Raw genomic sequence first — 136,223 nt, 5'->3', positions numbered from 1 at the left:
GTATATAAATTGACAATAAACAGAGCTGAAAAATAGTAATCATAAATTTACCTTCATTCAAACTATTTTTTTTAAAGAATTGAATGCATACATATATTTTAATTACTATTTCTCTGAAGATAACAAATTTGCACCTCGGTTTATTGGTAAGTTTTAAATCGTATCATGTAATTTAATTCGAAGGTTTCACAACGGTATGTTGTTATCAATGAAAACGAAAAAATAAATAAAAAATAAAATCAAATAAAAACATAAATAATTAAAGCATATATATTTTGATATATTCATAACGATCTCTCTCCAAACAGATATGATTAATATCCTTATTAATTATATACATTGTGGCAACGCACTTTGAAAAAAAAATGCATTTTATCTTTTTTTCAATTTTCAAATTGCGTTAAATTTGGGACCAAATATACACACTTTGATTAAAAATTCATAGTGCGTTAAATTAAGGACCAAGTTAACGCATTTGAATTTTTTTTGCAAGGGAGTTATGAAGGTACATCAACATTTTTTCTTATTGAGACTCTTAACGCACATTTTGAAAAAAGATGTATAAATCCCAAATTCTGGAATTTAATTTCTAATTTGTAGATAGTATACTGATTTATTAACACTAGCGAATCTAATATACCGTCTTTCAGGAAGGGATGGATGTAAGGATTAACCAGAGATACCGGTAAATTACCAGAACATCATTATTGGATTACAGGAAGAAGGTCCCCTACCCCCATCTTTCCTTCAAAAACATATAAAGCAACCCGGAGCAAACGTATAAGATCGGAAAAAGAAAGACGCTTTGTTGTAAATCAAGTACAATGATATTTAAAAAAAAAGAAGCTAACCAAAGAATAATTTCTCCAATGGCATGTTAAAGAATCTGTGTTTCAACATAAATACATGTACTCTTTTCATAATCCAATTCAAATAAATCACTTCATAATGACAAAATAAGTTACATTGACAAACATTAGATATTACAAACTTTAAAATAAACATTAGAGTGTGTATTTTTTTCTTGCATTGATGGTCTAAAAAATATTTTTTTTATAATCACAAATAACATTTCCTTTTTTCACATCATATTTGTAAAAAGGCACATGCTATTTTTGTGATACATTGATCTCCATTATTAATGTATATATGTGTATAAAAATCATTTTCGTTCCTGGCATAGCGCAATGTACAAGGTAAGAAGTAAATTTGCCGCATACACAAAAAAGAAAAAGGCAGTTGTTAAGCGATGCAGTTTTGTCGTATTTGGATAATTGGGTTTTTGAAAAAATATATCTCATTGACTTAAACAAGACTAAAACAATTCTTTATTGTATATAAAAATATCAATACTATATCAATATATATAAATGAATGTGTGTACATAAAACAGAAAAATTACATCGAGTGCTGTTGTTTTATATACCTATAGTGCATGTTTATAGAACAATCTAAATTTATTATACATAATCCGAATCATTGCTTTCAAATGCCTTTCCTCATATTTGAAACTTCATGGTCTGTAGTGATTTTTCAAGCTTCCGGCAAGTTCTGATGCAGTGCTGTTTCTGCCTCGCCGCCACTGTTTTCTTGTCTATTGCCATCGTTTATATACCCCGTATGTAGTGTTAGCGGTCAAACGTCAACACAAAACAGCAATACTAGGTAAAGCTAGGTCAGTAGGAGAAACAAACGTTTTTTTTCAGGCAGCACACTTTCAGTAAGATAATATCATAACTGAATTTCATCATTTGGAATTCTTGGATAGTCAATACAACAATTTGCTCAATTATTGAACCCTAATTTCGTAAATTTAACCGTTTATGCTTGCTTTCTCATTTTATCTTAACAGTAGACTTATGATCCTGGCAAACTATGTCTGATAATTAGAGTGAGTTGACTGTAAAAAGCAAATGGATGAAGGAACTTTTTTCGTAAACAAACTTTACTTTCTAGCATAACGCAATAACATATTTGAATTCATCTTATAAGTCCTGCTGCAAGACGGACAGTAATGCTCATAAAACTTACATTGTTATCCTATGCATGTACATCACTGATGTTGATTTTTTACTATAAAAACTAACAACAGGGAAAACTAGTATGATAAAACTTGATAGCACTGATTCTTTTACGAGTTAATACACGCGTAAGTATCTTAAAAAAACAGTATGAAGTCTTACGGAAATGACAAATGGTAGATTAAACTTCAAAGAATAGTTTTTAAAACAGGATATCAACATTCAAGTTCATATTTCGTGCATGGATGAATACTCCATGTGGTATTCACTTTGTGTTATCTAGTACGAAGTATGTTATTATTTACATTGATTTTTTCAAGAATGTACTGGCACTGTACCAGTTATCGGCTATAATTTGGCGTTTTCTTTTCGTGTTTCCTTACTTCTTGATATATTGGAATAAAACTTTTCATACTTTAAATGGCGAACTCCTTATTTATCCATCGGTTAGTTTATATCATCATTTAGAACCCAAAACATATTGTTTCTGTGCTTTTTAGCAAGCCCCGAATTTGCCTAGGTTTTATGATTTACTGTACAAGTTATCGGCTTCGTGATAATAACATAGTAAAATCCTTGTACATGTTGATTTTATATTCTGCAAAGTGTTGATTGAATTATGTCCCTTGCGGGGTCAGCCTATAGGTCGTAGGGGTTATTATACATAAATTAAACTCATAAAATTATTCTTTTATCATCATACGGTAATACACACAATCGTACGCTAATCAATGCATAATTATACAATCAGGCGTTCAACTGCGCCATGAATCTCTCGGAATTTATTGAGTTCCTTTTGTTTATAAATGTTATATGTATTCATATTATATGTCAAATCAAAGGAGGGATATAATAAATTATTACCTATCACAAAGCGGTCATATTCTATTTTTAACTTATTACGTCACTTCCCCCACAGCTGAAAGTGCAAAGATGTCAATCAGCGGTAAAAAATGATCGTTAAAGTTCATGTTTAAAACATATTGAAGAAAGTTTTCAAGCAAACTGACTTTTCTTTATTAGAAACAGACGACGGAATAAAAAAAATCTCGGATATTCGTGTGCTATAGACCCGAACCCTCAGTTTAGCCGATAACTGGTCTTACCCGATAACTGGTACAGTACCAGTATCGTTTCCCCGCCAATGAAAAACAGATGAAGAAAAGGATATCATTAAGAGCGCAAAAGAAGACATCTAACATTAGTTAGATAAAACACATGTTCAGAAAAGTTTGAAAAATTAAATATCATAGTCTTGTCTTGGCTCGTGTAATGGCTATTTATAGAATATACATGTACCTTCGTACAAAACTGGTAATGGTAAATGACTTGTCTGCAAACTTTCCTCATAAATTTTAAAATTCGCTATGGTTAAAAAAGAAGCTACAAAGCTTGTCCTGGCTGGTTTTTCCTTTACTCTGGCCATACAGTCAAATCCGTATTTATTACCCATGACAGGGGATAACGCTGAAAATTGTTGAAAAAGTGTGCTGAAAAAGTTCAAATGGTTCTACATTTTCACTGTTCTATCATCAATTTTGGCATAAAAATTGTTTTCTTTCTTGACGATTATTCATTGTTATGAAAAAATCTGAAAATATCTTCTTTCAATTATAGCTATTTTAATTGCTTTATCGATATATTTCTGCATTTATCTGAGAATGGTCCTAAAATTAACCTCATTATTCTAAATTAGACGCTGAATACTTCTTAAGCGTAATTTAAGACTATGTTGTCTATGAACCCTTGCTTGATTGAGGTAATACAAATGTGACAATGTGAGAAACATAAAGATATAGACCAAATTATCTAAGCTATAAGACAGCATTAAGTAACATGTGGGAGTAAAGAATGTTATTTCGTTAAAGGTAGCAAGGGACAGTTTCGGATAAAGTACCCGTCAATATTTTTTGTAAAATTGAGAGTTGCTGTACTTAAAGGCTTATGAGTGTTGCTAAAAATCATGAAATGATTTTCAATGATTATGATTAGTTAGAGGGGTGTCTCTTGTTGAAATTGATATGCAATATGTAGGCCCCATATGCTAGATACATGAGAATCAGAAGTAAAATGCGAAACCTGCAGCTATGACTGTTGTGTTGATTTCACACAGTGAAATTGTAAGTTACAGACGAGAGGTAAAATAACACGAGAAGAAGGTGGATGGGACATTGTTAACTATACACCGGTAAGTTTCTGACATGTGGTAGTGCAACATGCACGCGGTACGGAAGGTCAACTCTCTGCAGGAAATTAGCTGGGGGAGGTCTAAAAAGCTGAAATATCATGAAAAATTAGAAAAATATGAAAGGGTCAAAATCTCATAAAAACCAGTATGTAGAGAATTTTACAGGTTTTGACTAGTAATTTTCTTCAGAAATTGCTGATTGACCTTATAAAGAGTTAATTTCAAGGTATCACACCGGTAATTGTTTTCACTATATAACACTATAGAGGGGAAAAAATTCTTAAAAATCAGTTTGTATTTTTCATGACAAAATATTCGGAGGAAATGTTATTTGTTACCTATCTCATCAGCTAACACCATAAAAAGGGCAAGCGATACTGCATTTTCTCAAAATATCTAGCTCCAAACAGGTCTACCCTCAAAACCACGTGTTTTCCATTTGTATGTAAACAGACTGCACACTCCCCAGGAAGCTGCTGCATGAGCCCTGAAAGAAGTAGTTCCTGTGAAAATAAATCATCACCTAACAAAATACATGAAATATCCTACTCAGTGGTACAAAAAAATTTAAAACTGAGTAAAGGAAAATGTAAAAATGCAGTCAAGGAAAAAAATAATTCTGAAGTATATATGGAACTACAATTGACTAAGTTCATTTTGATTGGCCGATTACCGGTGTGATACCTAAAGGTATTTGTGCTGAATGGGAACTGAGGAAATTCTAGTTACAGAGTTCGGAAGACATGCATCCCTTGGCTACAATGAATTGTATCAAAAAACTGTCCCGTGCCACCTTAACTTAATACAGTTGAGAAACAAGAAAGGACGTCATACGATGTCTCTTCTCTAATGTTTACAATTTTCTCGGCTGTATTAACACAAAGTTTCAGGGAGTAAAATCAAAATAGTTGTTGATTACACGTAGATATATGGTAAGTAATGCACTCAATTAAAGAGCACATACCTGTTTCTCTTTTTTCGTTGACAGTGTAAAAACGATTTCGTTTACTTTTTAGGAATGAGTGTGAGTTGAGGTGGCATCAAGTGAAATAGTTGCCAAATTCATATTTAAGCAATTGGTCGTTCCAACTCGATTACTATCACATCTCTATGCTTCATTCACATTGTTGCCATAAGAATGTACTTCAAAAGTAGATCCTTGATTATTCTATCGAAGATTAGAAATAATGAACTTATGCAAATAGAGCTACATGTTTCATTTTTAATTAGTTTCTCGAACAAGTATATCACAGCCTTATTGCTTTAGGATTTTCATCTAAATGAAATGACAATCTAGTACTTACTTTGATAATATTAATGTGACGTAAATATTGTCTTTGAATATGGATGGGAGGTTTCATATGATTCAAATGCTATCCAAATTATCATTAGGATCTATGTAGATTTTGATCTGCACTTACCTTTCTGACCTCCATATGAACCATGCACGTGCTAACCTTGTAATGTCCAAGACAACAATTTTGGAACATAGCAATCGGGACTTCACACAGTGACTGTCAGCTTCACTCAATGCTTGATATAGTTATGGTTAAATGCTTTTAACTATGATTGTAAAATACAACAATATATTATTGTGAACATATCATTATACAATGTTTTAAACAGATGAACACCCAAGAAATTGAAATCTAGAATGAAAATATTTCTAACATAAACCTGTGAAATATCAATAATGTATTCATTTAAACATTTTGGCAGACAAATTCAATAACTCGAACAAGTAAATATCAAGCTTTATTTAAAAAGAAGTCATGTTAATGAGATTTGTTCATTCAAATCATTCGTCTGTGAGTCACATGTTTAAATTTTACAAAAAAAATATTGTCAAATACATTATAAGCTGTATCTACCTTTAAATATTGTCCATATAAATAATAAGAAAACACATCCAAGATGTTTAACAGTTTAACTTTTTTAATTGCAATTATTATTCCTGCATATTTTTACTGACTTGAACTCTAGTATCTAGATTCCAGTTATCTTTGTTTTAGATTGGTTGAGTTGACTTGATAAAAAATGTACAGCTGCATGCATGTTTTATAAAAGTTAATTATCCTTATAATTAAAACGCCTAGTTTTTCTTTTTAATTTGATTTGTAACCACATGAGCTTTCAATACCTTCCATAATATGAAACAAAAGTGAAAGGAAAATATGTGCAACGTCGAGTTAATGCTATCATTTAACAGAATTTCACATCTATAAACCAAAGTCATCTAAAAACAAAGTAAACCTTCATTTATTCCTTTATAAGTCAAACAATTTTTGCCATCATTTATCACTCATTATATAAATACTTAAACTGGCAAACCAAATAAGAGAACAAGTCCGAGATATATCTTCAATTGCTCTGAAGATAATAAAACTCAAACAAACTTAACACAGTTGCATGCAATAGTTGATTTAATTAAGAGTGAGAGCGGCCTATTACAGTACAAACACTGTTGGAGAATTAATTTGATACAGGAAGCATTCTCCTAAATTGTAATCAAGTACATTAACATGCTTTCTGCAACGCAGACAAACTCTGCTTAAGTGTTGGTATTTTCTAACAGAGGAAAAAAGTATTTAACATTATTTAACGGCACAGTCATCATGAATTACTAATAAATACTCAATATTATTCTTTTCAAAATAACACTATCACCGTATGTTTGGAATGATTTTCAAACAAAATTATGACATTTAAATTGCAAAAATTCAATTTTTACAGTTAGACCGAGGTGAATAGAGTCATTCTATAATGTAAGTGATAACGCATATTCTAATAAAATAAGATTTTTACGGGAAATAAACTTTGTACACTACAATGCAGAACCCAGAACCAAACGAAAGGTAAAGACTTTACCCCAAAAAAATAAATAAAAAAAATAAAGAAAATAAAAAAAGGGAAATGAACGCACAGTACAAAATAACCTCATTATTACCTTTGTATTACAGCTGCAAATTTTGTTTTAGAATACAGATTGCTATATTTCATGCTCAATCTTTTTGATAGGACAAACAAAGACATCATCAATATTTATAAGTTATCTCGTCGAGTTCTCTGGAATAAAAGTAACAATTAGGGTTAAAAAATAATAATAATTGCATTAGTATTGTAGTTTTAGTTGCTTTATCATTAATTATTGCAATTTTCTTGTTGTCTGTGTAATGATACTCTGGTTGAAAGTTCGACTACTCGATGTGATATCTTTTTGAGATGATATTTAAGTAACCAGTGTTTACCAAATGCGAGATATTATATCATTACATCTGCACGTCTAGTAGATAAAATGTCTTTTAACTTTTCTTTCATGACAATCATCCAATCATGTCAAGAGAAATGCCTCTCATCTATAGTCTGTCCCAAGATATTTTTGCCGCATATTTTCTTAAATTATTTAATATTTATAAATACCTCTTGGTTCAGACGATGTTCATTCAATAGTATGAAAAAATCCCAAGATTTCCCCTTTGAAACGCCCCCTCTAGCTTGTCGGGTATCAGTACACGGGTAAAAATAAAAATTCTACGAGGTTTTTCCATTGCCAAGGAGATGAAGACGCCCGGATGATAACGTTGAAAAATTGCGCGAGGTGTCCCGAGTATTTCCGAATAGAGAAAAGATGTCAACATTCACCATTATAAATCTCCGTAGGAATCTGTTTTCGTTCCTGTGAATTTTTACGAGGAAAAAATGATAATGTGTGAATGAAGTTATCTTGGGAATTTTCCCTTTCATCGATTTTAATTGCACTTAAGTCACAGGTATGTGTATTTTTATTAAAAATCGTTCAAATATGCAGCATAATCTTGGGACAGACTATAATATTAAATTCATCATTTTTATGAGAGATAAAGTCGAAACATTAAATTAAAGTGGTCTTTACACTTACTTTTATATTAAAATCGAAAGAACAAGTTAATACAATGGATAGAGCAATCTTTGACTCACATAATGAAACAGTTTTTCCACTTACAAACTATATGGAAAGTTTTCAACTAAAAGTAGATTAAGAAGTACATTGTTTACCTGACCTTGATACGAACCATAGAGCATTGTAATGTCTACGACAACAATGTAGTGTGTAGTAATCGGATAATCAAACGGTGATACCTGAAGTTTAGTCAACGTAAATGCATATCTTGGATTTTAAGGTAAAGTTTTACCTAAACTCGCAGTAGCCTTGAATGATGTCCGGAAACTTACTGAGTATGTCTTTTTATATGATCAGAACATTCTGAGGCTGCTGAGAGTCAGTCTACGTTAAACCAATGTTGAAAACATTGTTACTAATACTTGGTAATATGTAACAATGACGTACAAATCAATCATGTTACATATGAAAATCTTTTTTGTGTAACACGCTCAATCACTATATTATTGATGATATGTTCTTTTGTTTGCCGGAATTTATATCTTAACATTCAATAACACAGACCTCGTAAAACAGATGGATAGGTCGCAACAAGAGGACAATATGGCTAAATCATTCTTAACTACTTGAAAGTTAGGTTGAAATCATTTATCTTAACGGCAATACAATATTCCATTTTACCAACACATTCTTAGTTTACACTAAGAACAGTTCAGTCTACACAATGCTTACTTTATTTAGTTGTAACGTACATGTTCCGTCAGTTGATGCTTCATTTAAAAAAAAAATCTGAATTCCATATCAAATGTTATGAAGAAAGAAACTGATATTCCTTTTATTAGATTAACGTTTCAAAATAGCGTTTTCAAATGCATCGGATTTCATCAAACTTTCTGCAATAATTGGGAATATCATGTTTTACATTTATAACTGTCTGATGTTTTGTGAAATTTAGGAGGTCCTAATGCAATGATGATAGATTAGTTTTACCCCCTGATGATATAATCGTGCGCTACTTAAAACACGTGTGGATTGCCAGGTTATTTATTGTCTTTATTAGATTAATATCATTGTTCAGCGGCCGAGGGATATGAAAAGACAGACTCCCTAGGCAGCTAATTTCATCTTGTAGAAATTTTGATTGGTATCATCTTAAACACCATGGGCGCTAAACTAGTGCTATTCAGATGTCAAAACGTCTTCAAATATCTTATCAAATTATCTATAGTCGTGATTTTAATTGTTGGTTTATTACATCTTCTTATAAGACGTTGCAAAATGTTGTTAAATTGATTCATATAGCGTGTAAATGCGTATAAATATCTTCAAATGTGTGTCAAGGATAGGAATATATAGGTAATCAAAGTGAAACGGAGCCCAAAACGTGATTGTGCTTGTAATGTTCTCCAACAACTGCTCTGCACGTTTCATGCGAGCCCCAAAAAGTTTCATATAAGATCAATAATATCTTCTGATATATAAAATGTACCAGTCCTATGATAAGGATAACAACCAACGGAAAGTAAAATATGTTTAAAATGTTTTAAACCCTGTTGTAAAACTTGCAGCATAAAAGATTTTTAAAAAATGGTAGTAAAAGCAAAATCTTAAAACAATTCAATTTACTTCCGATTTATGTCCCCCTTAAAGTGGTATATTGACAAATTAACAATCAGTTAACATTGCTTCTTTAAAATCAAGATTATCACAAAGGAATTTAGTTTGTCCGAACTTGTGCATTTTTATCAACTGTAATGCTGAATATGATTAAACACTACACAATATTTATGTTCAGTTGCCAAAAAATATATCTAGTTCAATTTGATTTCAATTACCTATTTTTATAATCCCACAATATTATATTGCATATTAGTCCCCATTTTCGAATAAAAAGGTTTTAAATCCTATGGTCGGTAATTTTCTCCCAAGGTCATGGCAGGTTCTGACGTAGTGATGTGTCTGTCTCACCATCACTGTGTGTTGTCAGTATCAAAGTTAATTAAAAAATACAGATCTCTGTTGAGGCTAAGTTGTACATCAGCTTCAGTGCCGTCCGGTATTTGTTGTCTGTCTTTATCGTAGATATTTAGCCGTGTTAGCGGTCAAAAGGGAAAACATTAATACTAAGTGCAGCTTGGTCATTTATGCTGACAAAATAAACTAAATGAATTTCTAAGAAATGAAAATAGTGTATAAAAGCAATATTAACAGTTTTACACTTGCTCAAAAGAGGCTGTTTATGCGTGATCTGATTGAATTAAAACGCATAATAATTTGTTCCCCTAATACGCTAATTTTGCAACAAATTTAAATGATTTACAATTGATGACGAATCACCAATTTTAAGGCAAAGTAGTTATGATAATATATAAGAATTGAAACTTGTTGCCAAAAATATAACGCCAGGTTGTATTCACCAAAAGCATATGCATGATACTATCTTTATTTATATTCTATTTTAACTGATGGACACCAGGGATGGAGTTCCACTTTCTATCAAATGCATGTATATCATATAGTTATCTGTTTATTAACTTCATGGCAAAAGAAACAGGAGATGTTAAAGATGATTAATCAATATTGAGTAGATAAATTCAACAGCTGGTGTATTAGGCGCATGGGTAATTTTCAAGAGGTTATTCACTGCATCACTTATTACAAATCAGGAATCGCAACAGACACCAAATGTCCATCTTTATAGAGGTTGGCAAACTTAAAGCTTATTCTTTGCCAAACACTTGCTCAGTAATGTAGATAATTTCGCTATTCTGAAAGTATCAAATCAGAGTTAAATCGGTTGATCTTGATTTTTGATCTGACATCATGGCACAATGCATTACTATGTAAATGTCAAATTTTTAATTCTTTTTATGTCCTATATGTGCCAGAAACGCCCGTAACAAAATTTATATTAGAATTCTGTTGTTTTTGGAATGTTACATGAAAGAAATTCAGTATTGTTTGTTTACTCGTCATGCTGAAGATGTTAATTTTATTTAAAAAAAAAGAGGGACGTACGTCCAAAAAAAAATATATTTAAAAACCAAAACAACAACGAAAACTAAACCAAAAACCCCAAAATGAAACGATAAAATAGTTATTGAAAAAATGACTACATTTTCACGATGCCAACATTATTGAAAAATTATATATTATACTATATACTATTATATTTTCCAAAAAGATTACAGCATTTATCATACCAAACAAACTCTTGTTACCCATTTATTTACATGTAGGAAACAAATAATAAGTATAAATGTTAACTATTTAAAAACATTTATCCATATATATTCTATGATATGCCTGTACTTTTTAAAAAAAAGTACAGACCGTAGCCGCCAAATTATTACGTGCTTTCATAATTACAAGATCACACATTTGTGTGCCCTTCTGTAATCTCAGAAAAGGGCCCCGCATTTGCAAGCCAAAAATACTTCATTTTTTTCTGGAATTCTCAACAAAAAGGTTTTAATATGAAACCAAATGAGAATGTTCAATCTGCAAAATATCAAAATGGCGTGTTTTAGAGCAATTTCTTTCTACGAATTCAGCAAGATGAAGTAAAAATGTGATAGCCAAGTATGATTTCCGCTCCATTTTAAAAACATAAAATTAAGAGGCCTGCCGCGGTAAGAGATAAAATTAATTTTCTTCACTCGCTGGTGGAAATATTACGATTGTCTTTACCCGTGCTCATACTAACAACCTTTCATCCATTTGGCACTGAAACGATGCATGTTTGTATTAGAAAATAAATGTAGGTAATTAATCATCAATCTGTTATTTAAAAATACATCAATTACTTTATCATTGATATTATGATTTTTTTTTTTAGATTGAATGTTTATCCTACATCCCCAAATGATGTTTCCAATCTTCTCCTTGATAATATTTCACCGTATCTAGATTTTCTGTAAACTTACTATAGTTTTGATTACACTTGTGGGATTTCGCGAACAAAGCACAACAAAGTCTTGAAATCTCATCAGACGAGTTAATCAGTGCAAGTTTAGATCAACCCTATAATGCTCGATACATGAACCGATTCTATATACAGGGTGTAGCAGAAAACATGTCCACGTAAAGTTAGGTTAATTAGTTTAATGATTAAGGCATTGACTATGATAAAAAATGCATTTAACTATTTCAAGAAAAGCTTTACGGTAAATACTGTCCATTAACCAAACATTTTTCTACTAAATGATTTGTGATCCACCTTACCTTAAAATACAAATTATTTGTTTTGATTGAAAGAATATATAGAGTTTGCTGCAGTGTTTTACCATTTAGTCAGAGTAATATTTTGGAATGCCTTATATAAATCACTATTTTGGAAATAAATTATACTATACATCTTAGAAAAGGAAATGGGTTCCCCGTCTATATTTCTACCACAATCTTGTAATACTTTTATTGTAGTAACATGTGCTTGTCTTAATTTTATTTTACGCTCACAATTAATTAGTTAGAACCATATTTTTTGTTAGATATCTGCACACCGTTGTAAAATGATTTTGCGAATAGACACGTCAAAAGTTCAGTGTTACATCTAAAATATTAAAAAAACATAGATATGACCAACAATCTACCAGAGCTCGCTGACCGAACAATCAAATTGAATGTTGAAAATTAAATACCTTTAGATGAATAAAAGTTATCATTTATTAAAAATGTTAAATAACTTTGAAAAAAATATAGTTTTAAAACTACCACATATTTAAAAAATCAGTAAACAAATATCCACTTAAAAAATCTACCCCAACCTAAAAACGAAGAAAAAAATTGAAAAATTCAAAACAACATAAAATGACCAGAGATTTACACATCACTTAATCAAAATAGAATTAAATAATAAAAATCAAACTTGGGGGTGAATAAAATTCAAATGCTACATTGCGTTAGGATTTACACAGATGCGAGACGCGAACTCTCTTCTACACCTGCTATTTCTAACGAGAATACACACGACAACATGCTACGCTCCTCTTTATTTTGGCAGGAAAGAAGGTGTTCAAATAAATCTTTCAACAACCCTGATTATTGTTAGAGACTGCAGACACATATTTGTCTTTATTTCGTAATCAAAAATCAATCATTTTGTATGTAAAAACCTGGTTAATCAATTTACAAAACAGCTGCTCTTGATTTTGGACGCCGTGATAATGAACACAATCCAAACACTGATCTCCTCAACGCTTAAAATGTGGTTCACATAAACTTTTGAGTTTGATTAAAAAAAAATTACAAATTAGATGGAAAGAAACGTGTTACGTCATATGATTAGGTAGATCACCTTTGTCTTGCAGCAGAATCAGTTATATAACAGAGATAACACACATGTTGTGATCTAAACTGAACTTTATAATTAAACACTGAAAAAGTGAATCTGTCCTGTATTGTTTTCAAAGGCATGCGTTATCTGTGCACTCGTGATTACCTTTTTGTGCGAGTATAATATTTTAACCATTTGTTTTATCTTGGGTAGAAAGACAACTAAAAAAATAATCAAAATATTTTTTTATTTCATTAACATAGGCGTCCTGCAATATACTACCTACATGTACATAAAAACAAACATCATTAAAATTAACTGAAAACTCAAGAAAACGATCAAATCTTATTTCACTATATGGTTTCTTTTAGGCGAAATCCATCCTAAGCGTTGTTATTGTACATTTTATCCTGTTCATGTTGCTTTGCTTTTATAGATTCCAAAGCTGAAAAGACACCTGAATTTTTTTTAAAAGACCATATCCTGGTGTCTCTGGTTCAATGTACGTGTAATTAGTGTTAAAATTAGTTAAATTATGCTTCACCGTAAAAGTTATTGTGATTACGCATTTTCAAAACAGTGGCAACATTTCCGGAAACAACAGAGCTATCTGACGATGTAATCACCGTAGAAAGCTCGTAGTTCATACATTAGGAAGTAGAGACACAAGGAACCTTGAGATGCAGATATGAAAATGACAATAACAGCGAAACAACAACAAAACGTTATTAAAAAAATATTAAGCAGATAAAGCAGCCCCCCCCCCCCGACCTAAGAATAGCTCGTTTAATTTTGTTCCACTTGTGATATTTTTATAAGATGTGTTCTTTTCCAGCTTCGAAGGATAAGATAAGATGAATAATTTATTTATGAAGTTATAATTTGCCGTAGATGATGTTATCTTGAATATCCATGAATATCTTCCAGATAGCGTGATAGCCATAATTATTACCATCAATAACAATAAAAGGGTTTGATTTAAAGAAAACTTAAGATGTGTTTTGTTTCTCAATCATACGATATATCTATGCATCACTGCTTGCAGATCTGAAGAGCACGTCTAAATCCCCACCCCTTTAATTCGTAAACAACCCATCATTTGTTAACTGCAGCATAAAAGAAAGGGTTGCTCAAAGGCTTTCGGGGAAAGAGCACCAAAAGATATAGAAGATCATGCTTAAAATAAAAAGCTGTAGGTAATCACCTGAAATCACAAAGCTGATAACATATTTTTCCTAATTGTGCATGAATAGCAAGACAATTCGTGATAGTTTAACTTTAATTCAAAAACAAAGTAATGAAACTAAACTGTCATTTAGAACTGTGCTATCAGTAAAACCTTGTTTGATTAAATTAAGATAAATGACACTATTTGAGAGACATGTCAAGAGCTTAGCCGATTTATCTCAGACATAAGACAACATTACGTAACATGTGGGAGTAAAATATGTTACTTCCGTCAATTTGATAAAGTTGAGAAAAAATAAGAACATACGTTTATGATGTCCTCTTAATGAAATCGACGATTCCTCGGCTGCTTGCATATGGATGGAAACACACAGGAGGCATAAAATTCGTTTTTCGCCCTTTTCAGAGCTGTTACATGGTTATTACGGTTAGTTTTTTACTCAATGAAAAACAACATCGTTTTGTTGCATCAATTGGATGGACTACAGGTATGTGTTTGTGTTTAATAACAAGATGTCCAGATTTTATTTATTACATTTGTGAACAGCACTGACTTAGATTACATTTCACTATACGAGAACAAACATAATTATGCTAAGAATATGTACAGTTTTAATCTTACTCTATTATTTAACAAAGCTATGATTCTACGGTCGTACTAATCTAAGAGTCCAAATAAATCTGCATCTATTCCGTTATAATATAAATATCAATAGCTACTTTTTAAAAATTTTCACCTAAATTAAAAAAGCTAAAATTTGAAAGCTAAACACTAGAACAAGCACGAATTATCTCTTCAATTGCTCTGAAAATAGTTAACCTCGAGCAAACTTAACACAATTGCATGCAATGCTTGATTTAATAAAGGATGGAAGCAGTATGACAAACATTGCTACAGAATTAACTTGATAAAGGAGCATTCTCTTTTTTATCATATACAAGAAACCTGCTGTAACGTAAACAATCTCTGCTAAAGTACAAAGCATTTTCTAAGTACAGAGAAAAAAGAATCCAACCTAATCACGCAGGACATTGTGATGTCAGTATGGAATAATTATATTTACCCTCCTATTCTGTTGAAAATAATATCATCGTTTATGTTTTTAGTTTATTTGATTACAATTAGTCGTAATAATCGGTGAAGTTTCACAATTTGCACAGTTATACTGCCATCTATGAAGTCTGAATCATTTTAAAGATTATAGATAATGATAATAAATATATTTTAAAAAACTGAACAAATCTCACTTATTGGATAATAATATTATTCATGCTACACCTTGTTCTTCGAAATGAACTAAAAGGAAAAAGAAGGCCTCACACAAAGCGGAAGTTAAACGACGCAATGCGAGGGTGTGAAGTTATTTGCTAATTGTTTTATGAGATTGCAGACCACAGACACCGTGCTTTTTGATTATAGAGAATATAAAAAATATATGTTTCATTACCAATCTAACAAAGCTATTTCAAAGAATAAAGTATCAGGTAGTAACAACACATGCATATCCTATATCATGATTTATTAATTGCAAAACATTGCATCGTGTACAGATACCTAACAGCGTTAAAACAATGAAATCCCCTCTTACTATCTCTGTTTGTATTTACAAACCGGGATCCCAAAGTTCTTTAAAACTTTTAATTTAGATTTAATTATTTTGAAAATCGAGCAAATGTCTCGTCAAAATGTTATTCTTTGGCCATCTGCTATTTTCGTAGACTACTGTTGTGTTTATGTATACAACGATTCGACTTCTTCAACTTAGATTTAAGAGGCTAAGTTTGTTTTTGTAAATTGCAAAACAGGTTTATATCGTCACTCTTTCTGATATGATTTTTTTCCACTGTATCATGTTATACTAACACTGCTTATAAAAGGTTTATACAGCTACCTCTGTATTACAAATGTGTATCTATAATTAACGTACGGATTACAACAAAATTTAATCAAAGTCATCGATATATCATTTATTTAAATGTGCAAAATTATAAAGCAGATGCTCCAGACGCAAGTTTTTTTTATCATGAAAAGGGTTTACCACATTAAACTACATAGTTTTTGTGCGTACAAAATCCTATTGGTCATAAACAATTGTTTATCATATCATCTTGCAACTGACAAAGTTTGTATTTGAGGATAATTTTAGCGTATATCTGCACTTTATGGAATAATAGTCTACCAATATGGAGACATTATGTGATAATTACGTGACCCCCCCCCAACCAACGATGATGCCTTGTCTTGAATCCGTGTAACAAATTCATAAACTAGACCCTTGAGATGATAGATATATAGATACATCGACTAAGAAAGAGTATATTTGCATTGATATTAATCAAGCATTGCGTGGGTAATGCCAATATCATTTGAAGGCAAACATGTAATGAAAAATATGACCTAGATATATATAAAGATGAGACATTACTTTTCTTACTTTGCTACACCAAAATGTCAGGAGCAACGTAAGTAATGGATAGCAGAAAACCAGAAGTTATCTCTCAACATTATATAACGGCTCTCTGGAATATTTGATGAAAAGTGAAACAAAATTTATTAATGTTTAATATAATTTGAACGATCTGCAGTATGTATGAAAAGCAATTGGCTGACAATTGAATGATTCAATTGTGTTTTGAAATGAAATAAATATTTTTTCGGAAATGGTTATTTGAAAATATGTTAAAGCCATGTGTTATTTGTCTCTAAATAATTATAAATGATATAATTTCAAACCGACAAAAACGTTTCAATATGTTTGATAGATATATTAGGTGGCACGGGACAGGTTTTTTTTTTAAATATAATTCATTAGCCAAGGGATGCATGTCTTCGGAACTCTGTAACTAGAATTTCCTCAGTTCCCATTCAGCACAAATATCTTTAATTCACTCTTTTTAAGGCCAATCACCAATTTCTGAAGAAAATTAAAAGTCAAAACCTGTAAAATTCTCTACATACGGGTTTTTATGAGATTTTGACCCTTTCATATTTTGCTAATTTTTCATGATTTTTCATGTTTCATGTATTATTGCTAGAATCCTTTGATTTCCACAAAAACACACGTTTGTTTAACACATGCATAAACGTTTTTCCCGGAATTTCGGGAATAGAGCAATAACATTTAAGAACAAAGCAGCTAACTTTGGATAGGGGTAAAAAATATATAGACTCACAGTCACACATGTAAGTTTATGAAATAAAAGCGACACGGGCATTGATTTTCTATTGCATTTTTTGATTTTGCTGTTCCATATTATTGTTTGTACTTATGAAGTAAATTTATTTAAACACTGTATATGCACTTTTAGCACTTTACATCCAATAGAAACCTAAAAAAGAACTGAAAATTGCAAGTTATTAGAGTAAATTACAAATCTAACAACTAAACTTTTACAGGTTAAGTTAATCTTCTGAGAAACCCTTCAGACCTCAAAGGGTTTGATCAAGTGACCAACCAAGTTTATATCAGGGTGAACATTTTTTACTTGCTTTTTATTTCCTAATTATTAACATAACAAAGTCCGTGCGATTTGAGAAACCTGGATATATAAACAAATTTATTACCTTTTTCGGAAAAGTCACAGTGGATTTCTCAGTTTTGACACTAGATACTAATGTCATACGAATCCTGGCGGTAAACCTACTCTTAAAATTTTCTTTGTTTTCTTTATTAATTATATTCTGAATTTAACCAATGTTAAACCATTTACTTAATTTGTGGTAATTTGTAATCAAAAGTTGGTAGAAAAAACATATTGAAATTCGGCATTATGTTTTTTCTCTCTAGAATTGAGAATAATTTGCAAGCTGGCACACTGTCAGTAAATATATACGAGACAGGTTATTATTTAACGACAAAGTATTTTTTCATTGCACAAAACAATTACTTAACAGAAAAAAACCTTTATACAATAATATATATATAATAATGACAAATACTTTCCATCTTATAAAAAAGGTTGATGAAACATCATGTAAACAAATTCTTCATGTTGTAATGGTTTTTTAAAAACAAGACTGGTCATAAAAGAGCAACTATATAACTCTACTTTTAAACAACTATTATGAGATTAATATTTGTTTAAGATTAATAAAGAACATTTCCTTCCTCAGTGAACGTCTTCTGTCCTGGTAGACAAACAATATACAAATATTGACTGGGGTTGAGGGCAACATTGATTATAGTAGCCCCCGAGGGACGAAATATTGCCCGACGCGAAGCGGAGGGCAATATTTTCGTCCCAAGGGGGCTAATATAATCAATGTTGCCCGAAAACACAGTCAACATTTGTTTTATTATATGAAGAAACAAACCAAAATTAAAGAAATAAATTGAAAACAGATCGCCGTAATTTTCTCAGCTCAACAAAGAATTCACGAATTCAATTTTGTACAAAGTTCATTTCCAAAATATCCTCAGTATCAAACGGTCACTTGTGATATTCCGCCGACCGTAAGAATTATCAGACAGGTGTTCTACCTGATTTTACTTCACAGTAATTCGCAAATCCTTATATCTGTTATGATAGCAAACCGTTGCATTGCGCGTTCGTTGTTTACTTGCCTTGACTGACTGTCTATTATGACGTCACCTTGTTTTGGAGTCGCGAAGAATTATTTACGTCACCGTTTACGAATCAACAAATCAGAGGCGATTATTTGAAATAGAGGGAATGTTCTCTAGATATAATTCCTAGCCGGTCAATATCTAAAAAATATTGACCGGTCAATATTTTTCGGACGAGCTGATATTACAATTATTGACTATTCGTCTATATAGAGTTATATAGTGAGAATATACTACTGAATATAACAATTTTGAATGTTTCACACGGCACTTGAATGAAATGATTCAAAGCGGTTGTACAGTGTGTTAAAGACAGAATTAAGCTGAACACCGCTCTTAAGCAATGTCTTCCATACTTCTCTTTCATAACCGCTATCCCTACAACCCCTATATAAGCCACAGACAAAGTACTTCGCTGTAGAGGTTTCACCTGTGTTGACGTACCTCTTGCTTGCCGTGTTGCATGATCGCAATGAAATTGTCAAATTTTACGCAATTTTTTCAAGCCTTGAAAATACTAACTTCAAATAAATTGGTTAATTCATTACTAAAAAACAGAATATGCACAAGAACAAAAAATAAATGCATACAATCCAAATACCACGAAAGGAATATTATACTCAGCTACGAGTTTCAGGTGTGCAATCGTGTGTAACAGGGGGTTTATATACAAGGTACCTGTGTGACGGGGCCTATTTACGAGCGGTGTTCAGCTTTAAGAGAGATAAGAAATTGTGTGTGTTAAAAAAATACAGATTCACAATGATGCAAGTACGACAATCCATTGGCAACATGTTTAAGTATAACCTCTTCATGGTACTTAGCACAGTAACATATTGTAACAACGTCTATGATGTTAGCGTCAGCTACCATCAATCAACACAACAAGGCACTTCATGTACGTCTGGCCGAGCAGTAACACACACTTATTGACGGCGAAAAAGAATTCATGCCACGCCAAACTTTTTACACGGAGTGTTGAAAATCATACCTTTGTCGTTCAGAGTTTACACAAGTTAGACAAGAACTGTTTACTGACGAGAAAGCTTTGCATGCGATGCATAATAACACACTCTCAGATATTCTTTACGATCTACTCTGTAGGGATCACGATGACACTTTACAAAATATATTTGTTCTCTTATACTTCCATTTATAAAAGATCGTACCGCAAACAAACACTGCTATATTGCTAAACTGTTTATACGAACAGTGCTGAAAAGAGATTTTAACTGTGGTTAAAATAAAGCTTTTGAATAGTTTTTTCAATAGGTTGATGGTATCTAAGTAGAGGCATGATAAATCAATTTTTCACTTCTTTTTAAAAATCGTTTTATGTATATTGTATTCTGACATGTTCTCTTTTCTATATATCTTTAACTATAGTTAAAAGATACGTGTAGTTCATTGTTTGTGTCTCTGGTTAGTTATTAAGTATGAAAAATCGCTTGACCGAATCAAAATATGTTTCCCTATTCGAATCTTCGAATCTTCTCTACAACTTTCTTTAGTTTCAGAATCCATTTAATGGGTTTAAATAATTGAATTTAAAGAAGATATTTGAACCGTAGTTTTAATAATTTCTAAGTAACAACATTTGACAATCAAAATGTCTTTAAATAATGTAATACAGAAGTACTAGATTCCAAAAAACTTTCTTAAACCTTAAACTATTGTACTGATAATTGTGATTACATAACGTGCATGGAAATATGTTATTTTCTTGAGGATGTATGAGGAACATGGTGCTATTACTCTAAGAATATTTTTTTCTGGGGGTATCGGTGTAGAAAAGTGTATAAAAAATAGCCGAAGTCAGAGTCTAACTATTATGGTATTGTCTGTTTTGCCAATCTCATTAAAGATAAACTGATACTTTGATGTCAATATTTGTTTTCATTTGTTTTCATTTAGCTTAAATAAAAATACATTGTCGAAGACGTCATCACTGTTATATTAGCGTCATCGTAGACAGAATTATTGATAAAACTGTACTAATATCACTGACATCAGGCAGTGACATGCTATCATGCAGAGATGAGGCTATATTGACCTAAATTTGAACCAACAAGTATTGTTATGGCCGAGGCAAAATCCGTAAAATGCAACAGCCAGGCGGAAATAGTCGAATACAAATAGTATATAGAGAATAAATCAACAAAAACAATAGCAAAAGCAAACGTACGATACGTCTTTTTGATTGAATACATGTACTAGTATAAATGATTCAATTCATAACTGACACAGATCCCAGATGTACACAGTTCATCTGTCTTGCTATTCACGCAAATGAATAACTTTTTTACTCCAAAAGTTAAGTACAGATCTTTAATAATTATACATTTCATAAAAACTTTTCCATTAGCAATAAAATTCGTATCATTTTAAACGATATAGTTAAATGTACCATGTATACAGAAATCAGTTAAAACGACAAAAATTTCAATGAGGTTGGAATGCTATCAAATCCTAAACCCACCTTGAATGAATTTTTAGGATTTTATCCTCACTTGTTTCATGTGTAACAAAATAGATTAAATTTATTAATAATTCTCGTATAATGGCCCTTATTTACTTTCTGGTACCAACAGGTATCACAACTGTCTACCTGATTATTACACACGTACACGTACAGCAAAATGTTTAAAGGACTTTTGATAAAGTCCTAAACATAGGATTCCTTAAACTCTACGATAACTTATAGGGTCTAATTGAAGCATAGAGTTGTATAAGTTGGTTTAAACATGAAAATCTAATGGCCTTGTGCGGTTTAAATAGTAAAACAAATTAACTGATATTTTGGATACATAATGAGTTGCACAGCTTGAAAAGCCATTATTCACTGGGTAAGATATTTCAATATTTCTGGATGTTGAATAAGTTGTTTAATCTTCATACCATGTAAAAAGTTTACCTTTATCGGAATATGCATCTTACTTACCACAGTTTATCACAGCTAGGTTAAACATATAACTGATACCATAGTTTTGTCAAAGGTCCTTCCCTCTTCGTGCAATGTAGTTTTACGTCTATAAAATTAGGGATGATACGTAAACTGTAGATTCCTTATATTATGCGAGTATTAAATTTGGCGACTGAACCGTTTTGCATAAAATCGCGAGAATATATTACGCCAACGCAGAATTTTTATCATAGTTACATTTAGTTTATATGTCTTCGAAAAATAAAAGCGAGGTTTTAAAACCCACGAGATGTGCTTCTCGCGATTTTACGCGGATATTAATTCCTCGCGTTAAATTAGGAATCTACTGTACATTTTCTTCTGATCACATTCATATGAAAACACCCATCTTAATTAATACATAACGTGACTCAACATACATTATTAAAGCGCATATAGTCATTACGAAAGAAGATTTGTTTTATTGCATAAATCTTGTCTGCACAGAATAGATTCCACCAAAATCTTTTTTGTCGATTTTATTCAAAATAATATAAGCATACCCTCCCTTTCTGCAAGCTCTTCTTTATTTTATTCAACAACGAATTATATTAATACATGTATAGCGAGGGGGCAAAGCAGAGGAAACGCTCATGCACTCTTATTTCAATTTAATTTTGGAACCTCTTGCTTAAAAAGAAAGCCCAATGCATCTAGTTCAAGGATCTTTCTTCTTATGATGCCAACACTCCTGTTATTTTATTACCTGTAAATTATTTTTATGAAATTCAAGAATAACATTAACATTCATTTATCGTAATGGCAATTTTCTGTATGGGATAAGATATCGTTTTCTATAAAATGACCATTGGAGTTATAGTAGTAAAAAGACTGATTTGTTACACATTATTGAACCTTTTTTTTAATGAATGCAAGAAAGGTTAAACAACATGTCTGTGTTCTTAACATAACCATACAAAACGTTTCATACAGCAACTTGATGTAATGTTCTTTAACAATATCAGCCATCAGTAGGACGTGCAAACTCAACCACAACTCTGACGCTGTCTGAAAAGTGTTTCAGATATCCCCTCTTTTGTAATTCATACAAACGATTAAAATTAGACTTAACAATGATATCAACGTGTTAATGAATAATAAAAAATACAAAAAAAGAATTAATAATAATTATAGAACGTCAATATTTTTTCTCCCAAAGTCAAATTTTATCGCATGATATCAATAATAAAATGTGAAGTGATAATACCGGAAATGATAAGAATTTTTTTTAGATTGATGCGTAGTCCTTGTCGACCAAGTATTTTAAATGTAAACCGAAACTAGGGATAGTCTCTGAGTAAAACGTTTAGTTAATATGTTGATGACAGTTTGACGATCCACTACTGTTAATCTACAGTGATACCCTTATGTTAATATGCCACAGTCGCTGAATTTTTGTGTTTGCATGGGAATGGTAGTGCCCGTTCTGTTGTGTCTTTATTGGTTGAATTCACGGTCGGAGAACCAGATTAGTGGTATGTGGATATACGCTTATTATTTTCTGACAATTTTGTACCGTGCAAGTATTGAGATATAATTTTTACTTGATATTTTGAAGGACAAACATGATAATTTTATATTGGTTTTGTCATTCAATATATATTACTAGTTAACCTGAAAGTATAACATCATTATTAGACTAAACAGCTATGTTTACCTACTGACAAATACCATTATGCTTTAAATAATCAGAGAACTTTTTAACATATGCCTGTTTTAAAGAAGGTCGTGTTATTGTGCAATACATCTGGCTGTTAATATAAACCCAAGACAGACAAAAACGTTTAAAGGCTTAGCATTTTCTTCACAAAAATATCTCAAAAGGACATTGAAGTAATGTTCTGAATATAAATTGAAAGTGAAAACTTATATAAGACCCCTTAAATAAACAGTAGGGTAAATGTCTGATTTTTTGTTTTGAAATAATAATTTTATTAGTAGAAATTCATGTAAAAAAATCATTGCTTATTTAATAACATCCTAGTGAATACAAGTATTGTGATATACATTTTTTTTTTATAGAAATACGTGCTTTGCTTTCTGAGGTACAAGAAAAAATTGAAAAGACTGACATTAAATACAATGAATTATTTCACCAAATGAACAAAGGTGAAGAAAACCAACAGCAAGGTAGGCATAAGCGGACCAACAGAAAATATTGTAAATTGAATAATATTATAAATTGCGATAGATAATTTAAACCTTATTTCAAATTTCACAAATTTAAAGTTAAAATATTAATAATTTTTAGTGAAAATAACACCATAGATTAATTCACGCAGTTGATTTGACAACTCATAATAATATATTATTTTTCACCAATCAAAGAATCAATCTAGAGTGAATAAATGAAATTTAAAAAAAATGATAGTTGAAAATATGGAGTTCATAATTCAAGCAAAAAAAGGGAATATGACCAATTTTAGAAAGACCTTCTACTCTATCTGGCGTAAAAGATCAAGATCACGATAAACGCACGGAAATTAAAATTGATGACTTCAAAACCAATAAAAAACAAGGTTACAACTTAGACCAGGAAGGAGGAAATGATGTGCAAAGTAAGGAAATATCAATGTTATAATATACCGACTTAATCATTTATTTGGAGAAAATAAATAGTTAAATTAAATTGAATCTTATAATTAAATCTTCAACTGGAAATTATTACATTTTTAGAGACACACGTTTCTCGGTGTGGTGTAAAAGATGAAGAAGAAAAGGTGGACACGGAGTTCAATAAACCCAATACAAATACCGAACAATTTCACGGTTTAGACAAGGAAAGAGAAGCTGGTAAGTACGCAAACAAATGAGTCAAAATTATATATATCATATTACACTAATCTAATCATTTTTTTAATGAGGTTGAGTCTAATTATATCTACCCTAGATATTTTGATCGATGTCTTGCATGGTCAGCCCTTTTCTTTCCCTAGATCAGGAAGTGTTATCTCAAAAGTATTCAAATTCACTTTTAGATTCTACAGGAATTTGTTGGAAACGCGCACCAATTTTAAGCGATGTTCTATTTCTCTTACATTTCTGCCGTTAGCAGTTTTTCCAACAAACACAGGAAACTATTGTAAAAAGTCGTTAGGTGGTGACATTAAAACCAAATAGTCGACCTTTTGGCAAAGCTGAGGGATTGTATCGAAGCTAAGTGTTTAAACTCATCGTCTCTTTTAAATTTGCATTCGCTTACAAATTGCATTTTGCTTTGTTAGTAGTTTTGAATTGTAACATAATCACTAAATTGTTAAATGACTTGAATTGATCTATCTTGAGTGCTTATGTTATGCCTAGTTGAGTTCGGAAAAACATATATCTTCTTGAGTTTGACCTCATTACATAGAACTTCACAACTTCACTCATAAATAACACCCTTAATGGTATGGTGGGTAACAAACCATCTGTGATATAAAATGGTCTAAATAATTTATTTATCAAAGATAAAAACATAAAAACTTTTTATTGGTGTCTGCTCTGTCAATATTGTTGTTGACAGCCGTCTTTAAATCAGCAAAAGGAAATATATATATATATATATATATATATATATATATATATATATATATATATATATATATATATATATATATATATATATATATATATATATATATATATATATATTGACTGGGGTTGGATATATTATATATATTATACAAATGTTGACTGTGGTTTCGGACAACATTGATTATATTAGCCCTCTTGGGACGAAAATATTGCCCTCCACTTCGCAATATTTCGTCCCTCGGGGGCTATTATAATCAATGTTGCCCGAAACAACAGTCAACATTTGTTTTGTTATATGAAGAAACAAACCACAAATTAAGAAAGTAATTGAAAACAGATCGCCGTAATTTTCTCAGCTCAACAAAGAATTCACGAATTCAATTTTGTGCAAAGTTCATTTCCAAAATATCCTCAGCATCAAACGGTCACTGGTGATATTAAGCCAACTAAGAATTAACATACAGATGTTCTACCTGATTTTATTTCACAGTAATTCGCAAATCCTTATATCCGTTATAATAGCAAACCGTCGCATTGCGCGTCCATTGTTTACTTGCCCTGACTGATTGTCTATAATGACGTCACCTTGTTTTGGAGTCGCGAAGAGTTATTAATGTCATCGTTGTCATTACATGTCTTCTCGGGCGACAATACCAGAATATTTGTCCCTCGGTGACAGGAAAGCCCTTGAGTGTTATGTCGCCCTATGCCTTCGGCATCGGGATACATAACACTCCAGGGCCATCCTGTCACCTCGTGGCAAATATTCTGGTATGTCGCCCGAGAAGACATGTAATATATATATATATATATATATATATATATATATATATATATATATATATATATATATATATATATATATATATATATATATATATATATATATATATATATATGAATTGCTTACAATGCTAAAAAACAATGACGAATTCAGCAGTATTTTGGATTAAAACCAATAATGTCTTAAGGTCATAATTTTTTCCAAAAACATTACACATAACACAATGTCATATTAATGAATACACAAAGTGATAGAATATGATAACACAGCTGCATAGATATAAAGAACTGCATAAAGGCATGCCTTCTTGACTTGTACTTAGCTTCATCAACTGGTGAGTAATGGTACACATATAATGAAAAAAACCCAACATCATTCATTTTGTATCAGTTTTATTAAGGATGAATGACAATTGCATATGAAATTGTGAAACTTATTTGAAATTTTAATTCTTAGATAATTCATTGATTTATTTGAATAAATTTGTTTTTTAAGATTAACACCATTTTTAATTCTTTTAATCAGAGGACGAAGACAAGACCGTCACATGGTGGTCCTGGGTAAAGAACTTAATGATTCAATTTTATGGTGTGTTGACGGTTTTAAATAATCTAGGCATTGGAGTGGTTTTACTAGTTGTAAGTATAGTACAAAAGTGTGCCTTATACCATATTTGAAAGAGTTATGTTTGAGGTCAAAAAGATCTTTTAATTTTGTCTCTCGTTACTATATATAGTACCAGTAGGATAGGACGGGTTGAATAGAGGGTATTCAAAAAACCACAGCAAGTTAAGTATGGCTTATCTTCTAGTGAACAAATCGATAATAAGAAATTGGACCAAGAGAAAACACAACTATTTTATAACCATCAGACATGCATTTAAGGAACACAATGAATATAAAAAAACTAAATTTGATTAAAATTCAAAAACGAACACGTCACATATCATATGTATTGTTTGTGAATATTTCTTAATAGTAATCTTAATAACAAGCTTTTTATTGGCATCGTAAGAGGAAGAACTTGACCTTTATTAAAGCAATTACAATATCTTGCAAATATGGAGTCTTTAGGTAAAGTTTGGAACGTATTGAAAAAAAGAGAAAGAGGAGAGAAAACCTTTGAACTTCAAACTTCGTTTTACTGTACGCATACATTAGTATTTTTTCTGGTGAAATCTATACAATCAAGATAAAGGCAAGGGGAGAGAATATATGGTCCGGCTAATAACACTTTTGCCATTACCTAGAAGCTTCGTTCAAGAGTACCGCGCACCCTATACATTTAGGCAAAGAGTTTTTTGATTACTTCGGTGGCATTATTTCATTTTGCCTGGCATGTTAAGGAATATGGAGTCCAAACAAAAATGTAACACCTAGATCCGATATGACATTATCCTTTGATCTAAAAAAAAAAGTTACAAGATCACATGACATCACAAACTATCTGTGTGTTAAGAATGATCTAGAATAGGTTAAAAATGTGATGTGATCAAGTGATGCAAGACAAGATGACGGATAAACTATTATTTAAGGGGGGCAAGGGAGTAAAATCATGATAACTTTCATTATTATATTATGATTAAATAAATGAGTATTGTATTCAGCGAAAAACATCTATAAGTCTCCTGGTATGTGTCTTGTTTGTTTTGCAGATTTTATGCGACAATATGAAACGAAAATGAAGTAGTTGGGCATAATAAAGAGAAAGAATCACCAAGACAAGAGTTCGACTTATTGAAGACTTCCACTAGTATAATTCGCGTTGCAATACAACTAAATGTTACTAAATGTACATATTACAAAAATTCATTGTAGAATGTTTTGCCACAAGTCGATGGTTGTCAGTTTCAATAAATCAAAGAATGATAACGTGCATTAATGCTTCTGTATTGGAACTGGCTGAAACTTTGGAAAGCCGTTTTGTTTTCCCGGTAAAGGTCAAACTGGCGGTTGTTTTCAGCACGCTCACCCGTAAGTTGATTTCTCTCATTGTATTTACTATTTCTTTTTATCAATTAAAAATAAATTTTAAACGAAGAGCAGACGTTGTTCTGACATTTTGATATTCCGAGCACTATTTACTTTTACTTTGATCTAACAAAACTCGATAAATAAACACTCGGAAATTTAATATATCGTATCATATTTTCAGATGCATGGGTATCTGTTTACTTGCCTTTGTCTTTTGGCGAGTATGATACACTTACATTTGATTTATTAACACGTTACAATCTTTGGTAGTAAGAAAATCAAATACGTAATTCTTTTTTATTTTATTAAAAATAGCTGCTCTACAAACAGGATTATTTAAAAACAAGTTTCATTCAAATTAATTGAAAATTCAAGTTAAAGTTGTTTTTTTTTTTTAATTTTTCTAAAAGAAGCATATGTATGATGCTTTTTTAATGTTAAAAAGATCAACAGAAAGAAATCTTAAAACGGGATAACAAAACTATATTCTAGTATGCTACACGTTGTTCTGAGAATTAAAGCAAAAGCAAGAAGACCTCTCAAACGCGGGAGCTGAACGACCAATCTCTCAAAACTTCTTCATTGTATATATTAGCAAGCAGTAACAATATATTCTATATCATTAATTATACGATATCATATTTTGTAGAGAAACCTAATATCTAATGCAAATTAGAATGACTACCTGTGTTTTAGGTCATTAGACAAGATTTTTCACTAGAAAACCTCAATAAAATGTCAGCTTTGAAGTTATATTAATTTAGCATTTTTTCTGAAAATCGAGTAAATGTCTCTTTGGCTATCTGCTATTTTTGTAGACCGCTGTTAAGTTATGTTTACACAGATTTGATTTTATCGTCGTAGAATGTAGAGGCTAATTTCGTTTTGTAAATTGCAAAAAACAGGTGGGTTTTTATTTGTGCTGATAGAGCTATGATGATAATGTAAAGATCATCACTCTTTCGGTTATGGAAGTATTTGTTCTACAGTCTCGGTTGTAAACACTTTCAATGAAAATTTATATAGAGCTATGCTTGTATTTAAAAAGTATACTATCTATATACTGTGGTTTCATCAATATTCGTTTAATACCAATTTTCGTGGATTTATGTATCCTTGAAACTGTGATTTTCACTTTATCCACGAAAACTGATACCCTTGAATATTAATGAAACCACAGAATAATCAATTACAACTCCATATAACATACGACTACTTATCAAAATTATGTTCAAAACTATAAGCATTTGAATAATGTGCTTTTAAAATACAAAGTAGGAGATACAGGCACATGATGTTGATTGAAAAAAAAGGTATGTCTGTAATCAAAAAGGGACAGCAATCTTATCAATTACCTTCGTTTAACTTTATACAAAGGTTTAATATCATACCAATTGCACATATTACCTGCTACAACCTCCTCTTATATACAATCAATCGCAATCGCAGAGTATCTTAATAATAATTATCCCCCTGTTCTTCAAAAATGATTTTTTTTTTACAATTTCGATTTGCTGCAATAATTATTTGTTTTATTTGATAAACTTTTTTGGCTGATGATATTCATTGATTTTAAGAGCAAAAATGAATTCATAGCACCTGAAAAGGGAGACCTTTCCTATCAAAATAACTCTCTTGCAGGGTAAGAAAATGGTCATGAAAATGATATAAGCTGTAGATGACATCTTAATGTAAATGTGCCGAAAAAGATTATATCCATAAATAAAATCTCATAACTACATTGCTTTGGTAAAAAAAGATGATCCATTAGTTTTAGTTACAATGCGCATGCTATGTTAATTAATGAATGATAAAAATGCGTAGTTTACTTTCAATGATGAAAGGGAAACATGATATTCTTTTGTTTTCACTTTAGGAGGTTAAATGCAATAAACATTTCTGAAATACTATCAGTTACATTAAATCATTGTCTGGCTAAAGACATACAAATACTTTTGCAGCTTTTTCACCTTATTGATATTTTAATCCGATCAACAGATAATATATGATTTTTTGCACGTTACATGTAAACGTTACATGTTTTGAAATTTTTTAAGAATAATATATTTAGTATATAAAATGACAATAAACAGAAGTGTAAAATAGTAATCATAAATTTACCTTCATGCAAACTATTTTTTCTAAAGAATTGAATGCATGCATATATTCAAATTACTATTTCTCTGAAGATAACAAATTTGCACCTTGGTTTATTGGTAAGTTTTAAATCGTATCATGTAATTTAATTCGAAGGTTTCACAACGGCATGTTGTTATCAGTGAAAACGAAAAAATAAATAAAAAATACAATCAAATAAAAACATAAATAATTAAAGCATATATATTTTGATATATTTATAACGATCTCTCTCCAAACAGATATGATGACCGACACAGTAATAAATATCCTTATTAATTATATATACTAGTGAATCTAATATACCGTCTTTGAGGATGGGGTGGATGTGAGGATCAACCAAAGATACAGGTAAATTACCAGTACATCATTATAGGATTTCAGGAAGAAGGTCCCCTACTCCCATCTTTCCTTCAAAAACATATAAAGCAACTTGGAGCAAACGTATAAGATCGGAAAAAGAAAGACGCTTTGTTGTAAATCAAGTACAATGATATTTAAAAAAAGAAGATAACCAAAGAATAATTTCCACAATGGCATGTTAAAGAATCTGTGTTTCAACATAAACACTCTTTTCATAATCCAATTCAAATAAATCACTTCATAATGACAAAATAAGTTACATTGACAAACATTAGATATTACAAACTTTAAAATAAACATTAGAGTGTGTATTTTTAATACTTGCATTGATGGCATAAAAAATAATTTTTTATAAACACAAATAACGTATCCTTTTTTTCACATCATATTTGTAAAAGGCACATGCTATTTTTGTGATACATTGATCTCCATTATTAATATATATATGTATATAAATCATTTTCGTTTCTGGCATAGCGCAATGTACAAGGTAAGAAGTAAATTTGCCGCATACACAAAAAAAGAAAAAGGCAGTTGTTAAGCGATGCAGTTTTGTCGTATTTGGATTGGGTTTTTGAAAAAATATATCTCATTGACTTAAACAAGATTAAAACAATTCTTTATTGTATATAAAAATATCAATACTTTTGAATATCAATAGACATATATGAATGTGTGTACATAAAACAGAAAAATTACATCGAGTGCTATTGTTTTATATACCTTTAGTACATGTTTATAGAACAATCTGAATTTATTATACATAATATGAATCATTGCTTTCAAATGCCTTTCCTCATATTTGAAACCTCATGATCTGTAGTGATTTTTCAAGCTTACGGCGAGTTCTGATTCAGTGCTGTCTCTGTCTAGCGCCGTTGTGTGTGTCATTACCACTGTCTGTTTACAAATATTGGTGTCTGTTATAGCTTAGTTTTACACGAAGTAAATTTACTAACGGTATTTCTTTTCTGTTGTCATCGTATATATACTCCGTATGAAGAGTTAGCGGTCAAAAGTCAACACCAAACAACAATACTAGGTAGAACTAGGTCAGTAGGAGAAACAATCGTTTGTTCAAGCAGGACGCTTTCAGTATAATAATTTCATAACTTCCATTGGAATACTTGGATAGCCAATACACCAATTCGTTCAATTATTGAACCTTAGTTTCTTAAATTTAGCCGTTTATGCTTTCTTATTTCATCGTTTTGGTGGACTTATGATCCCGGCGAACTATGTCTGTTAATTATGGTGGATTGATTGTAAAAAGCTAACGAATAAAGGAACTCTTTTTTGTTAATAAACTTTACTTTCTTGCAAAACGCAATAACACATTTGAATTTATCTTATAAGTACTTCTGCATGAGGACAGTAATGCTCATAAAACCTACATTGTTTTCCTATGCATGTACATCATTGATGGTGATTTTTTACGATAAAAACTAACAACAGGAAAAATAGTTTGATAAAATTTGACAGCACTGATTCTTGAACGAGTTGATACACGCTATAGCAGATGTGTCTTACACATGCAGGTGATTTCCAAGATTAATAATCGCATATTTTCTCACTTATTAGTCAGATCACAACAAACACCAAATGTCAATCTTCATAGAGCTTGCCAAGCTTGAAACTATTGATAAAATATTCTTTGCCAAACATTTGTACAGTGATATACAATGTAGATCATTTCCTGAAAACTCCCAATCATATCAAATTAATTTTTTCATGAGTTCCTATCTAATATAATAGCATGACGCGTTCGTAAGTAAGTGTCATGCCGACCGCCCGTACATAATAAACAAAACATTCTGCTACACATATATATGTCGACATGCCGACCGCCCGTACATCATAGACAAAAACATTCTGCTGCACGTATACAAGAAACATACATTAAACAAGTATTGAATCTTTAATCACTACTAATACAGCAAACTTTATTTAGCTAAAAATAAATTTGGAATCCTCTTAACCTGTCATGAAACTCAAACAAATCATGTGATTAATATTTAAATATATAAACTTGACCCTTGAGTTAACAAAGATAGAACGACTAAGTTATTATAATACAAATCTATATAAAACATATATGACATGGGTGATTACAACTTCATTTTGAGGCAGACATGAAATGTATGACGTCAGACTGTATAAAGATAAGACATGGCACTTTTTATTTTTCTACACAAAGATGTCAGAAACAACAGAAGTTATGAATATCAGAAATCTGGAAAACATGCAGTTATCTCACAACATTATAAAACGACTCTTGGTAATATCGATTCAAAGTGTCGAGCCGGAGTTTATTCCAAATGATCACAATATATCGTAGTTGTTTGTAAAAAAAAAGGTATGTCGCCCGTTTGGACTTGTGAGATTTCTCCTGGCACTCCAGCTTCCTTTTATATCAATGACTCCCTCGCGGCAACATCCATGCCAATGAGAGGTACATGTACTAACATTAAACATTAGAACTTGTTTATCCATCATTGTAATACCAAGTTCAGTTGTTCAAGGCAAAACCTGCTTTTAATATAATATATGCATTACTGAACGATAATCAATATGTATTTATAAGATAATTGGCTGACGATTTATAGTGTTGTGGGATGTAAAATTAATGGAAATAGTATTTAAAACCAATGTTATCATTATTTTTTTTTTGTCTAAATAGATAAATAGATCTAATACCGACAAAAACGCCACAATATACATGGATATAATTATCAAAACTAAGCATTACAGTGTATTATAAAATCTATTTTTACTTGAAGCAAAAATATCATTTCACATCAAGAATATTGTTGATCTTTACTTGACGCATTTGCAACTGTTGCCCCGGAGCAAGGCTTTGTTTAATATATCATCTTGCCAATTGTTTGTTTAAACAAAGATTAATGCTCGTCTGCTATTTACATAATCTCTAAGTGTGTTACTGTTAGGTTTCTATGATTTCCAAAAAATAACACACATTTGCTTATCACATGAAGGAAATTTTTTCCCCCGGAATATCAGTAAAAGATCAATTATATTCATACATGTAAGACCTCACAGAATATGGATTTTCAAAGATAACTGTACTTAAGTATGGTCGATGAAAAAGGCTAAGCTGCAAAAGTTATGTTTCCCTGGTGCATTCTTTGATCTTTCTGTCTCTTACTTTTATTATACAGCTATATATATATATATATATATATATATATCAGAGTTGGGGTCAATTACTTTGAAAAGTAATTAATTACTTTCAAATACATTGCCAATTTTATCAATTACTTGCAATTACAATTACATTGATTTTTTAAAATGTAATTAATTACTCTCAATTACTTTGATAAATGTAATTAATTACATTTCAATTACTTTTAATTAGTTTTATTTTTTTAAATCTTGAGAACATATATTAACGACATTAAGATATACAGGGCTTTATGTACGGTTATTTTTTTAAAGGTTGTATATATAGTTCAGTTCAGATCAGATTTCTTGAAAATGTTCTTTAACATTAAATTCATTAAGTACCATTGAGTTCATTTTTGGTTCTGAATAATATTTTCTCTACAGTGAATTAATTTTTATTCACATATTAAAACTATGTTTATTGAGAAAGTACAACTTTTGGCAGTACAGTATATCAGTATATAAATAATAATTGCTATAATTCACAAGAATGAGATATTTTGATTCCCTTGAGTCTAAAATCAGTTTAGTTCAGTCTAAAATCAATTGGGGTTCTTGGGTATTGGAGGAGTTCACACCTCCACAAAATTAGATCTTTACCTATTGCTCTGGGCAGTGTGTCATACTGTATAAACATATGAAACATTATGGGACATTTAATTATTGTATAAACAAAAGTCCATGCCAAACATGTATAAAATCTATTTATCATTATAAGACACCTTTATTATATCTTAAACTTGGAGAAAAGTAATTGAGATGTAATTGAAAAGTAATTGAAAATACACAATATTTTTGGAATGTATTTAAATACATTCAATTACTTGTAATTGAAGACAGGCTCAATTACCAATTACTTTCAATTACTCTGAAAAATGTAATTAATTACACTCAATTACAAATACTTTTTTCAATTACCCCATCCCTGATATATATATATATATATATATATATATATATATATATATATATATATATATATATATATATATATATATATATATATATATACATATATAAAACCTCTGAACAAATTTCCAGTATCTTTAGCAGTTTTACCATGCATAAATGTGCATAAGACATCAGGTATACATGAAAAAAATGACAATAACAAACCGTGAACCATCTCAAAAATCCATAAAGCGAAATACAAATTCAAAGCAGAGGAACACGGACCTCTAAATAGATAGAAATAGAATCAGGTGCCTAGGAGGAGTGGGCATCCTCTGCGGACCGGTCGCACCCGCCGTGTGCCCTTTAGTCACTATTGGGCATTTCATAATCGAGGTAAATGTCAAAATTGGGAAAATGTCATATAATAGGAAAAAAACGAAACGTTAATCATTTGGTTTGTTTGTGATGGTCAAAATACAAACCTTGAACCAACACTGACCTCCATTACATTGGAGTAGGATCAGGTGCCTAGGAGGAGTGAGCATCCTCTGCTGACTGGTCACACCCGCCGTGTGCTCTTTGTCGCAATCGGGAAAAAAATCGTAAAAGTACTTGTCCGTAGACGATTAGGTGATTAATTATGGTCTAACAATTAGTATGAATGAGTATGAAATACGTCAGTCAGCATGCGAGCCAGTGGAAGATTGTATTTCCTGACAAGGTCGTTGTATCGACCATAGAACTTACGAAAAGATGACTTCAAGCGAGACTGTTGATAGTTCTGTTTTATCAACTTGTTTGTCAGTAGCTTGCTTCGTCTTAGAAACTGTTCATACGAAGAGTATGCCCTTGAGTATCGAATCAACTGAGAGACAGAAACACTATATGCAGGTGATGAAGGTATATTGCTACATAAGTAAGGAAAGTTGACTATAGAAAAATTGAAGTCATCGCGTTTATCATAAAGTTTTGTTTTTAGGTTACCATCAATGTACACGTCCAGTAAAATATCGAAATATGAAACAGGTGACGCAGACTCTGTGGTATCTTTTATTTCAAGTTCACTGGGATAAATTGAATCGACGTTAGTATGGAAATAACAATTGTTAATTGATAATACGTCGTCGATATACCTGAATGTTGAGTTGAAGGTCACAGATAGTGATTTATTTTTTTCACGTACACGTTTTTGAATGAATTCTGCTTCATAGGAATACAAAAATAGATCTGCTAACAATGGGGCACAATTGGTACCCATGGTAATTCCAACAGATTATTGGAAGACTTGATTTCAAAAAACTACATAGATGTTGTCTATCAGAAACTCAAGCATCTTTTTAATGTCAACTTCAGAGTACATGTGTGTGCAATCAGATTGGTTTTTAACAAAAGAAGTTTGTTGCTTGACTTTACATTCAGTAAGTATGTAACAAAAATATTGAAAATTGCAGGTTAGTATAATATCACATCAAGTGTTTATAGCTAGAATTTGAGCTTTTGGAAAAAAAAACTCCCATATTTAAAGGGATTAAAACAAAAACTTTTAATTTTTTTTTTTAAAATAAAGTTAGTATTCTATAAATAACCTACTACTTGATGGATAATAATGCATGTTGGTATTAAGATATTTTCGTTTTCTGTCGTTACATGAGATGTATCAATAACCTGTAAAGTTTGGTTCAATATAAGCTTTGATCTACAATAGAATTTTTCCATAATTCTCATAATATAGTTTAGTCATAGTAGATTCCCTAACAAGGAACGCTTAGTTATTGAAAGGAAGTAACCTTTTTCAGTATTTTTTTTTCGTTCATATTTTTATTCACTTGATTTGGTAATACATGTATGTTGTTCTTTAAAGTAGAAAAGTATCAATCAAAATAAGGCGTTGATTTTTTTATTCAGGAGAAACACTAGTGTCTGACGATATATTTTTCAGAGCTCAAGACAATAGTTTAACAAAAGCAGACTATACTTAAACTTAAATAATTAAATATAAATTTCTTTTTTATGGAAACTGTTTATAAAACACCATGACTTCAATTTTATCACAGTGAAGACCGACTCTAAAAAGAAGTAATGTGCGCAAAAAAACTGATTTTAAATAATGCAGCTATGACTTTCAATTGGCTACACCTCTTCAGGGTACTCATAAAATAAACATACTCATAAAATAAACATATTGTAAATGAGTACAACCACAGCTATGTTGTTAGCGTCAGCTGCCACTGATCACCACAACAAGGCACTACATGCATGTCTAGCCGAGCAGAAACACACATCGAAGGCGAAAAAGAATTCACGCCACGCCAAATTCTTACGTGGAGTGTTAAAAAGCATGCCTTGTACTTAAGACTTTAAACAAGAGAGACATGAAAGGTTCATTGACGAGAGGGTATTGCATGCTATGAATAATAACGCACTCTCATATATTCAGTATAGGCTACTATGTAGAAAACACGATGAAAGTGAACTAATTTATTTTCTGGTACATTGTTTTAAAAAAGATCATTCAAAACATATGCTAATCAATTAATTAAATTATACGAATAATGTTTCAAATATTTTTATCTACGCATATTATTTGACATTTTTCGAAATTGTGCCTAAAATGAAGCATTCATATAACGTTTGTACATTAATGGTAACTGTACTCAATTCAGATATTACCACGTTTTTGTACGTTTTAATGTAATTTGGTATGTTTACTTCTCTGTTAATCGTTAAATATAATTGACTGCGTGAAGTTCATAGTTTGTGTCTCTGATTAGCTACTATAATGTCATATATCTCCTGGGCAGATTTGAAATTTGTTTCCGGTTTTCAATTCCAATTTTTCAACTTCTGTACAAGTATCGACAGCTGCATGAGACACTATTGAGAACCTTTGTAGAGGAAACATCTTAAATCAAAAAGAAAAAAAAAATATCCGTAAAATCCTTTTAAGAAACCTTAATTAAGAAATAAGATGATCTTAAAAACAAAACAATGGCTTGTTTACAAACCTGAAAATTTGTAAAAAAAAAAAAAAAAAAAAAAACCCCAAGAAAACCCCCCCAAAAACAAACATTTGGAATAGTAAGGTATTTTCTTGTTGTAGGATATAATTAATGCATCTTCGAAGTAGAAATGATTTAAATCATAACAGGTTAGAGAAACGGACCTTACATACACACATTTCATATCTCTTTGAACAACCTAGAGGTAACACATACGAATTGATAACTGTTTGTACACCGGATTTGGAAGTTCATTTATTATACAAGCAGCAGAAACTTGTGCATTCAGAAAAATATACGATTTATATAGAATAAAAGGTACACAAGTTTTTTTTTTTTAGTAATCTCCAACTTCGTAGCTGAACTTTGAAATCGAACAATTCGTTTCAATGTACAGAACATCAGTTAAACCGATTAGAATTTAAAGAAGGCTGTGAGTTTTATTTCACTCAACCTTGAATGCACTTTAATGATTTTATCATTATGTCAGAGCTCATACCGTATTTTCACACTAAAAACTTTAGACTCTACTCTACCTTATAATATTTTCAGCGTTATGGCTTATGTTTATCATCAGATTATTACACACGAACAGCAAAACTGTATGAACGATTCCTCATAATAAATTCTAAAGATATGGCTCTCTCATACATATATATCTGACCGCTTATCTAAATTTATGAAAAGTCAATTCGCGTTCATCGTTGAAGGTTTAAGCAATAAAGCTTTTAAACGTTTTGCTGTTAGTTTAGTTTAACTTACAAAATGAAATAAATTGGACCGATATTACGGTCAAGTAATTGGTTTCACAGCTTGAGAAGTTGATAATAAAACCATTTGTTTTCACTGGGTCAGATATCTCAATTTTTGGAAGTAGGATATGTCAGGTTTAACCCTTAAGCTGTGAAAATAGTTTTTTTTTATCAGCAAAATAAACACCCATTTTTATCACAGCTGAAGTTTTATAAAGATATATCTTTCAACCCAGTGTTGCCTTTATTTTAAGCGCAATGTAATTTTAAGTCTTTAATATTAGGGAAGGGTCGTTTAATTTTTTATTAGAAGTACAATTATCCAATAAAACAAATATTGTTAACTGATACTGATAGTAGGTACGACGGTTAGAAAACGCTAATGCAAGGTTTTTTTTGCTGTTTTATGTCATTCGCTAGACGAGTAAACATTTTCATTATAACAAAAATATAGATTTCTGATTTAATTCGATAGATTGAGAACAAATTACATTTTGCTCAATTATGATATATGTCTTGCTCATTATTGTAATCTTATCAATTTGAAACATGAGCTTATATCTTCATTTTTTTTTAAATTAGTGCACTCTTCTCATTCTACTTTAATACTTTTTTTTACCCTGGTTCTAAAAGTTTATCATGTGTGCAATCTAATGATGAGTGATAGCATATTGATTTTTATCAAATAAATTTTGCGTATTCGATGGCCAGTTCTCTGCAAGAAGATATAGAAAACGATGAGTTAAAATTATTTGATTTTTCCCCTAAAATCATTGCAAGTTTTGTCTATAATTTTATACTAAAACCTGATACTAATAATCATTTTGTACGACCCTTTAAATACTTAAAATAAAAAGCTCACTACATCAGAACCGCAAAAAATCATTTATCCGTTATCTCATCGCAGTAACACATATTAACGTACCTTAATAAATTATACTCACTGCAAATAAAAAATGCTGTAATAAATAATTTTGAAATGAATATGTATTTAAACAACGAAGTTCATGGGACACCAAGAAAATACACAAATATATTTATTAAAAGATTATCAAAGACTTTTATGTCAATATCACTCCTTACAATGTTCAATTAACTGTTTACAATATTTTATACTTATATAACCTGAGTTTGAAACAATAATTACAATAAATTAATGTACGTATACTTGACTTTCAGACAATTTCGTATTAAACATCACTTTCATGCAATAAAGAGCAGATGCGTTGGCACTAAAAGAAAAAAGTTCCTTGAACTAGATATAATGTTTTTTTTTTTTTTTTTTTTTTTTTTATTAAAGCTAGAGGTTGCCAAATTAAAAAAAAAAGAGTGCATCAGCGTATTTTCTGCTCCTCCCCATCACTATATTAACACGATATTTCTTTGCTACATAAGCGCTAGGAAAACGTATTTGTGCCACAAAGAATAGCAAGCAGAATGGGAGAGGATGCTTACATTATTTTGAGTAAAATCAACGAAGGAGCTTTCGGTGGAATTTATTCTGTACATAGTATAGTAGACAAGAAGATATATGCGATGAAACAAATTCTCTTCCACGGTGATATCTCTTGTGATGCATATATCAAATATGAAATAGAGCATCTTTCGACTTTGAAGCATGAAAACATCATCAAACTGCGAGACATCATTATCAGAGAATACAGTGTTAATTTGATAATGGAGTTTGCAGAAAATGGTTCTCTCGAAAACCACATTTTTGAAAATCAGCCCACATTTAGAGATATTTACGTTATTTTTCAACAGATAGTAACAGCTGTTGATTTTTGTCACCTGAACAGGATCGCACACCGTGACATCACTCCATGTAATATATTGCTTACTAGCAAGACGATTGTTCGATTGGCGGATTTTGGTCTTTCTGTTCCCTGTCGTGATTCTGAAGGACATGTTATTCTCTGTGATGACTATATGGGTCATCTCCATTATTCCGCCCCCGAAGTACTGAAGAAGACGCCATACGATCCGCTTTTATCCGATATGTGGAGTGTTGGCGTTGTTTTGTATTTCATGGTTTATGCACGAGTTCCTTTCGTTGGTGATGAAGAATTTATATTGTCTCAAGAAATAGATGATAGTGTGATTGCTTCTAAAATATTAGAAAATGTAGAACAAATGAACGATAATACTGGATTATTTAATATCATCATCAGAAATCTGTTGACAACAGAGCCCCAAAATAGATTGCAGACCGATAAAGTGATGCAATTTATCAAAAACGAGGCATAATGTTTTGCTTGACACTGAGGTATAAATCATTCCATTATTTTTTGTTGACCAAAGTCAAAACGTGTAGAAAACTGTTTTGTCTGAAATTGATGCTAGTCTTTCTATTTTTTTTTCTATAATTTAAGTGTTTTTTTAACATTAAAATACGTTTGTAAAGCCATTTGTTTTCTCATTTATCCAGCTTTTAATTAGTATATAAACTCTCCCTCTGCAATGTTTGAGGTATTGACTTTTAAATGTACATGTCTTAAGACAGAACATTTTTACAGAAGTTCATTGTTTATGACTTTTTTCCCATGAACTTATAGTTTTAATTTCAACAATAAAATTTAATTGCTGGATTTTTATTGATGTATTGACAATTGAAGACTGTTAGTTGCTATACAACAATAAACTGTCTAATAAATGGGTGCAAGGTCGGACAACAACCCCATATTCTTAACACCAACATACGACAGGTTTGATACAGCAACTTGTTGTAGTGTTCCTCAACTATATCAGCAATCAGCAGGACGCGCCAACTCAGCCACAACAACTCTGACTCTGTCTGAAAAGTGTGTAGTTCATTCATTCTTTTGTAACTGATAATGGCGATTGACTTTTACAACATTCTACCGAAATTTTAAACATTTAATCTATAAACCACGTATCCTTATTTCTTAGAAAACTCATAAAATTAACAAAAACGTGCTGAAATCAAACTGAATTATGATGCAAGTAAAATCTCATTCATTAGTCGTATGTAGGTTCATTCATTAAATGGAAGCTCGCTAGTTTATTTCGGACGATAACGTATTCTAATCTTGCCGACTTACTTAAATTGTGCATTCAAATTTGCATTTCACTTGCTCCTTAATTTTGAAATCACTTAAAATGCTATCAATTGATTTTTCTATTTCTAATTAATCATAAGAAAATCATGAAGTTTTGAACTAATAGATAACACAATCCCTATGAATGAACGTCTCGATATCGTTGAACAATACTATAAAGATTTCAAACAAAGAAAAATATCTTTCATGCACATTAGGAGAGTATTATTAAAAGCGTTCTTCATCTATTGCTGTTGCCATCTAGACATAAGATACATGTATCTGATTTAAACACACCCAAGATGAGGTTATACAATGGCAGAGTTTTGTTGTCTTTTCTCCTTTGTTTTGTTGTCTTTTCTCCTTTGTTTAATATATCAAACAGTCACCATTTCCGTTAATAATATCATAAACGCAGAAGCTCCACTTGGAATGAGCCATATGGCTCGTTTAAGCAAAGAGAATCAACCTTGTCAATATTCTAGCCGAAATATGATGCATTAGAAAAAGAAATTGCTGTTATCCACTTAATCGAAGACACAAGAAAAATGTGTTTATGTAAAACGTTTAAATCGTATTTTGACAACAGTTTAAAACCAATATACAATCTCCAGCTTCCCGTGACCCTCTTTGATTAAGATGGCAGTGTTATTACTTAATCTCTTATGTTACCAACACTAACACTTTGTTTTTGGTTTTACAATTCAGTGTATGACTAATAAGTCACCAATTTTTTTTTATATATTATGCATTACGAGACACTACTAGTATTTTTAAAATTATCTATTGTACCTGTTAATTCAAATTAATCTGAAAAAGAAAGTATTTATTGTGTTATGTTTGTCCGTATGCGGACATATAATGGTATTGCACATAACATCTGTTTATTCGTATGCATCACAGTCCAAGCCTGGTCATTTTTAATAAGTTGTAGTGTTTATTAAAAGTCCTATTTATTATACTTTTAATAAACACTAAACGGGTTCTTTTTATCTATCCGGCAATTGAACTCCTCTTATTAAGTTCCAAATAAACATGATCGCAATAGACTATTTGAATTAAATCACGTGAAAGTTATTGAGATTTAAAAAAGATTAAAAGATTGAAAACACGATTTTTTAATGCTTAAAAAGACTTTAAACCTTCAATATAAACAGTTTAAGAATAAGACATTTTTTCAAAAATTGTGTTTCATCAAAAGAACACCATCACGGGCATTTTTTTGCATATAATTTCAACATTGTATGGATGTTTAAATATGAATAATTTTAAAATTTCACAAATACGTGCTGCTCTCTCTCACTTACAATTACAAACTAAAGAAGCAGCTGATATAAAAAATACTGAATTGAGTTACCAAACGGACAAAATGGACAAAATCAAGACCAAGGTAGGCAAAGGGACACAAGTAGAGGAACACCACAAAATGTTTGCTGATATCATAAAATGTGAAAAATTAAATTGAAAATTTGTTTTAAACATCCAAACCTTGTATCAGCTAAATTTTTATAATCAGTTCCTTCATAGTGTTATATATAATTGTTTAAAAAGATTCAAGGTTCGTTCAAAAATGCATAGACAATGTCGCTGTCTGTCATGTAGTCTTCATGAAAGTCACAACTATCACGTTAATTTACGGACAAACATTTATTTCAATGATATGTGAAGTTTAATTACATTTTTTAAAAAGTTATTTTTGTAACCTGATTTAAAAGCAGCATGCGTTGTCACCATGAAGCACAGTTACGGTTTACATGAAGTCATGACGAAATATGTACAGTTTATCAAATTACCCATCTTTTTGCATACTAAATATCCTTTGTATTTCCTACTGTATTTAAAAACGAATCTATGCGACTTTGTATCTTATTAGCCAATAATTGATCGAGATACAGAAATTTTTATTTTTAATTTTGTTTTTCTTTGTTTATAATAAAGGAAATCCTTTTTGAGTAAGATGTTATTACTTACTGATATTCGACAAAATAAAAACCAATAACCCTGTTTCTTTCGGACTCCTGTGGTGTCCAAATCACAGTTTTCACCATATACAAAATCGTATAACATAAAAACCAAAATGCGAAGATAACTTTTGACATATTGTTTGCATCAACGTGCATTTTCAAAGCTTGCTTCGGTGCCTTTTAGAGTAGAACTAATACTTTCATCACTTTTCGCTGCTCCGTGACGTCTATTTAAATCCTGTTGTAGATTCAGATTACCAGTTCAATTTCACATTATACGAAATATGTTTTATTTTGTTTTGTAGGATATTTGGGGGAGATAATAAACTAGTTTTTCTTATTTTGGTACAGAACGATGAATAAGAAAGCAGGAGAAAAATGTTAACATAAATGAGGACTTATGATTCGAAATATAGTAAATAAATGTACATGTATAATAAAATAAGGTTTTGTTACAATTTTATAGAAAAACATTAAGTTTTATATGATCATGGCATGGCGTCATTCAACTTCTATTGACTGTGATATTTACGCCTTTTTAAATAGACTTTTACGCTAAATAAGCATATGTATTTATATTTAATATAAAAAAACCCAACCTATTTCGAACAAAGAAAACAGTGAATATAATCTGTTATCAACAAAATGAAAAAAATGTTAAATAACTTGAAACGTTGGCGATTTTCAAAAGTTTTTTAAAATCTTCAAAGAAAATGAAAGCTTGAATATGTAATATATAAATACAATAGAAAGATAATTGTGTTAATTCAAATTATCCATTTTTTAATCAATATTGGAAATGGATTAGAATGTAATGATCAAATGAAAAATATAGAATGTCAGTCAAGCATGCAACGAAATGTTTTTGAGGAACCACAAAATAAATATAGCAGTCAATTTTCTAAACACTTATTCTGAATTAATGATTTATGGAATAAAACAATCATAAAAATAAATCGAAAATATAAAATACATGTTAGTGTAAACTAAGAGTTCTTCTTTCCCATTCCCATTTTTGGAGATTACTTCTTGAACATGTTTTCGATATGACCATCCCTCGTTGTTGATCTAGTTCCATACACATTTTACGATGACCCACGAAACTTATAATTGTATTGTCCTGGAAAAAGAAAGCTCTTTAAAAATTCGGCTTTCTGTAGAATTTGCCAGATGTGGTTAAAATCGTGAAATGAATAGAATTCTATAATGTTGTGTAAGTATAACTTATTTTTCATACATTATGTTACATTACGAATTTTTTACGTGTGGCTTATTTGTGCAATCGATGAATATATTGTTTTCCTTTTCAATTAAAATCAAGAATGTTTCTGTTATTGATTGAAAAGAAATTCAATCAAGAAGCATATTTCCTCAACTGTGACAAAGCAGGTTAAGATATTCAATACAGAGTGTTCTATTAATAACAACATGACTTATTGTATGAATCACCTTCGTATATTCCCATTGCAAATATTTACTGAGTGTGGCACACGGTCCCATCAATACTCTGCTGATTCCGTCAAACACCAGACATCCTTCATCTCGCCTTATCGTGTTTTCTCGTGTCCATGTCCAATGCTGATGCAGTAAGTTTAAGATACAATTAAAATACTAGAGCATAACATGAAAATTAATATGAACAATGAAAACTTTTTGTTTAAAATCGTGAAACGCAGCAAACGTCAAGATATCCTTTAGATAATGTTCTTCACATTATTATTAATAAGTAACTTAAATTTATACTTAAATTATAAGGTCACTTGAAAGATTTACAATGGCAAGACTTATAGTTATCAAATAAGCACTTTCACGACAGTTTTTCTGCTCTTTAAGTCTTATCGCTAGGTAATTCATCTTTAGATATCTTTTGTTCCTTTAAAGTTTTTTTTTAAATTATGAAATAATAAAATTACGGTATTATGAGGTTTTTTGGCGAGATGTAAAATTAAGAGGTTAAGAAGAATTTAACCTTTTTTAAAATATAAATTATCTTCTAGTACTGTTGTTCATCTATTAAGACCGCCATTTGTATAACTCCAGAAAAAGTAATAGACTATTAAAAATAGAAATTAGAAGCTTCTTGATTTTTTTCCTTTTTGAATTTTTCGCACATTATGTTAGTCATAGTATCCGCTCACCTGTGATGTTCCTAAATGTATACACTCTCTAGCAGAAATTGGTTTCCCGTAAAAACTTCCGCCGGTGTATGAATCTATACACATGTTGTTTATCTTTATCTTGAGCCATACAAAATATAAATATAAACTTGTTTGGCTATTATTACAGCCGTGGTCCTTTTTTCACTCATTTCCACAGTAACATATTGTGTTGGTTTTCATCATATGAATTTTGGTCTAACAACATGTATCTTACCTGTCCTGTAGCCTTACAATCTCGAGGAATATAGAGTTCTGGGTAAACATTCTTTAAGTACCAATCAAACGGCTTACAGTGCAGTCGTTGTCGAATGGCTTTTCTTGACGAGATATTTCCAATATCAATCTAAAGTAATCGTATAAAAACTTACTTGAAGTAATAAATTGTTTTTGAATGTACACTGTTTAATGCATTTTTCTCTTGTTGTAATCGTTGAAGGCTGTAAGGATCTGAAACTGCTAGGTTTCTTTTTTATAGGCTTAAATATTCCATTTCAGTAGGAATTTCTGTAACACCTATGAAATCTTTGACGTATTGGTATCTTATATAGAGAATCAGGCTTGGGGTAATGCTAAATGTAATGGTAATGCATTGCAATGCATTACATGTTTTCAAAGTAATGCTAGTAATGTGTAATGCCTCAAAATTAGCATTACAAGTAATGCTAATGTAATGCATTACTTTCCAAAATCTAGTGTAATGCTGGCATTACATGGCATTACTTTGCATTACTATGCATATTTATGCATGTTCACTTTAAAAAATGTGATGAATAAATGAATAGTTGAAATTGAATTTGATTAAATTTATTTTTAAAGAAGAAAGAAATAATTCTAATTAAGAAAAAAATGTTTTAATTGTACATGTTTTATTAAAAAAGGTTTTTTAAAATTCATTTTTGAATTGTTTATATTACTAAAGATAACAGCACAATTTCATAACATTTTTAAGAGTGTTGTTATTAAGAGTTTTTAATCATTTAAACAATTTACTCCAATTAGTTTGCACTTCAATAAGAAATGTGTCAACAACACACTATGCCCCCAGGATAATCTAAGTATCAAAACAATCTATTGTTATAAGAAGTGCTAAACACCCCAATCCCCTTCCCTTCGCTATGTCACAATAGAATAGGAGACAGACATGCACCTTTAAAAGCAAAATGAATGCACTGTCCATCCATGATGAAAATCAATATCACTTCCAATATTATAACCCATTTGAAAATAATCTTATTACTTATTTTCTCTCTCTTTCTCTCTGTCTCTGTCTCTCTCTCTCTCTCTTGTATATTAATTACACAGTACATTAGTTAGGACTGATAGAAAATGCAAGATTTATGTATTTAATCTATTATTGCACTTAATATATCCTAAGATAAAGATCGTCAAACAGTATTTTCTAGCCCAAGCTTTGACTGCTCCTGCAAAACAGTTATTTAGTATAGCCCGGAAGATGGATGCATTTAATAGATGAACCCTTTGAAACTTCGATCATAAGTGCAATAGCAATCTTTTCTCTTAAATGTCCTCCGTAAAAAGAAATACGATTAAAATATATTAAGAAATATAACTGGGAAAAATCATCTGTTTATAAATTAATAAAATTAAGTGTCCAAAATTATAAACATTTTGTGTAATCTGGGGATATTTCTATATTTAGCTTTTAAAAACCGCAACATTATTTCATAAATTGTTTTTTGTTACGCATGTTATCCTGTGTCTCTGTTTCATATCTGATATTGTATCATGCCAAATGTCTATAAATATCATATTACTTATGTAATATGTTGTTCATATTGCCACAATATGATTATATATTGAGCAAATAAAGAATGACTCTTGTTTATTCATTGAATTTGAACCTGATACTGACCATGAAGCTGTAGATATGTTAAAGAGTGTTGTATATTTGAAACATTTGCAAAAACTCTTTATTAGCTTTACTTTAAAAAAAAAGTAATGGTAATGGTAATGCATTACGTTACTCACGTAATGGTAATGTAATGCATTACTTCAAGAAAAAATCAAGTAATGGTAATGGTAATTTAATGCCCAAATTCATGAAGTAATGGTAATGTAATTTACTTTACAATGTAATTTGCCCCAAGCCTGTAGAGAATATATATCCCAAACTGCTTCTTACTTTCATTTCCTCAATGGATCCATGAATATTATTTTATTTAGTTTTATCACCTATTTGGTTTTGTTGATTAAAAAATATGCATTATAGATAAAAACTTGATACGATAACAATTAATTAATTCGCATCACACCTAAGAAAGTGTTTACCAGGTGCGTTTGATCTTAAGTGCAATGATTATTTTTATCTAAATTTCATATTGATTTTTGTAAATTATGCATAACATATTAAAAACTTAAATCAGAAGTAAGAATTAAATAATTTCATCAATGCTGTCCATTGCAAGAAAAACTTTAATAATTCAAGCATGTAAATATATGGATCATGCTCATTAAAAATAATGTCCTTTCAATAAGAATATAACTACTAACTTCATTTTGGCTGTAATAAATCCGGTCATAATACACTTCCTTGTACTGGTCCAGCCATACTTCCCCCACCCTCAAGGAGTTTCTGATGAATGTTCGATACCCATCCTCTCCCCACGAGTATGGCATTTTAAGTCGGAAAACGTGACCAACGTGGGAACAAGGTATGATTTTCATCTTTCCTCCACACATCCAAGTCTGTTAAAAATCTCTCTCATTTGATTGATTTATGATTTTTAAAAAGATATTATTGATGATATTTGCTTACTGGTGATGTATAAATATTAATATATGTGCATAGTCTAGGGTTTCAAACGACTATATTTGTCTTTGTTTTAAATGTATCTCAATTAAAGTATGTTTACCGTAGAACACACTATCAGAAATTATAACGATCTAATATGTCAAATGCTTCACATTAATTCTTTATAGTCTTATAAATCTAAGTTTTTGTACTTTGAAAGACAGTTCCAAGTTTTCGCCTCCCCATATTTGCAATTCATTATCATATCTGCCTAGTTCATCGAAGAACCGCTTACTGATGGCCAAACAGCAGCCAAGATGTGTAGGGGTCCTGTACAGCAAAAATATTTCATTATATCTTTTTTATTGTTATAAAGCCTGTGATTAATAATGTGTTGATAGCTTAGAGATTCGTAAAAACAAAAAGTACTGAAAATCATTTAAGGTTCATGTACACGTAAGGGTTTAATAGACAAATATACGAACAATGCATTGCCCAGTGAAGCAAAAAAGATAATCTGATTAAGGTTGCTCACTAAACCTCGACATATTTTCTCAAATCAGCAGAAAATTACTTCACTGTGATAGATTGCATGGTGGATAAGAAGTATATTATTCAAATAGGCGAAAAATTGCGCAATTTTCAGTAACAAAATATATCTTTAAAAATGTAATTCAGTAAACATATTCAAAAGCCCCAGGCGGATTCGATAGCATGGTCTGCGTTTCACAAGTTCGTTGTTTTAACCACTGAGCTATGACATTTAAATCGCCATCTTGTGACGAAGTGTCTTACAAAGTAAAAGTCTTTGTGTAGTGAGGTACCTTAAGCATTGTTCTTCATAAATTCGCTTAAAAAACTTGTTTGATACATTTAACACTTTTTATAATAAATGTTTTTAAAGATATTATATAACTCATCTTTACCATATTGGATCTGTCAATAAGCGCCGCCTGTTTTGTTCCCTATCCGGCATCATTCTCCATGCAAAGTGTAAATCAAAGTCGAACCCTCCAACGAAAACATTGTTTAAACTAGAGCCTTTGTACTCGAATGTGTCTGCATCGATGGAGTCCGTAAATGGAATGGCGACATTTCTATAATCATCTGCTATTTCATTTAACAGAGGCTCTAACCATCCTGTTTCAATAAAATATTATACCATGTAAACTAAAACTTTGCAACATTGGAAGTCAAATAATTACTTCATAGAATACTTACTGCGTTTGCAATTCAAAAATGAAAAAAACTGACTTCATATTAGATTATGTCATTCATTCTTTCTATGCAAAGAACAAATTACTAATGCACAAATGGTTGAAAATTTTCATCTTGTTCTTTTTTGCACAATCGTTTAAATGTGAAATTTAGGATTTACAAAGAACGACAATCAAAATGTAACACAAATTACAGATTTATCACAAATCATTATTCCAATGAAAATGATTTTATTTCTAATTTTACCTTTGGTACATTCACAGTGGGCGTCTAAGAAAACAGCAACATCGGTTTGAACTTGACTGAAACCTAAGTTCCGAGCTTGGATAAGACCAGAGCGATTCTTTGCCCGAACAAGACGAACATCTGGATATTTAGACACTTCCAGGTGAAGCCTCTTTCCCAAATGTTCTATAGCAAAGTAGAACAAGTATTCCTTTTAAAGGAATGATCGGCATGAAATACCATTGGTCAACTCTGTTAATATAATAAACGCTACATGCAGTAAAATATATATAACACCGTTTTGACAATTTCCGAAATGGCAAGGCATGAATGAACTTTACACTTACTAGGCGAATCATACTTCCGACTAATATTCTTACGCATAATTATGTGGAAAAAAACGTGATTTGAATCATTATGTATGTAACCCTATAAATGTTTTATTTTCAGGGTAAAATGATAAGAGTAACGTTTATAGTAATCTACGTCTAGTTATAGGTTTAAATAAGGTTGTCATTGCATAGTAAATAAAAAAGTGCAAGGTGCAATGCGTACGCAAATAGTTAAATTTGCCGGATGCCTCATATGGACACAACTGTGATCGGCCGAAGCCGATCACAAATATACTGAGTAGAACTAAGGCCTTAAAATTAAATCTATAACAAAACTTCGAAAAAAAAAGATTACAAGTAGTGACATTTATTATTCCTTATTTAACCTTGAACTGAGGCATCGTCCACAAGAATGATCTTTTTGAGGAGATGTCGAGGGGTGGTGGTCCAGATGCTGTGTATCGTCCGCCAGAGGACGCTCCATGCCTCATTGTAAAATATGATAACTACAGATGCACTAGGTAAATCCTTTTTGTAAGCATTGGTTTTGCAACTAAAAAATTAGACATTTCAAAAAGTTTATAAAATCGGTATAGATTAGCTTAATTCGAAATACATGTAGTATGCTATTGTGTGAATATTTTGTTTTAAAAGTCTTGCATTATTCAAGTAGCCCGAATGGAAATAAAGATAACAATTAAATCGATGGAAGCGAGGAAAACAGTTTTACCCGGGATCTCGAACATCACCAATGTATCTGTCTACAGAAATTAAGTCGCTCACATATTGGTTGAATCCGTTCTTTCTGTAGCCTTCTTCATAATGTAAAAACTCTTGTCGACTTAGAGTAAATTTGTTTACGGACACGCCTCTACCGAGCTGTCCTGTAATTAAATATAGACTCAATAATTTGTAAAAACACTAAATGAACAACCAACGGCTGTTACACGGTATATAATGTAATTATACAGTGATAACCGCCTCAGGTGAACTGTGACGAACTGTCACTTCGCAATGTGCAAATAACATTGATCATCAAAATTAATGAGATCAGGCCCGACAGAAATTAAACTTATACAAATTTTTATTGTGGTTAACGTTAATAAAGGTATCAAATGCATTTGTTTAAAAGTATCCAGTTTGAATTAAAAACGCGTGTTTTATTTTGTAAATATTTAACAGCATGTTCAAAATCAAACCGTTGTGATATTTGAACATAAAAAGTTTATACACCAATCATGCTTTGAAAAAAAATATTACCAGGGGCCGAAATATTGTATGTATGGCGAAGAGAGGAGGTGGTTGTTACTGGGTTATCTCCAATTTCCCGTTTCCAATCGTCCTCATTACTTTCTTTGACAAATATTCCATGCGATTGAAATGATCCTGTTTGTACTGTTACCCTATGAATCTGGCTCAGTAAATCTTCATTAATATGTTCTTTTGGTGTCCATGTATTTATCTTTTGGTATTTATTAAAAGAATTGTGTAATGGTGTTTTTAGAATTAAATTTCCGAGTATCATTGTCATCACTACAAACCACACAACACTTGCTGTTGTCAGCATGAAGTATAAATGTTTTCCATTCATTTTCATTTGAAACCCTACAATTAGAAAAAAATATGCGTTACCAAGAAACTGGCGTGACCTTGTCATTATATCATTAAAACCTAGTGATATCGTCTTTTAGACTAGAATCTAACCAGAAGTTGAACGACTGAAAACATCTCGATATACATTGTAAACATGCAACACGTTGTGACCTCGTCAACAAACAGGCAAGTTATGTAAAATCTACATATACCACTGATGGTACAGAGGACCGTCGTTTAATTATGAACAAATTAAAAAAACATAAAATGCCCGTTTCACAGCGAATTATGAACATATAATATATGTGACATCCACCGCATAATGAGGCAAACATGTAATAAATATTAATTTATACAACACTTTTAAAACTTATCACGATCGATTGATTTATATGCTATTTAAAACATTGTTTTAAGTTTTTGTCCGTATTCAGTGTGTAGAAGATATCCATACGTATTCTAATATCTGTACTCCCTTAAATCAATGGCTTTTAAACTAAATAATACTATGGCAGCAGTATAGTTAACAATGTTTTTTTTCTTGCCATAATAGCATTGAATCAACATTTTTGGAAGTATACAGTCTCATAACTGCAGCGGTGTGTGCATACAAATTGAGTAACGCGCGTTAGCTTATGCTTATATTTGCATAATTTTAACTTCATGCCTTGTCTGAAAATGTCATTTATACCTTAAAATTCCTATCTTATCCTAAGGGTAAGTTCATATTAAATGAAGAGCCACAGTAACAACTGCAAGTGTGAACTTTGATTTTCGCTTGTGACATTGCAGTTAACAGCGTTCAACGTTTGTGACGTCATAATAAAACTCGGCATTTTAACCTTTGAGTACCCTGTGTGCATTACAGTGTTATAACTGCCGTAGCTACCAACACACTTAACAAGCAAAAAATATGTGGAATGTAAATATATTTTAAAATATAAATAATATCTTTAATCAAGAGCTGTTCTAAATTGTAGTACAAAACATAGAGATATTCACACCAGAGAATAGAAACTAACACTAAATTGTTCGATTTATGCTTACCGCCGTGTTTTACCTGATCCAGGCTAATTTTATTCTAACTGAAACGATTATGTAATACACATCTAAAGTGATCGATAAAAACATGTCTGTGATATTGTCAAATACGGACAAGACACCAAATTACGTAATGTTCATATTTAATATGGATACGAAAAAATTCATCAAAAATTACAGTACAAATTCGAAGCACGTGTGCTTTTTATCAACTACCGGTGTTAATGTTTACTTTAATTGCAATAATGAAGAATGGAGGTCATGCACAGATCCAGAAAATTTTCCAAAAGGGGGGGGGGTGGGCTTTTTCCGGCAATTTTACTACGTGAAGTCTTAATTTAAGATAGGTTTGTACTTTCAACGAGTAGAGAGGTCGGAGATCATATTCTTTCTGTCTAAATTCCCGAATGGATAGTCATTATGTTTGGTTAAAATTATATGCCACAATTCATATAAATATGATATTTTTTTTAGAATAGTTATCGGGAATGAAAGAAACTTCTATCCCAGAGTTGTTCAAACCCTTACTTTTTCTATTGATGCAACAATGAGTCATGTATATGCATGATAAAGTCATCTTGTTTAGATGGTTTCAGACAATATGGTGCAGAAATTAAAAGATTTATAATAAATGTTAATTCCATTTAATGGCTTAGTTAATGGAAACTACTTCATAATCATATGATGGACAAGTGATTAAACCGTAACCATTAATTAATGTGGCCAGATTTCTATGACACATTTAGCTATATAAATGAACAAGGGTCAAATATGGACTCAGTTAAACAATTGAAACAGGAAGACTTTTGATGTGAGTATTACAGTTAGTTTTTCTCAAAGAGCTTTATCTAAGTTTATGACTTATTTTAAAATAATTTTGCTATGATGTACATGCAATTAATAGGATTGAGATATCTTTTTTAGATAGTTTCAGACAATATGGTGCAGAAATAATAAGATTTTTTTATGAATGTAAAATCCATATAATGGCTTAGTTAATAAATCGAGACGATAAAACCTTATCTATTAATAAATGTGGCCAAATTTTTATGTCACATTTAGCTATATAAATGAACAAGGGTCATATATGGACTCAGTTAAACAATTGAAACTGAGGAAGACTTTTGATGTGAGTATTAGAGTTAGTTTTTCTCAAAGAGCTTTACTAAGTGAATGGCTTATTCTAAAATAATTTATCTATGATGTCTATGCAATAGGATTAAAATCTCTTTTTTATTTCAGCTCATAATGCAGCGGTTTTTGTGTCTAGTGTTGCTGTCAGTCGTTTGTGTAGGTATGTCAATCTTTTTTTTATCAATGCTTCTAAAACATATTCATTCTTATCAATGTCTATTTGAAAAAGAAATGAAAGTTGATTTTTCAACCTGTTTTCCTAGACTAAAAAAGTGGGATGGTACATATTTGAAGAACTTTTTAAAGATGGTTAAGAAAGTTGATACTTGTTTTGTTCTCAAACGCTTTCCGTCTCAATAGTTATGATATCTAGAGAATTGTTGAAGAAAAAAGTATACTTTGAGATAGGAGAAATGAAATATGTAAAAAGAAATCACACTTCTGTGATTTTTTTCTTTACAGTTTTTATGTTATTTGCTGATAGAGCATTCATTCAAACATCATTCTATTTCATTTGAGGTTTTCCCCGAACGTTTTCTTCTTATCTATCTTAGACGAACTCTAAAGTTAAATCACCAAACTAAGCAAATGAATAAACAACTATCATTGATGGCATAGTTTGGAATAAGTTATTTCATCTTCTTCTTAAATATAGCCCGAGAATTAAATTATAGCTTGAAGGAAAACTCAGATTGTCAAGTCTATAATTTGACCACAAATATTTCTTATCTAAATATGCACTGTTTTGTATTCCTCTTATATAGCTATAAAAAAGAACAACGTTCTATATGTTCAGAAAAATAATTATTGCCCTAATGACTCATAGAGTAAATATATGTGTAATATCAATTCAAAAAGTTTAATGCTTGTCTTGGAAGACCATTTACATTCGTAGATGCCTAAAATTTATACTCGTGAAAAGTTACAAATATCAAAATAATGATTTACATTTTATGCACAGCAACGACATCTGGTAACAGATACTGCCAAAAGTACGAAATCCTACGTCAAAGCTCAAGAGTGAGTAACTGGGAGGAAGCAAACAATGAATGTCAAAGGAAACGCATGTCGCTGGTGAAAGTTGACAACATGGAAGAGGACGCCTTCCTCCGAACATTCTTAGATAAAGAAAACCGTGAGTTATGTTTTATTAACAATCTTTTTTGAATTAATTGTGTCCATAAAAGGTATCTGTATCAAAAGGAATTTAAAAAAGAAATGATTGCCAACGTCCAGGTATATTATTCAAAGTGCTTTAAGAACTGTAAAAAATGTATGCATTAAATGTAGTTTAATTGCAATGAATTTAAATTTCAAATTTCAGCTGGATATAATGCTGATGGATGGTTCATTGGTGGTAAATATAGTAATGGCCGATGGACTTGGTCAGATGGATCACCCATGGTCTATCAGAATTTCCCTGGAGGCAACCGATTTACTTCAATGGCTCAAGATGTAACTAACTACGCCTTCATCATGAAGAATGGTTATGCATGGGGATACGTATCTCCTTTTGGAACCCAAAGAATGGGTTATATTTGTGAAAATACCCGCTGTTGAACTTTAATTAAAACATTTTAAAATAACGACAATGTACATTTTTGTTCTATTTCAATGGTACATTTGTAACGTAAAAATATCATGATACTTTTATAAAATAACGTCGTTTTTAAGAAGTAAAATACTCGCTGTTAAACTTGAAATATTGACATCGTACAGTTCTGGTTTTATTACTGTGGAATCATTAAAATTCGTGGGGGCCAATTTTCGTGGATTACTTAAAGTTTACAGGTTCGTGGGGACGTAATTTCGTGTTTTTTATTTCACCTACAAACGGAGATATGCCATTAGAACCAAAATTGATTAATTTGTGGATGATGTAAATTCGTGGATGAGAGGTACCCACGAATTCCACGAAAATTGAGCCACCACGAAATCTAATGATTCCACAGTATATAGTAATTCTTTTATTTATAATTATTTTTTATAAATCACAATAAGAACATTAGTATTAATTAGAAGTTCAGTTTGATATTATCAATTTGATTTTTATCTTTGTCACAAATAAGAATACTAAAATTAACATTGGGAATTTTCTCTGAAATATGCTCTTCTTTGCAAACGAATGAGCAAATACTTTACGATAAACATAGAAGATGCCCTGAAACAGAGTATATACAACAATATTTCTTTTATTGCTTTAGAAATTCTGAATGTCAGCAAAAAGAATCCGACAGATCTGTTATGAACTTTTAAATGATACTTTTTGGCCATAAACTCTCGATTCATAGAGAAAAAAAAAATCAGTTTAGTTTTAAATGGGAACAATTTCCTACATATCTATAAAACACCTATAGTCTACACGAGGCTGATTCAGCCTTAAAATGTCAGCGACCATTCAGCTATCTAAAATTTCTTTTTACACAACTGGCATGATGATCAATATTATATACTTGCTATTCTTAAAAAGGCGAATATTGTGCAATTTTGATGACTTTGTATGCTCATTTCGATAATTGCAAACCGATTTTTGTATTGTCAAAGCTAAAATAGATTCATAAATTAATATATGTCCCTTTTCAACTCTGATTACCGCCATATTGGATTTCAATTTTGATTGTTATAATTGAGGCTTCTCAAAACGTATATAAGATCAAGATCACTATTCAGGTTTTTCAGCATTCAGGTATTTTTTTTTAACCAGAACACACTACATTGGATGCAACTTGTTTTTAGAAATGAAATGAAATGTGTATAATGTATATAATAAAATATCCTGTGGTCACTTCTCGATCAATACTAACCTGATCATATTCAAATGTTAATCAACAATATTCTTTATTCCAAATCTAATCATATAAACACAGAATTTGACCATCTACAGCTGTTGTTGTGTAAACTTTGGACAAGAATCAGTTTCTGCATTGTTCTTATTGAATGAGGGAACAACATTTTGTTTGATATTATTCTAATCAAGAATATCAATAAATGTTCTATAAGAAAGAACAAAGTAGTGATATACCAGAAACTATAAACCGAGTACACAAATATTGTTTGATTTAAGATGGAAGGCTACATCGTCACAACATGTCTGACATTCGTTTGAAACGCCATTTTGTTTCAGACTGATAACGTTTTGTCGTGGTACAATGAGCTATATACCGTTTAATTGAACGCTTCAAACGAAGGAGATGAGAGAGGAATGAAATCACCAAAACGCTTAAAAAATACATCAATTTTCTTTGTGGTCAAAGCTTTCAAATAACATTGATTATCAGTTGTTTTGTACGGAAAACGTGAAATCTACACAAATATACTGTTTCCCTCCTACTGGCAATGCACTTTTGTCATGTCATCTGCAACAGACGATCATGACTATGTCACGGATATTCGATAAAGGTAAGCAGATATTATATTTTCATTTTAACTATATACATGTATGTATAATGAATATAAAACTAAAGTACCGTAGTACGATCTCGTGAATTGATCCTAACTTCCCAAATGTAAAACATTGGTAAAAGACTTGCATTGAAAGTTTGCCATTTAAATTATATATTTTAATGAAAATATATATAGCTAGTTGGCAATAGCAATGGAGGCACAGATTTGCAAGCCAAATGAAGGAACGACAAATTTCTAAGATAGGAGCTTGTTTTTCATTACCACACAAACATGTGTATCATTATGGACATCTTATGTATGTAATATATGCGTATGGCTGTTGTTTATGCATATAAATGCTATTGTATATAAAAAGGTGATGGTATTTTAACTACTAACGTTTTGTTTTAAAGAGTTAAAATTAAATATAAATATAACGCATTCCTCAGAAATATGATTTTTCAGATTAATAATTATCATAAGTACTACTAACCTTATATCGACGTAGTTACATGTAGCATAAACTTGTTCCTTTATTATTTTTTCTTCGTTACTTTCATTACTCAAAATATTGGTCCCAAGATATTTGAGATCATATAAAATAAAGAAAGGCAACTTTTAAACAGAATCGTTCATACCAAGATATTTGCAATGAATAAGTATTTCTTTTAATTTTTCAGTTTAGTTCAATTCCTCCTCTTCATCTTATTCACCACTGAATATTGTTTATATTTTCAGGTTTTTGTGGGAGTTCGTCTAGCAGTTTGCCTAAAAAAAATTCTTTATATTTTATTTACATATTAATGTGGATTCCAATAAAAATCATACAAACTTCATTCATGGTGATTTTGTTTTTCAGTTCTAAACTTTATAAAATTTCACTTTCATAAGAATTTTTTGACAGAAATGTTAATAGATTTGACAAATAAGGGTTATCTGGAACCAGACTGATATCTAAAAATTCTCTAGAAAATAGAGTATTGTATTTTGAGATCTATTATTGTTGAATACTGTGCCTAGTATGGGTAACATGTGCATTTAACAAAAATTTCCAATACTTATATTGTGTAGAAATTCACTTTAAGCTACCCCTGCGTTTCACCTGATCTAGACTATATTTATGAAAAACAGAAACGGGTCAAATGGAACACTTTAAGGATATTGCAAATACGGATGAAACCGAATTAAGCTAATATGTTTTTGTCATATAACGATACAATACATAATTGAAAACTAGGAAGGGCGAGGGATCTTTTTCAAGCAATGGAAATTCTGTTTACGTAAAAGAGTCTGAAAAATCTATTAAATTGATCAGACGTTTTTCTCCAGTTATTTATGATGTAACTAAATGCCGCTGCTTGCATGCTGATATTTTTGTGTTTGTAACATTTGCCATTAGGATGTATTATAAAAAAATTATAGCAAGTGTTCTTTTTCCAAACCTATGCAACATGTAATGAAGCAGATAAAAATTAATGAATGAAAAGTGATTTCGCCTACATAATTTGTGCAAAATTAATCAGAAAAGATTAATGACTACGTTCATACTAATTGTTGGTATACTAATTGAAACTCGTTTATATCCAGGACAAATCGGAGTAATAAACCCCAATTAATTAATAAGGACTACCAGATTTGTATGACACCCGTAGCTATATAAATTTACACTGGTCAAATCTGCATTTAGTTGTATTGCTGATAAAGAAGATCAAAGTTGTAAGTAAATTCGGTACTTTTGCAAAACAGAATTTATTGATTTTTTCCATAAATTTTTTTAGATAAAAATCCATGTTTTGCGAAACGCAACGTGTCATAAATTTATGCAAAATTAATAAGCGTTTGCTGAGAACTTATTACAATGGGACTGAAATTTCTTTTATATTTTAGATTGAAATGCAGAAGTTTTTGTGCGTGGTAGTGTTGTCGATCCTTTGTGCAGGTATGCCAGGTTTCTTTTTGAGTTTTTAAAACAGAATAATACATTACAAAGTATATTTTAAAATGAATTATGTTGATTTTTATTTTTCAGTTTGATAGATTTTTAAATTAAAAATGGGAAATGATTCATATTTCTGTAAATGATTTACTGAAATCAATGTTTTATATGTAAATATTAAACAGTGATATGAGACGCCTCTAATCTAAAAAGTAAAAATATCAAAAACTTTGTAAACAAAATAAGCTGGTAAAGAACGGGTCGTGGTTACAAACCAACTATCTTAGAAAGTTATATACTTTCGCCTATTTACAGCAGTAGGATCGGCTTCCTTTCAAAGTTAAAAATATTTAAAGTAAATAAGATAATTTTTTCATGGACAAATAACAACAGCAAAGCAAGCTGCATCATGGGAATGTTTAGAAAAGGGTACCGTTTGGTTTCGTCCCCCGAATGATTAGGTTTATTCAACCCGCATGTTATGCATCAATTGTAAACAAAGCAAATTTCAGAAATATTATTGAACAAAATGAACACAGGTTTATTTTTGTTTTTTTTTTTTCAAAACAGTATGACCTCTATTTATAGCACTGTCGAAGTCGTAATACAATCTCAGCCGCCTTGACGTAAGGGGCAATTTTATTATGAGGCGAAATAACGCGGTACCCTTTTGTGTTGTTTGATTTTAAAACAAAATTTGCTAATCATTTTTTCCCCATAAAATATGGCTAAACAGACCGGGACAACTACTGCAATATCTTCTATTATTCACAAACTTAGTATAACCACCGTTTAAAAGCGTTCACAAAATTTGATATAAATTAGATCAAGCAGCTTTAACATCAAAAACAAATTTTATATAGATTATTAAAATGTAAAGCGCACACGCTTAAAGAAAACGATATTATTCAGATGCACTTCTATCAAGTGTACAACATTGAAGTATCTTCCAATCATACCCCTCTTATTCCTTTCTATATACAATTTTGGTACTATTAGCTAAATGAAAATACCACATAATATTTAATTTGCTATGATCTCAAACGAATTTTTAACCATGTTCATAATGGATTTTTTTAACTTTAATGTTCAATCATTTGGAACATACGGAGAAAATCGTTTTGATGATGCTTTCCAAAAGTTTACTCAAATGAGATAGTTAAAAAAAATTCGGGCAATCAAGTCTGCATCAAATATTTTTATATATTTACAGTTCTGCTTCTTATTTTATACAGCTATAAAATCAACATTAGATTCGCAACGAGAAATAAGTACTGTTTTGGAAGACAATGAACCATTGCTAGAAAATACATGCATTTGCATGATATCAAAAGACAAATTTGTTACACTTTCTTTTTGAAAGATCAAATGCTTTTAATTTTGCTTATGTACATGTAGCATATAACATTACCGTTATTTATATCATCACATTTAAACAGAGATGGTATCTGGTAGGAAGTATTGTCAAAATTACCTCATCAAACGTCAAAACAGAAGAGTCAGTAACTGGGAGGATGCAAAGTTTCAATGTGAAAGGAAAGGCATGTCGCTGGTGAAAATTGACAACATGGAAGAGGACACCTTCTTGCGATCCTTCTTAGAGAGAGAAAACGGTGAGTTATTAAAGATTACCAAATTCAAACTTGGATATTTGATTTTCAATGCATTTTGATAAGAAATGTAAGTTTAAATATTTGCAAAAGATATGTACATAAAATACTGCAAAGGTTATTTTAAATCAAAGAACTGAGGCCCTGACAGGAATTGATATCTTTTTATGTATTTGAAATTAAACAATATGTAAATTGGCATGAAAAATATTTCTTTAGCTGTATTAGAATAATTAAGGGCAACTATTGTGGTCTTTCCGAGCTACAGAATTCCGAGCTACAGACGAAAACCTCCATATAAATGATGTTGTATAATATTTAAAGACCGAATTTACGCCATCAAACTCTACGATGGGCTATGTATCAGGAATCCAAATATTAAAAGTGTATCGAAGCAATTTTAAACTAGATCTATCATTGATCGGATAGTGTGCCCTTGATTCTAAACACTACCGCTGTAAAAACGGCGCTTTGTAATTAATGACGGCGAACCAGTCATGTTGAACTCTGGCGTAGGATCACAAACGACAGCAAAGAAACTATTTAAATTGGTTGTACCATTTATAATCTGATATTTTTCAAAGTATTCATGAATAAACTCCCTTGGACAGCAATGAATACATGACATTGAATTCAACTATTATTTTGTCAGCGGGGATGATTTGTGCTTAAGTCTAAATACTATTTCAATTCCGTTTACCAAAGTAACTGATTAAAATCAGCTCCCAAAAATGTTTGCCAGTGTCCAGATAAAAAGTTGAAAGTGAACTAACATGTGTACAATAATACATCAATTTAATATTTCTTATGGTTTTTTTTTTTGTTTTTGTTTAATTTGTTTGTTTTTTCCCCATGGATTGTAGTTTTACTGTTTAGGCATTCTGTTTTATAACTATCACAAGCAACTACCCTACTCTTTATTTTGTAATACAATATGGGATGAAAATGTGAGAAGTGAGAGAGCGAATATTTCATAAAATGATTTATATATTCAACTTTTATTTACAATAAAAAAAAAAGAAAAAGTTTTAAGTGATTTAAAAATTGTAAATAAAATGTCTGTACATCTATGAGATGCTACTTAAAAAACAATATGTATTAATTTTAGCTGGATATAATGCTGATGGATGGTTCATTGGTGGTAAATATAGCAATGGCCGATGGACTTGGTCGGATGGATCACCCATGGTCTATCAAAACTTTCCTGGAAGTAACCGATTTACCGCCATGGCTCAAGAAGTTACTAACTACGCCTTCATCATGAAGAGAGGTTATCAATGGGGATACGTGTCTCCTTTTGGGACCCAAAGAATGGGTTATATTTGTGAAAGTACCCGCTGTTGAACTTGAATTAAAACATTTCAAAATAATGACAATGACAATGACATTTTTGTTCTATTTCAGTTGTATATTTACATGTAATTTGTAACATAAAAAAATATCATAATATTTTTATAAAAATAACGCGGTTTTTTAAGAAGGAAATGACGTGTGTCTATGTCATTTTTGATAAACCTCATATATCAATTTAATTAATCATAATTTACATTCGGTAACTTGTAAGTCATCATTTCATAAATTGGGAATCTACATTTATCAGAAAGCAAATATCCTAGTTTAGAATTTTGAACCGTAGTTTACAAATTATAAACTCTGCTTTGAGATTGGAATTAATCGTTTTAGTGCTAAATATATTTTGACTGCTTGTAAACTATCGGTTACATCCAATAAACCTAGATTATTGATCGTTAAACTATGTTCAGATTTGTGAATTGTGTCATACATGTCGGTGATTATAACCATCGTAGTTTTCCTCTTGCATAACACTTCAGTCAACCTTTGAAATTCTTTAAACCGTTACTATGTTAAGAGGAAAACCCGTAAACAAAAACAGCCAATTTAGTACTCGAATTATGCGTTACTCTAAATAAAAAGCCGTTGCGCATACAAACAGATATGTTCACTACAGATGTTTGATCTAAAATATTGTTTCTGCCACTTTCTGACAATTTACAAGAAAATAAGAATATCTGTCAATTAAGTCAGAATAAAATCGACGGAGGTTAAAAAACTGGTTAGTTTTGTCATTCGGAAGTACTCAGAACATCTTGCACAATGTTTTAACATTATCATCAGGTTTTTTATTTGAATGAATGTTGTATCTTTGATTTCCCAAACATTACGCAAAATGTGATAGAGACAGAGTGATGGGACGAGAAAGGAATAGGGTAGGGGACCATCAGATGTTCATACACATAAAGTGATAGGTAATTTATAAAACTATGCGCATTGTATCATAATTGTGTCTAATTCGTGCACACCTGTCGACTGACTATGAAGAAAAAAACAAGTTTATTGTAACCAGGAGCAGCAACTCGTAGTGAAGCGCATTTTGAATTTAGCTAACGCTTAAAATTTTTAAGGTTTACTGGGATTGATAGATTGATAGATTAATTCGAAAATTACGAACAATTGTGAAATTTTGTAACTGATAAGTCTTTTTATAAAGCATAAAATAAAACAATACCGATTATAACAAATGATGGTACGTCAACACATTAAATTGGTATATTTCTGCACTTGCCATATGATTCACAACTTTGTTTTTTGAAATTGATATACTAGTCGTCAAGTCTTCAGTGTAGTTTCAAAAGAAAAACACATTAAATAGCAAAAATTGCCAATGAGAAAAGAACCAGAGACGATTTAGTATTTGTCTCTGGATTGGTAATACGACATGTTGTATTCACTTGAAATTTGCTGTTTACTTTATTCTAAACACTGTTTTGAATATCAAGCAATTCGAAGATAACGGTTTTTTTTTTTTAATTTTTCTTCCGTTGAAGAAAAACACCGTTTTCGTCGGCAAGCAAAAACGATCCAAATGCTCTGGGTTGGTTTCAATTAAACCGAAAGAGTCCGTAATATTTAGCAAAGGTCAAGAGATTAGGCCACAATAAGATCAGGCCAGGCCAGGTCCAATATATTGATCTACCTGATAATAAAATGGAGATCAGGTACCCCGACGGCAAAACAAATAAATATGTTCGTTTCATATAATGATATGAATGATATGATATGATACAATATTAGAAGTAATGCTATTCAAATTTAAAAAAAATGTTTTTGTAGATCTTATATTTGAATATATGTAAATCACTATTTTTACAATTTACAGTCAATAATTAATTATATTTTGTAACAAAAAAGCTGGAAACAGAAGTTTGAAACTTATCAACAAAAGAGAGTGCAAAAATTCATTTGTTCCAGAAATTTGCTATTCATAAAAGCTATAAACAAATTAGTGAAGTTAAGTCCTTCATATTAATAAGATAAATGTGATTTGATGAACTTGACTCGTTTTAAAGTTAAAAAAATTAAATTGTTCGAGTTACTGATATTCTGTGGTTTTGAAATACAAGGTCAGTTAATATATCTCATTGATAATGATGAATTTCGTGTCCTAATTTAAAAACATAGGCCAAATTGATAAATAACATAAACTATGATGTATTTTGGGTACTGTGAATAGTGGTGTGTATAAAAGAGACTGGTCATGAAACTATTTGACAGAACTGTGGTTTAAATCATGTATAATATAAGATAGTAGTACTGTAAGTATCAAAGTTTATATTTAATTAATTTAACTCCGTGTCTGAATTGTTAATAAAACATCAGAAGTTTTTTTCTTCATATTATGAATTTCAAACATCTAGTAGAATAAAGCATGCCTTGAGCCTTAGATTAAGCGAATTCGGAAACGAAATCAAGGTTCTACAAATTTATATTCTTAAATCGGTTATTTCATTTTTTTTTTATATTTCAGTTTGTACAGTATACGAGTATGAAAAATCATTTGTGTCTGGCGATTTTATTGGTTTCTGTTTTTGGTAAGACCACTTTCATTATTGAGTCAATTAATCATTGTATATTTTAAAAGCATTGTTTAAAGGGGGATGGTCACGATTTTTGTCCAGAATTGTTTTTCGATTGTTATGTTTACAATGCTTTAGTAAGGCATTTTAAATAGGCAACTAAAATTTGAGTGTCATTTGTTGAGTTATAAGCGAGTTACAGAGCTTACAATTATTCGCTATGTAAACAAATTAAAGCTTTAGTTTACATTATGAATGTTGAAGTGAAACGTCCAGTTTTAGACCTCAAATGAATCGGTTAATCGTTAGGAACTGTTTATTTATGCTTAAGAAGATAGACAATCAGCTTGAAAAAGATTTTTTATTGGTATATTGAATCTATGTAAACAAAAACAGGGCACAGCCTTGTTAACATGAAAAAAACTGTGAGCCCTGTATCTTGCTTAAAACTCATCGGTTGGGGCCCAAATTTATTTGATCATTAGAAATGCATTCTTAAACCTTGTTAATAATGAAAACAGAAAAATAAAATATGACCAAAATCGTGACCATGCCCCATTAAAGAACACTACTTTTTGGTCTACAATGGTCAGAAAGGCATATTACCAGAGATAAAAATATTTAAAGATACTTATTGAATTTTATTATTGGAATATTGGTACTTCTTTTTCATAAAATGTCCTGATTTGTTTTAAATTGAATAAACACAATTGCAATTTAATAGGAATTGAGTTTGTTACTTTTTCCATCAGATATGGTTCTTGCTAGACAATATTGCCAAAAATATGTTATAAAAAAATGCTTTTAAATCCTGGAAGAATGCCAAGAAGGAATGTGAAAGAATAGGAATGCATCTGGTAAAGGTAAACCACGGGCCAGAGGACGGCTTCTTACGAACATTCCTTAGGAGAGAGAACCGTGAGTAAAATCAAAATGATTATATATATATATATATATATATATATATATATATATATATATATATATATATATATATATATATATATATATAAAAGCACTAAAAATAACCAACGACACGAACAATAAAGTAAAATATTGTCAAATTTTCGGGACAACCCGTCCCTTCTTCAGGACAACAAAATAAAAACTACATAAGAAAGAAGAAAAACATCTACAAAACTAGGTAGATTACAGATTACAGATTACAGATTAGTGCTTTTTTATATCTCATCTTATAACCTTGTATCTTTTGATCCGACACTTTAGATAACGAGTGTTGTTGGTTTGCTAGTGCTTCTTATATATATATATATATATATATATATATATATATATATATATATATATATCAAAATGGTTTTAATCCAACAAATACTGATTTTTTTAAATGCAACAATTCTTAATTTTAATATCCTTAAGCCGGATTTCTTGCTGATGGATGGTACATTGGGGGCATGTATAGCCAAGGCAGTTGGAGGTGGTTGGACGAGTCACCGATGACCTATCAAAATTTTCCAGGTGGCAAAAGGTTTTCCTGGAATGCTCAAGATGTCACTAATTACGTCTTTATCATGCATGGCACGTACCAGTGGGGGTATGTCTCTCCTTTTGGGACACAGAAATTTGGTTACATATGTGAAAGCACAAAATGTTAAAATTGTAACTGAATAAAAAGTTATACATTCGATTTCCTGTTTCAGAGGTTTATACCAACCTGATGTATAGAGAGATGACAAGTTTACATATCATTATTGCATACTTAAAAAAGTATCAACAAGATTGTAATACGCATGTAAGAATTTTAGGTAGTGTAAAATTCGGTATTTGATGGTTAGAAAACAAGATTCAAACAAAAGTTAGCCATCTCCCCTGTGATTGAAAATGTTAATGAGAAATCAAACATTTAAAATGTTTTTTTAAAGATTGAAAATTGAATCAACAAAGAAAGATGATATAACTTAAAATTCTGAACAAAAAGATATGGAATCAAGATTTTTTCTTATTGTTTAATACGAGAATATCGATCTATAAGAGTGAAGAAAATTGATTTCGTTGCTATTTTGAGTTGTGCTATAAAGGATGGATGGTCAACATATTACCCAACAAACTTTCAAATATTATATATACCCCATCACTTAGTTAAAAAAGTTGGAAATAGTTTAGCTTTCAAATTTGAACATTTTCCTATATCTCTATACAAAGCTGTTTGTCTATAGGGGGTAAATATAGTGTATAAATGGTCAAGACTATCCATGTCTCTTAAGCGTGTTTACTGTTAACAGTCTGTTGTTCGTCTATGCAGTAAACAGACAACAATAAAAAACAAGATTTTCTTATTATCAATAAAGTTATCCACATTCTACATTTATAAACTGTCTTCGATATATGACTGAAATAAGAAGCCACATTACTTATTGGCATCATGCTTTAGGGATTGCAAAATAGTTCAAGGACTTAGATTAAACGCGAAACGCTGACATTTCACACATATTTGGCAAAGATCTATCAAACTGAAGGCCGTGAGGATTTAGTTTTAAAATATAATTTCTACTCCGATTTCATTGCATAATTTTAGGGTACAACTGTATCAGCACACCTGTTAAAATAATGCATTGATTTTGTGATCTGGTGAGCTTGAAAGCTTGAATTGACATTGAACGATTATAAGTATCACAGAAATAAAATAAACTAGGCTCTTGTTCCTATAGCTACATAATTAAGTCTTTAAAAAAATCTTCTTTTCAGTAAAAAATATTATGGATATAATATATTCTATGAACTTAGTACTCCAGAACTTACTTCCATGTCAAACAAGAAAATAGAGGGAACCATTATTTTAGTACGTTCTCTGACGACCGGAAGTAACGTCAATTCAAGCAAAATACGTTTAAATATCTGTATACAAAAGTTTATTATCCAACCAAAATTTGTTTGTTAATGTTTCTATCTTTTTTGAGATCTCGAGTAGACGATGTTTATTGTCTTGAAACAGTAACTTACGGAAGTGCTTAATGAAACGAAAAGTATTTCTTGAACATTTGCCCATTAAACATTATTATTTATCAAGCAAACTAATTAAAACTCTTTAAGAAAACAGTTAAACTAATAAACAATTTTATTTGTTTGAACCTTTCCAGTGAGGACCAGAAGTGATGGCTGACAAAATAAAACACGTTAAGCATATCGTCTATCAAATGCCTATCATCCATTTAAAGTTGTGTCTTGGCAACCTTTAACTTCAACTACAAAATATTAGTTTAAAAAAAACTACTTTAGATATTTGAGATATCACAAAGGTAGCAGAACTTTTTTGTTTATTTAACATTGCAAATATGACTTATATTAGGATTTATACTAGTATATTTATTCTTTTGAAAATAACAAGAATATAAAAATAGTTTAGAGTTGCTCCGGTGAAGACCGGAAGTTACGCCGATCAACAAAAAATAATTTAAACACATTTACATGCATAGGTCTATCATCCCATAAAATTTAGTTGCTCAAGTTGTTACCGGTATTGAAATCTCGTGGAGTCATTTATTTTTTTTTTGTCATTGGACAGGAAACCGCCAAACAGAAGTGCTCAATGAAAGGAAAAGTTAGTATGTCTTGAAAATTTGACAAATCTATTGATTGTCGATTTAACTAAAATTGTCAAAGAAAAAAGTTACACTTATAATTATCTTGATTTTTTTAACTTTCCTGGTGAGGACTGGAAGTGACGGTCGACAAAATGAAAGCGGTTAAACACATCTTTAAGTTCTCTTTAAAAATGTCTTTCATCCATGTAAGTATCGCTTCTTGATTACTTACAGTTTCTTAGATCTTACGTTCACATTTTTTTACAAAAGTTATCTGAAATATTTGAGATATCTCACTGGAAGAATTTTGTTTGTTTATTTAACATTGGATATATGACATATATAAGAATTTATATTAATATTTCAATTGTATGAAAAATGAATTAAATGCGTAAAATACTTTTGAAGTGCTTCCGATGACGACCGGAAGTTACGAGGAACAAAACAAAATAATTTAAACAAATCTAAACTAATAGTATATCATCCAAAAAAGAATGGATGCGGAAGTCTTTATCTTGAGATCTCGATGTCACAAGCTTTTTGTCGCAGGACAGGGAACGGACCACCGAATATTAATTTTGGGAAAATGAAAACCATCGAGATATTATCATTCTCTATCATTCCTGACATTCTTAGAAACCATCTAGCCATCTCTGAGATATCCTGCCGACAAAAAAAGTGGGGAAATAATAATCAAAAAGTTGTTGCTATAGCAACAAAAAGGTATTCTGCTCTTATACATGAACATGTATGCGTGAAGAAATCTGTGAGAAATTGAGGTTTTCTGTATAAAAAAAATCATAGATATGATATTTCTGTGAATGAAATTTTCATTGATTCTTTCTTGAAGAAGAATGAAAATGGAAAAAAAAACCACACACACAAAACAAACACAAAAGGAAACAAAAGCAATTTTTTTTATACTTCCTGTAATGACAGTAAGTAACACTGATTCTAAAAACACATGTCAAACATATCTAAATACAAATGTCGTTCTTACAATTGAGTTTGGTTGTTCCAGTCTCAGTCATACATGTATCGGGTATTTCGTTGAGACAACGTTTTTTTGTCTCGGGACCGGAAACGGACATTCAGGACTGATCAATGAAAATATAAGTTTGGACATCTTGTATATTGACCTAATGTATGGGTGTTTTAAAGCGGACTTCCTCAGACAGTAAAAAAAAACCACAGTAAACTCGATTAAATACTTGATTTGTTTTTACCCTTCTAGTCACAACCGGAAGTGACGGTTGACAAAATGAAACCAGTCAAACACATTTTCAGTCAAATGCTAACCTTCGATAAAAAATTTGTGTCTTGATTTTTTTTTTTTTTTTACAATTTCTGAGATATCGCGGGTAAAAATATGAAAGAGAGAGACACCTGGGATATATGAGATATCTCACTCAAAGTAAAATTTGCTCGTTTATTTAACATTGTATAGATGACGTTTTTCTTTAAAGTGAGAGTTCTATATAAGAATATAGGAAAATGCCAAAATTTAAAAGGTTGAATAAATGGACCTTTTTTTTTACCAAATAAAAGCTTATAGCTCAAGACTTAAAACCAATGAATCTTTACTGACATCAGAATACTCGGTAGAAACCAAGACACACCATGGTTCAGTGGTCATGACATTGTACCCAATATCACTAAGGACTATAATGAGATTGATGACAATGTTGGTGATTTACCATCATTGCCCCATCCTATCCACATTCAAAGAGTCAAACTGTATTATACCTGTGTTAAGGTCAAGATCTAGTAAATGAAAGGTGCCTACAGGTTTATGAAATTCAAGATATAAATTCTTTTAATGAAGCTTCATAACAATATCTTTGTTTCAAAGGGTGTACCGGGGCTTAAATTTTTGGTAAACATAATGAAAAATCATGTTATAAACAATCATTTTCTATGAAATATGAAGGATAAAAGTAACTAATCTCGGAGTTTTGCCCATTATAGACTAATGAAATATATCTAGATTGCCTACAGACTCTCCAAAAACGGCATTAAACAAACTCTTGACCTCCTCTTTAAATTAATGTCAAATAGAGTATAGGTACCGGGATTACTTTCTCCATGATTTAACATAGAATGTCAAAATACTGTTTAATTTTCTACATAATTCCTTTCAAGCCGTAAAATACGGGAAAAGAATCATCAAATCAATTATGACGTCATAATGGTTCTAGCACCAAAAAGAGAGTCTGGAATCATTTACTAGATCTTGACCTTAATATAAAACAAGAGGCCCGTGGGGCCACATCACTCACCTGAGCAACAATGGGCGTTCAAAAGATATTGTGCCATATGGTCCCTCGGTAGAATAACAAAAAATAAATATTGTAAAGTATTCGAATTTTACACAGTCCTATTTTTGCATACACGTAATCTTTGACATTGTACCTTCATTAAATACTATTTTTTACCAGAATAAGAAAATCCTAAGCAAGATATAAAACTAAACATTTGGTAAGGGTACACTGTTAAGTTGTAAACTTCTAATTCCCTATATTTTTTGTTCTCCCCCCCCCCCCACACTTTGTAAAGCGATCAAAATATATGAGAGCATATAGGTACATTTTTTTCATCAACTACTTACTAGTTAGTGTATTTAAAAAATATATATAATAGTTATTGTTTTTTATTTTAAAAATCCTACATGTATAGATGTGAAGAAGAAAATTGATGATGATTGATTAATTAAATGACTGTTATTTACTTCGCGTACAAACCAGGATAATTTTCCGCTTTGATATTTTCTTAGGAATAGCGATAATTACTTTATCCCCGCAACAGAAATGTGTCAGAACTATGGAAACTGTTTTAAAGATGTCGTTTTATTTTACTCGTGTCTGAAAAACTATCAAAATTGATGTAGATTTCACATTATATATATATATATATATATATATATATATATATATATATATATATATATATGTGTGTGTGTGTGTGTGTGTGTGTGTGTGTGTGTGTGTGTGTGTGTGTGTGTGTGTGTGTGTGTGTGTGTATAAAGAGGGGGCCCCAGAGAGTAGGTATATACAGACTATCATTCTTTTATTTTGTTTGTACAAGTATTTAACATACTCTAGTTCATATAGAATTTCTAATGTTCAACCAAAATTTCAGCGTCAATCGTAGAATGATAAGCAAGATACAGAGCTCACAGTTCGCCTAGGTTTGAGTCATATTTTGTTCACATGAGTTTATGACATTCAGCTTAAGATTTTTAACTTGGTATTTCCTATTCAGCATTTAAAATGGAAAAACGAATGGCCTAAGATTTTCAATTCTTTTATTCACTCAAGACCAGTTCACTGGTATTTGTGGTTCAAAATCAGTTTATACAAATGTATACAAACACAGTCAAGGATCACATGTACAGAAGGAGTAATAATGACGAAAAAAGTTTAAGTTTACAATTCAAAAAGTTGTTAAAGTTGGTTTCTGGAAGAACAGGCTTTGAAAATTTTCTTAATAAATATTGACAATTTTTTTACTTTTTTAAAGCGCTAAGCATAGCTCAGCGCTTTATTGTCGTTAGACTTCTACTTCCGGTGCAACGAATAACCGCCCCCTATGAGCAGAAGTTTACATCATTTAAACTGGTTAGGGAACCAGTTTCAGGTGCACGGGCTAGTACGGGCTACTGTGAATTTGATGTACAGGGCTTACATACATCATTGCATCAAGGAAATATATTGCGTATACAGAAACTAAAATGTTATATACATATATCTTTTATATACAAACAGAAGCTGGATTAGCGCTTTTCAGTACTATCAGTACTTTGATTAATCTTTAGTTTTTAAGATATGTGTACAAACATAGAATTGTGAGCAAATCTCTGTATCTTGCTTATAATTCGAAGCTTAACACTCAAATATGGTTAGTAGATAGAAATTGTAAACAATTAAACACAAGAAACATGCACTATAACAAATAAAGAACACAATTTATTTTTTCGAAATGAATCATATATATACATGTATATACCTACATATTTCCGTCAGCGATATCAAGCTCTATTTAAACTGAATAAACTCGAGAAAATGCCGAGCATCTCAATAAATCCTATTGCATTAATCTACCATTACGCATATGATAATGCCGAATTACCGATAGAATGAATTAATTGTATTTCAGTACTTTTTTGATACATCAGATTTTGCTTAATTTGCGCGGGTAAACAGTTAACTGTTTGATTTACCGAAGTCTCTGTTTGATTGGATACGTAAAAATCACGAAATACAAACGATAGTTCCCAGGTTACAAGGCATAAATAATGAAAACGAAACGAAAATCAGAACAAGCTAACACCAACGTCATGTGTGAAAACTGTCAACGCATTGGAATATTTAGCCTTAATTTACTTCACAAAATCGGCACCAATATATTTTGCATGTTTCAAAAATTTTCCTTCAAACGCGAACTGTTGCACAACAAGCAAATTCATCATAGTCAGATCGACCCTTTTTCGTATAATGTCATGGCTGCTTTAAACAAAGAACCTCGTTTTAGAAGTATGGAATACGAGTCTTGGTAAAATGGGGATGCAAACCCGGGCTGTGGCAAAATAAAAGCCGGGGCAGATCGGCAATCGTTAATTCCAAATACGCATTATTTTGCAGCAATATTTACAGCAAATACAAATATACTGGTCATCAAATGTTCTGAAATTTTAATGAGATTGGCAGATTAATAACTGCCAATCTTTTGTTTTGCCCAGGCCAAGTCTTGCCTACCCATTTTACCGGATGCCGAACCCGAAGCTGAAACACGCCTTTCCTTTATTATTATTTTCGTAATAACTCAGATTTGAAACAGAATTAGCACCTTATTTTTGCAATTTATATTTTCCTTCCCATTAGGATAATTTATGCTAAACTACGTTGAATTGGATTCAGTAGTTCTTGAGAAGAAGATTTTTAAAAATGAACACCCCCCCTTTTTTTTTTTTTTTTTTTACAGTTTCAAGGTTTTCTCCGCTTTGAATACAGATCGGACTTTTATTTCTGCAATTTATATTCACCCTCCCATAAGGATGCTTTGTGCCAAATTTAATTGAAATTGGATAAGCGGTTCTAGAGAAGAAGTTCAAAATGTAAAAAGTTTACAGACGGACGGACAGACGGACAGACGGACGGACGGACAGACGGACGACGGACAAAATGTGATCAGAATAGCTCACTTGAGCTTTCAGCTCAGGTGAGCTAAATACGATGTTTCAAAGTTATTTCTGATTTGTATTACATATGCAAAATGTGTGCAATATTTTTATGATGGCTTTTAATTGTTTTTTAATTGACAGATTTATCATTTTAAGAATTTGTATTTGTAACACGTTTGCCCGTGAAATAAAACAATTTTTGTTGAACTAATAATGAATTAGATAAATGTTACGTTCATTAGAATAATTACCTATTTAACGATGCCCTATAACAAAATCACGCATTATTGACCTTGATAATGATAAAGGCCAATGGTTGTTTTTACTTATAATATCGTCTATCTGTTACAAGGTGTCTAAATTTCTGAAGTAAACTTTTCATCAATCCAAGGTTGGAATGAAAGCTATCGAAATGTTTGTTAGATCTCTAGGCTATTTTCATAGTATAAAAGAGACAACCAGAATCACCATAAATGTATTATCTTGAAAAGTTGTTAACTTTTGGTGAGTATAAAGTAATTTTTTTTTTAAAATGGCTTAAAACTGAAAAAGAATGATAAAGTAAATCTAATTTACATACTAAGTAGTATGAAGATATTTTAAAGATATAATTATTGATGCACATAATATCTTTATTTATCATATGTTTATTTCAATATACGGTGGATATCACTCATGGGATACTTTTTTGATACTCCACAGTATGTTCTTACGCCATGTGACGTCATTATTAAACGTTACGTTTGTTTAGGCTGTTGAATGACGAAGAAGAAAAATTAAAAAAATGAATTCAGTTGAAGTGTGGATCTGTAAATTTAAAGCATTTAATGCTGTTTTGATTTTTGTCATAAATTGATAAAAATATATTCGAAAATGAAATGTTCCGTTGTTAAACTTCAAGGACCTTTTTGTTGTTGACGTCTTGCAGTTAATGTGTTGCGCATATACCATCGCAAACCATGAGAGATCCAATAAGTACTAATATTGTTATTTTATATCCTGTCTGCAAGAGTTTTTTAAAACAGTTTTTACAAGTAGATTTTTGAAAGAGGTACCAATTTACCAAAAACTTGAAGCAAAGCAAACTTATCTTTTTTATTAAGGAAATTATTTTATGATTACTTGGGTCCAATAAGAGCCCTTCATATTTTTAGGTTTTTTTTTTTTTACATACATTTAATTTATATTTTGATTTACAGAAAACTAGTATGTGAAATAGCATTATGTTTAAGTACTTAAATAGATCATTCTTAGTAAGAATTTTATGCAGAATTGTGCTTTAAAAGAGCTTAACAAATATGCAATGCGTGCTCCCGTAATTTAAAGAGTTGATTTTGTAATTTTACCTCAGAGTTGATCAACAGTTTTCAGATCAATTATTGTTTTTTATTTCCCTACGATACATGACTTCTGATAAATATTGGGAATAATGACAGCTTTCGGTTCAACTATACATGAATTTCTTTGGTGCACAGTGTCTGTTTTCTTTCCGCAGTGCGTTCAAGACAGACAAAATGCAGATTCAACTGGGCCTGTTAGTTGTAATGATATTCGTTTTTGGTAAGACCATTATTTACTACACTTTTAAAAATAATGACACCAAAAACTGTTAAGTGATTAAGACTGTCTGAGAAGCTCTATGTGAACAAAACTTCAAATAAAAATGTATACAAAGGCACGAAGTACTAACGCAAGAATGCGCACGCAGGCAATGATTGTTTAATGAAATTGAATCCTTGAATTGATTTTTTCATTTACAGAAGTGGTTTCCGGGAAACAATATTGTCAAAAATATGTTGTCAAAGGGGGTTGGATAAATCAGGTTAGATCTTGGGAGAATGCCAGAAAAGCGTGTAAAAAATTGGGAATGTCTCTTGTGAAGATAGATCACAGAGCAGAGGATAAATTTTTACGCAAATTCCTGAAGAAAGAAATGTGTAAGTAAAATACAGACCACTTGATAATCTTACCACGTTTTTTTTAAAAAGAAAAATCAACCAGGGATCAAAAACTTCTGTAAAGTTTGCCAACATATTGTAGTTTGGACTTTTTAAAGAAGGTATCGTTCTCTTTTCGTTAACAAATCATTATGTTGATGCCTGTTTATTTTAGCTTATCTTATAAATATATCGTGTCATATTTAGCTTTAGGTTTCCTCGATGGATGGTACATTGGAGGAGTTTATAGCCAGGGTAGCTGGAAGTGGACAGATAAGTCCCCAATGTTTTATAAAAATTTTGCTGCAGTGGAACAAAGAGAATTTTCACTCTCTCAAGATGTCACGAATTACGCATTTATCAAAAAAGATGACTACAAATGGGGATATGTCTCTCCGTTTGGTACCCAAAGAATGGGTTATATTTGCGAAAGTACAGATTGTAATCCAGAGATACTTCCCATTTGTCCTTACCAATAAATCTATTTAAAGCAATTTTTTTATGTTGTCAGAAATTTTTCGTACCGTTAAAACTTACGAATGTTACGCTAAATTATGTAACTTTTCAACTTAAGATCTGGCATAGCTTATCATAAAAACTTAGCATTAAAAAAAACTCCTTTTTAATAGCTATATTAAATGAGTATCTACCCTGTTTTCATTTTTTTTACGAAATTTTTTTTATGGTAATACATAATTATCTGAGTATTCTCAAATTTACTTATTTCTGGACAGAAGAGTAAATTTACAATAATATTGTCTCTCAGTTTATTCGATTCGCAAGGGCATGCTCTACGTATGATCAATTTCTAAAACGAGGCAAGCTTCTGACCAACAAGTTGATTAAACATGATTATTAACAGTCTCGATTAGAAGTTTTATAGTCAATACAAAGACCCTGTAAGCAAATACAATCTTCCGCTTGGTCGAATGCTGACTGACGTTTTTCATACTTACTGTTATGTCATTGTCATTTACCGCATTGCTTACGGATATTTCCGTAGGTTCGACTACGACAACGACCAAACGGCGCGTGTGAACGGTCAGCAGCTGATGCATCCGATCCTGCCTCTGCTTTTTGTAGTTTTCCTTTTGATGTAAAACACTGTCCGTTATTGCTACATTTTTTCAACAAAAAAACACCCAAGTTTTCATGAATATCATATCAAATGATCCATGGTTCGTGACACTGCCCCTTAACACCTAGATTTACTTAATTTTTAAAAAAGGTTTTTAAAAAGACATTCCTGTATTGATAGGTGTATGGAAACACAAGTATATGCTACACATAAAATGTAGTACCTTAGAACTAATTAATCAATCGGACCAGGCAAATTGTACGGCTGAATACGCTTCATTACAGTAACGGTGGTTTAAGCAAGAATTTTTGTGGAGGGTTTATTTCATAACCCCTTTTAATACATACGGCAAATGATGCACACTCCTCAATGGCACCTGACCCTACCTCTATATTTTTTAGAGGTCGTTGTTTGCTCTGCTCTAGTTTTGTATTTCCTACGGACTTTTGATTTTGAACTCTGTTCATTATCACCACATGTCACGAAAACATTTTTCTTCACAATGTTCAATTTAACATTGTGTGATACATACATTCATCTAAATGCATGTATAAAAAATAAAACCATTTTTGATGTGCACGATGATTTATCATAAATATACAAATTGAACAAACACTTTAAAAATGGGTATCCAAGTTTTTCTTAAACTATTCACGTGTGGCACCGGCTCCCCAAGTCTGAAATTCGAACAAAAATTGAATATATTTCATGATGTCATATTGTACGCATTATTAAGCGAGAAAAAGATATGGCCATGTCTCTCAAATGCTTTAGTTGATGCAAAATTTATTTATTTCATGGTTTACTCAAGATATGTTAATTTATTCTGGGAATTTCTAGTTATTTTGCAAGCTATATTTATTAAGGGGGTGCATCATTGAGATGACTTTAGAAGGAAACTTCATGATGGGGACGAATTTTAACACAAATACCGGTAATAGTCTTACGCATTGAATCGTTCTGCATATCTTTATTTATTAAACTTATTTGTTGTATAACCTATGCCGTTTTGGTCGTCTGCTATGTCCGAGATGTGGTTACTTGGATTTAGAGAGACACACTTGAACAAAGCTAAAGCCGATGTGTAACAACTTTGTAAAAGAAACTAATAACACGGAAACAGCGTTTATTCTAGTAAGTGTTCATGCAGATTATATAAGGGGGAATGCTATTTTTCTTCGTTTACTTACAGAAAGATAATTATAATAAGCATAACGAAATCTTAAATCAACGCAAATCCATCATTAGTTTTTGGAAGGATGTGATGAAACTATATTTAATGTATTACAGAGATTCTATTCTCACTAATAAAAAAAATCCTTGGTCAGTTACAAAGTTACTGTATTATATGGAATTAATTGTTATAAACTACATCTAATAAATATCAAAATAACCCGACATAGAGAAAGAAAATAGACCTTAGAATAACTGGATTCAGGTTAAACATTACATCTGTGTGGTCTCAATTAGCATACTGGTGCTCTATGTTTGTAGTATTTTTGATATCGGAAACAATCGTAAAGAATTATATATCTTTAAAATAATAAATGAAGAACCCCGAGGAAATGAAAAATTGAAAGTTTTTTTCACAATAGATTGTACTCACACTTGGTGGGTACAGATCAGTGGAGGGTAAAGCTGAGGTGTCCGGTTCCTGGAAATATACAACACAAATTATTTACTTACTTTATTTACTTACGGATTACGTTTACTCAGGGTTTGAGATTTTAATAAATATTTTTACAAAGTTCAATATCTGAAGTCCAAAGTTGGTTTAAAAACACAAAATAACAATGTTATAAACAAATATCGATATTGATGTCCATGATTTGTTTATTTGAGGAAGATATGCTCCGACAAAGGTAGATTAAAACTGAAACAGAGGAAATTCGGACTAATTTTTCATTTTCTTATTTTCTCTTAAAAACTTTCTATTGCAGTGTAATTGCAAAAGTTAAGTTTCTATGTGTTTTTTCATATCATTTTACATATTTTATTGTTGTATTTACTCGTCTATAAATTTATATCACTGGCTGGCACGCGATTGGAAAAATCTTTAAAATACATAAAATCGATTCAAGATAAAATATCTCGAAATTTTTATCATTGACCTTATATAATGTTAATGTCAAAATAATACAGACAATAAAAACAGTTTTAGGCAATCAATGGTTTGGAGCTCCTATTAGTCAATTTTTTGTAAAACTCGATCAAAAAGGGGTACAGTTTTGGAAATTGATACATGTAGAGGAAATTCGGACTAAATTAATTTTAAAATATGAGCTTTAAACGATTTATTAAAATATAAAGTTAGTAAAACTATTCGTATTTTATCATTTCTTAACCTGCAAATTGTTCTATTATTGTTAATAATTAAAAAATAAAGAAAACCTTAAAAATGGTGGAAAATTTTGATAAATTTTGCATTTTTTTCAAAAAATATTTAGAGGTCAATAGCAGAAAAAGTAGGTCATTGACCTAGTTATTTGAAAGTGAAAAATAGCACCACAATAGTGGAGCTACAATGAAAAATAAATGGTTTTTCGTTCCTATTAGTGGATTTTTTTTTTCGCCCTGAGTAAACGTAATCCTTAAGTATTAATACATGTATGCAATGTAAGTATAAAATTCAATGTTTGGATGTAAACGGTTCACCACACGTACCAAAGTAACATCGTCTGCATCCTGTTGGTACTTCGGATATGCTCGGGAAGTACAGTCAGAGTCCGTGACGTCACCGCCTCTCACCATTACCGAAATTTTTGGGCATATGTTGTCAAGGCAATCCGTCACATCGGTAGAGGTGTACTCTCGAGAGTGCATCGCTTTGAAGAACACAACCCTAAAACAAACCCAATGAACAGAGCAATAATATATGTCTAGAAACTTGTATCGGGCTTTCCACAGTATTGATTGTTGGTTTTCTGATATAGAATGGCATGTAAAACCTACCCGACTTCAGAATCTACAAAGTAATCCAGTGGGTTGGTGCTAGCGTCCAATTCATCAAGGGAGTCAACTAGTGTTCCTTTCTTCCACAAAGCGTCCGAGAGACCGAGGAATTTTAGATTGACACTGGCGTCCCTGGGTACACACAGTCCAATACGGGCTGTTTTTGTCCTTGTATAGTAAACATATAAATCAGCATCTTTTCATCAGATAGTAATACATATACTAAATATAACCATAATCTGGTCGACTTTGTTAATAACAAAACAATTCTAATGTACTTCAAAATTGTCAAAAATATTTACTTAAGTTTGCCGATCACATTGCATTGCACATGTAAATATCCCGATTAGGAGAAGTAACTGGGTTATTTTTGGTCAATTTACATGTATCTATCAATATTGCATATACATGTATGAAGAATATACTCATCCACCTCTTCTTTGGTCAGAGAAAAGGAAATAAAGCTATAAAATGTTACCAACTCCTCCTACCGCTATTTAATTGACATGCGATATTATAGCAGCATCCCCTTATCTACTTATGTATTTTTTCAAACTTGTTAAATATATGTTTTGCAGATTATATTTACATACTTTGTAAATCCAAGGGCTTCAAACTGAACACCATTGGACATATTCCCATTCAGTTTGGCCAAATAGCTGTATTTGCCACCCAATACGGCCATAAATGGAGCTTTTTTGCGAGCGTCGGCTACAATCGGGTTCTCTGGGAGGTCATCGCGGTATATAGATATGTCAGAGGCGGTGTTCTTTTTCATCCATGAACCCCAAGAGACGCGCACCTAAATACACAAATAAAATATGAAATTTATAAAAAACATATTTTTATGGATTTCAAAAACTTTATATAAATAGTGCCTGTTTGGGAGGGTAACAGTTGAAATTGACCATCCAAGAAAACCATTGTAATAATTCATCGTGTTACCCATTGCCAAGTGTGTTGCTAACGCTAAGGATAATAGAACGGATTTTAAACTACGTCTAAACCAATCAGATTCCAGTATTTAACATGAAAGTATAATAAATGAAAAATACATGTGAATTAATTGAATTTGATTGGTCGATAACCATTTGACTAAACATATGAAAAAAGCAATGATTATAGAATGAAGCAACGGTATATAATACATATTAAATACAGTATACAGTTGATGACTGGGGTTGAGGGCAACAGTTTGCGAGCTGGTCCGACAGACCAACTGTTGCCCGAGACACAGTCAACGACTGTTTTGTTATACCCCTACCAGTTTGTATAACTCGTTTTCGCGGAGTATAACGTCATCGGTCATCAGTTTTTTTATACAGTCGATTTTAACAGTTCCAGTAAACAGTCAAAAGGCTGGACATTTTAACTAGAGTTATAAAGTAACCGTTTTACAGGGTATAACAATCGATGATATTAACAATAAAAAACACAGGAACCTGACGCTCTAAGGAGCATACAATACTCCGGTAAAGGAACCACAGATAATCATACATTCTTATATGATTATGTACAGTTATCTATATCCTTTGATTTTTTTAATTGATTATTGTTAATTAAATGTTTTCTTTGATGATTTATTCGGGATATGAAAATAGCGACGTTGCAGAAAAAATACATAACCCATCTTGTTTTCTTTATCGAGTGTATATATAACACTAACCTGTCCAAATGATTCTTCACAAGCCATCATTTTCCAATTGCTCCTCTGGGCACAGTTTGGTGTCAGATGGAAAGGTACGGCTTTAACGATCTGAGCCCCCGCTTTGTACACAGTCCCGTCAGTGTCACGGAAAGACCCGATCACGTCGCCATCACTGTTGGAAAAACCAGTATCCGTGGCGTTTCCGTCGAACACTCTGTTGCCTTCGGACGGCTGTCAACGAAAGGCAAGGATAAGAATTTTGTACAGGAACAACATGACCAATCAAAATTCTAACGGGGAAAGCTAGGTTAGATTATATAACTTTCTACACACCATCGAAACTGATATTCAGATTTTTTATAAAACCATGTGGCATCTAAAAGTTGTACATGTACATTTTACGAGATCAATTACGACCTACTTTGTTCAGGTTGTTTTCGTTGCAAAAATCTAAACAAATTTCATTCGAAACAAGACACTTTTCTTACATCTGAAAAGGCGAATTTGATTCCGCTGACTGCGCTGATTGGCGAGCTGTGACCTTCATTGTCTCGCTGAAATCCCAAAGCTCCCGACCTATAGTTATCTGTGTCGGCGAAATCCCCAAACCACGTGTCACTGACGTAAACAGGTCCATGGTAAAATACAAAACCCTGTCGGGGCTGATCTCTGTAAGCGTAGATGGCTTTAATCATTTTATGTCTAATATACCGGTATTTACACAATGTGAATATTAAGTGTATATCAACATCGGGGCTACATCTATCATGCATTCATTGTAATCATTCCTTTCTAATACAAAAAATCACTTATTCGTATTTGACGTACGCAAATTCCAAAGGCACAGATCGTCCCCAACCCGCAAACTTGGCGACGACAGATGGTGATCCGATGTTGGGGGAATCCCCTACAAAGACGCTGTTGTCGATGAACTGTTCTTGGGGAGAACTCCTGAAACGAAAAAAAATGTAACACTGCAAATGTAATGAGACAGGCAAAGTTTATTTCGCTGATGTGCTGTTTGGTGTCTTTATGGTGTACATGTAAAAAATAATAAAAAAAAAAATAGAAATAATTTACTGCATTGCTGTGTTCTAGTGTATGGAGAGTCTGCAGTCTAGTTTCAAGCGACCAATTTTTTTTTCATTTTCTAACAAACCGCCCGTATTATGAGAGTGATATCTCTGGACATGATTTCAATATCATACCTTTACACTGCTTTTACTACATGTACATGCACATTGTATATGTCCATGTGCATCTGTAGCATGCATATAGAAGAACAATGTTAGATATAGGTGTACCATAGGAAAGGCTTGCAATTTCCATTTTTTTAATTCATTTGTTTCGATCGTGGATATGTTTAAAGTCTAATGCTGTTTTTTTTTGGTTTTGAGATTCAAACTGTATAGATAGAGAGCATAATTCTTCAATTGACCCAAAGAAAAACCTTAAAAAGAATCCCGGTAACCATGATTCTTGAACTGAAATTTTTTCAAAACATTGACAGATGAAATGAAAATAGCGTAAAATATTTTACTCTGAATATATTAAATAAAACATATAACAAAGTTACACTGCACCTTTTAAAGGTCAATCCAATGATGCTATCAGAAAATCTGCAAAAAAAATCATAGGTGCACACCATTAATATTATTTTCAAAGTCTATCAATTACAATAATAGTTTGAGAAAAATCAAACTGATGGCAAAATTGTATATACATGTAAATTACAAGTATTGTACAATTAAAACCTACGAGGATTGGGTGACTTTGATGTATCCACCATTAATCCAGGCGTTCTGTTTCATGTTTTTATATGCTGAAATGCAAGGTATAAAGCATTTACTAACAAAATTTTGAATGATGATTTTTTTTTATTTCAGATAGGAGTATGCCTTTAAATAAAATCACTAATTTTAAACGCTGACCTGTGAGTCGGCTAATTGTGACCATTTTGGCGCCGGAGTCGGGGTCTTTGGGATCGTTCCAGGGCTCATACGTGTTGGTGTCTCCAAGGGAGCCATCGTTTTTCAGGATGTTGTCGATGAACAACCCACTCTATCAAAGATTAGTTTAAAAAAAATTAATAATAACATCTTTATATTTATTTATTTTTTTACAAAATATAATTTCTTGCCAATATATACATGTAGGTACAAGTTGTAAGTTTAAACAATTTCTGGACTTTAGATACCAAGTAATTACATGTGTTACCTTGACATTGGAATGTGCCACATTGTTATCAAATTCAAAAATGGCAGTATGCATAGCTTCGTACAAGTCCATCATCCCCAGGCCTTCAGAAGCATCTAACGGTTCGTTCGGATAGACAAACCAAAACCCATGACCCTATAAGAAAATGCAATTCGACATGTTTAACTATTATAATCAACCGCCATTATATATGTTGATTTTTGGTGACATCCCACCATCACTGTATATATATTATACTAATCGATCTTAATATAGACTATTGGAGAAATCACTGTTATTGAAGAGCCTCACCGCCCCGCCAGCAGCCACGTTGTTTCTAACATAGGTCTGAGGGTTCGTGATCCAAAATGTTGTCGGGAATCTAGTGACAATAATAAACAAGATGGTTGTTGTAAACCGAAGTCTTTTAAATTGAATGTTTAAAAAATGATATGATAATTAATACAACAATAACTGTCCTTGTTATGCCAATTGTAAAACAATATATATATATTCATCAAACAAAAATGTTTTCAAAAATAAAAATTTCAAATTCTTCTGCAAAAGTGTTTAAAATTTGCTTCATGCGTTGATATTTGTCATTAATATATGAATGCATATTTAAGATTATTATGATAATTTAAGGTATCCCACTCCTCAATGTTGTTGTATCAAGATTTTCTTGAGAAGTATATCATTGAAATCTGTAGACAGAACAAACTTAAAAAATACAAAGATAATGGGGGATCAGTATCCATCCCTCTGAGTTATGGCCCATTTAATTTGACCTTTTTGCACTTAAAATGCATTTTCATCCTGATTAGGATTTGTTGTCAGTATTTTTGATTTAGCAAACTTATTTCTTCAAATATTGTTTTTAATTATGCACAATGGTCACATTAATTAGAGGGATTACGAAAAAAAATTGTACAAAGCTGCATAAATTTTTTTTGTGACCTTTTTGCGCTTAAAATAGACAATTTCTTTAATAGTTACAATTGGATTTGAAATGAAAACTTTTTGAATATCAAGAATTTTATAAGATTAATCCAGTTTGCCTAAATATGTATTCAGTATCATTTTGACATAACATAACATGGTGGTCAGTGATGTCAAATTTTAGATATAGGGCTTCAAAGGTAAAATTCTCGCAAAATTTGGCTTAAAAAATTAAGACATGTTCTATATATATGCATGATTTTATGCTAAATGGCTATCACATTCTCAAGATTTGATTTTGTACATGTCACACAGAACCTATAAAATATGTTACAAACCTATCAAATGTTAAAAATGTGAAAAATGATTAAAGTATAATAAAAAGAAAAGTATATTGAAAATTCATAAAATTGCTTGTTTCTGTCATTTTCGTCTAAAAAAACCTTCCGCACGAAAAAATAGTTCCCCAAAAAACTTTTTTGTTTCTTGAATTCAAATGGATTTTCTTTATGAATGTTGTGTAATTATGAAAAAATGATCTATCTGTGATGATTAAATAAATAAAATCATATTCATTTTAAATATAATGATCATCTGCGCAATGAAATCAAAACATGAGGAGTGAGATACCTTAAAAAAATATTATATAGAAAAACAAGTCAACGCCATGGACCATTGAAGATTCTAGTCAGTTTATTCTATTGGTGGAGTTACACAAAAATACATGTGCATATACTACACATGTATATGATGGCCAGCAGAAAGGTAAGATCTAGACCACGTGATCACTTACTTGTCGGTACTGATTAGTTTGGACTTCTTCTGTCCTGCACCCAGATTGCCGTCCAGCACCGTTCTCTTCTCGCCGCCATCTTCCAGGAAGTAGCCATGACCCAGGGTGTTAAGGCAGAAATTATTTCTCACCTGAAATGTTTTTAATATATCTTAAATTCTGAATATTTAAAGAACAAAAAGATCTCTAGAGGAGCATAACATTAACAAGAGGCCCATGGGCCACATCGCTCACCTGAGGAACAATAGATATGATAAAATCAGTTTAATGGAGTCATAATACAAACAATCTGGACAATGTACAATAATACATGTAGATCCTGTATACTGAGTAAATAAAATCCTTTTTTTCCCCTGGATATTCTTATGTTTATAATCATTAGTCCCTTTTCTAACAGAATGATTTTATAGTCATATCACGTGTTGAGTATTGCAGTTCTCAAAAAGATCCTTAACAGTTGTTTATATATGGGATATAAAGCTACACCAAACTCTGAACCTTCTTGTGAGGCCGAAAAATTGTCCTGGAGTCAAAGTCTTAACAATTATAAAGAATCATCTTGCTGATTAGTTTCTGAGAAGAAGATTTTTAAAGATTTACTCTATATATTCCTATGTAAAAATTCGACCCCCCCCCCATTGTGGCCCCACCCTACCCCCAGCGATCATGATTTTCACAACTTTGAATCTACACTACCTGAGGATGCTTCCACACAAGTTTCAGCTTTCCTGGCTGATTAGTTTCTGAGAAAAAGATTTTTAAAGATTTACTCTATATATTCCTAGGTAAAAATTCGACCCCCCATTGTGGCCCCACCCTACATTCGAGGGTCATGAATTTCACAACTTTGAATCTACTCAACCTGAGGATGCTTCCACACAAGTTTCAGCTTTCCTGGCTGATTAGTTTCTGAGAAGAAGATTTTTAAAGATTTACTCTATGTATTCCTATGTAAACCTTCGACCCCCCATTGTGGCCCCACCCTACCCCCGGGGGTCATGAATTTCACAACTTTTAATGTACACTTCCTGAAGATGCTTCCACACAAGTTTCAGCTTTCCTGACTTTCTGGTTCTTGAGAAGAAGATTTTTTAAAATTTCTCGAAATTTTTAATTAATTGCTAATTATCTCCCCTTGAAAACGGGTGTGGCCCTTAATTTTCACAACTTTGAATCTACTTTGCCTAAGGATGATTTGTGCCAAGTTTGGTTGAAATTGGCCCAGTAGTTTTTGAGAAGATGTTGAAAATGTGAAAAGTTTACGGACAGACAGACAGACGGACAGACGGACGACAGACAAAATGTGATCAGAATAGCTCACTTGAGCTTTCAGCTCAGGTGAGCTAAAAACACTTGGATATTTCAAATTTTAATTTACATATAGCAAGTTTAAATGATAAAGGTAAATTTAAAAAAAAAATGTTCTTCATTGATTTTATCGAGCATGTTTTCTCTTACATAGCATATATTAAACAAGAATGGGGGGGGGGGGTGTGAAAATGAATGTTATGATCTAAAAATATCTATGATATAAAAATAATCTTGCAGTGAAAAAAACAACATTTCATCGTTTATACATTTGTAGATTAATTTTAGTCGTGTGCAACGTGTTGTAATTAGGTTTGAATTAATCTGATTGGTCAATCCTACCTGAGCACCATGACTGCCGTGAACGGTGATACAGCGCGCAAACGAATCCCTGATGCTGTTTCCACTCAGCAGGGACGGCTTATCTCTGTCATCCACATCTCCACACATGTGGAAGTGGAGCGGGTAGTTGCCTGTGTAACGAAAAAAAAAACCAAATAGATATTTGTATGCAATGTATAATATCTTTGAAACTGTGACCGTAATAGCTTATGGTACCGAATTATCAATTTCTTTCCGCATTCAGCTTCGGTAGTTTCCGTTAAATTTCTTTACCTAAGACATTCTAACTTTCGCGCTTTATATAAACAGATTAACAAGAAGTGTTAAGGAAATGTAAGATATTTTTAGAATTTAACTGAGTATATTAATAAATAACCTAGTGACGTCTGCTGGCCCATGCGAACCAATTCCACATTGTTTACTTGGACCGTTGTGAATCCCTTTAAAAACTGTAAAGAGACAGTGGAAAATTTATTTTTTTTAAGTGAAAGGTATATGCAGCATTTAAATTTCACAATACAGAAACAGTAATTTTGTTTGTCCATTATACCGGAGATTTTACGTTACTAGTATGTGTTATAATTCGATATTCGGGTGTTTTAGTGTTTGATATAGAAGATTATAACATGTTATTGGGGATAACAATCCCCTGTCTAATAGCCGACCTTGATATGTCCACCCATCTTCTTGCCGTCAGCATCCGCCTCCCCTTCTATCACGATGTTTCGGTTTATAAGGGCCACCTCGCCGCGCATGTCTACATTCTTGTAGACCTCACCAAAATGATCAAACTGTGGCTCAACTGAAAAAAATGATACAAAACAAAAATAGAATTTATTTATATAAAAAAATAAAGATACAGAAGAGAGGTTCACTTGATTTGGAGTGATTGATTACATTTCACTTACTGTTCACTCGGACTTGATTTGAAGTACACGTTGTACAGTCAATAATTGTTCCAAATTCTCTTTGTTTCCAGTCAAAATCGGTGGACAAAAGCACAATTTGGTCTCCTATAAGGTATAATAAGAAATGATCAGAAGCTATTCCGTGCAATTAAGAAGTCTAACTTAGAATAAATAAAGGCAATGATTTCCATTTTTTATTTCATGATATTTATATTTTGAACTGTCTTTGTCTGTGATAAAATTATGAATAAATTTTGAACCCTAAAACTCAGTAACTTCATAAAGCATGAGTGACACAAAATGGCTGTGTCTTATAGCATAACCGAAAAACGGTATTGGCTGCGCTGCGTAGTGACCCATAGCATGTGTTACATCTAAAAAAGTGGTTTTAAAATAATGTTGTTTTAAAGTGTATAAATTGGAAATGATATAAATATAAGTAAAAAGGAATCATTAATTGAATATTATGAGGTGATAATTTCGGTCGGAACATGGTCAAATATATCATAAAGCCCTTCGGGCTTTATTGGATTTGAGCACGCCCCGGCTGAAATTATCACCTCATAATACTCAAAGAACGATTCCTTATTCCTTGAATAAAAATTACCTGTGCGCCATGTTTGCGTATTATCAACCAAGTTTAGAATAGGGAGTGAGTTTTCTACAAGACTGGACTTTCCCCGGGAATAACACATTCCCCTTTTGACTGTATGGACCCAGCTACGGACGCCGAATTTAATGCCGTTCTCCTCGTGATAAAGTTCCGCAATACGCACCGGTTTTCCGTCTTCATTAAGGAGAATCTCCTGAGTGGTTGAATCATCGCCTGAAAAAGCAAACATTCATCATGAGAATTGTGCTATTTCACATATATAACATATTAATATAAATACGTACAATGTATATCTATCATATGTGCGAAGAACTAAATCATTTTATCGACTTCATATATATGTTTTAAACCAAAAATAATAATCATGATCGGTAATTCAATTCGACATTTAGTTTGAGATATGTATAAAAAAACCCATGTTAATGGCTTTGCTAAAACTGGCCACAGAGACATGATTTTAAATCTTTTGGTAAAGTCACCATTTCTTCTAGGATTTTTAGACTTTTTTTTCATTTGTTTCTTTCTTTTTTGGGAAGAATTATATTTTTCTAAATTTCTGGAACTGGATCGAAAACACTTGTGAAATATTTACTTTTCACAGCATATTTAAAAAAAATTGATGGAGGTACAACAGACAGAATTTCATCCGACTTTAAAGCTGTAAATATTTTTATTTATCAACAGAAGACGAAATAGATAAATTGACAATGACAAGACGGTAGCTTCTGATTCTGGTCTTTTAGCTAAGAATAGCAATTGGTCAAGTTGTTGCTAAGAAAGGATGACAAGCGAAAATTAAATTTTGTGGGTTTTTATAACTTTTTTTCTTAATTTTTTGTTTGCAGGTAACACGGGATCCCCCTGAAAAAGTTTGTTTGAACGTAAAGCAAATCCCTCTCAGTACTTAGTATAAGAACTATGTATGTACCTTTTCGAGAATTGAGGGAACAGATCATATACACGCACCTTGTTTTTTAATCATCGCCCATGCGCCGTGGAACTTATAGTCCCGGAATTTGAGTGAGGAGCCGTCCACCGCCCCGTACGCCCACTCCTCTAACATACTGTGTAGACCCGTGGTGTTCACTTTCTCTTCTCTGAACCGCCTTTTCAGAGCAATGGCAACGATACGTCCGGCGGGAATATCTATAAGAATTTAATCAGCTATTAAATCTTAAATTCTGGTTGAATAACAACAATTCTTCCATGATGAATTAATCATAAGTTTAGCATTTATGAATATTTCTGGTACTACATATAATAGGGAAAATTACTGTCAAGAATGGATTTGGCGTTTGCGACATTTTGGTGAAAGTTTTTGGATCTTCCTTCTGTATTCACTAGCTGAGCAGCCGATTCCATCACGCCCGTGTTCTCGTTGAATACGTAGATGACAAGTGCCCGGATGTTTTTACTGGCTTTAATGTCGGGATCGGTCGATGTATCGTCGACCACTGCATCATCATCATCGATTCCATTGTCGTCTCCAAGTTCACCGTTGTCCTCATTGTTTTGGTCTATAGCGATATTCTAATGAAGAGAAAAGTTAATTTGTAAAAAATAAAGGTAATAAAAAGCAAACATAGTTTAAAAAACTTTTCGTTCCCTTTCAAGTGGGTTAAATTTCCTTGACGGTGTCTTGCTATGATTGTGCGTTCTTTTTCTTAAATACAGTCTTCCTTCCTTCGTTGTTCTCCCTATCGATATCGATGAATTACATTAGTATACGATTCCGTTTACAGTTATAGTCATGTAAAATGGCTATTGGGACCAAACACGATAAGAGCCTCAAGAATAGTCAAGATATCGGCTCGGTAAACCTAGTATGTTATCATCGGACAATGGCTGTAACAATTCACCCAATTAGTGTAACAGCACTTTGAATTTTTGCTCCATTTTGCACCCTTAAAAAATATTGTATGTAACGGTTCCTCTAGAAGAATCAGACTGTTTAAAGTAAATGTCTACATTATTCACAGTCGCAGTAAGTACGATGATATATCTAGCCGATGATTATAAGTTTTGTCATGCTAACTTCTGGATTTATTTTATACTGTTGAAAAATCCTACCACTGACCTTCACATTGGAGATATATTCAACGGCCTTGACATTGGAGGTGAGTTTGGTCCATGGCAGACGGTATTCCCCATGGATCTCCAGGACTCCCCCGGAAGCTACTCCGATAAACTTCTCCCCAAAACCGTCCACCTTGTATTCACCAAGGTTACCTACAAAATTATAACCTTGAACTGTGATTAGACATTCCCATTTGCAAACTACCGGTATTTCAATCAAAATAAAAACTGCACTAAATTCACTTCAAACTTTTTTATCGGTTTGAACATTTCCTGTTTCAAATTGAGAACATTTAAAGTAAAAAAAAAAAGAACCAACAACAACAGAATTCTTAAAAAAGATACAAAGATGAAAAGGATAAAACGTAGAGATAATTGACCAAACCGCAACATTGTATTTCAATTAAAAGATTAAACGAATACAACCCCAACCCCTCACCCCTTCACCCCCCCCCCCCGAACCACCGACAAGAAATAAAGCCTTCGTTTGATCATGATATTATTGCTTAATATTTCAGTGTCTGCAAATGGAAAGATTTATAATGTTTATATATGTCTATCCGATAAACAAGAAGATTAAGATTTGAAAATAAAAACAAGCAACTTTGTTGCACTAACCAAAAATAACCGGGCCGTGCTTAAATAATCCTTAATTAATTGCATGCACGATACACTCAGCCCATGCATATGACATATTGTTTTAAGAGCATTTGAAACTTTTAGAAAACGGTTCGTGATTTTCATTATCGAAGAAATGTCGGACCCTCTTTCTTACTCCTCACCTCGCACTGTTATATGGAGTTTTCCCGTAAACTTGCAATCTTCCGAGCCCACGTGCATCTCCCCGCGAATCAAGATGTACTTGACACTCAGCTTAATGTCCATGCCGTCAGCAACGACCAGTTTCCCGCCAGACTCTATGGTGATGGAGTCCAGAGGAGGCGGGGAGGTGTCCAGAAGGAAGGAGTCGCCATCTTGTATGACAAGACTGTCCCCCTCCTTTGGTTCCTGATTCAATAAAATTTAATTCAGTGAGTATAGCATCATGGGTTATTGCCACTTTTTATCAATAAGCATTTAAAAAAATTCGAAGTTTTAACTCATTTATGCTACAAAAAAATATTGATATGAATGATTTTAAAAAAATATCATATGCATTTCGACGGTTTGATATGTGAAATTAATTTTTTATAAGTTTTTGACCGTTTATTTATTGTACAAAAATCGCCAATTATAACTTTTGCTGTATTTTTTATATAACATTAAAAAGCAGTCTCAATTATATAAATAAGGCTTGTTTCAGTTTTCGCTATTTTGTATTTAAAGCTACATGTTTAATATCAATGATGTTTCACCTAATTGTCTCAATATCATTACATATGTAACTTTGCAATATTTTTTTTATTAGATGTCTATCTATATTTACTTTTTTTAATTACATAAATCCATACACACACACACACACACACACACTTTCATATACATATAAACAGAGCAAACTTGAGACAATTTGACAGTTTGAGCAAAACAAATCAATTCAATGTTTGAAAGGAATTCGTTATTTTTTTTTTTCTAAAACTTAAAGAAAAAAAGCTTACACTGCCGGTGTAAACATACATATATACCTCTCCATTCCAAGTTGCGTCTTCGGACCATTTTTTGAGGCTAGAATCTTGGTCTGGACAACTCTGTGAGGCTACAAGGGCAACTAAACAAGATGTCACCCAAATCCAACCGGTCCCAGCCATTTTCTGTTTCTTTCTGAATTCTTTTAGGATATCAGGTCAATTTATATGTCGCGAGGAGCCAAACGTAACATGTACGAATTACAAATGACCGTTAAACTCTCACGATACCCCGAAGGATGCTTTCACATTGCCATCGATTTGGCAAGAACAATGTTGATGAAATTAAAGATATACAAACTCAATGATGCGAAAACACAGCCCTTGATATTTACCTAGCTAGACAATACTCATAGACAACATTCATTTTCTTTAAAATGTTACATGGGTATGCGAAGGGGCCATTTAATGCGATGACCCTGCAGTGAGATTTGAAAAGAAACTTGCTGAACATGGGCAATACTGATAAGGTATTACTCGCTGAATTGAGCAATCATTAGAGCCAGGACTGCCGTGGTATTATGAACCATTAATTACAGTTTCACACGAAAAAAAAAACTTCGTTGATTTGAAATCTTTGAAATATAGATTTATGATTTTTAAAAAGTCGTTCGTTCAAAAATAAAAGTATTTGGTGTTTAAGAAATAGGTAATCGTTTATATAGAAACTAAAACGGTGCGCGATATCTGATTTTGACCCGGTCAACAGTAAAAAGATTGCTAACAGTTGAGCCCCCAGGTGATGTAATTAGAAATACGAGGAGTCCATTTTATAGCTCTAATGACCGTCAAGTCTCTTTTACCTTGAAAAAAAAAATGGTTGGATGAGTCCGTTTCCATTCTTAGCGACAACTTATGCTACATTAAACCGTCGTGTAGAAGGTGTCTGTCTGCATTGCATTGAACTGTCCCTCTGGTGTAATCGCACATATTTTGTAGGTGGATTCGATATGTATGATTATGATTTTTACTTATTGTTCACTGTGATTTTATCTTTATCCTTTAATGGATTTCGTTGGTTGTTGAGCTAATTACTAATTGCGAAATAAAATTGTTCATTGAAGAAAGATAACTAACAGTAATATGTGTTTTAAATTTTACCATTGTCCATGAAATTATATATCCTTGGAAACGACGTTAAACTAAATTCATCGATATTGATGTCAATAATTGAATATTAATTAAAATACAGTTCGACGGTTTCATTTTTCTATATATCAGCATCATTAAGAGTTTATCACTTTTTTAGATTTAAGAGGGCGCCAATTTATCATGATAACTTCTCGGTCCTTTCTCTGAAGTGGGACTCCAAGAAATAGCGATTAAAATGGCACATGTTCAACAGTGCTCGACATCTCTGAGCTAAAGTACATGTACCTCAAATTAAACAAGTTTAATAACCGGACAATCATACCCAGCCAAGCATGCTTTAAACAGAAATATCGATTAGTGTCCGTCACGCTCTGTCTTATTTGGTATGTAGTTACTTTCCGTAATACTAATGAATAACTTGGCATTGTATAAGGGTCTTCCGAGTGATCTGCTTGTCAAATATCTATTACGGAGAAAGCCGACCGGTTCCAGTGGAACGAAAACAACTTCCGACTGAAATTCCTATGCATATACATGTATAGTAAAATGTGGTGTAGGATACATTTTTATTTCTGAGCAGAAAAACTCGCATAAAACGTGGAAATTTGGGAATTCTTTACAGGCAGAATTAAGAAAGCTTTAATTCCTCCGGCAAGGCCATTTCTAATCTAACGCTGTTTACTAAACATTATAGTAAAAATAGTATAAGGATACTGAGATTAAGATACCTGACAAGCAATTACAATATCATCTTACCTTTACAATACGATTGATATTGGTATGAAAAATAGTGTAAATAAAGAACAATCAAGGAATAACTAACACATTGGTGGATTCCTAAGGGTATTTGTTGAAGAGGATCTTATTTTCCAGCTTTCAATTTTTAAATCAAGTTTTTCCTGTGTGTGTGTGTGTGTGTGAGAGAGAGAGAGAGAGAGAGAGAGAGAGAGAGAGAGAGAGAGAGAGATATTTAGTAACATTAAAGTAATGTTATTACCTCATAATACTCAAAAAATGATTTCTTATTTCTTAATTAAATCGTAGAACTGCATAGTATAGTATACTAGTAGTATAGTAATAGGAAATCAATCTTTGAAGATTGAGGTCAGGCGTGATAAAATCTATGATAAAGCGTCAATGCCTTTATTGGATTTGATCACCTCAAGAATCATTCCTTTTTAATTTCTGAGATTCGTTTTCTTAAAAAAAATGCTCTTTTTAATTGGTACATGTATTTATCCAGCATCAACATAAGCTATATACAGGCATTATCAAATGAAAATTAATAGGGGAACAAAACACAAGTGAACATTATTAAATAATAGTAATGATATGATTTATTACAGATACATGTATATCTAGTCCTAATTTTCAGTTGTCATAGTACAACTGTCAATCTCGAGTGGATCCGGCACCCCAGCCCTGAAATTATAAAAGTATTATATCATTCTACAAATTACAAAAAAATATTTGATCTCGATGTCTTTGAAAGGGACTTGGACACGATTTGAGATCAAAAATTTTATTTTTTATGTATAAAATGATTTACTGGAGCATTTTAAATGATTGACCAAAATATTGAATGTTTAAGGCAAGTTACAAACGAGATACAGAGGTAAGAATTGGTTGTTATGTAAACAAAGCTCGAGTCTTATAGTTGTTTACAAAAAATGTAATGTAGAGAATTACCATTTCTTAGACAAAATGACATGTAAAAAACAATTTAAACTAACTCAATATCTTAATAAATACTATTATAAACAAAAGAAAGATACATTTGATTGAAACTTACACCAATACAACACACATGTAAAAATGACAATATTCGAGCTTTGTTTACAAAACAAAGAACTATGAACTCTGTATCTTGCTTATAACTTGATATTTGACTTTCAAATTTGGACATTGCATTAAAAACTTCTATGTTTTTCAGTATAAACATTGAGAATGGAAAAATAAAATTTGAACATTTTAAGTCAAATTGTGTTCAAGTCCCTTTAGGGTATTTTTTTTAAGTCTACAACAGGAACTCTATGTAAATGTGAAGCTTTAGACGACTGCATGATCAAAACTTCTTACACTTGGTGGATACAGATCCGCCAATGGTAGGGATGTCGTGTCAGGTTCCTAGAAACAAACAAATAAAAAAAGGTCGAGATTATATCTCATTTATGAAAATATAGCAAGGATGAATAAATTGAATTAATTCCGAGACGTTTATATTACGCATACCAGAGAAACGTCCGAGGATTCCCGTTGGTACTTCGGATATGCTCGGGAGATACAGTCCGAGTCTGTGGAGTCTCCACCACTCACTGTCACCGTCACAGATGGGCAGGTACTGTCTAGACAGTCCGTCAGATCGGTAGAGGTGTACTCTCGATCGTGCATCGGTTTGAAGAACACAACCCTGAACAAAGCAGTAACCATGGTAATAACTTTTTACAGGAATACCAATTGTGTGTACTTAGAGACGAGGGAATATACTTTATGTTTTTAAAGGGGATTATTAGGTTGGATTTTTAAACCATTGTTGATATTGCTGAAATAGTTATTTATGAAGCAGTTACCCGACTTCAGAATCTGCGAAAAAATCTGTCGGATTGGTACTAGCATCCAACTCATCAAGGGACGTAACTTCTGATCCTTTTTTCCACGAGCTGTCCGATAAGTCAAGAAATTTGACCTTGACAGTGGCATCCCGAGGAACACATAATCCGACACGGGCCGTTTGTGCTCTTGAAAGAAAACCATCAAGAATCTATTTTATCATTTTCTGATATCACGAGATGAAATTATTATGCCATTTTCCAGAGAGATCGATATTTAGCAAGTAAAAGGGGTGTGTTTACATATGAAAAACATGTTTTAAAAAACAAACAAAATGACTCAATTTGTGGTCGATGTAAATACATAATTATGCAAAAACTAGTATCTACAGATCTAAAGAAATAAGAAAAATATCTTTAGATAAGTAAGGAATAACTGTCAGGGTTGCGTGGTTAATGATGCTTGTCAATCGATTGCAATGTCATACAAACGATTTGCTCAATTATTGTATTGCAATCACCGACCTTACAATGAATTAGACTGCGATTTTTTTTTATTTCATCACTTTATCTTTATGTTACTTAATTATCATTAATTAAATTTTATTGATAGCTCAGTAGAACTAGGCAACTGGCAAACCGTCCCTCGGTTTGATGAAAAATAATTAAGAACAATGATAGCACAAAATTAAAGATCTAACTATAAGTTACGCTTGTTTCCAAACAAGCTCACATCAAGTGCGAGGCCAAAAAAATCTAAGAGAAAGCGGAAATGATTCATTTATTTGAATTGTAAAATTGGTCCTAAACATTAATAAAAAAAAACTGAAGTAGAAAATGTGTCTAAAAATTAGACACTGCCTGGTTATCAAAAAAGAAGTAAAACTCCGATTTATTAAAATGAATATACCTGCAGTATAGGTTAACTTACTTTGTAAAACCAAGTGCGGTAAACTTGACACTTTTTGGCATATTCCCGTTCATTCTTGCCATATAGCTATACTGGCCTCCCAGTAACGCCATAAACGGCGCCTGCTGCTTGGAATCGGCTGCAATAGGGTTATCCGGGAGGTCATCGCGGTATATAGAAACATCAGACGCACCATTTTTCGCTTTCCAGCCCCAAGAACCCCACGATAAACGTACCTTGAGTGAAAAATACATACATGTATCGGTACACCACATACAGTTCTCACTATTACACATGTACATGTAGATGATAAGCACTAATAATGAAGATCCTCAATGCTCTAAGGGATCATTTTGTGTTGTAAAGTTATGCAGTATCAGTAATATATACTAACCTGTCCAAAGGTCTCTTCACAAGCCATCATTTTCCAATTGGTTCTTTGGACACAGTTTGGCGTCGAGTGGAAAAGAATATCTTTGACGATCTGGGCGCCCGCCTTGTAAACAGTACCATCGGTGTCTCGGAAAGTCCCAATCAAATCTCCGTCGTTTTCAGTAAACCCTGTGTCGGTGGCGTTTCCGTCAAACACTCTGTTACCCTCCAATGGCTGTAATCATAAAATATTATTGAATAATTAAGGTACTAGTATTTATATTGTACTTGCATATTGTTTTAAAAGTCATCAAAGGCAATGCCGAAACGATTGGGGGAAATTAATCCTTTTGCTTTAATAATAATTTCCCAAAATTTTACAAACTGACAAAGTTATCCCACTTTAATAACTTAAATTCAATTCTCGACATATCGAACAGCCAGAATTTCAAAATTCATGTTTTTCCAACCTTTTTTCGATCTTACATCTGAAAACGCAAATTTGATTCCGCTGATCGCGCTGATTGGCGAGCTGTGACCATCGTTGTCTCGCTGAAATCCCAAAGCTCCCGATCTATAATTATCTGTGTCGGCGAAATCTCCAAACCACGTGTCACTGACGTAAACAGGTCCATGGTAAAATACAAAACCCTGTCGGGGCTGATCTCTGTAAAAACATTAACAGATATAGTTAACATCATTTGTGTATTTTTCACAACTTTTTTAAAGAAAGTTGAAGATGACCTGACAAAACCGAAAACAACCTAACCAGTTTCAATAAGTTTGTTCGCGATTAAATATACATGTACTAAAACTTCTGAGGTTGACTATGAAAGGATTATTGCTTGTTTGATGAGCACAGACTGCACAAACTTCTTAGAGTGACGTTAGATTTCAAGATATGATCATGTATGGAAGAAATGGCTGTTCATTTAAATCATTGTACTCATCGACAATAACGATAATTTACGTTCCTTTAAAAAGTATAATATAAACATGATAATTAAGGCGTTTTTTGCTCCGGTTGTCTTATTTTTTTTAACAGTGGCGTCGGAAGCAAATTGAAAGTTGGGGGGGGGGGGCTAAACTTATCATCAGAAATCTTGACAAGTAAAAAAAAACCTACTTCCCATGATTATGAATATCCTAACCCGTAGTGTGTGTGTGTGTGTGTGTGTGTGTGTGTGTGAGGGGGGGGGGGGGGGGGCTTGTATACCTATGACTCCAATTTTCAATATCATCATTAATATTTCTATATTTTTAAGGTTTTAAGAACAATGTCTGCTGCGAGAAAAAGTTGGGGGGGGGGGGGGTGTAGCCCCTCCCCGATGCTATGCATATGTGCCTAATGGTTAGGCCTAACTTTGCAAAAATAGTGGGGGCCCCCTAGCCCCCCGGTTCCGACGCCTATGTTTAATTTAAGTAAAGCAAATGTACATTCGTCTTTCATCTAATAAATGTTTGCTACACTATATGTCAACAGAGTTAGACCTACGCAAATTCCAAAGGTACGGATCGTCCCCATGTTTTGAACTTCGAAACAACTGAGGCGGATCCAATGTTGGGGGAATCCCCAACAAAGACGCTGTGGTCGAGTAACTGTTCCTGGGGAGAACTCCTGAAATTGAAAAAAAAAACTTGACTTTAAGAATAAATAACGAGGTACGTGTGGCTTTGAACAAGAATAAGGAATGATGCATCTCAATTAGTGATTAAACTTTGCAGCATGAATGTGTTGGTCGTGATTTTTCACGTTATTCTTAGGCATATACATTGTATTTCTGTTATTGTTTTAAAAGTTTACCAGGTATAACCGTTGTATGTTTTATCTAACATGACTAAAAGCTATTGAGAAAGCCTAATATTTTAAAGTACAAATTAGAAAGGATGTTCTTAATATATAATATTTAGATAAATTTAACATATCGGTTGTGCCTACATTTTTTTTTGGCATTTTTTTTTTGCAACACGAAGTTGCCATTACTTTTAGTGGTATGCTAGTTAAATTTCCGTTAATAAACTTCCTTTTGCTACTGCTTTTAAAAATTAAATGACAATAACAAAAGTCTCTTCACATAATCTTATATTGACAACATTTATTTTTTTAGCCATAAATAGAATAAAAAAATTATAGCAAGATCAATTTTTTTAAAGTAACAATCTTGCATGTAGTTAGCCCAAATTATTGATCAATATACTTACCTTTTAAATGTTAACCCAATTATACTATCTGAAAATCTGTAAAACAAAAAATGATAGATTTTGCTCAATTTTGTAATAACTTTTAAATTACTAAGATTATAATTTATCTAAGTATCAACATAATGAAATATATGTGTAATACTTACGATGATTGGGTTACTTTGATGTAGCCGCCATTGATCCAAGCGTTCTGTTTCATGTTCTTATATGCTGAAATATAAGTGCAATATATATTATTTTAATAGATCTCTCAGAAAATTGTAAAAAAAAAAATATCATACCTTTTATTAAGCAATATGATCTCTTACCCCTTATACATGTCCTTTTAAATATCTTTTAACTTAATGTTATTCGATAATATCGTTTCGCTTGCATGGTGATACGATTGAAAAAAATATCCAAAAGAAAGTTTTAAAGCTGATTTTCTCCCATTTGATGCACCTTGGTGGCTTTAACAATGACTATAAAATATTAGAACTTACACGTAAGTCGTTTTTGTGACATTTTTTGTTACCTGTGGGTTGGCTTATTGTGATCGATTTGTTAACTGTACGTTGGTTTGCTGTAACTATTTTGTTTACCTGTCAGTTGGATTATTGTAACTTTTTTGTTTACCTGTCATTTGGTTTGCTGTAACCACTAGCATTTTGTTTACAGTCGGTTTGTGACCATTTTATTACCTGTCAGTCAGCTTATTGCGATTGTTTTGTTACCTGTCAGTTGGTTTACTGTAACTATTGTGTTTACCTGTCAGTTGTTTACTGTAACTATTGTGTTTACCTGTCATTTGTTTACTGTAACTATAAATTGTGTTTACCTGTCTGTTGTTTAATTGTAACTGTTTTGTTTATCTGTCATTTGTTTACTGTAACTATTTTGTTAACCTGTCAGTTGTTTACTGTAACTATTGTGTTTACCTGTCAGTTGTTTGCTGTAACTATTGTGTTAACCTGTCAGTTGTTTACCTGTAACTTTTTTGTTTACCTGTAAGTCGGCTTATTGTGACCATCTTGGCGCCGGAGTCGGGATCTTTGGGATCGTTCCAGGGCTCATACGTGTTGGTGTTTCCAAGTGATCCGTCTTCTTTCAAAATGTTGTCGATGAATAACCCACTCTGATAAATGTAACTACATGTAGATACATGTACTATAGATTCCTTCTTCTACGCAGGTACTTAATTCCGCGATTTAACTGTTTTCAATCAAATCGCGAAAACAAAATTACAAATGCTGGATTTTTATCATAGTTTCATGCAGTGAACATATGTCCAAAAAATAAAAGCGAGGTTTAAAACTTGCAAGAAGCGTTTTGCGCGATTTTACGCGGATGTAAATTTTTTAGCGTTTAATAAGAAATCTACAGTAGTAAAACACAAGGACAAAATGTTTTGTTTGCTTTCTTTTGATATTTTAAAATATTTGTTTCTTATCAAAGTATAATACATAAACAATTTGTATCAATTGACAATTGTCATTTACCTTTTTATAGGAATGCGCCACATTATTATCAAATTCAAAAATTGCAGTATGCATTGCTTCATAAAGCTCCATCATTCCAAGACCTTTTGAGGCATCCCATGGCTGATTTGGGTAGACAAACCAAAACCCATGACCCTAAAGAAAGAAGCAAATTACGAATTAACAAACATTTTTCGCTTCAATATTCATATGAAAACAAAAATAATAACATTGTCACTTTTACTCCATAGATATATCAATGAATAAATGAAACTTGTTTTGCTTCCACCTTGGCAATTAACACGTTACTAATGTATATGCAAATTGCAAAACCTTTACTGAAGGGAGTAACATCTTACCTCCCCGCCAGCAGCCACATTGTTTCTAACGTAGGTCTGAGGGTTGGTGATCCAAAATGTTGTCGGGAATCTGAAAATATATAACTTTGAAAGTCATAATCACCGACAATTAACTGTTTAATGAAGTAGCATGGCTATCCATAAATATAGATAAATATGAAATTGTCCATCAATATTCATTTTACATTTCCCCCCGATTTTGGTTCTATCTTCTATCTTTGAAACAAGTCATATGATTTTCATATGCTGTATATTGTGTTTATAAAACCAATTTGTTTCAGTCCTTTATTACGTATTAGATAAATCAATGAAAATGCTTGAACAAAAACATGACATTGCACTTAAATCCATAAAAACCATTACGAAGTGTTCATAGTTTTAATAGATGAACGGACAATTTGATCATTTACTTGTCTGTTTCAATGAGCGAACTTCTCTTTTGTCCTGCACCCAGATTGCCGTCCAGGACTGTTCTCGCCGCCATCTTCCAGGAAGTATCCATGACCCAGGGTGTTGAGGCAGAAATTATTTTTCACCTGTAAATTACAACAATGCTATCCATCCAATGGGTATTTTCTACTAAAACTGTTAATTCTTATGGGTTAACTGATCACAATTGACAATATTTCATAACATAACTTTCGACGTTTTAATACAGAAAAATAAATGGATTGATCCGATGCCAAGGTAACATTTGATTGATTTAAATTGTGTTATTATATGATTGATTAATTCCCTGCTCTCTGATGGCTGATATCCAACAATCTAGAAATTTAAAAACATTATATTCACCTAGGAAGTCTAAATTAGACTAAAATTAGATCGTCCAATGGAATATCGCGTTTCTAAATTTGTTCTGCTATGGCTTCAAACTAAAATGTTCGCATGATAACACTTAATTAAATATGTCTGCATCAAATTGTCGCGGAATCATATTATACAATTATTTAATGCTTGAGCAGTCAATACACCCGAATATTTTTCCCTTGGTGCAGGGAACAGCTCAGTATGATCTAGTGCCCGAGGCCAACGGCCGAGTCTATTGACTGTTCAGGCATTAAATAATTGTTTTATTACCTAATTCCGTTTTTAGTACTTTGTGTTTACAATTCTAAATTAAAGAAGGTTATACCATTATGCATTCGGGTCATTATTAATCAATACCAAGATGACCTAAAAGATTAATTTTAAGACCAATGGTAAAATAAACATGATAATAGAATTATCTTTTAATCTAGTAGCAATTAAACTTTTTCCAAAATGCGTTGCCGGTCCAATAAATCGCAGTATATTGATCGGCGGTCAATAGATCACAGTCTATTCACCGGCGATCTAATAGATCGCAGTCTATTGACCGGCAGTTCAATAGATGACTTTGAATCCTGAATACATATACAAAATAGACGAAAATATTTAATCTGTAATAAAACAACAAAATCCCTTTGATTAGGTAATAAAAAAAAATAATTATTGCTGGGTTTTTACGATCAATCGAATTGACCTAAAAGAAATCTGCAATAATTGTATATTAGCTGCTTACTTATCCACTTTTGGTCTTTTAAAGCACAGTTCAATGTGAAGCTATATACATTCACAATGATCAATGACCCTTAATGAATCCTACCTGAGCACCATGACTGCCGTGGACGGTGATACAGCGCGCAAATGAATCCCTGATGCTGTTTCCACTCAACAGGGACGGCTTTTCTCTGTCATCCACATCTCCACACATGTGGAAGTGGAGCGGGTAGTTGCCTGTGCATTTAAGAAATCATGACATCACAACATGTGAGGTTTGAAATTATCAATCATATCTAAGATATTCTCAGATTTAAGGTGGTATAGGACATCTGTCGATATTAATATGGATCAAAGAACATAATATTTAAAATTCTTTCACCGGTTTACAATTTTCAAATTTAACAATATCTAACCATGTATAATACGTTTGAAAATATTTTGGAAGGTAAAGATTTTAAAATGCTCAGCGAGATTCAAACTCATGACTTACAGATTCGTAGTGAATCCTCTAACCCACTGCGCTATGCCGTTAGGTGACAATTTTAAGAAAGAAACTATTTATAAAATGACATGGGATTTTATTGTTTATTTCGATAAATAATACGTCACAACATGGAGGTGTCCCATACCACCTTAAACGGAGTATAAATGAACAAACCTAGTGACGTCTGCTGGCCCATGCGAACCAATTCCACGTTGTTTACCTGGACTGTTTTGAAACCCTTCAGAAACTTAAAAAGACAATGTAAAGCTAATATACATGCATGGTTATTATCTTAAAACGCAAAGAAAGTAAATATTATGTCTACTCATTAGTGTTTAATAAAATTAACAATTATCTGATTGTGGTCATATAACTGCACTGTGTTATGGCTGACCTTGATGTGTCCACCCATTTTTTTGCCATTAGCATCCGCCTCTCCCTCTATTACTATGGTTCGGTTGGTAAGGGCCACCTCGCCGCGCATGTCAACATTTTTGTAGATCTCGCCAAAATGATCAAACCGTGGTTCAACTGAAATAGAGAAAACGCATCAAATCAAACTTAAGAGTTGCTCTTCTTAGGTTGTTGAATTGATTGTGTTATGACATTTAATAACTCACGATCAAGTTGCAGTTGGTTCGAGGTACAAGAGGGACAGTCAATGATATTTCCGAATTCCCTTTGCTCCCAGTCGAAGTCAGTAGATAAAAGCACAACTTGATCACCTGAGACATGGAATAAAATTTGAAAAATAAAATACTGTGGAATCATCAATTTTCGTGGGGGCCAATTTTCGTGGATTCCTGAAATTTTACATGTTCATGGGGACGTAATTTCGTGTATTTTCTTTTACCTACAAAACGAAATATGACTTTATAACCCTGGTGGCTCAATTTTCGTGGAGGATGTTAATTCGTGGATGAGAGGTACCCACGAAATCCACGAAAATTGAGCCACCACGAAATCTAATGATTCCACAGTAGCAGTCTAATTAATCAGCAGTCACACTTTTTACAAGTGTGATGTTTAAACTGGAACATCTATAAATCAAGCTTGTCAAACATATATGTATGACAAATTTTATCAATACTATAATACTATAATCAAAACAAATAATGTACGACTAATTAAGATTTATACCTTCATGTTAACATGACTAAATCAAAGATCTTGCCATTTTATCTCAATGTTGGAATACACATACAGAGGACCGTGTTTTACATATTTAACTTTGTTCTGAAGAACTGTATTTTTGTTATATTGTACTATATGTCCTCTATTTCAAATTCTTAACAAAAATAATAAAACAAACAAACAAAAATTTCTTTCTTGAAAAATAAAATAATTTCCCGGTCAAGTCAATATGCTAATCAATTACAAAATATTCAAACGAATATATTTTTCGTTTCTAGTATTTGATACTACCTTTCCTCCAAGTTTGCACATCGTCCACCAAGTTGATGATGGAGAGGGAGCTGGACTTTCCCCGACAGTAGCACTGGTTACGTCGGACCGTGTGGACCCAGCTACGGACGCTGAACTTGAGGCCGTTCTCCATGTGGTAGAGTTCCGCAATACGTAGGGGTTTACCGTCATCATTCAGAAGAAGTTCTTGGATTGATGAATCGTCACCTGGGTGAAATCGTTTAAACATTATGATCTTGTACATCAGTCAGACTAAACAGCAAACAGACAACGCTTTGGAGCATTTTTGTTACATGTGTATGCATTGCATAGTTTTAAGAAAAAAAATAATACCCACGACTTTTTTTGTGGTTTCAAGATCTAGCGCAAATTGGTATACAGGTAAAAAAAAAAAGAAGAAGACGATTTTTCTTTTGAATCATGAACACAGTAATATGAGTTAAGTTATTTTTCTTTGAAGAATATTATTTTCTATGGTATTAGATCTTACAAATAAATTTTCTTAAAACAGATGAACAGTGGAATTTAACGTACCTTGTTTTTTAATCATGGCCCATGCGCCGTGGAATTTGTAGTCCCGGAATTTGAGTGAGGAGCCGTCCACCGCCCCGTACGCCCACTGCTCTAACATATCGAACAGTCCGGAAGTGTCCACCTTACCCACACGGAACCGTCTCTTCAAAGCAATGGCGACGATGCGTCCAGCAGGAATAGCTGAATTTAGATTAGTAACAGGTGTCGAATAACTAGTGTGTCATGTAAAATTTCAAAATAATTATGATGAAAAATAACATCAAAGGCACTAGGAAAATCTCTAAAGCTCTGAAAGTTATTGCTGAAAATGGATAATTTGAAACTCCCCCTTCTCTGTATGTTAAAAATTGGCATAGATAAGGCAGCTGGATGGTCAAAACCGTTCAGAGTCAGATTTGCTTTTAACTTTTAATGGCTACAAGCCATTAGAAAATTTACCTTTTAAATGTTGGTATTAACATATACATTTACCTATATATTTTACTAGTAGTCTTCTAAAAGAGATCAACAGAGTCTAAAAATGCCAACTACCATCTACCTCATCTATCTGTTCACTTTCTACAATGTTTTTTTTTTTAAATATTCATTTTGCTGCATGATTTACTTACAGTCCAGAACTTCTCTTGCCTCTTCGACTTTTTTTGGAAAATCTTTGGGTTTACCACCGGTGGTCACTAACCGAGCAGCCGACTCCATAACACCAGTTTGTTCATTGAAAACATAAATAACAAGCGCCTCCATTTTGATACTTTCTCTAACATTGGGGTCCGTCGTTGCATCAGCCGTGTTGCTTTTGTCGTCATCGCTTTCAACGTCATCGCTTCCCTCGTCATCTTCATCGTCGTCTTTCACTTCAGCATTGTCTTGTTTATTGGCGTTTATTGCAATATTCTGATCAATTAACAAAAGGCATAAGACAACATCATAGGCGTGATCCATTTAAAAAAAAACAAATTTCATTAAAAAAGTTAATCATTTAAATAAAAAAAAACAAACAATCAGGACTTTATCAAATCAAATCAATCGACGTTTATATTAAAATAATAATCCAGATAAACGAATTCTTAATGCAAAATCTTTTTAAATGAATAATCAGAAAGTTTTCTTTGTATGTTGTCGGAATAAATTAGTAGATTTTTTTTTTAATTTATTACTATTGGTTGTCAGTATATTTTACAATATATCGCCAAACACTTTAAAGGGAAGTCAGTTGCTTCTCAAGTCAATGCTGACTCTGTTAATGGTGTATATGTTTACTTGTTGTCATTTACTTCAATTAATGATATTTGTTCATTTCTTATCAATTTTTTTTTGTTGCTTTACTAGAATATTAAAATATCAAAAAACCTAGTGCAATCGTCTTCACCTTTAACAACAAGGAAACATAAAAGAGACTGTTAAATTTGATAGATATGCTTTCAATTTAAGACATATGCATACAGCTAAGAATCATATTTTGAGATTCTCTAAACGTATAAGAAATCTGTATAAAATAATATAAAATGGCAGTATTATAATGCAGGAAAGATTTAATAAACGTTATTTTTCTAGAAATAATTTTTTAATTTGTTGGTTTAAAAAAATACCACCCATTTTTAAAATTATAAATAAGAAATACACACTTACAAATTACTACTTTGTGATCATTAATGCTGAAAGAGTTTTTCCTAGACGAAAAGTACTAGTATTCGAGCAAAAAAGAACTGTCTAAATATCTTATTCTTAGGCACTGACCTTCACATTGGAGATAAAATCGACGGCCTTGACATTGGAGGCGAGTTTGGTCCATGGCAGACGGTATTCCCCATGGATCTCCAGGACTCCCCCGGCAGCTACTCCGATGAACTTCTCCCCAAAACCGTCAACCTTATACTCACCAAGGTTACCTGTCGAACACAATCGAACTACTTGTAAGTTAACCATTACAATTTTAGAGTTTTATGAGGTCATCAAGTACGGTCGGAAATAAACAAATCCATAAAGACCAACGGGCTTTATGATAGAGTTGACCGTACGACAAAAATTGGTTGGCTTGCACTTACATATGAGTGATTAGGTCTTCTGTTCCTGTTAATGTCATATATGACCATCTTATAATATTTAGGAAAACGATCCATTTTACTTTTATTTAAATGATTATTAGCAATTGCATGTTTCTATATTAATATATTCATTAATAAATGTATTGGAAAATACATAACAAAATTGATTTGTTGTTTTATCACAAGCGATTGATCTGGAAAATGTAATATGAAATATAAAGTCTTCTATCAACAGCAGCGCTTATAATTGCAGTTTTGTCATGGGCCATGAAACATTGCATTGTGATTAGACCACTATTACTCTCTAATCTCATAAGATCTTGCAGTACAAGAAGACCAGTAACATTGCAATTTTTGTGAGACACTATCAACTTATCTTTATACCAGAGGCTTAAAGGGACTTGGACACAATTTGAGCTCAAAATTGACAAATTTTATCTGTTCATACTAGTATCTAGAATTGCAAACACTGGTAGTTATAATGATTCATTAAAATTTAAAAGCCAATTATTGATTTACTAGCAAGTATAGAATACGAAATTCTATATTGTAAACGAAGCTCTTGCCTTGTTTACATATGCATCGTATTGATATAAGTTTTAATCAAAGGTTAATTTTGTTTTGTTGATACACATGTACTATCATTTATGAAATATTGATTCCATTTATCTTTTATGGCACGAGTTGTTTCTCAAATAAATGGTAATTCCTGTACTTTGCATTATTTGTAAACAAATATAAGATCGGGCTTTTGTTTCCTTATCAGTTATTTCTTACTTCGGTATCTCGCTTCTATCTTGAATTCTAACAGTCATTCAAATTAAACAAGTAAACAATTTTATTAATAAAAATGTATTTTAGGAAAATAAAATTTTGATCTCGTCCCTTATTACGCAAAATTTGTAATTGTTTACAATAATAATTCTTGCATTTTGCAAACTATGGGTGCTTTCCATTTAACCGGCATCGCCTGATTTGCCGGTGTTGCCTTCGTTGCCGGTTGCTGGAACGGGCGTCGCCGGCGAGCGATTGTGGCAACGCAATATACCTTTGCCGAATAGGAAACAATATGGCGTTGAGGTTATGATATTCTACAGAACCAGTATTTCCAAAACTACAAGTTGTCCTACTACATTGAAATACATTAAAACTACAAATAGCCAAAATTTCTGGATCGAATTTTAAGATAAGTATCAGTTTTAAGCTGCAATCGTCATGTTTGGAGCATTGTGACGTTGCCGACCGTTCCATTAACGTCACCGTTTCCCGATAACGTCGCTGGCGAGGCAACGTTAATGGAAAGCGCCATAAGTCATAAAAATGAGACGTTGCAATTTGAATTATCCTTTTTTTTAAATGGGCAGACAGCATCAAACCCAGCATTGGTAAAATAATGACATTGTTATAAAATTGCGACTTTGTCATGTAACTCTACCAGTATTTTGGAAACTTTTTGGTGCCGAGCGAAGCGATGGACCTTATTTAGTACAAGAAGAGCAATTTTCTTCACATCTTAATTTGGTAGTTATGATTTAAGGACGTTGTTTACTCAGGGTTTGAGTTCTAAAATTCGGATTGTTATAAAGTTCAATGTCATGAGTAAAATTTGTTCTTAACACTAAAAGTTTTCATGAAATGAATTATTATTGACAAACCATTTAGTATTTTTACTATATTATGCAATTAGTCTCAAACAAAGTTTTACTTTAAGCAAAACAGAGGAAATTCGGACTAAAATTTTCAGATTTTATTTTTCACTGAAATATTTTTGGTAAGTACTGTCATGTTCAAAGTGAAGATTTTATCTTTTAAAAAACATAATTTTGCACATTTTCTGCTGGTTTTATCTCACTATTTTGTTTAGATATTCGAATGGCACACACTACAAAAATATTGAAAACTGCTTAAAAACTTTAAAATACACCATATCTCAAAATTTTGATCATTGACCTCATATAACTTTTATGCCTGCAGAGTAAGGTCAATATACCTAGTTTAATGCTATTAATGTTTTAGCATTATCATCATTCCGTTTTTTGTAAAATTGAACCAAAAAAAGGTAAGGAATTTGAAAACTGATAGAGGAAATTCGGACTGAAATATTCATAAAAATTGTGAATAAAAACTTAATGCTTTGTGTCTGTTTAGTGTCACTGATATTCATAAACTGTATTTAATTTTTAAAAGAGTTTAGCAATTTGTATTAATTTCACAATTAAGAAAAATTCAATGATACTCAAAAAGTTTTAGGGACTTTTCTTAAAATTTTTAGAAATAGTCAATGGCCATTATCTCAAAAAGTAGGTCATTGAACTACTTTTTTGAAAGTGAAAAATAGCACTACCATGATAGGTCTTTAACACACAATAGATGGTTTTTCATTATCATCAGTGGATTTTTTTTTTTCATTCTGAGTAAACGTTTACCTTAAATCATTTAATCCGGCAAATAATTGCATGTATCCAAAACAAGTTTAAGAAAGGATGAGATCAGACACATGTATGCATTGATGAAGAAATCAGAAGAAACAGCTCAGGTTTGTTTATGACATCTTTCTTGTACACTTATTTTTAGTGAACAATTAGCGACTGTGTTGATTTAGTTTGTATTGAAAGTGACTATTATTTTTTTTTACATGTGCTGTGCTGTTTTGTCGTTCACAGCAATTTCTATTTCAATTATCAGCTCGTTATTGAAATTAGCAATACAATTGTATACATTCGAATATATTGTATATTTTATAATCATTGGTATTTTTAATTAGAAGCATAATTCCAATCCTTATTTATTTGTTAGCTTACTGTAATTCATTTCTTTGAATAACATTATTTGGTAAAATAGACCGATGATCGGCAATGATTAGCCAATTACCTAACGCCTCCAAAAATATCAAAAGATAATGGTTTAAACAGCATGGCAACTGACCGTAAAGATTGACCTTAATGTGATAAAGTCATTTAGTGTCAGCAAAAATCTGTTGTTTGATGTATAAATAAATGTCAAACAAAATTTGTACACTGTAAGTAATCCTTTATCATCATCAAAACCTCCTTAAAGAAAATTAAAGTTTAAAGTTCTGAATGTAGTCATATACTTTATCAATTAAAAAAATAACCATACTATGTAAAACTTAAGTAGACGTTTATTTATTGCAAACTATAATAATTTTATGATTAGCGTGTTACCGACCTCGCAGTGTAATATGGAGTTTTCCTGTAAACTTGCAGTCTTCCGAGCCCACGTGCATCTCCCCGCGGATCAAGATGTACTTGACACTCAGCTTTATGTCCATGCCGTCAGCAACGACCAGTTTCCCGCCGAACTCTATGGTGATAGAGTCCAGAGGAGGCGGGGAGGTATCCAGAAGGAAGGAGTCGCCATCTTGTATGACAAGACTGTCCCCCTCCTGTGGAAGCTGAGAGAGCATAATGATGTTGTTTCTTAGCAAAATTATATAGCTTCGAAGCAAGTAAGTGGTGTTCCCTTACCATTAATTATTATCATTGTGCATTTAATTTGTAATTAAATGTCGAATAGAAAAAACACACTTAAAAGTATAAAGTTAATAAATTTTGTGTGAAAGCAAACTTACCCGTAAAAAATACCCTTTACTATAACATTACATTTTTTTCGTTTTCTCTAAGGTTTTTAAATAATTTGTGTTATTGTTCTTTGTCAACATTTCTATCTTAATTTAATTCATTAACATTCTTAAATCAAAATTTCAAACTTTGTATTTTGTGAAGTCAATATAACAGATAGAACTGAAACTTTTTAAATTCAATAAAGTGATTTAAATTATTTAGAAATCAAGATACAATTCAATACATTTGCATAAATAAGAGACTATAATACTTTATATATTGACAATACAATAAAAGGATGCTTTATAAGTTAAAACACAACAAGTGTAGACCCCAATGCGCTTCCATACAAATTCGGAAAAATACAATTTAAAAAAAAATTATGTGGTTTATTGATTCACTAAAAAATTGTGATGGCTTTGTAATTTATATCACAATATTTACATGATGTATACTTTAACAATTTGTTTGTATCTTTAAATTAAACTTTGTATAATTTAACAATATATAGCCTTCTATAATTTATTTGAAACTAGTAAAACATGAGGCATATTCACGATATATCTAAACACTTGGCCAAAAGCATAAACATATTTAAGGTATGAAAATATACTCATATACCTGTCCATTCCAAGTTGCGTCGTCAGACCATTTCTTAAGGTTTAAATCATCATCTGGACAACCCTGAGAAGCCACAAGGGCAACTAAACAAGAGGTCACCAAAATCCAACCTGTTCTTTCCATTTTTTGTTGAGTTCTGAATCTTTTGAGTATACCAGGTTTATATATGTGGACTTTAAATTTAGATTAAAAAACGAAATAAATAGTTGTTCTAATATCTTGTTCTCCCTTGGGATATTCTTCTGACCTTAGTTATCTTACATTATAGGCGGGATCAATGCTGATGAAATGCTGAAAAACTATAAGTACACAAATTCAATGGAGCAATAAAGCATGGTGATGTGAAAATAGCCGAGAGCTGTGGAGAATACCAAAAGAAGTACATATTCATAATGTATTTGATATTCTCATTGCCTTTATAAAGTCCGGTCTTTTGGACTCCGAGCTTCAAGACGAAAGAAATGGATAGGGAATGAAATAAAGAAAAAAATTAGCTTTCTAGAAAAGTTCCTTCTTTTTTCCCCTTTAAGCAGTACACAACTCCTATGTTATTTTTTAACCCATGTAAATCAAATATATCTGTTAAAGAAGTATACCCTTCATGTTGCAAAACTAAAATATGTCAACCTTATCTCAAGATATCGAATCTCAATTAGATGCAACTGTAGGTTCTTTTGATTATAAGTGGGAGTAATCTTCATAAGCCCAGAGTAATTCTATCCTTGACCTTTGACCTCGTAACATCGAAACCAAAATTTAAAAAAAACCTCGAAACCAAAATTTAAAAAAAAAACCCAATATTTCACTCATCGACATGATTATATACAGCTTGATTTCATTGTACATTACTAAGGGTTGATGTCTATAATAAAAAAAAGTTTTCTATGTTATGAGATACATGTAAGTGTTGTCCTTTGAGCTTTGACATTGTAACCTCAAGAGGTTATCTACGCACGATGAAACACTATTTTTTTAAAATTAAGGTTAGATTTGTCCCTTAATCTTTGATCTTGTGGAATAACCTTTTACATTTCTTAACGCTGGAAAATCATATCGTTTTTGACAATTTAGGTTGAAAGCATATTTCTTTTTGTTCTGCTAAAAGACATTTGGGGGTGACAATACTGTACAAGTGGCATTTATAAAAGTAAAAAAATACTTGCATACTCAAAATATTTATTAAGTATACATAAAACCATTTCAGAATATAAAAAGGCGTTCCCTCACCCAAGTAATTAAATGTTAGAAGAGTTTGACAGAAAAGGCAATCATTAGTTTCTAAAATCAATTTCGTTTTGACATATAGTCAGGAAAGGACTATGTGCGGTTTTATGCATTTTCCCCCCCCAAAATCAAAGTTTTAGAAAGAGCTTTACAATTAAAGTGAAAGATAGTTAAAATCATATTGGAAGTAAAGGTGTAAAAGGTTATCACCACAGTGACGTCATAATGTAGGAATGACGTCATGAAGATTGCATTATTTTGATAAATTGGTGTTTTGCAGCAAAATATGGGTGTTTTCCGATGGTTTTTCGACTGGGAAACATCCAGCGCAGGCTTGCTCAAGTACCATTTTTTAGTATAACGTGTATAACTATCTGAAGAAAAACATACGTTAAAATCGCACTTGAGCAGACCTGCGCTCTATACTTCCGAATGCAAAATATAGTGCAAAAATTTGTTTGCAAATTTGCGGGAATTGGACCATTTAGGTGACGTCATAGATAAACAGCGAATGAGCAATGATGACTAAAATCAATATTGAAGTTATAGGCATCCTCTATACAATGATTTGTGAAGACTTTATTTTTATACGATATTATTTAAAAATTGGTTGAAATCGGGGGCAGATATTTGACCGTACCACATATAGTCCTTTATCTTTAGTTTCCGTTTAGCTAATGAATTAAACTCTGTTAAGTAGACCATAATCTAGATGTAAAGTATATATAATATATATAATGTATAATATATTATTCTACTTCTTTATGCAAGAAATTTAATGTTTTCTCGTTGAAAAGCATTTTCAAATTAAAGTAAAAATTCAGATTAACAACCTCTTTTTTATAAGCTGAGAATAAGGAATCATAATTTAAATATTGGGAGGTTATAGTTTTGGACGGGATGTCTATAAGAAAGCACTAAAAGATTTATTTAATTTGGATTTGATCACATCGATGTCGATAAAGATTATCACAACAAATATTCGAAGAATGATTCTTTGATACTTATTTTTAATATACTGAGTAAAATTTTTAGGAATTGTATGATTAAATTTTGCTAGTAAATCATTGACATTTTTAAGTTATCTCCACCTTGTATAATTATTTAAACCCAGCTTGCACCATAAAGCTAAGTACTGAGCTTTATGTAACAAATTTGTTCGTTGTGTTGTCACAGATTAAGATTGGAAAACGTAATTATACGTAAATAAGTAATATGTTTATTTGAATAAAAAAGTCAACACCAGATCACATAACCTTCATAAGGACGCCTTTTTAACGATTATCTCAGCTAAATTTTGGATTTATTTACAGGGTTATACCCTAACTAATATTACTTATTTGAATAGGAAATTAACTAGCACCAAAATTATGATTTAACTATTCAGATTTATGATAATTTTTTTTTTGGGGGGGGGGGGGGGTTAAGGTGGTATGTTTTTGTACATTTATGAACCATGGAATTTTCAGGTTACGCTTAGACAATTGTAGATTGACCACGCTTCACCTTCGTTTACGTCTTCTAAAACATATGTAATTTAAAAACTTGTAACTTTTAGACAATGCACATTGTCATAATAATAATACAAATACACAAAATATTTTGTTCTGTGTTTATAAGTGAATGAAAGCTACACCTTTGACCTTTTTGTTCGTTCTTATTATGTGGACGATGAGAAGGAAAGTAATCATATGCATTTTAAACTGATTACCTGTAAGCACTCGCGTTTATCCACAATTTAATGACAACTACGCATTAAATAAATAAATTTAAATTACGTTTAATTCATCGATACATGAAAATTTGCTGAAAGGTTTTGCAAAATAGATGGTAATAATGATAAAACAGCAACGAAAAAGTAAAAGGTTTCATTCTTGTTTATTTTCTTTAAAGCCATAATTCGGTACACGTACATGTATATACATGTCCAAGGTAATTTTTGTCACCTGCTGGCGAGTCAAAAGGTCAGCACCTACGGATGCTAAATAAATGGACTTAATGTGTACTGATGAGCACCTTCAGGGAAGAGAGAGATGTACTTTTAGCTGAGGTTAACGTTCAAAAACATTTTAATCACTGATATTCAGATAACAATAGGGAAAAAAGTGAGAGGTACCTGAACATTTCAACCTTTATAAATCTATTTCTGTTGCTGTTTTGATTGAATTGTCCTGAGGTTTGTAAAATGATTACATTTAATTATGATATACATTCATCAAATCAGAAACGTAAAACTGAAAAGCGTTTCTTTCACACGAACCTGGTGTAAATGTTTTTTAGCCGCTAGCATGGTCTAAACTAACAAATTTTTATTGACAAAGCTAAAAGAACGTATTTTTGTTTATTGACAAGGATAAAAGAACGTATTTTTGTTGGCATATACATGTAAAATGTAAAACAACTAAAGTGTTTACCTTGAAGGCAAAACTGTTGATATCGAAGATAAAAACGATCATACCAAATTTAAATTATTATCACACAATATGACATTTCTTTTCTTTCCCTGCAACATCTGTTTCCCATTTTTTTCTTTTGTGTGTGCTGATTTCCTTTTTTACTTATTTTCAAAACAAAATTTTAAAAGGTGTTAGTATGGACAAAACATTGAATCAGAATCATAAATATCAGCTGATACAATTGCTAAAAGAACAGTTTACTCAATGTTAAGAAGCAAATCTAATGATACTTTGTCATCACAATACCAATTCAAAGGAATTCTATGGTGAAATAGTTAAATTATTTCATTTTATGTATTTAATTTTATTGTAACATATTTTTGAATGTCATATATTACGCTTTATTTCAACGCGTTTATGGCAGAAAATAACTTTTTTTTATTTAATTGTCCCAAGTTATTAATTGGTCCACTACCAGTGATACCGCTTTTCATAATTATTAGCTCACCTGAGCCAAAGGCTCAAGTGAGCTTTTCTGATCACAATTTGTCCGTTGTCTGTCGTTGTCGTAGTCGTCGTCGTTGTTGTCGTCGTCGTTGTAAACTTTTCACATTTTCATCTTCTTCTCAAGAACCACTGGGCAGATTTCAACCAAATTTGGCACAAAGCACCACTAGGTGAAGGGGATTCAAGTTTGTTCAAATGAAGGGCCACGCCCTCTTTAAAGGGGAGATAATTGAGAATTATTGAAAATTTGTTGGTATTTTTCAAAAATCTTCTCCTCAAAAACTAATCGGCCTGAAAAGCTTAAACTTGTGTGGAGGCATCCTCAGGTAGTGAAGATTCAAGTTTGTTCAAATCATGGTCCCCAGGGGTAGGGAGGGGCCACAAGAGGGGGATCAAGTTTAACATAGGAATATATAGAGAAAATCTTTCAAAAATCTTCTTTTAAAAAACTAATAGACCAGAAAAGCTAAAATTAAAATGGTAGCACCTCAGATAGTGTAGATTCAAGTTTGTTCAAATCATGGTCCCCGGGGGTAGGGTGGGGCCACAATTGGGGGATCAAGTCTTACATAGGAATATATAGAGAAAATCTTTAAAAATCTTCTTCTCAAAAACCATTAGGCCAGAAAAGCTAAAATTAAAATGGAAGCATCCTCAGATAGTGTAGATTCAAGTTTGTTCAAATCATAGTCCCCGAAGGTAGGGCGGGGCCACAATTGGGGGATCAAGTTTTACATAGGAATATATAGAGAAAATCTTTAAAAATCTTCTTTTCAAAAACTATTAGACCAGGAAAGCTCATATTAAAATGGAAGCATCCTCAGATCGTGTAGATTCAAGTTTGTTCAAATCATAGTCCCCAGGGGTAGGGTGGGGCCACAATTAGGGGATCAAGTTTTACATAGGAATATATAGAGAAAATCTTTAAAAATCTTCTTTTCAAAAACTATTAGGCCAGGAAAGCTCAAATTAAAATGGAAGCATCCTCAGATAGTGTAGATTCAAGTTTGTTCAAATCATAGTCTCTATGGGTAGGGTGGGGCCACAATTAGGGGATCAAGTTTTACATAGGAACATATAGAGAAAATCTTTAAAAATCATCTTTTAAAAAACTATTAGGCCAGAAAAGCTAAAATTAAAATGGAAGCATCCTCAGATAGTGTAGATTCAAGTTTGTTCAAATCATAGTCTCTATGGTTAGGGTGGGGCCACAATTGGGGGATCAAGTTTTACATAGGAATATATAGAGAAAATCTTTAAAAATCTTCTTCTCAAAAACTATTAGGCCAGGAAAGCTCAAATTAAAATTGAAGCATCCTCAGATAGTGTAGATTCAAGTTTGTTCAAATCATAGTCCCTGGGGGTAGGGTGGGGCCACAATTAGGGGATCAAGTTTAACATAGGAATATATAGAGATAATCTTTCAAAAATCTTCTTTTAAAAAACTATTAGGTCAGGAAAGCTCAAATTTGATTGGAAGCATCCTCAGGTAGTGTAGATTCAAGTTTGTTCAAATCATAGTCTCTGTGGGTAGGGTGGGGCCACAATTAGGGGATCAAGTTTAACATAGGAATATATAGAGATAATCTTTCAAAAATCTTCTTTTAAAAAACTTTTAGGTCAGGAAAGCTCAAATTTGATTGGAAGCATCCTCAGATAGTGTAGATTCAAGTTTGTTCAAATCATAGTCTCTGTGGGTAGGGTGGGGCCACAATTGGGGGATCAAGTTTAAATAGGAAATATATAGAGAAAATCTTTAAAAATCTTCTTCTCTAAAACTATTAGGCCAGGAAAGCTCAAATTTGAGTGGAAGCATCCTCAGATAGTGTAGATTCAAGTTTGTTCAAATCATAGTCCCTGTGGGTAGGGTGGGGCCACAATTGGGGGATCAAGTTTAACATAGGAATATATAGAGAAAATCTTTAATTGATAATTATTGAAAATTTGTTGGTATTTTTCAAAAATCTTCTTCTCAAAAACTAATCGGCCTGAAAAGCTTAAACTTGTGTGGAGGCATCCTCAGGTAGTGAAGATTCAAGTTTGTTCAAATCATGGTCCCCGGGGGTAGGGAGGGGCCACAAGAGGGGGATCAAGTTTAACATAGGAATATATAGAGAAAATCTTTCAAAAATCTTCTTTTAAAAAACTAATAGACCAGAAAAGCTAAAATTAAAATGGTAGCACCTCAGATAGTGTAGATTCAAGTTTGTTCAAATCATGGTCCCCGGGGGTAGGGTGGGGCCACAATTGGGGGATCAAGTTTTACAAAGGAATATATAGAGAAAATCTTTAAAAATCTTCTTCTCAAAAACTATTAGGCCAGAAAAGCTCAAATTAAAATGGCAGCATCCTCAGATAGTGTAGATTCAAGTTTGTTCAAATCATAGTCCCCGAAGGTAGGGCGGGGCCACAATTGGGGGATCAAGTTTTACATAGGAATATATAGAGAAAATCTTTAAAAATCTTCTTTTCAAAAACTATTAGACCAGGAAAGCTCATATTAAAATGGAAGCATCCTCAGATAGTGTAGATTCAAGTTTGTTCAAATCATAGTCCCCAGGGGTAGGGTGGGGCCACAATTAGGGGATCAAGTTTTACATAGGAATATATAGAGAAAATCTTTAAAAATCTTCTTCTCAAAAACTATTAGGCCAGGAAAGCTCAAATTAAAATGGAAGCATCCTCAGATAGTGTAGATTCAAGTTTGTTCAAATCATAGTCTCTATGGGTAGGGTGGGGCCACAATTAGGGGATCAAGTTTTACATAGGAACATATAGAGAAAATCTTTAAAAATCATCTTTTAAAACACTATTAAGTTTGTTCAAATCATGGTCCCCGGGGGTAGGGTGGGGGCCACAATTGGGGGATCAAGTCTTACATAGGAATATATAGAGAAAATCTTTAAAAATCTTCTTCTCAAAAACCATTAGGCCAGAAAAGCTAAATTAAAATGGAAGCATCCTCAGATAGTGTAGATTCAAGTTTGTTCAAATCATAGTCCCCGAAGGTAGGGCGGGGCCACAATTGGGGGATCAAGTTTTACATAGGAATATATAGAGAAAATCTTTAAAAATCTTCTTTTCAAAAACTATTAGACCAGGAAAGCTCATATTAAAATGGAAGCATCCTCAGATAGTGTAGATTCAAGTTTGTTCAAATCATAGTCCCCAGGGGTAGGGTGGGGCCACAATTAGGGGATCAAGTTTTACATAGGAATATATAGAGAAAATCTTTAAAAATCTTCTTTTCAAAAACTATTAGGCCAGGAAAGCTCAAATTAAAATGGAATCATCCTCAGATAGTGTAGATTCAAGTTTGTTCAAATCATAGTCTCTATGGGTAGGGTGGGGCCACAATTAGGGGATCAAGTTTTACATAGGAACATATAGAGAAAATCTTTAAAAATCATCTTTTAAAAAACTATTAGGCCAGAAAAGCTAAAATTAAAATGGAAGCATCCTCAGATAGTGTAGATTCAAGTTTGTTCAAATCATAGTCTCTATGGTTAGGGTGGGGCCACAATTGGGGGATCAAGTTTTACATAGGAATATATAGAGAAAATCTTTAAAAATCTTCTTCTCAAAAACTATTAGGCGAGGAAAGCTCAAATTAAAATTGAAGCATCCTCAGATAGTGTAGATTCAAGTTTGTTCAAATCATAGTCCCTGGGGGTAGGGTGGGGCCACAATTAGGGGATCAAGTTTAACATAGGAATATATAGAGATAATCTTTCAAAAATCTTCTTTTAAAAAACTATTAGGTCAGGAAAGCTCAAATTTGATTGGAAGCATCCTCAGATAGTGTAGATTCAAGTTTGTTCAAATCATAGTCTCTGTGGGTAGGGTGGGGCCACAATTGGGGGATCAAGTTTAAATAGGAAATATATAGAGAAAATCTTTAAAAATCTTCTTCTCTAAAACTATTAGGCCAGGAAAGCTCAAATTTGAGTGGAAGCATCCTCAGATAGTGTAGATTCAAGTTTGTTCAAATCATAGTCCTTGTGGGTAGGGTGGGGCCACAATTGGGGGATCAAGTTTAACATAGGAATATATAGAGAAAATCTTTAATTGATAATTATTGAAAATTTGTTGGTATTTTTTCAAAAATCTTCTTCTCAAAAACTAATCGGCCTGAAAAGCTTAAACTTGTGTGGAGGCATCCTCAGGTAGTGAAGATTCAAGTTTGTTCAAATCATGGTCCCCAGGGGTAGGGAGGGGCCACAAGAGGGGGATCAAGTTTAACATAGGAATATATAGAGAAAATCTTTCAAAAATCTTCTTTTAAAAAACTAATAGACCAGAAAAGCTAAAATTAAAATGGTAGCACCTCAGATAGTGTAGATTCAAGTTTGTTCAAATCATGGTCCCCGGGGGTAGGGTGGGGCCACAATTGGGGGATCAAGTTTTACAAAGGAATATATAGAGAAAATCTTTAAATATCTTCTTCTCAAAAACTATTAGGCCAGAAAAGCTAAAATTAAAATGGCAGCATCCTCAGATAGTGTAGATTCAAGTTTGTTCAAATCATAGTCCCCGAAGGTAGGGCGGGGCCACAATTGGGGGATCAAGTTTTACATAGGAATATATAGAGAAAATCTTTAAAAATCTTCTTTTCAAAAACTATTAGACCAGGAAAGCTCATATTAAAATGGAAGCATCCTCAGATAGTGTAGATTCAAGTTTGTTCAAATCATAGTCCCCAGGGGTAGGGTGGGGCCACAATTAGGGGATCAAGTTTTACATAGGAATATATAGAGAAAATCTTTAAAAATCTTCTTTTCAAAAACTATTAGGCCAGGAAAGCTCAAATTTGAGTGGAAGCATCCTCAGATAGTGTAGATTCAAGTTTGTTCAAATCATAGTCTCTATGGGTAGGGTGGGGCCACAATTAGGGGATCAAGTTTTACATAGGAACATATAGAGAAAATCTTTAAAAATCATCTTTTAAAAAACTATTAGGCCAGAAAAGCTAAAATTAAAATGGAAGCATCCTCAGATAGTGTAGATTCAAGTTTGTTCAAATCATAGTCTCTATGGTTAGGGTGGGGCCACAATTGGGGGATCAAGTTTTACATAGGAATATATAGAGAAAATCTTTAAAAATCTTCTTCTCAAAAACTATTAGGCCAGAAAAGCTAAAATTAAAATGGAAGCATCCTCAGATAGTGTAGATTCAAGTTTGTTCAAATCATAGTCCCTGTGGGTAGGGTGGGGCCACAATTGGGGGATCAAGTTTAACATAGGAATATATAGAGAAAATCTTTAATTGATAATTATTGAAAATTTGTTGGTATTTTTCAAAAATCTTCTTCTCAAAAACTAATCGGCCTGAAAAGCTTAAACTTGTGTGGAGGCATCCTCAGGTAGTGAAGATTCAAGTTTGTTCAAATCATGGTCCCCAGGGGTAGGGAGGGGCCACAAGAGGGGGATCAAGTTTAACATAGGAATATATAGAGAAAATCTTTCAAAAATCTTCTTTTAAAAAACTAATAGACCAGAAAAGCTAAAATTAAAATGGTAGCACCTCAGATAGTGTAGATTCAAGTTTGTTCAAATCATGGTCCCCGGGGGTAGGGTGGGGGCCACAATTGGGGGATCAAGTCTTACAAAGGAATATATAGAGAAAATCTTTAAAAATCTTCTTCTCAAAAACCATTAGGCCAGAAAAGCTAAATTAAAATGGAAGCATCCTCAGATAGTGTAGATTCAAGTTTGTTCAAATCATAGTCCCCGAAGGTAGGGCGGGGCCACAATTGGGGGATCAAGTTTTACATAGGAATATATAGAGAAAATCTTTAAAAATCTTCTTTTCAAAAACTATTAGACCATGAAAGCTCATATTAAAATGGAAGCATCCTCAGATAGTGTAGATTCAAGTTTGTTCAAATCATAGTCCCCAGGGGTAGGGTGGGGCCACAATTAGGGGATCAAGTTTTACATAGGAATATATAGAGAAAATCTTTAAAAATCTTCTTTTCAAAAACTATTAGGCCAGGAAAGCTCAAATTAAAATGGAAGCATCCTCAGATAGTGTAGATTCAAGTTTGTTCAAATCATAGTCTCTATGGGTAGGGTGGGGCCACAATTAGGGGATCAAGTTTTACATAGGAACATATAGAGAAAATCTTTAAAAATCATCTTTTAAAAAACTATTAGGCCAGAAAAGCTAAAATTAAAATGGAAGCATCCTCAGATAGTGTAGATTCAAGTTTGTTCAAATCATAGTCTCTATGGTTAGGGTGGGGCCACAATTGGGGGATCAAGTTTTACATAGGAATATATAGAGAAAATCTTTAAAAATCTTCTTCTCAAAAACTATTAGGCGAGGAAAGCTCAAATTAAAATTGAAGCATCCTCAGATAGTGTAGATTCAAGTTTGTTCAAATCATAGTCCCTGGGGGTAGGGTGGGGCCACAATTAGGGGATCAAGTTTAACATAGGAATATATAGAGATAATCTTTCAAAAATCTTCTTTTAAAAAACTATTAGGTCAGGAAAGCTCAAATTTGATTGGAAGCATCCTCAGATAGTGTAGATTCAAGTTTGTTCAAATCATAGTCTCTGTGGGTAGGGTGGGGCCACAATTGGGGGATCAAGTTTAAATAGGAAATATATAGAGAAAATCTTTAAAAATCTTCTTCTCTAAAACTATTAGGCCAGGAAAGCTCAAATTTGAGTGGAAGCATCCTCAGATAGTGTAGATTCAAGTTTGTTCAAATCATAGTCCCTGTGGGTAGGGTGGGGCCACAATTGGGGGATCAAGTTTAACATAGGAATATATAGAGAAAATCTTTAATTGATAATTATTGAAAATTTGTTGGTATTTTTTCAAAAATCTTCTTCTCAAAAACTAATCGGCCTGAAAAGCTTAAACTTGTGTGGAGGCATCCTCAGGTAGTGAAGATTCAAGTTTGTTCAAATCATGGTCCCCAGGGGTAGGGAGGGGCCACAAGAGGGGGATCAAGTTTAACATAGGAATATATAGAGAAAATCTTTCAAAAATCTTCTTTTAAAAAACTAATAGACCAGAAAAGCTAAAATTAAAATGGTAGCACCTCAGATAGTGTAGATTCAAGTTTGTTCAAATCATGGTCCCCGGGGGTAGGGTGGGGCCACAATTGGGGGATCAAGTTTTACAAAGGAATATATAGAGAAAATCTTTAAAAATCTTCTTCTCAAAAACTATTAGGCCAGAAAAGCTAAAATTAAAATGGCAGCATCCTCAGATAGTGTAGATTCAAGTTTGTTCAAATCATAGTCCCCGAAGGTAGGGCGGGGCCACAATTGGGGGATCAAGTTTTACATAGGAATATATAGAGAAAATCTTTAAAAATCTTCTTTTCAAAAACTATTAGACCAGGAAAGCTCATATTAAAATGGAAGCATCCTCAGATCGTGTAGATTCAAGTTTGTTCAAATCATAGTCCCCAGGGGTAGGGTGGGGCCACAATTAGGGGATCAAGTTTTACATAGGAATATATAGAGAAAATCTTTAAAAATCTTCTTTTCAAAAACTATTAGGCCAGGAAAGCTCAAATTTGAGTGGAAGCATCCTCAGATAGTGTAGATTCAAGTTTGTTCAAATCATAGTCTCTATGGGTAGGGTGGGGCCACAATTAGGGGATCAAGTTTTACATAGGAACATATAGAGAAAATCTTTAAAAATCATCTTTTAAAAAACTATTAGGCCAGAAAAGCTAAAATTAAAATGGAAGCATCCTCAGATAGTGTAGATTCAAGTTTGTTCAAATCATAGTCTCTATGGTTAGGGTGGGGCCACAATTGGGGGATCAAGTTTTACATAGGAATATATAGAGAAAATCTTTAAAAATCTTCTTCTCAAAAACTATTAGGCCAGAAAAGCTAAAATTAAAATGGAAGCATCCTCAGATAGTGTAGATTCAAGTTTGTTCAAATCATAGTCCCTGGGAGTAGGGTGGGGCCACAATTAGGGGATCAAGTTTAACATAGGAATATATAGAGATAATCTTTCAAAAATCTTCTTTTAAAAAACTATTAGGTCAGGAAAGCTCAAATTTGATTGGAAGCATCCTCAGATAGTGTAGATTCAAGTTTGTTCAAATCATAGTCTCTGTGGGTAGGGTGGGGCCACAATTGGGGGATCAAGTTTAAATAGGAAATATATAGAGAAAATCTTTAAAAATCTTCTTCTCTAAAACTATTAGGCCAGGAAAGCTCAAATTTGAGTGGAAGCATCCTCAGATAGTGTAGATTCAAGTTTGTTCAAATCATAGTCCCTGTGGGTAGGGTGGGGCCACAATTGGGGGATCAAGTTTAACATAGGAATATATAGAGAAAATCTTTAATTGATAATTATTGAAAATTTGTTGGTATTTTTCAAAAATCTTCTTCTCAAAAACTAATCGGCCTGAAAAGCTTAAACTTGTGTGGAGGCATCCTCAGGTAGTGAAGATTCAAGTTTGTTCAAATCATGGTCCCCAGGGGTAGGGAGGGGCCACAAGAGGGGGATCAAGTTTAACATAGGAATATATAGAGAAAATCTTTCAAAAATCTTCTTTTAAAAAACTAATAGACCAGAAAAGCTAAAATTAAAATGGTAGCACCTCAGATAGTGTAGATTCAAGTTTGTTCAAATCATGGTCCCCGGGGGTAGGGTGGGGCCACAATTGGGGGATCATGTTTTACAAAGGAATATATAGAGAAAATCTTTAAAAATCTTCTTCTCAAAAACTATTAGGCCAGAAAAGCTAAAATTAAAATGGCAGCATCCTCAGATAGTGTAGATTCAAGTTTGTTCAAATCATAGTCCCCGAAGGTAGGGCGGGGCCACAATTGGGGGATCAAGTTTTACATAGGAATATATAGAGAAAATCTTTAAAAATCTTCTTTTCAAAAACTATTAGACCAGGAAAGCTCATATTAAAATGGAAGCATCCTCAGATCGTGTAGATTCAAGTTTGTTCAAATCATAGTCCCCAGGGGTAGGGTGGGGCCACAATTAGGGGATCAAGTTTTACATAGGAATATATAGAGAAAATCTTTAAAAATCTTCTTTTCAAAAACTATTAGGCCAGGAAAGCTCAAATTTGAGTGGAAGCATCCTCAGATAGTGTAGATTCAAGTTTGTTCAAATCATAGTCTCTATGGGTAGGGTGGGGCCACAATTAGGGGATCAAGTTTTACATAGGAACATATAGAGAAAATCTTTAAAAATCATCTTTTAAAAAACTATTAGGCCAGAAAAGCTAAAATTAAAATGGAAGCATCCTCAGATAGTGTAGATTCAAGTTTGTTCAAATCATAGTCTCTATGGTTAGGGTGGGGCCACAATTGGGGGATCAAGTTTTACATAGGAATATATAGAGAAAATCTTTAAAAATCTTCTTCTCAAAAACTATTAGGCCAGGAAAGCTCAAATTAAAATTGAAGCATCCTCAGATAGTGTAGATTCAAGTTTGTTCAAATCATAGTCTCTGTGGGTAGGGTGGGGCCACAATTGGGGGATCAAGTTTAAATAGGAAATATATAGAGAAAATCTTTAAAAATCTTCTTCTCTAAAACTATTAGGCCAGGAAAGCTCAAATTTGAGTGGAAGCATCCTCAGGTAGTGTAGATTCAAGTTTGTTCAAATCATAGTCCCTGTGGGTAGGGTGGGGCCACAATTGGGGGATCAAGTTTAACATAGGAATATATAGAGAAAATCTTTAATTGATAATTATTGAAAATTTGTTGGTATTTTTCAAAAATCTTCTTCTCAAAAACTAATCGGCCTGAAAAGCTTAAACTTGTGTGGAGGCATCCTCAGGTAGTGTAGATTCAAGTTTGTTCAAATCATGGTCCCCGGGGGTAGGGGGGCCACAAGAGGGGGATCAAGTTTAACATAGGAATATATAGAGAAAATCTTTAAAAATCTTCTTTTAAAAAACTATTAGGCCAGAAAAGCTAAAATTAAAATGGCAGCATCCTCAGATAGTGTAGATTCAATTTTGTTCAAATCATGGTCCCTCGGGGTAGGGTGGGGCCACAATTGGGCGATAAATTTTAAACAGGAATATATAAAAAAAATCTTTAAAATAATTCTTTTAATAACTATTTGGCCAAGAAAGTTCAAATTGGTGTGTAACCATCTTCAGATAATGTAGATTTAAGTTTGTTCAAATCATGGTCCCTGGGGGTAGGGCGGGACCACAATGGGGGATGAATTTTTATAAATAGAGAAAATCTTTAAAAATCTTCTTCTCAAAACTATTAGGCCAGGAAAGCCCAAATTTGAGTGGAAGCATCCCCAGATCACATAGATTCAAGTTTGTTTAAATAATAGTCCAGGGGTAGGGTGAGGCCACAATGGGGGATGAATTTTTACATAGGAATATATTGAGAAAATCTTTAAAAATCTTCTTTTTAAAGACTATTTGGCCAGAAAAGCTTAAAGTTGTGTACAGGCATCCTTGGGTAGTGTAAATTCAAGTTTTCAAAATCACAGTCCCTAGTGGTAGGGCGGGGCCATGATGGCGGTTTGAATTTTTACATAGGAATATATAGAGAAAATCTTAAAAAATATTCTGGGAAAGTTTTCAGTACAAAACTCAGTACTATGTGTGAAAGCACAGGTTATGCAGATTTAAGTTTGATGAAACCATGATTCCCTAGAGAAAAGTGGGGCCACGAAATGGGGGGTAGGGGTATATAGGATAGAGAAAAATCTTCTTACAGGTACAACAAAAGGGGCTTGGTATTTACCAAAAAAAAAGAGGTGGATAAAAATTTGCAGATTTTCAATTTTTTTAGCAAGATCTACTGTACTTAGTTGTCAAGATATTTTGATACTGTAATGCTAATTTGATCAGAATTAAGGCAATTGTTGCTCAGGTGAGCGATGTGGCCCCTGGGCCTCTTGTTTAGTTATGGTTTGATGGATTCATTTTAAATTTGCTGTGTAGCTTCATAATGGTAAACTTCATATCAATTTCAATTGTGAACTTGATCAGTGTTCAAGTAAAATCAAGGTGGGAGAAGAGAAGACTGGGATTGATCAGAGACCTGTCTGTATCATTCTGTCTAACACAGTAATTATCACATATTAAGTTCGTTTTTCGTTTCAATTTATGATTATATATTTGAATTATTTATTTTATTTATGTTCTGTTTAGTGTTAAGCACGAGCAGTAATCCGATTGAAGTCGAGGTGGGGGAAAAAATATCATAAACAGTCGTGTTCTAATCCGATAGTGAAACATTAGATTCTCATCAGCAGATGATATTTATACTGCTAAAATTGATTGGTCTTAGACATTCCACGAATTCTAGATCTATTTTGGAAAGAAAACAACAGCTCTTGAATAAGGTGGGGATATGTTTTGGTTACATACTCTGAAAATGCTTGTAAAAAACAAAGTTGTGTATTTGTAAATATGGGTAGCAATCTACAAATAAATTATTTATCAAATCATGGTAGATATAATATAGAATCAAAGTACTGAAGAACTGACGGGAGTTAATTTTGTCGAGGTTTATTTATTTTAAAATCAATGATATGTTATTTTTCATGACAAGTACATGTAGTTTCTAATTTGAATTACGCACATTTTTATAATATGAATTTTTGAACTTTTTCGACAAGAATGTCGAGAAACCTCCATATAAATCATGTTAAATAATATTTAAAGATAAAATTAATTCAATCAAACTATGTATCAGTAACAGAAAAATTTCTCGAAAATTGTATGGATCCAAGCAATATTGAACTCTAGTCTCGTTCAACCAAACGCTCGGCTGACACCGTAAATCTCCCACAAGGATTTACGGAGACAGCCGAGCGTCGAGTTGAACGAGACTATATTGAACTCTGGCGTAGGAATACATACGACTACAAAAAATATTTAAATTGTTCATACTATTTAAAATCTGACTATTTTCAAGGTATTTATAGATAAGTTTCCTTGAAAAACAATGCTTTAGCATACATTACATCGAATTTATCAATTATTTTCAAGAACTAAGTGTTGTCAGCAGCAATGATTTGTGCTGAGGTCCAAACACTATTTCACTTTCGGTTTGTCGGAGTAACTGCATAGGATAGTTGATTAAAATCAACTCCCAATAAAATGATTTAATAAAATGCGTTGCATAGATATCTAAGGACAGACTATTGTACAATCTTCGGAACCTACGGGTTTTCTATCCGTTACACTAATGTTACACTAACGGATAGAAAACCTGTGGGTTTCGACGCTGACGATAGTGAATAAATGTACCTCTTTAAGGCTGTTGTGGAGTGCTTGGAATGATATTGCACGGCCATGGATAGCATTCGTTTTTCATGCCATTGAAGTGGCTGACTTTGACCCATCGATCAAATCATGATGTAGCGATCTTGATTTCTGGTTGAGAGACGAGACTCAGGTCACTGTTACATATCACGAACACTTCCGGCTTTCTTAAATTTCGTGCAGAACTTTTTGACTCTTTTAGCTATAGGTTGCCGATGGAAATGACGATTAGCAGAAAAAAAATATGTTTGAATAACACTTATTAAGGTTATAAAATATAAATTACCTCATCATTTATTTCTACCTTATGTTCTCTCACTTCGGCGCTTTATCGAATTCAGAAAAATGTAGTGATGGCTAGCTTCTAGTTAATGTCCTCATAAAGTGATACAAGTTCAACCAACTCAACTGATCAATTGTTCATACAAAATACTTACAACATCTTTCAGTAAGAAGTACATCATGTTCAACAACTCTTTAAATAATTGCAAGCGTCTACAGTATTTAAAAAGCAGGTATTGACTAACCTGTTGACAAACTTTTCGTAAATTCTCTGCATGGCATATCTTAATAAATACTCAGTTCTCGTCAGTGTTTTAAAGATTTTAAGATATTATCTTCAGTATCCCTACTTTCAAATTTATTTCAAGAAATGTTTAAAGATATGTCAAAAAAATAATGCAACTTCTATCAAAAGGTATCATAAATTAACAAAATACCAGGAGGTAATTGATAAACAATATTTTCACCACGCGTACGCCAGTTGAAATGTTGAAAGTCATCTATAGAAAAAATGCATACCGGTATCTTGCTTAAACGAAAAAGTGCATACTAAAACATTGTTTATGATATAAATTAAGTTTCTGCATACTGTGGATCAGAATATTTTTTTAGTAATCTTTCATTTTCTGTTCAAGCTTAGTGGAGAGAGGGGGAGTGTACTGTCAATTGATTTATGAGTCTTCAGGCTTTCATGAAGAAGATACATATACATATTGGCGCGCAAGCATTATTGACTTGATATATCTTAAGAACAGACGTTAATTTTGGTTCTTCCACCTCCTCCCATCCTGGGGCACAGTTTATTAGAAAATAAATATATCCTTTTTTATTTGATGTATTTTGATGAGGGAAAATGAAGACCCCCACCTTTAGCGGTCTAATTAAATTAGTACATGTATGAGTTATGTTATATTTTCATGATTGTTTGCATTTTCCATTGTTTGTTTTATGACATATAAAGTAATAAATTACATTTTAACAGATACCTAGCATTTGTTATGCAATCTCACTAAATGGAATACACATTGTGTTGGAGAAGATGAGAATATCAGTGAATATATACTAACATTGACTTGTAAATGTGAAACTAATTGAAATGTTCAAAGCATTAGTGAAAATCACCGAAAGTCAGCTAGGTGCAAAACCATCTCTATTCAATCCCACAATTGTTGGCAAGAATTAATTAATCTTCACCTTATTGCATAACAAGAAAGGCATTGGATTGGGTGTTAGATAGATGTTTGCCCACACGACTTCAAAGGCAGGTGAGTATATAGAGTTTGTGCATTTCACTAACATCACTGTTCATTACATTTTCTTCTAAAGACAGAAGAGAGAGAGAAACTAAATGTGTAGGAAAGTTGAAAATTGTTCATTTGTACTGGATTTATGGGCTAAAGCATCATTTAATGCATTTGGTCGGTAAGTTTTGTTGTACCATTTTTTATGTAGTTCGGTGTTTACAAGTAATAACAATTTTAATACGTTTTAGCTTGATATTTGTTTCATGTAAAAATACTAAATGAGTACCTTGTTTTTTATATTCCAGATAAAATAGTTGCAAAACCAAATGATTTCAAGGAAGACGAAATTATTAGTTATTTTTCTGATATTCTTTTGTAACCTTAAAAGTTCGCCTGCTGTAACTGATGATGATTTCGGAGAAACATACCCAGAAGGTTTGTTTAAAGTTTAAACATGTTGATGTGTGTTACTCAAAATTAGGATCAACAATTTTATGTAAAATGTTTCATACGTTTACTGACCCAGAATTGTATTTTAAAAAGTAATGATTTTTTAAGTATGATTCGGACATTTTTAGAAAGCATTGCAATTTTTCAACAAATTATTGCCATTTAAGAAAATAAAAGCCCCGGAAATATTCGAACTCAGGAACTTTGGATTAGAAAAGTGATACCATATCAGCTTCAATATAAAATTAGATAAATATATTGGAAAATATAAACAATTAGTTTAAATCGAAATGTTATGACACATTGTCAAAAACGGTAAAAGTCACGGAGTGTTCAGGAACCTTGAACAATAATTTAAACACTTGACACCATTTTTGCACTAGAAAAGAGAATGCAATTTGCATAGTTGATATAATTCAAAGTTGTTTTAAAACCATACGCAACGAAGTGATCCTTAAACTACGATTCTTTTTTATTAGAAATAGCATATATTTTGTATTTCAATACAAAGAGAACATTTTAGACTTAATTGTCTTGTCCAGTAAGAAATAATTGCCTAATTTCTCTGTTTATATTTTGTTCATTTTGTTTTACAAACTAACACTAGCGGGTATATGGCCGCCTTTGGACGATTTTGAAGAATTTCAAGAAGGAACAATGTTGTTAATTTTACGCCGTGTCATTAAAAGGTAAGCTTGTTATTGTTTAACTGCAAAAATTTCACATTTGCGTTCTGCATTTGTTCAATTTCTGTTAGAGACGAATTGTTTAACACTACAGTTGTTTACAATACACTTTAAAGTTCAAATGTCAATTGAAGTATATTTCAATACAGGTAAAGATAACAACAAAACACATGTGATTTATAACTTGATTCTGTTTACCTTATTTTACAGACGAGCTATTCCATTGCATTTCCATCTTTCATCTGAGGAACCTATCTGGCATCAACAAAATGCGTAGATTGTGACTGATGCATTGAGAATCCCGTTGCGTTTGCCACAACAACAGCTCACATTTAATGATCTTTCTTATTGTATTGAGAATAAGTTTATGTTGTTTATAACGTTAAGAATATCTTCAAAGGTACGGTTACATTTGATTATTTTTTCGGGGAATGGGCAGAGTTTTGTACATTTTGATTTATTTACCGCAAATGAATTTTTATAGTTAGACACAATACGTTACACTTGATAAAAATAGTTTTGAGGCATTAAAAAAAAACCCTCTCACACCTGAATGCTTACTTGAGGTTCAATACCGAATTTTTATTGTTGATGTAAAATCTTGAAGATGTGAATCCAAGACTGTTGTCATATTGTAAATGCCATTGTTTTTATTAGAAATGCAATAAATTTTTGTTTACCCTTCATTGATTCTATTAGAGGGGTTGTTCAGTTTCACGATAAAAGATTAACTGGGTTTTTGGACCTTTTTAAACAAAAAAAATTACATGCACCAGTATTACAGATTTAAATCATTGTAGCTAGTCATACTGTTGACTGTTCATTATTCAAAAAAACAATTTGCTAACACGGGCAATGTTTTTTTCTGCAATGCTAGCTGTCTTCATATTCAAATGAAGCATTTCATTGTTTATAAAGATAATTATACCGGATACAAATGAAAGACTGCCAAAAGTGTTTGTCAACACCATTCTAATAATTGTTTTTGAGAAAGGATTTCTAACTTTCAAATTAATTTTTTCAAATAATGAGAAGGATTACTTGTTGGTATAAAATTAAAGATTGTACATATCATTTTTAAAAAATTTTCTTTATATAATATCGTTTACATCGATCAAGAATTAACGCAAATCAGATTATTTTACGTCAGATAGAGTAAGAATTTAATTTAAAATGGATCCGAAATTTTAACATGTAAGATCTTTATCTCTTGAGGGATTTTAATCATTAAACCAAATCAAGATATCTCTAAAAATTGTATTGATTTCTGTTTCTTAGCGGAAAACATGCCATATTTATTGAAATTTTGGGGGGGAAGGGGGGGGGGTACAAAAACTTCAAAAACAATTGTAACAAATATGAAATATCAACTTAAGATAGTGTATGTAACTGCTATAGACTAATTTTATTTAATTTCGATATGAATTTTCAACTTATGTAAATTGTTTCAGTAGATTTTATATGAATAGAAATATCAATTGTTGATTAATTGATGTATAATATCAGAGAAAGATAATGCACCTTTTTATTTTTTGGACACAATGTATCACACCAATTTAATGGCATTTTCAGGACATGAATCAGTAATTAAATGTTTATCTAAAAGATAAATGTTGTCAAATAATTGCTTTTTTTCATGATATAAAATACATAAAAATCAAGTAGTTTAGATTGCAGTTTAACTATTCTCATGTTCAAAACGTCCAGAAAACCTACAAATGAAGAAAGTTAGCATTAGAAGAATCTAGTTCCCAGAATCATATTACATCACTATATTACTTGAATATTCTAATATTATGCGTTTTCAATTTCGTATTCAGAAAAAGTAAACTTACAAACATTTTAGATTATGCACTATCTCCCGCTAAAATAGAATGAAAAGACGCATGTTAGATTCCTAATTGCATATAAACTAACAAAATCAAATACATTTTAAAAACAATTAGATTATTTTTAAATATTAACATATTTCTGTTTTTTGCAGTTTTTCATCTTTAACTAAGACAGTAAACAATAACCATTCTCTTACTATCGTGAAATGTTCAGTCCATGGCCAACTTTGTCGTTTCTTGAGGCTAAATAGTCCATCATAAGGAGGTCTGCCATGATATTTCTTGCATTCCTGCAATTGTTTAATTTTTATCTACAATTTTATCAGTGAAAACTTTTAGTATTTTAAAAATATTTTTTTGTTTTTTTTATCTATACTTACAAATTTTAAATAACATTAATAAATCAAATGTAAATTTTATAGGCACATGTTTATGCATCCCTCAATATCAGTAGTAGGTGGTTAGTTTGGTTTATGAAGGTAAAAAGATAAGATATAAATGAAATATTTTTAAGCGTAAATGAGACTAATTATATATATTTCTTCATGAAAACGTAATAGACGTAAAAGTCGTTATTACGTTGTTAGTGTAATTGGGACAATTTTAATGAATATTTAACAAATGCTTCTGTGTACGTTCGTGAGGATGTAAATTCGTGGGAGAGGGTTAACCACGAAAGTCACAAAAATTCGTCCTCAACGAACAACAATGATTCCACGGTAATTCTAATATGAAAGTAAGTAGAAAACAAACCAATTTGTTTTTATCAAATCTTAAAAAAGAAAAAGAAGTAAAGGTTAAGACGTTTTAAATGATGATTGTAATTATTTGGTGTTTAACAATATATACAATCTCACTGACAATTGTATGACGCAATAGCATTGTATCAGCTATTTGCAAAATTAAAATAAAATCATTGTCCATATTTAGGACTTCTAGATCTGTCAAAAGACTTCCTAATTCATCTTTACCTTTATTTTCCTAACCTTTTATACATTTACTGAAAATATTGAAAAATTCATTATATTCTTTTTTTTTTTTAATAAAAACGAATTCATTTCAACATCAATCAGCAAGTGGGAGGCAGAGCTTATAGAAATAACGCGGATTTTTCCAATATTTTAACAGAATTAAAAGAAGTCGTGTTCATTTACATTTGGTAAGACATCAAAGCACATGGCTCAGTGGTTATGGGTTTAGACCAGTTAGCGAAAGATCGCTCATGCAAACCCCGCTGTGGTCACTTGAGGTTGTGTGTTGTGCACTTGTTAAAGGCACATTATTTACATTGCCTCTGTCCACTCAGCTGAAATTGGGTACCAGCTTGTGCTTAAAGTTAACCTGCAATGGACTGGTGTCCCATCAAAGGATAGTCAATGACTTTCATTCGCCTAGCACCGAGAAACCGGGGATAAACACTGATCTTGTGTGCCTTATTGCTCGGAGAAGGATATAACTAACTAACTTTATGCTATAAAGCATCACATTGGACAGGAAAGCGTATTATTTGATTATTAATTACCAGTATACTACATGTATCAAGATGAAAAAAACGTTACCTTCTGAAGTAAACTCTTTCAAGATTAAAAGTTGTTACTTCGAGAACGAGAAAGGAGAAGAAAACACCCAGGGCAAGAGTCAACGCAATCTGTTTATTCCGGAACATCTATGGAAAGTAAGAACATTGAACAGTGCCTTGTTTGATTCTGTGTAATATATACATTAAAAATTGACATAGCACGATCTGTTATGTTTGGGTCTTTCTTATACTAGTACTCTATATAATGCATGTGCATTAATTTTTGAACGGATACTTCACACATTACAATACATTTTGTCATTCTTTAAAAGAGTATCTAAGTTTGCTAATAATGTTTGATATATTTCAATTAATTTTTGTAGGATTTGAAACCAACAACTCCATATTGTTAAAATTAGAAAAATCAGAATACTTAAGAACTTTTAAGTCTTTGTTTTTTATATATAATATATCTGATTATTTCATTTTTCTAAAAAAAAAATTAATTAGAATAATTAAATGTTAGTGAAAACTTATTAATTTAGCGGATCTTTAAGAAATGTCAATATATATGCCAAATATTGTTCGCGCTTATAGAGTATTTTATGTATTCCTACCTTACTGCTGGAGAATTCCAAGACTGAGAGTAATAATTTCGGCGACAGTTGTAATTTTATACCAACAAGGAGAAGTACTATGTTTGAACACAGTAGGAACACATCCGACATAGATGTCTAATATTCTCAATCGTCTACAGAATAAGGAACTCCAACATGCACTTGGTACGAACGCTTGACACTTTTATTGTACAATTTGATACATAATTGCAAATTTTCTTTCTGAGAATGGCAAGGAGTGTATGTAAATAATGTTGGATGTATATTAGAACAAATTGCTTCTTGTACTTTAAATGGCTATTGCTCCTCTATCCTTATATATAATTCTACCACACACCCCCTTAATGCCCTTTGTTATCATTAATTAATCATATTTCTTATAGGTAGACTTTGGGGTTAAAAATTCAGGATTTTGTGAAAGAAGTCTGGTGATGATGTATCTGAAGAGAAAAGAGATGTTCATCAATTTATTTTGATAATTAAATGTGTTAAAAAAGGATTATCCTCTTTTATGATATAAAACCGCACTGTTCAAATTATATTGAAAATCATAATCATTTGTTTATGCTTTAAGTCATTATTCCTGATAAAATCCCAATCCAGGGGATCAACTGATTATTAGTATAAAAATATCAATGTTATTTTACTAGTTAGAAAATTGATGATGAGGAAACAGATGACAAATCATACATAAACATTTTTTTAAGTGTCGTCCGGTGTGTCGGCACTTAGGGCGTGAAGTGAAATTTCGTATCGTCTTCAGAGAACTAAGAGCAAGAGATGAAATATAACACGTTAATTATATATCATACTTTTGTATTTTTGCTTACTAGGTAAGGTAAAAAATAGTCGTTAGGGTTTAATCCTTCTAAAACCAAAGCTGTATTTTTTACAAACAATAAGAACATTGATCCCCTTATATTTTACTTGTTCAATATTTGCAGTTCGAGTATGCCAGTACACAGGCATTTATGATTATTTCATGTGATTTGGATGGTCTCAATATATAACAAAATAACAAGTAGGTCTTATTTAAAAATCTACGATTTCTAAAAATAAATTTACTTTAGGAAAAAACACTTTTAGAAATGAATAATACTTTCTTAAGGCCGGTTTTAGAAAATGCCTCTGTTATTTGGGATGGACGTAGCTTATCTGATAGTGATCTCTTGGAAAAACTCCAATAATGTGCATCGCGGAATATTACAGACTATACAAGCCTCAAGGGATTCTTCATTATGTGCTTGTAGCATGCTTCAAGACTTTTATCACCTTTTCTTCATTTGTAAAAACAAATTTCATGTCTTAGATTTTTATGGATATTTTACTATGGTCAAACGTGTTTGACCACACCTTCTACTTTGGGTTGAATCAGATACTGTTTTATTTACCAAATTTAAAAAAACTGTATTTTTCTGATGATCAGACGTATATACAAATAAGTAGAAGATTAGGTCTTTGATCTTATACTTAATTATTTAACTGTAGAATACCCATGAGCTGTGCATGTACTGTGTATATTTACATTTATTTGCAATTAATGAGACGAATCATAAGTTGTTCGAACTTGTTTCTAAACCATTTGTATATTATGTATGTTGTAAAATATGTCATTTAAATCCAATATATATAATTCAATTCACCGGGGAAGGATGTAAAGACTAGATTTTTAAGCATCTGTCACAAATGGAAAGCATTTCTAAAACTAAAATAATCGCAAAAGAGTTAAAGAAACATAAACAATAAAAGCACCATATATATAAATCAAAAACAGAAATTCACAGCTATCTATTTACGATAAAATCCCCCTTTTTTATACATTTCTGTAAATTGGAGTACCTCTAAATAGCTAGAGCTATTTGCAGAAGGAATGAATGTGATATTTCCATAGGCATTGATTAAATTTTAGAAACTGTATAATGATAAATGAAAAAATATGATTATAAGAATTTCTACATTAAA

General features: G+C 32.0%; 8 protein-coding genes and 2 long non-coding RNA genes across 14 annotated transcripts; 6 read left to right on the top strand and 4 right to left on the bottom strand.

Moving 5' to 3' along the window:
• Positions 1 to 23,332: 23,332 nt before the first annotated feature.
• LOC128164464 (uncharacterized) lies at positions 23,333 to 28,490 on the top strand. The gene is made up of 6 exons (XM_052828295.1): positions 23,333 to 23,557; positions 24,105 to 24,212; positions 24,509 to 24,640; positions 24,759 to 24,875; positions 26,908 to 27,020; positions 28,038 to 28,490. Exons 1-6 carry the CDS (start codon positions 23,458 to 23,460, stop codon positions 28,065 to 28,067), a joined length of 600 nt encoding a protein of 199 aa, XP_052684255.1. The 5' UTR covers positions 23,333 to 23,457; the 3' UTR covers positions 28,068 to 28,490.
• Positions 28,491 to 31,685: 3,195 nt separating this feature from the next.
• On the top strand, positions 31,686 to 55,752 carry LOC128167739 (uncharacterized). 3 transcript variants are annotated; one of them, XM_052833626.1, is made up of 4 exons: positions 31,686 to 31,689; positions 54,269 to 54,320; positions 55,122 to 55,295; positions 55,485 to 55,752. In XM_052833626.1, exons 2-4 carry the CDS (start codon positions 54,275 to 54,277, stop codon positions 55,718 to 55,720), a joined length of 456 nt encoding a protein of 151 aa, XP_052689586.1. In that variant the 5' UTR covers positions 31,686 to 31,689; positions 54,269 to 54,274; the 3' UTR covers positions 55,721 to 55,752. The 3 variants fall into 3 exon arrangements, with proteins under 3 accessions (XP_052689586.1, XP_052689585.1, XP_052689584.1); XM_052833625.1 differs by lacking the exon at positions 31,686 to 31,689 and adding an exon at positions 53,819 to 53,837; XM_052833624.1 differs by lacking the exon at positions 31,686 to 31,689 and adding an exon at positions 54,045 to 54,155.
• Positions 40,087 to 41,288, top strand: LOC128167738 (uncharacterized). The gene has a single exon (XM_052833623.1). It carries the CDS (start codon positions 40,121 to 40,123, stop codon positions 40,928 to 40,930), a length of 810 nt encoding a protein of 269 aa, XP_052689583.1. The 5' UTR covers positions 40,087 to 40,120; the 3' UTR covers positions 40,931 to 41,288.
• On the bottom strand, positions 44,552 to 53,057 carry LOC128167741 (putative polypeptide N-acetylgalactosaminyltransferase 9). The gene is made up of 12 exons (XM_052833629.1): positions 53,033 to 53,057; positions 51,653 to 51,997; positions 51,123 to 51,276; positions 50,779 to 50,945; positions 50,082 to 50,246; positions 49,544 to 49,757; positions 48,830 to 48,947; positions 48,377 to 48,571; positions 46,080 to 46,208; positions 45,845 to 45,943; positions 45,156 to 45,284; positions 44,552 to 44,826 (listed from the first exon to the last, which is right to left on the bottom strand). The coding sequence occupies exons 2-12, from the start codon at positions 51,987 to 51,989 to the stop codon at positions 44,683 to 44,685; spliced, it is 1,851 nt and encodes a 616-aa protein (XP_052689589.1). The 5' UTR covers positions 51,990 to 51,997; positions 53,033 to 53,057; the 3' UTR covers positions 44,552 to 44,682.
• Positions 55,753 to 59,180: 3,428 nt separating the features above from the next.
• Positions 59,181 to 62,460, top strand: LOC128167740 (uncharacterized). Its single transcript, XM_052833628.1, has 4 exons — positions 59,181 to 59,260; positions 59,432 to 59,483; positions 60,920 to 61,093; positions 62,199 to 62,460. Exons 2-4 carry the CDS (start codon positions 59,438 to 59,440, stop codon positions 62,432 to 62,434), a joined length of 456 nt encoding a protein of 151 aa, XP_052689588.1. The 5' UTR covers positions 59,181 to 59,260; positions 59,432 to 59,437; the 3' UTR covers positions 62,435 to 62,460.
• Positions 62,461 to 74,139: 11,679 nt separating this feature from the next.
• On the top strand, positions 74,140 to 76,112 carry LOC128168259 (lymphocyte antigen 75-like). The gene is made up of 4 exons (XM_052834453.1): positions 74,140 to 74,190; positions 75,182 to 75,246; positions 75,447 to 75,623; positions 75,831 to 76,112. The coding sequence occupies exons 2-4, from the start codon at positions 75,201 to 75,203 to the stop codon at positions 76,100 to 76,102; spliced, it is 495 nt and encodes a 164-aa protein (XP_052690413.1). The 5' UTR covers positions 74,140 to 74,190; positions 75,182 to 75,200; the 3' UTR covers positions 76,103 to 76,112.
• A 1,155-nt stretch (positions 76,113 to 77,267) lies between these two features.
• On the bottom strand, positions 77,268 to 92,259 carry LOC128167398 (cell surface hyaluronidase-like). The gene is made up of 24 exons (XM_052833102.1): positions 92,102 to 92,259; positions 91,259 to 91,484; positions 90,478 to 90,629; positions 89,675 to 89,930; positions 89,367 to 89,546; positions 88,395 to 88,613; positions 87,788 to 87,892; positions 87,545 to 87,681; positions 87,256 to 87,328; positions 86,880 to 87,010; positions 85,230 to 85,360; positions 83,810 to 83,879; positions 83,519 to 83,653; positions 83,233 to 83,362; positions 83,060 to 83,123; positions 82,885 to 82,920; positions 82,130 to 82,252; positions 81,790 to 81,970; positions 81,320 to 81,532; positions 80,247 to 80,455; positions 79,654 to 79,821; positions 79,366 to 79,543; positions 78,308 to 78,355; positions 77,268 to 77,378 (listed from the first exon to the last, which is right to left on the bottom strand). Exons 1-24 carry the CDS (start codon positions 92,222 to 92,224, stop codon positions 77,349 to 77,351), a joined length of 3,318 nt encoding a protein of 1,105 aa, XP_052689062.1. The 5' UTR covers positions 92,225 to 92,259; the 3' UTR covers positions 77,268 to 77,348.
• Positions 92,260 to 94,504: 2,245 nt separating this feature from the next.
• Positions 94,505 to 111,409, bottom strand: LOC128167396 (cell migration-inducing and hyaluronan-binding protein-like). The gene is given in 25 exon segments (XM_052833101.1): positions 94,505 to 94,615; positions 95,273 to 95,320; positions 95,426 to 95,603; positions 95,764 to 95,931; positions 96,674 to 96,888; positions 97,047 to 97,259; positions 97,511 to 97,691; positions 98,520 to 98,642; positions 99,227 to 99,262; positions 99,373 to 99,436; positions 100,211 to 100,340; positions 100,705 to 100,839; positions 101,043 to 101,112; positions 101,453 to 101,518; positions 101,520 to 101,578; positions 102,667 to 102,797; positions 103,222 to 103,294; positions 103,442 to 103,578; positions 103,668 to 103,772; positions 104,473 to 104,679; positions 105,007 to 105,186; positions 105,615 to 105,897; positions 106,741 to 106,892; positions 110,238 to 110,463; positions 111,254 to 111,409. Coding segments are annotated over 25 exon segments (3,333 nt in total). The 5' UTR covers positions 111,377 to 111,409; the 3' UTR covers positions 94,505 to 94,585.
• Positions 111,410 to 114,544: 3,135 nt separating this feature from the next.
• Positions 114,545 to 131,101, top strand: LOC128167063 (uncharacterized). Of its 3 annotated transcripts, none has more exons than XR_008241212.1 (4): positions 114,545 to 114,653; positions 129,463 to 129,592; positions 130,215 to 130,296; positions 130,504 to 131,101. It is a non-coding gene; the product is annotated as an uncharacterized LOC128167063 (long non-coding RNA). The 3 variants fall into 3 exon arrangements; XR_008241211.1 differs by lacking the exon at positions 114,545 to 114,653 and adding an exon at positions 128,998 to 129,178; XR_008241210.1 differs by lacking the exon at positions 114,545 to 114,653 and adding an exon at positions 129,216 to 129,335.
• A 590-nt stretch (positions 131,102 to 131,691) lies between these two features.
• Positions 131,692 to 134,405, bottom strand: LOC128168339 (uncharacterized). Its single transcript, XR_008241324.1, has 5 exons — positions 134,262 to 134,405; positions 133,685 to 133,791; positions 132,323 to 132,415; positions 132,129 to 132,157; positions 131,692 to 132,005 (listed from the first exon to the last, which is right to left on the bottom strand). It is a non-coding gene; the product is annotated as an uncharacterized LOC128168339 (long non-coding RNA).
• Positions 134,406 to 136,223: the final 1,818 nt, after the last annotated feature.

The sequence above is a fragment of the Crassostrea angulata genome, chromosome 10 (genome assembly GCF_025612915.1).
Source record: "Crassostrea angulata isolate pt1a10 chromosome 10, ASM2561291v2, whole genome shotgun sequence".
Lineage (NCBI taxonomy): Eukaryota > Metazoa > Mollusca > Bivalvia > Ostreida > Ostreidae > Magallana > Magallana angulata.
This window is presented reverse-complemented; position numbering and strand designations above follow the sequence as displayed.

Bases quoted from the DNA above. Each gene is read 5' to 3' on its own strand.
- LOC128167398 (XM_052833102.1), bottom strand. From the start codon at position 92,224: ATGGCTGGGACCGGTTGGATTTGGGTGACATCTTGTTTAGTTGCCCTT. The intron at 87,893-88,394 runs GTAATTTTTATT...TATACCTTATAG, and splicing joins TACGCAAACATGGCGCACAG to GAGACCAAATTGTGCTTTTG. The intron at 83,654-83,809 runs GTGAGGCTCTTC...ATTTTCTTATAG, and splicing joins ACGTGGCTGCTGGCGGGGCG to GGTCATGGGTTTTGGTTTGT.
- LOC128167741 (XM_052833629.1), bottom strand. From the start codon at position 51,989: ATGAAAATGAATGGAAAACATTTATACTTCATGCTGACAACAGCAAGT. The intron at 51,277-51,652 runs GTAATATTTTTT...ATTTAATTACAG, and splicing joins ATACAATATTTCGGCCCCTG to GACAGCTCGGTAGAGGCGTG. The intron at 50,946-51,122 runs GTAAAACTGTTT...CTAATTTTTTAG, and splicing joins GGTGATGTTCGAGATCCCGG to TTGCAAAACCAATGCTTACA.
- LOC128167740 (XM_052833628.1), top strand. From the start codon at position 59,438: ATGCAGAAGTTTTTGTGCGTGGTAGTGTTGTCGATCCTTTGTGCAG. The intron at 59,484-60,919 runs GTATGCCAGGTT...ACATTTAAACAG, and splicing joins GTTGTCGATCCTTTGTGCAG to AGATGGTATCTGGTAGGAAG. The intron at 61,094-62,198 runs GTGAGTTATTAA...TATTAATTTTAG, and splicing joins CTTCTTAGAGAGAGAAAACG to CTGGATATAATGCTGATGGA.
- LOC128167739 (XM_052833624.1), top strand. From the start codon at position 54,060: ATGTGGCCAAATTTTTATGTCACATTTAGCTATATAAATGAACAAGGG. The intron at 54,156-54,268 runs GTGAGTATTAGA...TTTTTATTTCAG, and splicing joins AACTGAGGAAGACTTTTGAT to CTCATAATGCAGCGGTTTTT. The intron at 55,296-55,484 runs GTGAGTTATGTT...TTCAAATTTCAG, and splicing joins ATTCTTAGATAAAGAAAACC to CTGGATATAATGCTGATGGA.
- LOC128167738 (XM_052833623.1), top strand. From the start codon at position 40,121: ATGGGAGAGGATGCTTACATTATTTTGAGTAAAATCAACGAAGGAGCT.
- LOC128164464 (XM_052828295.1), top strand. From the start codon at position 23,458: ATGCCACAGTCGCTGAATTTTTGTGTTTGCATGGGAATGGTAGTGCCC. The intron at 23,558-24,104 runs GTATGTGGATAT...TTTTTTTTATAG, and splicing joins GTCGGAGAACCAGATTAGTG to AAATACGTGCTTTGCTTTCT. The intron at 27,021-28,037 runs GTAAGTATAGTA...TTTGTTTTGCAG, and splicing joins TTGGAGTGGTTTTACTAGTT to ATTTTATGCGACAATATGAA.
- LOC128168259 (XM_052834453.1), top strand. From the start codon at position 75,201: ATGCAGATTCAACTGGGCCTGTTAGTTGTAATGATATTCGTTTTTG. The intron at 75,247-75,446 runs GTAAGACCATTA...TTTCATTTACAG, and splicing joins TGTAATGATATTCGTTTTTG to AAGTGGTTTCCGGGAAACAA. The intron at 75,624-75,830 runs GTAAGTAAAATA...TGTCATATTTAG, and splicing joins ATTCCTGAAGAAAGAAATGT to CTTTAGGTTTCCTCGATGGA.